Source organism: Melanotaenia boesemani, chromosome 12 (assembly GCF_017639745.1).
Source record: "Melanotaenia boesemani isolate fMelBoe1 chromosome 12, fMelBoe1.pri, whole genome shotgun sequence".
NCBI lineage: Eukaryota > Metazoa > Chordata > Actinopteri > Atheriniformes > Melanotaeniidae > Melanotaenia > Melanotaenia boesemani.
The window spans coordinates 5,877,949-6,022,127 of NC_055693.1; the positions used below are offsets into that span (position 1 = coordinate 5,877,949).

Below are 144,179 nucleotides of genomic sequence, written 5' to 3' on the forward strand. Positions count from 1 at the left end.
AGACAGTTTTAGGAACATTTAAAGCAGAGTTCAGTGGTGAAAATGAACATTTGACGTCTTCCTGATGGACATTAAGGGTTTGCTCAGCAGAAATATTTGTCATGAAGCATCTCAGAGCTGAGTGGGCTGATTCTCCGTCACATCAGGTGACATCTGCTGGAGGTGAAAGAGGAAGTTTCTGTCACAGTCGAGTATCAGTGGGTTTAATTGATCTGTTTACACAAATAAAAAGTATAGAAGCTGTAAATGTGTGTGCTTGCTTTTAACAAACAAAAGGATTCTTCTGGAAAGGTGTATTTTTAGAAAGTGAAGTAGGGACATTGGCAAATTCTTTTCAACATAGGTTCACTTGAAAACACTATAAACACCATACTTCATGCTCAGATTGATAAACTTTATTGGTTTTCTGCAAATGTTCACTCATTTTGAATTTGATTCCCAGAACAGGTTCCAAACCAGCTTGGACGGGGACAACAAGAACCTATGAAAGTTGAGGAATGCTTAAATACCACCTGTCTGGAAAGTGCCGCACAGGTTGATTGGAAACAGGTGAGTGTCATGATTGCAAATAAAAGGAGCTTTACTGAATGTCTTAGTTGTTCACAAGCAAGGATGAAGTGAGGCTCGCCTCTTTTAAAACCACTGCATGAGCAAACAGTCTGACAGTTGTGAGGAAATCAGGGATTTCATCATCTGCATCCTCTATCGTATTTTTTCCCAACTTATGAATAATCTTTCTTACTATAGAACGCTGGATTCCAAGTAGTTTGGAAGTGGTCTTATAACGCTTCCCACACTGATGGGCAGCAACAGCTGCTTCTCTAAGATCATTGCTGATGTCTTTCCTCCCTGACACGTGGATGAGTCTTTTCACTTGATTTAACTTTTCAGACCTGGTAAATGCCAGATTCTTCCTTTTTCCATTGCATCTGAGTTTAGGGATTTCATCATCTACAGTCCTTAATCACACCTAAAAAATTCTGTATATAAGCGGTAAGGCTGAAAACCAACATTAAACGGCTGCAACCTCTGATCTCTCAGTGGGCATTGCATTAAAAACCAACATCACTTAACCCATAAGAGCCTGACGTGACATATTTGTTAAATACAGTTTCTGAGACATTTTGCTTCAATTTATGGTATAAACTTTGCTCAAAATCCTGTTGAACACAATCTGATACTTGTCTTCTGTCCCCTAATAAATACCCAGAAGCAGAAAACCACATTGTAATATTTTTAAACTGTCACATGGTAATAAATGGTAGATGTTCATTTTTTTGTTACATTTTGTTAAAAGGCCAAATAAAGACCTCATATTAAAACAAACTGGACTTTTCTTACCTTTTTTTTCATAGGTTGGGCCTTAGCGGGTTAAGGGATACTCTCATGTGGGTTCAGGAACCCTTCAAGAAGCTGTTGTTAGTACAGCTTGTTACAACAGCTGCAAGTGCAAGTTAAAATTTTACCAAGCTAAAAGTGGTGGCATTAACTGTTGTTATGAGAACGATTTGAGTCCAGTGAAAGTTATTTGACTAAAATTTGATTTGCCAGCAGCCTTTCAGATTCCACCCGCAGACAGGAAGTGGTGTAATTAGTGTCCTCACTTCCTGAACACCCGTTGAGTCTAGTTAAAAGAAAAATTGATGTAACTACGTGGTAAACGTGCCCCTATCCAAAATTTTTGGGGATGTGTTGCAGAAGTGTTGTATGCTTAAATGAATATAAGTTGATGAGGATTTGTAAACCTCTGTTTTTATTTATTTCTTTGGAACTGAGGTTTGTACATTTCTATGCAAAATTATTGAGACACTCCTCATTTCTTTATATATTATTAACAAACAGGAACAGGAAATGAGTGTCATGATGATCTTACACTGGTTTAGTATTGTTGAGTACTGGATTCTGGGATGGATTCATCCTCCATCAGACCTGCTGCCACTGACTTTCTGTCCAGTTCTCGTGTTATTTGGCTTATTCTCCCTGTTTACCTTCCTTAAGAATTACTTCTTGACAGCCACCCTTCCATGTGTCAGGTATTTGTTGGACTTTTTTACCTCTGTTTCTTAAAGGCGTCATTTTTAGATACTTCTGTGAACCTTTTCACTCTGACAGTGCTTTTGTCCTTCACTTGTCCAGTTTATTATCTTTGGGATCATCTTGTTAGAGCAAAAGTTCAAATTTCTGTCTGTTAAAATGTGTTAGTTTTTACCCTTTTCCTAGATGGAACTAACGAAAAGGGAAAACTGTGTCTTCACAGGCTACAGAATCTTTCTAGAATTGGTTCTTGGCTAAATTGTTTGTGTAGACACAACACTGGTTCATCCTTAAAGTCAGTATGGTCGAATAATTCACAAGTACAGTAGTACCTATCAACAGAAAAATCACCAAGTGCTTCACAAAGAAATACAAGAAACAAGAAAACATAAAGCAACAACAAAAACTAAGCAAAAGCATGTTTGTGGAGGTCAAACCACTTTTGGAAAATTAGTGCAAAAATTGATGAAAATGTACAAATAAATAAATAAATAAAAACTTGGGAAAAGGTGCAGTTTTGCTCAGTGTAGGATTGGAAGCAAAGTACTGTTTGTTTGAAATAACACATTTTTCAACAAATCCGTCTTTTTTGGGGGGGGAGGAAGAATTTTCTTGTTTTTGTTGAAATTCTTGGTCCTTTTTTTTCAAAGTAAATCTTTAGGGTGTTTTGTTTTGCATAGTTAAAGGTCCTCACAAGTATACAAGAACAGATCTGCATTGGCACAGATAAACAAATCAGTGATCAGCAGCGTAAACCTGCTGATGCAAGCTTATAATGCAATCAGTTGACTCAGCGCTGCCACTCCGCAGTGAAGCCCTGCCTCACACACACACACACACACACGCACACACACACACACATATACACACACATACACATACACACACAGACATACACAGATGCATGCTGCAAAACAGAACAGTTTCTGCTTTGCTGGGATTATATTGTATTTCTAAAAATATTTTATGTAAACATACATCATTTGTCCTCCCCACTATTTTTTATGCAGGGTTTCTAAGTGTGAAGTCTGTGGGCACCAAGCCTTCCTGGCAGGTAGGGGTTTTGGCACTGACCCCACACAGTCAGCAGCCTGATGAGGAGGAAACATGATATATGTGCACCTGATTGACTATTAAAAGCTTGTCGCTAATATCTTAAGTGTTTATTTTAGTTCTCACACTAAACAGCTGATGATCCAATAGATGACACACAAGCTGTCCAAGGTCACTCTCCTGGAGGCTAAATGTTGCATAACTTTCAGCTTTCCTGCATTTCCAACCCTGGCATTCTTTTGCTCAAACCTTGGGGCTGGATATGATTTGACAAGTACAATAAAAGAAGGATGCAGATAATTCTGCATGTGTGCAGTCGTGTAGTCGATGATATGCTAAAAATAATGAACACAATATTACTATACAATCAGCTGCCATTGTCTCCTTACGGTGCTTCATGGAGCCCCTGGAGGCTTTGTGAGGGAGTCAGTATGTAAGAACGACAGTTTCAGTCTCACTGCAGAGAACGGTGTGTTCATGAAGAGGTTTATAAAAGTCTCAGTCCAAAGTCCATTTAGAGATTAAATTAGATGATATTAGTGGCATGACATGAATCATTAAGTATTATTATGAGTAGAAGTCTCACTTTTGACTCTAAACTGTCCAGACACAACTATAAATCCAGAGGCAACATGTAAAAAGTAACTGGTGGAAATGTTTGGTCAATATTAATAAAATGTCATAAGGACAAAAAAAAAAGACTGGAGAAAGTCTATTATCTGTTATAACAATAAACTCATTGAGACATTGCAGGATAAATGGTCATTATTGAAAAATAAAGTAGGCCTATATAAATTTTAAATGACCTATGTATTCCCTGCAGAATGATGGTCTGGCTGCTGTGCTGTGCCAAACAAATGTACTGTGCCAAGGGGAGCTTTATGGGAATGGGGCCCCTCTTGAAAATCTGATATATTTTTTATCTTTTTTATTTATATTGAAATATTGAATTTATATAGTCTTGCTGGACCAGATCGGAGGGGACAAAAAAAAAAAGAGAATAGTGAACAGAATTATAAAGGAAAGTAAAAAGAAAAACAAAACAAACAAAAAACAACAACAACAACAAAAACAAACAGAAGTAGCTCTTAGTGTATAAACCCACTGGACAACTCAGCATGCAGAGTGATCTTGCAAATGTGACCACTGGAGGCCAGAGACAGACTAGGGTGGCCCAGAGACCTGGGCAATTAGCAGCAATCCCCCAAGCCACCCCACCACATAAACGACCCCGGCCCGGACCCACCCAGAGAGTATAGAGGAAGACCCCAAACAGAGCCACGTGCCACAAGTCCCAGTGAGCCAAGATCGACAGCTGCCTACCCCGCCAGGCACTGGCCATCCAGGATGGTCAGAGCGCAGGGCCCAGGGCCTCAAGAGCCTGAGTATCACACATGATGTCCTCAGGTGTTCATGAACTCTGCAGAAAAACATCACTGAAACATCACATGTTGTCCTGCAGGGGTCGCTGTTTATCAAGGTTCCTCTATTTTATTTCGTTCTGCTTTTACAAGGTCCACTGCGCAGCCGCAGTGAGTTAACTGCTGTAAAGCTGAAAGAATTGGAAAGTGAGACTGAAAACATGGCAGATTTATCTTCAAAATAAAACAATCCTTTCTTCTTCTTCTTCCTCTTCTTAGTATTATTTATTATTATTATTTTAACAAAATATTAAATAAATAATTGGGCCTTAGTTATAGTAATAATTTGTTTATTTTTTTCATCTAGTAAAAGAAAGTCAAGCAACTGTAAAATTGATGTTTTGAAATGTGTTTTTTTTTTACCTAACTATTAGAAATATTGGGGTGTTGCCACATTTATTGTTAGTTTAATTAGTTGTAAATCCATATATTGATAGAAATTAACTGTAAAGAATGTGTGGATTGAGAATAAAGTGTGAAAATTTCTGCCTGTTATGACTGCTTACATAATTTGAATCAATTTGAATAAGTCAGTGATTTTCTACATTTTAGAGAAAAAACATCTTAAAGTGATACATCTTAGTTTAATCACATTTTACTCTGTTTTTAGCAACTCATACTATAGTAGAGGTTTTACACTTTTTTAAATCCTCTTTCAATATTTGTTATGTGAGATGTCAATTATTAAATATATGCAGTTAAAAATAGAAATAGAAAAATTTTGTGTAAAAATAGCTTTAAAAATGTTAGGGGGTCTTCATAAGTCACGACTTTGCTGGGCTGTTAAGATTGTATTTTGAAAGTAACAGACCGGATGTAGCACCGCTCGCGCGTCTGTGGCACTTGACGTGCCGCGCAGACAGGGAGGAAGACGCGGCAGCAACAATCCAGGAGGAGTCTGACGGCGCGGCAGGACAAGGCACGGCAAACCTGGGAAGTCGGTGTCCCGCTGTTTGCCCGCACGTTAGCTAACCTCGCGCTCTCCCTTGGATATTACCGACATACACGCAGCGGAGAGGCGATCAAATGATGGCGACGTTGGGACCGGAGTCGGCTCGCCCTCCTCTTGCCCCTCTTGGTTCTTCTCCGTCGATTCAGTCTCACATCGGTAGCGCCAACCTGCCTCCAAACCGGGGCTTGGAGCGGGCGCTGGAGGAGGCGGCGGCTAGCGGTGTCCTTAACCTTAGCTGCCGAAAACTGAAGGAATTCCCACGGACAGCCGCCAACCACGACTTGACGGATACGGTGGAGGCAGGTAGGGGAGCTTTCTGGCTTAAATCCTCTGGTAGCTTTCAGGAGGAGAAAACGTTGAGGAGGGCACCGGTGCTGGACGGTGAACGACTACCTGCCTCAAAGCAGCGTGGTAACCGCTGGTGCTTTATTCACAGCGGTGGCATTTCCGTTATTCACGTTAGACCCACAAAGTGTTTGTGCTTGAAGCAGCATGAGATGGCGAATGCTAAGCAGGCAGGGTCTATTAGATCCTGCTCATATTTAAACTTTTGCTGTACCTGAACCAGACAAACAGCTGACCAAAACTCTTCATGGAGCTGGGTACAAGACCAGCTGACAGGCCACACTGATTTGTGCTTTATAATGGAAGACACTCTGGGGAAAAGATTAATAAAATTCCCAGCTTAAAGTAAATATGGAGAGCTGCAGTGAAAGTGGACACTGGTTTATCACGGATCAGACTGTTCACAGTGGGCCCTCAGTGGAAATCCCCACCACTTCCTTTTCATCCATGTACAGCTGTAAACAGACACGGACGCAGGGTGAACCCATACAATCTATCTGTGTTTGATTAAAAAGTCTGAAATCCATCCGTTGTATTTAAATGCTTAGTTTACATATAAGTTTCTTGTAAAATATGTTTATGGGTTGTAAGAAAGAAGAGACACGGCTTTCCAAAAGGGAAAATATCATTTTACTAGAGGCTTCCCTTCTTTATTTCAAGGTGTATATCCTTGGACCAACTGCAGCCTGGGTGAAATGGATCTCCAGCAGCAACATTTCTCATGAATTTAACTGGAGTGAGGATGTCAAGCAGTCCCTGCTTCCTCATTCTTTTGCAGCCAAGTAGTTTCCAACCTCCTGCTTTGATCAATAGGCTGTGCATTCTTTTGAATGGTAAATGAGAAGGGGGAATCTTGTGTAGGGCACAGGTTTGGCTGGTTGTCGGTTTTTCTTCTCTGTAAAATGCTGTCCATACATGCAAACATGATTTGCCTGTGCATTCTCTGGCATCATGGATCCATAATCACATATTTGGGGAAGAATTGGGTAAGCTGATTTGTTTTTAATGTGCAGGAATTGAGTCATGACGTTTGCTGCAGGCTGATCATGTTATGTCAGTAGCAGCATCACCCCTTTAAAAGCTTACTACACACAGTAGTTTTGCTCATTTTCTGTTGCTTTTTTATGCACAGCTTTTGAGATAATAGCAGATCTGCAGCAAAAAGGGCATTGTTATATAAATAGATGTGCTTTATGTCATTTCTCATCACCGTGAGCAATAGAAAATCCCACGTCTCTGAATGTAGCCTTTTCTTTTCAGAGCTTTTCAGAGAGCAGCTGCACATTAAAGCCTCTCTTACACTGCGTTGCTGGGCTTCACCCTCTAACTATGTTTATGTACGCTAGAAAGGAAATGTAGCTTATGTAACTCCAGTGGAGTATGTTAACAGAGGCAAAGCAACAGTAAGAAGCAGAAGATTTTAGAAATGGCAGCTTTGTCCTTGTTTTGATTGGAGATTTATTTTCAGTTTTTCTTTAGATCCCAGAGTTTCACATCTGGATCAGAGCTGACTATAATTACTGATGCAAATGCTAGGATTTTGTCCAAAGTCTAGTACAGAATTTTCTTGGGGGGGGGGGGGGGGGGGGGGGGGGGGGCGCGTCTTCATGCTCATGTGAAGCTGACAGCAAATATCTAAATGCTGCCTCCTCTCATAATTCTTTTTTTTGGAGAAAATGCACCTGATCGCACCTCTGTAACATATTTATTGAATATCTCTCTTCTGTAAATTCATTCCCAGACAAACGGGAGATTTCACATTAACTGAACTGTGCATATTTCCATCATCAGTGTTAGTTTAACGGCTCGCTGACTGGAAAACATGCTGTCAAACTTAGTTCTGCAGCTATGGAGGTTATTAGACTTGTAGGCCTTGTGTGTCTGACACTTACTTCCTGCAAACATGTCTGAGTTTCATTGGCACAGGAGAAACTCATTAATGAATGAATGAATGGCTCTGATGGTAGTAAGGGCTGATTATTCCTAAGCGGCGAAGATGGAGTCATCCCTGATCACACGGCCTGTGTGAATAACATCCATGAAACCAAATTAGATGAGACAGAAAAGAGTGAGTCACTGTGATGGATGAGCACGCGACAGATGCACTCAAGCACACAACTACACACACACACACACACAGTATGTATATAAAATATACCGGTTTATGAAATTCTGCTGAAGCTCACAGTAACAGCAGCAGTTTGTCAGTTTGCTTGCATGCAAGAAAAAAAAGAAAAAGAAAACGCATACAAGCCCAGTTTCACATCAGCAGCTGCACAAGCCTGAGCTTGTAGTGAAACACTAAGTTGAGCTGGTTGCTCTTCACTTTCCTCCAGTAACACCTTCTTGTAACCAAGAGCCGGGTTTAGCTGCTGTTTGAACCCTGATCTTGTTTTATTCTAAAATAAATGAATTGGCACTCATTTTTAAATGGTGAAATACAAATTTAAAATCAGTAAAATGCACACATCCTGGCTCAGACACTTTAATAGACATGGTGCTTTAAGTTATGCCATTTTCCCTCCCAAAACTAGCCTGCTTAAAGTTGTTTCTACAATGCAGGAAAACCACTAAAAGAAGCTGATTAAATATGTTCCCATTGCCAGTGGTAGTTTGTTTACTTTCAGTGTGCTGGGGAGCCACATTACGATGTTAATTTACAAGGTTACAATGTTTATTCCACTTTGTAAATCAGAAGTAGAGCTATACGTTTTTTCTTTTCTTTTAAAACAAACATATTTAGTGCTCACATTGTTCTTGCATCTTTGGTGGGAAGTACTAAGATGTGAAGAGAGGAATTAAAGGAAGAAATGGAGCAGGGGTGCCCAAGTCCAGTTCATGAGAACTACTGTCCTGCAGCTTTTAGATGCATCCCTTCTCCAACACACCTGAATCAAATGGCTGAACTCCCTCATCTGCATGTCATTCAGCTCTGCAGAGGCCTGCTAGCTGCGAGCCATTCATTTGATTCAGGTATGTTGGAAAAGGGATACATCTAAAAGCTGCAGGATAGGAGCTTTCAAGGACCAGACTTGGACACCCCTGGGAAAAGGGATAAGGGAAATTTGTTCAGAACAGGTTCAGTTACTACTTGTACCTCCAAGGGGACAAGTATTTTATTACAGCAACATTAAAAGGTGACATAACTGTATCCAGGAGGCTGTGTTGGACCCCAGGTTTCTAAGATAATTCAGCTAATTTATTATTTTATTTTGGCTCACACATTCACACATCAGTCCATCAGGATGCTGTCCTGACTGATTGAAAAGTACTGTAGGTACTGTGTTTTTTTTTTTTTTTAACCAATAGAAGGAAGGCTGTAGTAAAATAACAAGCGCTAGAGCGTCTGTTTCCAAACTGGGGGTCCCAAGGTAATTTCAAGGGGCTGCCAGAGCATTGTTTAAAACAAACAGAACAAAACAAACAAACAAAAAAAAACCAAAACAAAACATCAACATATGTTATTTTGAAGGCTGTGGCTCAGAAAGTTTGGGAACCACTGCACTAGAGGATGCATTTCTAAGCTGCAAACAGTAATAGCCCTACATTTCTAATGTTGCATTTTAGGCTATAATTTGCTGTTTTTGCACATAAACAGTTGAAACTGACATTAGACCAACAGACCAATCAGACTGGGTTTAACATGCTGGTAATGGAGCATCAGGCGGCCATTTTTTAGGAGTTAAGTTGTAATTGCAGGTGTAAATGAGGTAATTCCAGTTGAATAACAGACAATGACTATGTGTGAAGATCACACTGTTGCTGGGGACTTTGCAGGTAGCTGGACCTTCCTACTGGTTTCCAGGAGCAGAGGCGATTTCCAAACCAAACCGACCAGTTGGTCTGCTCTAACGTTCAGTGCTATCAGTTCAGCAGGAACTGCCATTACAAAACTGAGTGAGGTTGTGTGTGGCGTGTTGTCATTTAACTGTCAACCAGCTCAGTTTGGTAAACATGAGGTTTAGTTCTGAGTAAATACATTTTTATATGTCTCACTCACTCCAGTGACTTATTACTAACTTTGTTTACTCACTAAATAAGCGTCTAATACGTACTGAACATTCCTCTGATCATCAGTTACCAGTTATGAGATCTTAAACACAGTAAGTCCAGTTAGAAAGGTGACTTTTAGATTAGATTCTTGTATTCAGCATGCACACCACAGTTTCCCTGAAGCCCAGCTTGGCATTTCCTGTTGTCTTATTCCTTGTGAGCAACAATCCAGCAACCACACAAGATTCAGGGAGACTAGACTGCCTTCACACTTGTGAGGCATGAATCGGGGGCTAAATGGTAACGCTGGTATTTTCATCCCAGGTTCTTTTGTTTGTTTTAGAAATAAAATTTCTCAGATCTTGAGGTAACGTGACTACTTCAGTTTTCACCAATAAGCTGTACAAATTCCAAATCTCGCATCTTCTTTCACATAAAGATCAGCTGCAGATGCTCACAAATAAGAAGCTGGAGAGAAAAATATATAAACAACCATCTGATGAATAAATAAACTCATTTCCTGCTGACGTTGCACGTGACGAATGTCAGTTTAACTGTATTTGTGTTTAAGTCTACATTGCAGAAATTGGAGATATTTTTGTTGTGTTTCTGCCGTGGGTGTCATACGTGCGCGTGTTCCCATCAGCGCAGCCAACAGCCTGCTTCCCACCACTTTCCCAGGTTTTCACAACACGCCTTTCTGCTGCATTTGGCACTTTTTCAGCGGACACACAGACCCGTTGTGCCACGCGTGTGTGTGTTGACAGAAACGACATCCACCGTTTGTGTCCAGAGGACAATTTAGTGCAATTAAATGCATATTTAATGAAATCACACTTTATAACGCAGCATCAGACATTTATTTACTTGCAAACTTGCAATGTAACGCTGCTGCATAGCTTCAGTAGACTTTCTTCAACACTTCCAAGTGGATGAGATGTCTTCTTAGTTGAAGCTATCAACACTTTTTAAATGTTATCAGTGAATCAAGTGGGTCTACTTCCGAGGGAAGATTTTAATATTTGTAGCAACTAGAACGTCAAAGTCATTTGACTGTTTTATTGTCTAAATAAATATGTTTAGGGCTGCAAAATGTATAAAAAAAAATTCTTATCACAATATGAACATGTTCTATTTCAATTCTGCAAAGAAAAATCTAACATGGCAAAGAAATTCTGACTTGAAATAGGGAGCAAAGTTAAATTGATAAGAGCTGCATGCCAGTTAGAAGAAGTTGTACCTATATTTGTAACTTCTGCATCTAACCAACGATACAGAAGGTGAAATACAGTCTTTGTTAAGAATCAAAATGTACGATTGTTTGTCATTATGCACACATAACGAGTCTCTCAGCTTAAGAACACATAAATCTTTGTCCAGGCCTGTTTCATGAGTTTATTTTTTTTAAATAATTCTGTTGAAGCATGGTTGAAAAGCAATGTCTGACTTTCATTGGTTAAATTTCATAGAATTTTTAGTTATTACTTTTGTCAGATTCAAGTTACTTCTGTGACCATTGTGACTTTTTCTTTCATTAACCGAAGGGTACCAACAATGTTTTTCCACGTCTGTATGTTCTGCTGGTAATACTACAGTGTGTTTAAGTTCATTGTTTAGATTCCGGGTCTTTGTTTGCTCTGATTGGTGGACAGTGCTGTTGTAAGAGTTATCAAAATTATCTTCTGCTATGAGGAGCCCAAGAAGTCCTCCAACAGATGGTCACCTCCTAGAGTGCACAGAAGATTATAAAGATTATGATTGTACTGTATATGGATGCCTCCCTATGGATGGGAAGGATTTTGTAGTATTCTGTAGCTCATGTGGTAAAGTCCAGGGATAAATTTGATCTAATGGAGATGTTAAATGAGGTCAGGAGAAACCTTTTTTTTAATATAAATATATACATCAGTTTATATGTGATAATCCATCACAGAGCATCAAGAATATAACCGTAGAGAGTTTTACAGATGGAGTGAGATGTGGACACAGTCAGTGTGTATGGAAGGACACCCAACGTGATAAATCTTCCCACCCCTGACTTCCTCTACCTCACTGCTCTTCCTTCCCTTTCATTTAACACACACACACAGGAAGCTGTGGATTTCAAGGAATGTGTTTGGGTGTTGGGCCAGAGGAAGGTCTATCCGCTCAGTGTTCCCGCCACACCTGCATGTAATGACAGCTGACACGGAAACGCACACTCACATGCACACCATTTCTTATCTGTACACTCAAAGTTATCACAGTAACTTTAAGTGAACGAGACAAAACTAATATTCAGAGACGGTTTGGATGCGTTCCTACCTTGACCTTTAACCACACCAAGAGTTGCTCTAACACTCCCTCCTGGTTTTGTCTTCACCTCAGACGTCCTTCTATTGATTTGCTGGTAGCCGGGCTGTGAGGGGGAGGGTCCGAGCCTCATGCATACGGAATGAAGCTGTTGCCGAAGCAGTTAATGGAGCAGTTAATGGTTTTCTCTCAGAAGAATGAACAGCTACAGAGTACCCAGACAGAGGATGAGGAACAGATGAGATGAGAGAGGAGCACAACAGACTGAGATGGAGAACAAAATCGAAACGAGCAGAATGAAGATCAAGTCTTGTCAGCCTTGATGAGGAGAGACTCACTATGTTGCTGTAAAATGTGGAGAATGAAACGGAGTAGAGATAGAGGACTCTCTCTCTGGTTTTTCTGTTCCAATCATTAACTGCTTTGTGCTGCTTTGAAGCCCCGTTAAGACAAATCTGACCCTCACTGAAGTGTGATTTGTTCTTGGTTTCATTTTAATCTAAGTTAAGTTTCACAGATTTATTATTTATGACAAACAAATCATCCAATCAGAAACGCTCATCATCAGCTTCTTTGACTGTAGATTGATCTGTTGTTGGGTTTTAACTTCCAGCTTCTAAACTTTAAAGGAAATTTTATGAAAAATCAAAAACATTTCTTTCAGATCATGTAATTGTTAAATGAATTGTTATTTTCAGCCCTCGGTGCTTTTTATTAATATGAAATGAATGAAGATAAGGACAAAAGTAAATCATTGTTTACATCTAATCCATGAAGTTAGGAACGGCTGCAGTTCCCGTGAGGCCATGTGGAAATCTTTGATGGTTGACTTTGTTTAGTGGTAGACGGTGAAGCAGAAGCCTTCTTGAGGGCTAACCAAGTTGTTATTGTTTATAATGACGCGCTAAGGTGGTCCAGTGAAGGCCGAGATGGCCGTTCGCTCCCCCACCCCAGCACAGAGACGGGAAGTGACCGCTCCCCACTTCATTGTTTTCAGGAGTCGACAGCTTAGGTCTTTTCCTGTCAGGGACACCAAATACTGTAGAGTAGAGCAACAGTTGACCCACAGCAGGTGCAGAGTTCTGCTTTTTTTCTTCCCCACCAAGGCTACCAAAGATGTGTTTTTCTTTTTTTTTGTAAGTTGCTGAAGTCTTACATATTTAGACACCACACAGCTTACTTAAAGTAAAATATTAACAACAGCAGTCGAACATGCTCACAGTCGCGGCTTAAATTGGACTGAACCCCTTAGGAGCTCAGTCCGGACACATGTGCTCTTTCATCATGGGACTCTTAACTTTCTTCTCTAGCAATACATAGATCTAATTTAACACTTTCCTTAAATTTAAAGGCATTTAAAGGTTTCCCATCTACGTAATTGCAGTTCTCCAACTTGGCTCCACCTCCACTAATCTGTTAGATGTCGTGTTCAGTTAACACGAGCTGTGCGACTTTAGCTGCTGAATAGAGCTGCAAAATCAGGAAAATAAGACCCCTTCTGAGTGAATGAAGGCAGTTACATAATAAAGAACAAAAAAGCACATCCAGACCTCAGCTTTCCTCCACGTCTGTTTACTGAACAGATCAGCAACTTCAGTAACAACATTAAATGAAAGCAGCCTCTAACCTCAATGTTATAATAAACTTATGCAAGCTAGCAAATAAATTCTGTCAGGACTTTGATGGTTTGAGTAGAATATAAAAGTAAATAATTAGATGTTGAATGCTAATCTGGCCAGTTTCTAGCTAGAAACATTAGCTAATAAAAATGAATTAGCCTGCTGTCTGTTTGGGGGCCGTTTTCTCATATTATAGGACCTTAATTTAATATTGGCTTATCAAGCTTTTTACTTTCAAATAATGCTGCTTTTAGAAATGTGTTTATTTAGTCACACTTGTGCTGAAGCAATTTAATTTTTTTGTAATATGTTCACTTTTTAAGAGGGTTTCTAAGATGGTGAAGAAGTGATGAATGACGGGCTGAAATGTCGAGGAAAGCTCTAGAGGTTTAGAAAAGTATTTGCATCCTGTGTATTTAGTAAAAGTATGAGCTATAAATACCTTCCTGTTAGATAAAATGGTTTATAGCTGTTCTGTTCATATTTCTGTATATTATTATTATTCTTTGGGCTGCCATGTTTTGGTGTCCGCGGAGCAGTTGGTAGGTTCAGGGGCCCTTGACCCCTTCCGACTGCTCCCCAGGCGTTGTAACATGGCAGACCAATAAAGTAAAAATCACGTTTTTGTTTTCCTTCTTTTTGTAGTTTTGAAGTCAGTTTGCACTACATGGCTGATCTGTAAGGTTTGCGTGTAGGAACTGGTTTGCCTTAGACCAGGTCCATTTGTCTGCGACTTCTAATATTTGTCTGCAAAGTGAAAATCTTAATTCAGAGTTTGAGCTTATTTCAAACTAGCAGCTACAGCACTCAACTAAACCCTGACCTGGGCACCTGGGAATCTTTGCAGCTGTGTCCCACCAACATATTCAAGAGGAAATACTTGTGCTCAATAAAAACATAATCCTAGTTTTATTTTGTTGGAATAATACTGTTGGAAGTATTTCAGCCTGGATCACAGTGGTGGACTCGCTGTGTTGTTGAAATGTAGATTTAACCCATGCTCCTGTCCTCATTGGCTTGCTTATAAAAGCACGAACACTACTTACCTCCTTTGGTAAAGGAAGGAAACGTGTGTGCTGTCACAACAGTCTGCAGCCTTCTGTCACCGCTGGAGGGCTGATGACACAAATAATCAGAAACATCCCAAAAGGTTATTAAATAATATCTCCTTGAGCTGCATGTGCTGGCTTTGTATGGTGTTTTCGGCCACAACCCCTCTCAGCTAGTGTGGTTGGTTTAGTTGAAATCAAAGTGATGATGAAACATAAAACTATATTTTAATGGCTCTATTTGAGCGTTTTCATTGAACAAATGCTGAGCTAATTACTATATGCTAATAAAGCAAGTTAAAATCTCTGAGAAAGCAAATATATTGAATCTCAATTGATATATTCTCAAACAAACAACATACTTCTAGATTAACCATGATGTTAAATTAAAAATACTAGAGATGCACCGATTGCAAAATTCTTGGCCGATACCGATTTCCGGTTTTTGAGGGGGTCTGACCTGCCAAAACCGGTTTTACCGATACCGATTTTCTATCTAAGAAATCATTATAATCATACAATAGAAACCATATTTACTTGGCTTGAGAATAAAACATCAAAAATAAGATATAGTGAGTTTCAACAGTGCCCCCTGAGCAGATTTATTTAGAACACTGACCATAACATTCAGTCCAGTTTACAGGTCAATATAGGAAAAAAACTAAAATATTAAGACAAACAAAAGATAAAGTGCACCATGCACACTTGAAAACTGGTTCTCTAAGTAAATCACATTTTATAGTACAGTATAGCAGGACTTGATGTAGCTCAAATTCATCATCCAGCCATTGAGCGGTCAGACTCAACATTGACATTAAGCTCACGTTAGAAGTCCAAATGTCCGTCGTGAAACTGATCGGAGATTTGGTGGCGTTGAGTAGCTTGCGTATATGGCTTGAAACCTTCTCAAACAACTCTGGCAGCGCTGTATCAGAAAAGTATCGCCTACTTGGTAATTTGTACCGTGGACTCAGGTGTTTAATCAGGTTGACGAAGCCTTTATCCTGCACTACGCTGAACGGCTGGTCGTCCAGTGCCATGTACTCCATTATTTTTCGAGTGGTGGCATTAGACTTCTCAACACTCGTGTCGAACATAGGGGCGACGGTGGGGTGTTGTTGCTGTGACTCAGGTACATCCCTCTTAGTCTTAGCACTAGCAGCCGTGTCTTCTTTATACTTGCTAAAAAAGCATGGGTGCTTCTTTTCCAAGTGGCGTCTTAAGTTGGTTGTTCCATAAGTCTTAGGCGTTGATCCTCCACGGCTTACTTTAGACTTACAAGCATTACACATAGCCTGTTTCGGTTCGTCCTGGCACACGGTAAAATATGTCCAGATCAACGACATCTTTGTTTTGCTTTGGTTCAGTTTTGAGCTGTCCGCGTTGAGCTGCTGCGCATGCGTGTCAGCGTGACCGGCCAAAAACCGGAAATGACGACAGTGACCGGCCGGTCACCGATTGGGCCGATTGGATAGAAAACCGGCCTTTTTGATCGGCGGCCGATTGACCGGTGCATCTCTAAAAAATACTTTATCCCCAGAAGGAAATTGTAAAATGCTGATATAATATAAATTGAATAATGTGTGACTTTTTTGGTTTAGGAGCCTGTGGGCTCCAGTGGATTTTGTTGTACAGTAGGTAGACTGAAAGAACCTGCAGCATCAGGCCGGTATTTGAAGCAAGCTGTAGCCTCTGTAACAAACTGGAGCCGCTGCTCTAGTTCGTTGTCTTCACTATAGGTGCGAAATCCTGCAGAAACGGTTGTTATCAGTTTCTGCCTCTGCCTCCAGACCATGGTCAGTAGACACTGGAGGAGATGGTACAGCTTGCAGGTTGACGCCTTCCATTTTACGCATGAGTGGGAAAGTGGACAGACTTGATTTGCAACAACAGGAGCTTTGTCATTTATTGCTGAAGCTTATAGCGAAAACCGCTAAGCAGACAGTTGCTTCCAGCTAACTTTTTCCGGTCTGATGGCATAGGTTAGTCATGTATATCCCTACAATGTATAGTTTATTAATGATGTCAGTTTAAAAAGCATGCTAATAATGACCGAACGACCATCATTCTTTTGCTATTAAATATGAAACTGCTGTTGCAGAAAAGCTACTAAGGTTGCACATTCTAGTTTGTTTTTCACCATTTTTACTGAATCCAAACCATTTTACTATATTAGGGTCTTAATATACTATTTGATTAACCCTTTAATATTTATCTGTATAATCTGTATAATTAATCTGTCAGTTATTTTATTAACACATTATTGAACAAACACAAAAACAAGTCAGAAAATTCAGCCCTAAACTCAGTCTGGTTTCAGAGGATCAGAAGTGGTAACGACTGCTGAAACCTGATCATTCAGCCCAAAGGAAGTGGTCGTTTCTTTAGAAACTGAACACCAGTCAGGCTGTGACATAGCTTCGCACATCCATGATGTCATGTCTTACATATTAAGTTTTGAACTGTAGATCTCGTTACAGCCGTGCATTGAGGTGTGTTGAGGTCATATCTTCATATCTTTCATGTGTTTGTGCTTTCATCAGGTCTTTTCAGCCTGTTCTTTTATTTGTTTGTTTTTATCAGTGTTTTTCATCAGCTGCTGCACTGTGTGGAGATCAGAAATGCCATCTGAAACAGAAATTACACATTTCCAGAGCTGACTTCTCTCTGATGGGAACATGCATATCTTTCTTCAACACACAGACTTGTTGGACTCCAGAACTGGGAGCGGTTTGTGACCTGGGTTGGTGTCGGATATTTGTGTCAACCATAAGATGAATCCAAATGTTTCGCCTCATGAAGTTTTTCTGCAGTTCCACCAGTGTTATGCTTTACTGTCATCACAGTGTTTGTGCTGTATCTCTGCAAACTTCTGACCTTTCCACTGAGCTGCAGAGCAGCTCTGCACCACTGCAGTGCATGAACCTGCCTCCACCAGGCATGAGAGCAGCTTGGGAGTGGCACATATATCCCACAGAAATCTACTTTCCAAACGTGAAAATAAACCAGCCTTCTGTGAGCTGTGCATGGCTTTTCTGCACATGAACGGATCATCAGGTGTCTATTTTTTTTTTGTTAAACTAGCAGTACACAGGAAATGACTCAGTCTGGTCTTGACTTGCCATTTTCCATTTCTCCTGTTACCTGTCTCAAGTTTCTCTGTTCAGCTTTCAGTATTTTTGGTTTCACTTCTGTGTTGTGTGTTTACTTTTATTGAAATGACTAAATATGTATTTTTATGTTTTTATTTTAAGCTTCTGAAAATATTTGTATAGTAATGGATTAGATTTATATAGCTCTTTTCAAGGCACCCAAAGCGCTTTACATTGAGTATCCGTTGTTCATCCACTCCTCACTCAAACCTGGTGATGGTAGCCACAGCTGCCCACAGCTGTCCTGGGGCAAGCTGACAGAAACGTGGCCTACGGCCTCTCCGAACATCACTGAACATTCATCTACATTCATTCACCAGCGATGCCAACACTACAGGCAAGGAGGGTTAAGTGTCAGACAGATGACTGCAGGAGTGGGAATCGAACGGCCAACCTTCCGGTCATTGGACGACCTGCTCTACCGCCTGAGCCACTGCCGTCCCCCAGTATGCTATTTTGTGTGAGAGAATCTATATTTCCAAGTTACTTCTCACTCTTCATACACATATTAAAGCACATACATGTGAAACTTCGGTGCATCGATATAAATAACGTTCTGGGGTTAAAAAACTAAAGAAGAAAAATAATCAGTCAAGATTAAATTTGCTGCGGTGATAACAGTCCTGTCTGTTTCTGGCCTTGTGTGTGAAGCAGAGACAGGTGAAGTGAAATCCTGGTAATGGCCTGTTGTTACTCGAGCTGATGCAAATAGTTATTCACTGAAAGTGCAGCAAAGGCTTCCCACTAAGATAAAATAAAACCAAAGAAGGACTGAAAATATCAGAAAATCTGCCAAAAGATACCTGAACTTAGGTCTGATTAATGGCAGAGGATTTATAGTTGCTCCGCCAGCTGTCCAGCTGACATTTGATCAAAACAAGAGAAATCTAAAAGAACAAAAAGTACTGGACGGAGAAACGGGGCACGTAATTATCTGACTAAAAACTGGAGCAGTGACTGTAAATATTTTCCAGGTCTCTGCTGATCCTGGAAGCAGGAGTATGTTGACTTTGTTTAATGTATTTTAAACATGGAGCTGAACACTAAAAATACCCTGCAAGTCCTGAATAATGACTGCTTCCTCTGTAGGTTCAAAATATTTATGTTGCTGTGAGTAAAAGACCAAGCAACATATTTAGCTCAGTTGATGAGATGCTGATCAAAACCTCTGATCCGGTTTTAATTTTACGTAGTCGTCTTTTTTTTATTATTATTTATTTTTTGAATCCTGCGTGAATGTTCAGTTCATCATGAATGAAATGACACCAGAAGAATGATTCTAGGAAACTCAAGCAGCTGCTACGTCTTTTCATTTTGGACTTTTTTTTTTGTCATTTGACATTTCGAGTTTACTAAACCAAACTACACCCAGCCATCGTTCCTAGCAGGACCCTGTTGGTGGAGACAGAGTTTAATCATACACTACTCATTATTTGTCATTATTTCTTATCTGCCTCATCTTAGGTGTAGACCATATTCTGGTTTTCTCTTCACATAATCCTACTTAGTATTAGTTTGTTTTTAGTAGTTTGAGGTTGTGACACTTTGTTATTCATCATTTCTAGAGGACAGTCTCATTCCTTTAGGCATTTTGTGCCATCACATGACTGCATGGGTTGCCTTGGAGCTTAGTTTATGTAAAATAACAGTTCAGTTTAATCAATATTACTTTTATATACCATTAAAGAAAGTGAGGAATAACCTAAAGCATATTAAAGGACAAAACACGGAGAGCGTTGAAGGACGGCGAACATAGCGCCAGCAAACATCATGATGAGGAGCGAAGATGATTCACACACATAGCATGTTGCTATGCTTTGCATGCTAGCGCTAATTTCACACGCTAATTTACAATAGCATAGAGTGTCAACACGCAGCGGCAGTTTTTCCTTAGTTTCACTTAATAAATTAATTTGATAGTAATTTCATGAGTTTATAAGGACAAACACAGTATTCATTTCAACCAAACATCATCACATTTGTTGTTGTAAACAAACAGGCCACCAATTTACTCTTAGATTAGACTAAAATCTTTTCAAATCAAGATAAATATTTTGGTTAATTTAAGCAAAATTCTGGTGCTTACCTGTGGAGGAGAAACTTTGCCAGCTCAGACTTCTCCACCTTTTAAAAGATTCTCCAATATTGATCCTCATTTTATTCCGTTTTTGGTTGTTTGCTTTTTTAGCAGGATGCCGAGGCTTTTTAGGTTTTTCTGAAACTATTTCTGGTCCGCTTCTTTTACTACCTTCCATACCTGCAGGCTGCTGCTCTTTTGCCGACATAAAATACCAAACGCTGCCTTGTTGTTGTTTGGCATGCGTGGGGAGTCACATATGATTGGTTAGGGAACCAGGAAGTTGGAAAGAGCAACACGGTGAACCAAAGTTATTCTGGCACGGAACTCTTATTTTGAAGGAGAAAAACTTGACAAAGACATTGTTGATGTAGGAGACAGATTGTTTATAGGGAAGCTTCCTTTTGTCCCTCGCAGCAAATGAGAACATTTTAAATTATTTTTAAGGAAAAAATCTTAATTATTCAGCCTTTAAAATCCAGAGTATTCATTGTCAACATTTTGTTTTGCTCCAAATCTGTGATAAACTCTTTTAGTCTGTCCTCTCAGAAGCTGAATCCCCCTAAATAAATAAACAGGGACAGTCTCTCATCCCACCAAATGTAGGCCAAATTCATTCCCCCCACCTACCCCCAACACACACACATTCACACACCTCTGTCTGCCACTTTTATCATCCTGGCATCTTAACTGCTGGCACCCACACATCCACATCCTTAACTGGTTCACTGTGACAAACACAAGCCATCCATATCCCTCTGCTTCAGGCTTATCCTAATTCACCATGAAGCACATGCCAGCATACATAAATGAGTGTTCACATATGCTCACACACACCAGATAAATCCACATGCAGACTGATCAAAAGCTGCAGCATTAAGTGCCGTAAACGGAAGTGCGCTCAGATGTAATCTCCTGCTTCACCTTCACCCGTGCAACGATAAATGACACTGTTGGGCTGTTTGATGGAATTGAACATGAATATTTATGAATTTATTTTGACTGGATTTTGTGTGGTGTTGCCATCACAGCGTTGGTTGGTTTAATCATTTCTGTTGGAACTTTACATTAGACTGTGTCTGACTTCTTATTTCATCCTCTCATTAAGACCACCCTACACGTTTGAGGTGGAAGATGCTTGTTATGCTGCCGGATCCGGTCAAAAATGCTGGCTTTTGATGTTCTGCCGATTCTCAGTTGGTGGCAAAAAAAAAAAAGCATGAATCAACTTATCAGATTTACAACAAATGATTTGACATCGTGAAACTCCCTGAGGCACTTTTGACTTTAAACTTTTCTTAAACGGGTGTTGCTGTGTTGGTTTCAGCTTCTTGTTGACTTTTCGTGGCAGTTTTCATTGAAGACAGTTTAAACGAGGAGTTAAAGATAACTTATGAACTATTATAACAGGAGCCAGTCCCTGAGGGAGCAGCCATTACTGAGTGTCGCGGTCTTTAAAGCCTCCTGTAGCTGACAGTTTCAGATGATCTTTTAGAATTTTGTCATTAAGTGCTGAAAGTTTAACAGATACTACAAACAGTAGCATGAGGGCTTGGTATCGAACATCAAGCTGCAAAGCTTATTTTATTGGTTCTAGAAAAATCTAGAGAGTCTCTCCTGTTAAGAACATCGCAGGTCTAACTAGACGATATATCTGCAGAGACCTGATCTTAAAAATAGTAATGATGATGATAATATTATTGATTATTACTACTACTACTGCTACTACTACTACTACTACTACTACTACTACTAATAATAATAATAATAATAATAATGCATTTTATTTAAAAGAACTTTACATTGTTGGATAATCTCAAAATGCAACAAGCAAATCACAATTAAAAAATAAATAAACAAATAAAATGATGTCTTCTGGTTCCTGCTGTCCAGCCTCCATTGCTTTGTTAGGGGCCTCATTCAGGACGTTCCACGGTGTTCATGTCTGCACCGCTATATTTTTATGAGATGCGCATGGTTAAAACACCCAGCTAAGCCTCGCTATCTACTGTACGACCATACACCAGGCAGCCGGCTCTAAAGGCTAAATAGGCTTGAAGTTAAAATGTGTGTGTAGACTGGGTGTTCTGTCACCAAGCCCAGCCTTGGCAACCTTAACCTCAGCACAGTCTGTGGTGTGGAGAGCTTCTCTATGGAGGCCTGTTTACATTTCAGTTTCACATTAAATAAGAGAAATCTGTATATAATATTAGAATTTTAAGGATCAGCCATGTCTTCACGGTGCAGCTCTGGTGTGTGTATATCTGTTTTTGATGGGATTGGGTGGTATTTTGTTGGCATGCCACCTCCTGCAGCCTTGCCAATGGACACACACACACACAAACAAACACACACCATTTCATTGATATGCTGACGGCAGAAAAAGATGTGGGTCAGTGGTGGGGGGGGGGGGGGTTGTTGTTGCATTTGATGATTATTTTGTGCGTGTGTGTGTGTGTGTGTGTTGACAGCAGGCCTGGTGGGTTGCCAGTTTGAGGAAACTCCCCCTCTCTAATCCTGTTAATGTCTCGGCCTACCAGCTAGCTTCCCCTTTTCCCCGTGTTCCTTTTTTCTGTCTTTCTGTTTTTAAATGAACATTTTTCTCTCTGCACCTCTCACACTGCTGCACGCTGTCTGTTCATGATCCTCCTTTCCTTTAAAATCTTTCCCTCTTTTTCTTCATTTTCTACAATAATGAGAACCACTTTTTGATATTTGCTGTCAGTTTTAAACCTCCTGCTGTGACATTTTATTACATATTTTTCATTTTGTTTTGCTAGTTTTTTAAGAGGAGGATCAGTTCACAGCATTAAATAAGCTTTGTATCTGAATGCATCATAAACTCATTCTGGTTTAAATTGTAGAAACAATATGGGGTCATCCCAAAATGGCAGAAACATTTTAGAATAGGTAGGTCAGAGGTAGGCACACTCTGACCCACCTCATCCTGGTAATGGCCTGTTTTTTTTTTTTACATAGTTTTTAATTTAGTATCATATTCTTTCATGTCAGGAGAGACTAGGGAATTTTGTTCAGTGTGATGTGAATAAACCTCAAGAATATTATATTTAATTAATGATTTGAAATAAGAATAATAAAATAGATTTCATAACCTTTAATTTCTTTTTTGCTTGTAAGTTAAAGTCATCTTTTAATTGGCCCTTTCCAAGATAAATTAAACAAAGCAAATATGTATTTTCCTGTTATACAGCCAATAAAGGTCTCAATCCAACATATAATCACTAAATATCTGTTTTTATTTTTCACATTTTTATTTGAGAAGCCGTTTCTCTTCTGTTTGACCGTCTCCACCCAACGATAACAACTCCAACTCTGTAAATCCACCATGCAGCTAATCCATGTCTGCTGGTCACTGGGTCAGACGGCAGAGAGATCCCCCAGTCTTTTATTGAAATGCCCTCACACACACACACACGCTCTCTCTCTCACACACACACATACACACACTGTAGCTTTTTGTTTATGTGCTGAGAGCTGCACATTGTAGACAAGTACACACAGATACTACAATACCACATCAGAGTGGTTGTGTAATATAGGAAAATTAAGATCTGTTCAAGATTTGTTTGCCTTGATTGCTGTTAGTGTTTGATTAAAGTGGTTTGGGATGGGTTAGGGTTAATCATTTTTGTGATGGGAGTCAGTGTTTAATTAAAACTGCGGTAATTACCGATATGTGGCGGGTAGTTGTCAGAGGTTTGATGTTTATCCGTTGCAGATGACGCCGTCACTCGATGGGCTGGCATCCGTCACGATGCCGAGCTGTCATCACACGTTAGAGTCAAAGCAGCAAAGATCAAAGTCAAGAACTGACTTCTGGTCAAAATATTAAGAATAAATTGCAGAGTTTTGTGACTTAGCCCTTAAGTGATAACCTTGGTATCTAGGTAACGATATGCACAACACAAAAAAATCATTTATTGAGAAGTTTGATTCAGTTCATGGAACGTGATCCTGCCCTTACGGATGATCCTATGGTGTCTTGGTTACCTCGTCCTCCAGACCGCTGAGGTGTAATCAGAATGACAGATGAGAACTTTGTAGTTTATCATCGCAGGCTGTTGAGGTTTGTCTTTCAGTACCTACCAGGCAACTGAGCTCTGTCCTTTAGAAAAAATGTCCTGGAATTTAAAGTTGTGTTTTGTTTTGTCAAGTAGATCTGAATGTGTTTTCTTTCTGGTGTTAACTGCTGCTAATGTGCAACCTCCGTCATATTCCTCCACTCTAACACTGAAATGCCTTCACACAAAGAGCCATTTTATTTCTGTTTTAACTTCATTATGTAACCCTGTGGACCCAAGTCAAGTCGGTGTGTTTATCTGTGCGTGTAACTGTGTGTGCACTTGTTCACTTGTATGTCTGCAGATGATAAAACACAGACTGATCTTCCTGGGTGTTCTTCTCGTCCCACTTTTCTGTCCAAGGAGGCAGAAAAGTGGGCCAGACAAGCAATAAAGAGGAAGGAGGATGGAGCATTGCCCCCCCCACTGATACTTAAGTAAATTAAGGAACACAACAAAAATGCACTTTTTTTTTTCATTTTATTAAGTAGAAATGAGGGAATTTAAGATTTGGCTGTGGATGTCTGAAAGAGCGTCCTACAGCTCTTTGCTGCTCTCAGAGTGAACACTGAGTTGGTGTGGGTGGATGCACACTTGAACTACAAGTGTTCTGCCTGTTATGTAACAGGCAGTTAATGTTGGTTGTTCTGGAGAACAAAACCTAGAGATCAGGAGAAAATGAAGGAAAGAAGGAAGGCAGGACTGAGGGAGCAAACGCCTGAGAAGGAGGAGAAGAGGACTGAAATCCTATAAAATTACAGATGCTAGTATTTCAACCTTGACAGTGATACCTAGAAAAATACCTGATACTTGATATTTTAATTTTTGAAGCCATTGAGGGTAAAATGAGTTTAAGAGATTTGTTTTGGTCAGTCACCGACAAATACCAAGCTTCAGCTAGTAACTACACGATTATAGATTATTTTTTGTGTGAGTATTGTCAGAGGAATAGTCCAGATTGTATGATTATCAATATTATGTGTTAATTTTACAGCACTATAAATATACACACGGAGACTCCTTATAGAGTCTTTGAGTTTAATTTGATGCCAACATAACAAAATAATATAGCAGTTAAGTAACCAAAAAATCCCTGTCCAACAAAATCACCTCTGCTGAATTAACTCTGAATTACTCTGAGGAAACATGGAAAAGGCTGCAGGATTTTTTTGTAAACTACATCACAAAGATGTTTTGAACACAGGGGAAAAGAAACCAAGCTAGTTTTTGACTTCCAGCTGCCCTGTAGCAGCATACCTGTTGTTTAAACATAAATAATACTGTAAGAGTAAGAATAAATGGGGCTTCCTGTACCGGCCATTGCACACTGATGAGAAAAAATCCAACCAGTTAATGAGTTTCTCAGTTTTTTTCATCCATAAAAACGTCATTTTAAGTTAACGCTGCTTAGCTTGTCACATTGTGCTGTAAGCCCAACCTAAATTACAAAACTCCAAATGGCACGACAACATTTCGTTTCAGTCTTATATTAGATGATGATTATTGTAATTCAAGCCAGTTACTGTACATTTACCTTATCTGACAAAGCTGATGATTATCCTGCAGGTGGTGAAACATATTGGATGTATTTCCTCCTTTCACTACAACTATTTAATGGCTGCTTTACAGGCTTACAAGCCTTCCTCCACAATAATACCATGGTCATCTTTTTCTATAACCAAGTAGGAGGGAAAAACTCTTCCTCTGCTATACTTTTCTCACTCTGGCAAACCTCTTCTGCAACTCGCCCAAAGCTAAAACAACGGAAAACAAGAAGCAACACTCGGATGTTATGCAACTTCGTTTTTGTCCCGTTGCACTTGATTCAGACATAATCCTTAATGGAAAGTGACCATATTGAGGAATCTTTACAATGAACTGATATTGGTGTTTAATACCACAAGTAACTGTGACATCCTAGTAAGGAGAGTTTGATCTGCGGTTAGCTGGCTTGTTAACAAATGATTGATTTAATCAAAATGAGAGTAGCAGAAATTTGGCCTCTTATATTAAATAAGGCATCTGCAATATACAGCATGTATTTCATGAATTTCATGCTATCAAGAGGAAATCTAAGTGAAGGAAAATGAAAGATGATGTAGAAAGTTCCAGCTCCAGATTTAGAAGACCTTTACTTTTAACTGCTGTCAGGCCACTCTGTAAAAGTCAGTCCTGACTGCTGCCTGTAGAAATCTCCACTGGTTGAGGTTCATGTGTTTTCTGAGCCCAAACAAATTAAAAAAGAATGTTTTAGAAGCACTGGAAAATTGTGTTTATCTGCCATAAACAGACCTTATAAAGCCAATCTGATGTGTTTTAATAGGCATTCTTTTTTAAGTGTGGTTGCGAGGTTTCAGCAGATGGACATGGGTTGAAAAATGGGTCATGTAGGATTCCTATGGGAGGACCAGCCATTCCCACACACACACACACACACACACACACACACACACACTTGTATGCACAGATATGCACAATACACACAGACCACATCTATGTTTAGAAGTGGAAATGAATGGCTAATATGCATTTTCCTTCCAGCAAGACAAATATGAAAACACACACACAGCTGACCACATTTGTGCAGCCACTGATGCGTACTGCATCAAACTCATGCATATTTGCACAGACTGTTTCCATGCAGAAAGTCTCATTTGGTTGTCATGGCAGCTTCAGATTCTGTCATCCTCATAGTTATGTTTTTTTTTTCGTTCTTCCTTGTCCTTTAGCCTGCCTTTATTTCTGTTTTATTTTTAGTGCTTTTCAGTCTTTACACTTTTCATTTTACCTGCTGTTACTCTTGGATTTGCAATATTGCTCCTCAAAAAACATAAACTAAAAAAAAGTAAATAACAGTGTTAGTGCAGACATCCATGCAACTTTTCCCTGGATTCAAGGCCCAAAAATGGTTATTTACAGCTTTAAATGTAATAAAATTCTTGGTTTAGACTGCAGCTATAAAAGAAAGGAGGATTAGTGCTTAAACAGTTCAATTAGAGATGGAAGCAACTTATTAAGAAAAAAATGGAAAAATTTATAACAAGAAGACTTAAATACATATTTCACAATGAATTCCTAAAGATTAAAAACTACATTTGTATTTAAAAAAAAATACTTTTTATGTTATATTTTATTTCCTTTCTTTAAATGTTTTTTTCTTTTTCTAATTTTGACTAGTTAAGTAAGACGATCCTCATTGGAGCATCAGTAAGAGTGTTACTGGTTGTTTAACAGTTATTCATGATGTTAGAGTGACTGTACTGTTTTGTTAGCATCTTTGCCAGATGCTGACATTAGCAGTAACAGAGCATGTTTTCATCATAATCGTCATCCTCATCAGCACAAGCTCAGTCTGAGGCAGCAAGGTTTTTTCCCCAGCGGCACCTTCAGCATCCTGGACCCACTCTGCTTATCTGAGCCCACTGCTTCCTCTCAGTCAGCAAATCATGATGACAGCGCCAAGAAAAACCCCTTCCTCTGATAGACACACATTCATACTTGTGTCTGTTAGAGGAGCCTCACTGACCTTGTTCCCACCTGGTCTTAGCGTGCATCTTCGATGATCTGATTAAGAAATGACAGCTTTTAGTGCAGGTGTTAATGCAGCCAATTTATATGGATGGTTCTTGTGATCTGATCAGTAAACCATAATCAAAAGCAGTCTGGGTCACGTGGCCGAACTGTGACCTACTCACTGCTGGAGACCTGTGTTAGGTGTGATACAAGCAGCTATTATCAGTTATCCATACAGATGTTGGCCAGTTAAACACACACAGGCAGAGGTGGGTCCTGTTCACAAAAGTGGGTCAGATCAAGTACTGCACTTAATTTTAAATTTTTTTTATTTATAATATTTATAATTTTGTTATTTGTACATTTATTTATTTATTTTTTCAGTTTATACCAGTGCAGAACTCCTGCCTGCTAATTGCTGGGATAAGCCGCAGCTTCCCTGTTACCCTGAACTGGAATAAGCAGTATAGAAAATGAATAAATGAATGTTCTTTAAAAGCAAAATTAATGTCTCAAACCCACAAGATTTCTTCATTTTTAAATAAATAATGTGAATACTTTTTTTTTATAGTGGCTCATTTCAGTTGCAGTGGTGAAGTTTAGATTATGTTCAGTTATTCGTTGTTACATGCTGTGTCACAGCCGGTGCACACTACCTGGCAGGTACCTTCAGATAGATGGTTTATTGGTGTAGAAGGTGTATCGTGCTGCTAACAAACAGAAGATTTAAGTAGTGTGTGGATTGTCTCAGTCTGTCCTCTTGTAGGTGCTCCTGATGATTGTTTGCCTGTGTTTTCTTACAGAGGCCGTTTAGTCTCTCTACTGGTGTAGCAGCTGAGTTTTTTGTTTTGGTTGAACAGTTGTTGCTGTTGTGTCTTTCTTCTCTTTCTCTCTCTGTCCTCTCTTCTACTCACTCTTTCTTTTCCTTGTTTCTCCTTGTCAGGTCCAGCATTAAATCTAACTTCACAACATCCAAAATAAAGAACAAAAATCAATTATCAAGGGGAGACTTATGTCCTCCATTAAGCTCTCCTCGGTAAAGCAAATTTGTTCAGCACAACAATGCAGCTGACCACCTTTCTGCTGTCATGATGTTGGACACAACAAGTATAAAATAATACACTAAAATACTGTTGATTAGCAGAAATGAATATTGGACTTTTAAGTGTGAGTGTTTCTATTTTTTTCTGTATGAAAAAAAGAAATTAAATGAAACCTTGAACATTTTACCATTAAGACAAAAACAGTTTTATTCATCAATGTGCTGAATATGATAATTGCAGCACATTGCTTCTATACTGTCGACCAGCGCCTCGTCTCCGAGTCGACACACATGGCAAGAAAACAGTCAGGAAAGTGGTCTGTCCTTATTTATGTGTAAAAGCTTCCATGTGCGAGTAGTTATGTGTGTGAAACACTAACCACAGAGCCACTCACACTGGCTTCCACCCTGCCGTATAATCCCTGACTCTTCATTTTCTTTTTATATATTTCTCTGTTCTAGTTTTTTTCTTATTACTCTCTCTGCCCCTTTAATCCTTCTTTCATCATTGTTATTTCCAGATGTTCAGTTATGATTTCAAACATCGTGGTGTTTGTTTTCAGACTGTGCTGAGTGTCTGAGTTGGCGGTGATGCTCTGAAACTGTTTTCTCAAGCTATTTTTGTGTGTGTGTGTGCATGTGGTGTAAAACCTGTCATTACTGAGCTGCCGGGAGGAGTCTCGCCTTTTCCTGCACAACCAGAGGATGCAGCTGCTAGACACGCACACCCAGCGTATGCTTAGTTTTCAGGGAGATGCAGCCTGACTTTGCAGAATTTTAGATTTAAACCATCAGTAGCTAAAATCGTCATGCACGCATCTTCAGCCAATCAAAATGCAGAATATTAAGCACAGTAACTGCAAAAACAGTGCAGGACTTTTATACAGTCAGCAAACTTCCATCAGGATCTGAAGGTGATTTTACATCGTGCAGCTCATATTTGATGCATTAAAACTCATATTTAGCACAATCCTAATGAGGTTTTCAACCAGAGTAAATAAGGCAAATTTGACCTGAACATTGGCCTCTGAATATAATTACTTGGTGAAATTTTTACATCATGGTGGCCCTTGTATTCATGATGTTTCATCGCAAGTATTCTATTTTGCAGCAAATATTGGTTCATTATGGGAAGGCTACCACCTTGCCTGATGATTCTGATGAATGGTAACTAGATACAGATTTAATCGGATGCTGCCCTGACCTCATCCACCACACATGCACATTGTTTCATGATGTTTTCATTTTTCTCCCGTCATCTATCTTCCTCCATGCCTCCCTGTTTTCCTACCGTGGCGCTGTTTAGATGACAGAGCTATGTGTTAATCAGTGGGCGAGAAAACATTCTTGTGTTTCAGCCTCCACATTCCTGCATCGTCCGAGTGTTTGTACAGTACTTGTCTTTGTATGACAAGCTGAGGTCTCCACAGCACACATTGCTGGTCACATACAGGTCAACAAGTCCACTGGAATCACAGTTTAATCCTGATGGATTTAAGTCATTAAGGTCGAGAGGTGATAGGAAGGAGCATGTTGTCAGCACCGCAAACCACAACTATGCTGCGGTTTCCTGTTAGGCTGCAGGCTGCTCCATCAAAATAACTCCAACAACTTAAATAACAGGGGAACTTGGTTTTTTCTGAGAGGCAAATCTGATTACTCACTCAGCATGGACTTAAACATGTGCTCTTTTCTGACTTGACAGCAAAACCTGAAAATAAGTTGGCTATATGGAGGGGTCTCCAACTCTGGTCCTTGTGAGCTACTGCCCTACGGGTTTTAGATGTCTCCTACTACAACACACCTCTGCAGAAGCCTGTTAATGACCCAGTGATTTAAGTCAGGTGTGTTGCATCAGGGTAGAATCCAAAACCTGAAGGACAGGAGCTCATGAGGACCAGAGTTGGAGACCCTTGCTATATGGCAATGTCAGATGTTTGGACTCGGACTTCCTTTCTGTGACTCTTAATCCTAACGCCAAAATAAACTTGCATCTTGCATTCAGATGGAGTGTCAGCTCCACTGTGAGCGTAATTGTTGCTGGTGTACTACGCTTTATATCGCAGGATTCCTCTAGGGTGCACTTTGGAGAACTCAGACTGGACAGTTGCGAAGTGTGTCAAGAACTTAAAAGTTGTGTGTGCCGCTCACACATCTTAGAGAAAGACCAGCAGTCCGTCCCCCTAAAGTGTCTGGGTGGTAAACCGTAAACAACAGAGATACCAAGAAGGCGGCAGCTAGTCTTTTAGCCACTGTATCTGAATGTGAGATTTACTCGTCGGGTTTGAAGGCTAGCGTTTGTTTTTTATGGAAATTAGAACGGACAAGGCCTGGACAAGCTTACTCCATATATCAGAGCCAAAATAAAATATAATAGTAATACTACGAACATACGACAGCACCTCACGTATTCCCAGTCCAGGTTAGAGGAGAAAAAGCCGCCGGTTGTTATTCCTATCTGTTGCTAACACATTATTGCTGAAGACTTGATAAGAAGATTTGAACATTATATGAAAAGATGTTTGATATGTAGTAGATTTATTTATGGTTTGACATAAATAGAAGATAGTGGCGATAAATTTGGTTATTTGAATTAATGGATACTAAATGGAGCATAAAGATTACTTCTGAGTGAGGAAAAAAAAGACCAAACCCTGAATGGGGAACAATACATTGAAAATCCTGATAAATGTTTAATAATCTAATTGAAGCCCCATGAATCATATTCTAATTGAATCGTACGGTACCTAAGATGTAAGACCCTCAATATAGACCTCTACTGTCTGTGGTATTGTGAGGACAGCGTAACCACACCACCAGAGGATATGACGTCAGTGTGATGTGTTGTGGTGCTCCAGACAGTCCTGGCTTGTGTACAGCTTTAGAACCAAAATGCTTTTACAACACAGTGCTGCGCTACTGTACCATCAACAGTGAGAGCAAGCAGATATGTCATTATCTGTGCATGCGCTACGTCTTGTTCTAGATCTGGAGTGTTACTCTTTAATCATCGTAGCGCCCCCCACAGCCTTGTTTCTCCTAGTTTCCGCCATCGTGTTCACACCGTTTTCCCACCTAAACCAGCTTCAATGCTGGTGGGCATAGCTTTAGAAACTTAGTCATTTTTTACTGCTGTCGATCCTGTGACCTTACATTTTGTTAATTTGGTTTCAGTACTGCACCTAGTGGTTATTGTGTAGGATGGTCAAATTAGTTCTGCTTAGCTGTATTTTATCTTGAATTCCTGAGGTGATTCTCAGCAACTGCAGATGGAATCAGGTCACACAAAAGGCAAAAAAGCAATAAAGATAAAGTTTTTACATAGAAGCAGACATAAAAGCACATCGCTAAGGCTTTATCTGTGCTTCTGTTAAGACACTGATAATTTTCTCAGTCTAGATAATAAAAAGGGATACATTGGTATCGTGATGAATCTGTGCCACAGTTGCAGCAGTTTCTCTTCTGATTGTATCTAAAATGATGCAAATTTAAGTTTTGGCTTTAAAAAGCTCGTTGTTTTCCACCTGCAGTCTTCAGTTTAATTTTCAAGAGGCCTAAAAGTTGCACCTTAGCAGCAAAGCGATTACCTGTCTTATTACCATGATAAGATCACTTCCTGATTAATAAGAGAGGGAGAATGTTGTTATTTACACAGGAAGTCCCACGCATACCTCAGAGGTCCGGGTGTGTATTTATAGCATTGGGACTTGTAGCTTTCTGCACATTTTCTTACAAAGAAGATTTTGTAGTGAAAATGATTCCCTGGTCATTTTTTGCTCTTAAAATGCAATTACTTCTTTTTTATTACCAGCTGTTCAATGTGGTTTAGAAATATTTTTAAATAAAACACATTAAATCTGCAAATGCATGCATGGGACATGGTATAAGACAACAACAGAGAGATATAAAAGCTTGAATGTGGCAGCTGAAAGCAAACAATTTTCACATTAGTCTAAGAGTTTTGTTAAAGGCAACAATATTCTTAAATGTAATGAATAAATAAATAAAATAAGAACTCTATTGGAGTTTTAGTCCAACTCTGTAGTGAAACCACCGTCAATTAGCAAAATGATGGTTGTAATCAAACAAAGCTGCTATTGTGACCAGTGATTATATTTGTGTGTGAACAATCTGCCTGCCAGGCCGTAGCAGCAGTTAGTGGTGGTAGATTTTATGGTTGGAAACAGCTGGAATGATCAGTAATGAGTAAGAACAGGAGCTGCATGAAACATGGGCAGATATCCATCATTACCTTACCTCCCACATACTGTCAAATCCCAGTTGCACAGTGTTTACACATCCAAAGAATTACTGCAATTAAAACAATCAAAGTCTGGAATTCCATTTAAAAGTAATAATTTTAAATTTTAGACCATTGAAAATGGTCTTAAAATGACAACATTATCGATTTGCGCAATATTATTACTTATCGCGATAATTTCTGAGAAAATTTAACGCGCAGCAAAATTTGTTATTGCGACAGGCCTAGTATCACTGCCATGTCGTCACCATGTTAGTGGGATGTTTCTCCCTGGCCTGTATGTTGAGTGTCGGGAGGTGTTGCGAAGGACGTGGCTACAGACTAATGTTTCGCCACTGCTATGGACCTGTGGTCAAGCCGCATCATAGAGCTGTATATAAATATCACACCGCATTTAATTGACTCAAATTTCAACGTGAAAACAAAATGTCTCCAGACTCATTTTTTTCTAGATCACACCGGGCAGAACTTAGCTGCTGGTCAGAGACAAACAACAGCTACGTGGGACCTGGGTGGAAAGAAACTAGTCTGTTACCATAGACAATAGGGCTGTAACTAATGACTATTCTGATGGTCGATTAGTCACCAACTATTAAAACGACTAGTCGATCAATCAGATTATGTATCTATGTATGTATGATTATTATAAATGGATCTTATTTCACTTTCAGCTTTGAAATCTTGCATGAGGTTGTTATGTAAGTCCGACGTGCCTCCTCTTTAAGTGTTCGAGCATTGCAGACGTACTTCCATGGTAGGCAAGGTCCGTTTTACAAATCTCACATGTATTTAATTTATTTTATAAGTTTAACGTGAAGTTATCCCAGACTTTTGATGTCCTCTGCCGCAGTTTTGCTCCCTGGTCTGCCGCCATATTTTTCCCCTGGCGGACTTTATCGCGCATGTGCAACTCTCAGCAGAGATAAAAAAAGAAGAAGACGATGTCTCACTTTGTAGTTTTTTTCCCTCTTTGTGCATGTGCATTGTGCAACTCTCAGCAGAGATAGGATTAGAAAACGATGTCTCACTCTGTAGTTTTTTTTTTTTGCCGACAATAGTCGACGACTAAATTCGTTGTCGACTATTTTTATTGTCGACAACGTCGACTAATCGTTGCAGCCCTACTAGACAACGCTTCAAATGTTAGATGGATAGATAGATAGATAGTCACTTTATTAGAGTAATGAATAATTGTGTTTATGATTATCATTTTTGCCATAATCGAGCAGCCCTGCAAGACATCAGTTTTAACCATTAACTTGCCTCAGAAATGACGACAATGAGGAGGAGATGGATTGTTCAGCTGTGCATGTTTACCAATGGACATGAAGTTTTTAGTACACCGTAGCAGGAAACTCCTCCGCTTGCTTCTCTTCCTCCCGCTGCTCTTATTATTAAATAAGAACTGATCTTAAACCAGATATTTTAGTCTGTTTTACCGGTGGTTGATGCAACAATTTCCAATGTGCTCTTTGAGTTCAGATTCCTTGTTCAAAATACAAAGTTTGATGAAAGAGAAAAAACACAATCAAGATAAATCTCTGAGCGTACTTAAATCCTACTGGTGTCTTTTTATGCATGATAATGTTGAATTCAATATTTACAGTGTTTTAGACATTTCATAACATTAGGATATATATTGTGTATCAGGATAAGGCAAACAAATAGGATATCAGTTTTAGGTCATATCGCCAAGCCCTACCTTTAAGAATACCCCACCATGCGTCCCTTGAGATCCAGAGCTGGACAGCCCTGCTTTAAAGCAATGAACTTCATCAGATTTTCTCACTTTGGCATCCCCTAATAAAGGTTAATTCAGCATCCGGCCTCTTTTCTGAGCTGTCTCCATTAATAGTCAGTCCTCTGCCTCAGGGTCGGGCAATGACAGCTACAGGAATGTGCATAAAAGATGTCAGCATGACATCAAAACAAGTCGGAAGCTCTGTTTAATTGATGTGCAGTTTCTTGTTCTGGTAATCTTAATCAGGTCCATCTCTTGCAGAACACATATGTCTCCAAAAGTCAAACTTGCAGCTTTTAAACTTTCTGGCCCAAAACAATGGACGACGTGACTGAAGCTACATCCATTTTTTTTGTAAATGTATCATGCAAATGCAAAAACGGGGTGCATCTTAATCATCTTAATCATGTAAACACTAACGCAGGGTTGCAGCGGTTGTATTGCTAGTATAGGAAATTGTAAAACAAAGCTCTGTGTGTCATTGAGTGAATGACCTGAGGCCTGCATCATAACTTCACATGACCACATGTAGAGACACATTTATTGTATATTAATGAGACAGAGTTTCTCCTAATGTGTTTGCCTGCCTCTAATTTTATCCAGCAAAAGCTCATTAAGGTCACTGCAGTGTTTACCACATCATTTATCCATGCTTTCATTTCAGAGGCTGAACAGAATTAGTGGAGAGACACAGACACACACTCTGCCAGTAATAGCTGTGTGTTGTTGAGTCAGGCTTCTGCTGTTTGCTTGGAGGATGAAAGCAAAGCTGACAGGCTCTTTTGTTTCTCATTCACTCTCTTTTAAATGCACTTCCTGTGACTGTGCGACCCATGATGCAACGCTGCTCTTGTTGCTCATGCAGCGGCGCAGCTGTGATTTCCACCGACAGGAACACCTCTGGTTCAGAGGAACTGTTTGTTTAGTCGGTTATTCTGAAGCTCAGTGGCCTCACGCATCAACACCAGTGTTCTATCTGCCATTTGTTTATCTAAATGACTTCTGGTTCCAGTTCATCCAGTATGGGGAAATGCAGGTTTTATTTACTCATAATTAATAAATCACTCATACTTCCCACACTACAGCCCTGTGGCAAGTCAAGCATCCTGCTTGACCAGTGTTTCATGTTTCCACATAACTTTTGTAAATCAGGATGACCGATAACAATAAGAAAGTTAACTGGATTTTTTGTTATTTGTGAATACAAATGCTCAACACACCTTTTCCGTGACTGTTGCCGCCAGAGGAAATGAACTCTTGTCCTGCTCTTGCTCCTTTAAGAAAACAGAATGTGTTTTCTGGAGGCTGAGAACTCGGCCTTTGCAGAACAATGTGGAATAATTAGCCTGACATTTCTTAGCCTTATGTGGCAGCAGCTGATAAAGTGAGGTTGATACCGTTGTTGCCGAGCTACGCAGGATGTGATGTCACTACTCCTATCCTTGAGAAGCTGACTTCTGCCCTTCTTGGGAATACCAACGTCCCTGAGTCTTGGCAACGGATGTAGCAGAGGTCAGAGATTTCTCTGCTGTAGTGGCTGATGCTTCAAACATATTTATCCGGTGTCCATCATAAACATGCTTTTTTTAACATTCTTCAGAAAGATTAATTCAACAAGTTTCACTCTGTTTTGCTATTTTCATTGTTTTGACAGTAGCATTATTAACCTCTCCTTGATGAAAGCCTGCTGTACCGGGGTCAGCTTGAGATACATGCAGTACAGAAGATCTTTGCAAGCGCTGGGAAGCACCAACCCTAACAAGTAGCATACCAAAGTGACAGGGAGAAAATCCGCTAAAAGACTCCACCAACCACTGCCACTCAAACAAAACACAATTCAAACTCCAAACAATTATTTGGGCATGTATCAAAACCATAAGAACAGCTCTGTCCACTTTAATGCCTCTGCTAATTTCTCTGCTTCAAGCAAACCATGCAACCAAGGTCTCATGAGAAAGAAGAGACTCTACTGATGATTACAAAGATGTCTGTTAACTGCAAATGTGTTGTCCTATGACTCTGTTTGAAATTAATCATGAAGGTCCTGCTAGTTTCCATGAAGATGAAAGAGGTTTTATAGTGAGGGATTCACTCTTCCTATGATATGCTATGATGGGCTTTGCTTCTTTCTGGATCCTCATGGTGTTTCTAAGGTGAAAGGGGGGGGGGGGGGGGGGGTATGATTGGCTATAGCAGCAGTAAGCTCTATAGTGAACCATTTCAACTATTTAGTTCTGTCTGATCACATATTTATTTTAATAACCTCTAAATGTTAATTAAAAATGGACATTTTTTAACAGTTAGTCGTCTTTTACCTGGAATAATTATCGTTAGAGCAGACACTGCAGGCCAAACAACCCAGGTTTGTTTTTTGTTGCTAAGTCACTCGTGGAATGGCTGTTTGTTAGAGGTTGCCTGTGGACACGTTTGTCATTTTAAAGTACAGCAGGAGAAGGACCAGCTGCCTCCAGATTTCCATGCTGCAAGCACTTATTTTTGCTAATAAGAAGAGAAAGGAGGAATATGAGATTCTCTGGAAGCCGAATAGTAAAGCCAAGTTTGCCATCCTGGATGTGAGCGCAAAGTCATTCACCAGTTGGTTATCATTTTTACTGTCAGCATTGTTCCTGTCTCCACTGGCAGCTGTAAAATAATTCTGTTATGTCACAACAGAGCATCTGCTGTTAAGTTATTATCAGAGTTGTGTGCTTATGGTTAATGATTCACATTATGCTGTTTCTTCAACTGAATAAATAACTTATAATAGATGCCTGTGCTGCTGCAGATTAAGAAATAGTCTATTAAATGTACATCACACTTCTAAGTAAATAGCAATACTGCAAAGTCCTAAGATAAATAACAACATAGAAACATAGCTTCCAATTCTCTGTTGTTAGAAGAACCTGCTCGGCTACAGAAATTGTAAACCAGAATCCATTTAAAGGCTTGAACAACTGCGACAGACAAAGCAGTTTCTGGTAAACCCTTTACAAATAACACTGAAATATGAAATGCAGCCTTATCATTTAAACCCAAATGTGTCCAGATAATGAGTTTAATTATCCTTGTGTCCCTGTGTTTGTTAGCTGAGCTTATGTGATGCTTGCATAAAAACAGAAGCATTAAATTACATAAATGCATTCAGACATGAGCTTATGATAGCTACTTTGTGCAAGTAAATTAGGTTTTCTGTTTGTTTAACATTTATTAATTTTTTTTTTTTGCAGACCTTTCAAAGAACAGATTGACTGACGTCCCATCAGAGGTGTGCCACCTGGTTGCCTTGGAGACACTAAACCTGTATCACAACTGCATCAGGACCATTCCAGACAGCATCATCACCCTGCAGTCACTCACATCATTAAACCTCAGGTACACACTTTCACACACTTGGTGTCACTGCTGTCTTTACAGTAAGAGAGCCTAAATAAAGGCAGTTTCCTTCATCCTGCCTCCACCAGAGAGAACGTCTGAGCTGTAATTCAGTGCTGCTCTTATTGTCCTTTAATATGAGCAGGCTGCTGCTGTACTACTGTCTGAGTCACTGCAGGTGTGTGTGCGCTTCTCTTTTGTGCTGTGCTGCTGGTGATGGTTGAATTTGTGTGTGTCTGATGCACCAGCCATGCTGCAGGGTGAAATCCAAAGCTTGTAAAGTGTCAGCACATCCAGCTGGTGATCAGTGAACTGTTAAATCTAAAACCTCACACACACACACACACCTGATGCTGAGCCTCACAGACTGTGCTGCACTCTGTCACGCTATGTTTAAAGGTCAAGGTGTCCCCTGCTGTCTTCACTAGATCGTCTCTGTTAGACTCTAACATTATGAATGAATGTATGAAACCTTTAGTTTTGTCCTGATATGTACGATGTGGTTTTTGTTTAACATTTGTTTTTCTTTAAATAGGTCTTTCAGCTTAGAGCCAAAAAAAAAAGTAATGGAAGAAAGAAAATATAGCCATGTTTAACTTCTTAAGTTTTGTGTATCAGGACATAATAAGAATCATCTGGTTCTTACAAGGTCTTCAAATTAGATAAATCCAACCTCAGCTGAATAACTCCACATGACACACACTCACCAACCACTTCATCAGGTCCACTTTGCTAGTACCAGGTTGGACCCCCGTTTTCCTTCAGAACTGCCTATTTCTTGGTGTCATAGATTAAACAAAGTATTGGAAACATTCCTCAAAAGTTTTGCTCCATATTAACATGACAGCATCACACAGTTGCTCCAGATTTGTCGGCTGTACATCCATGATGAGAATCTCCCGTTCCACTACATCCTGAAGCTGCTCTGTTGGAATGAGATCCGGTAACTGGAGGCTGTTGGAGTCCAGTGAACTCATCGTCATGTTCAAGCAACTAGGGTATCATCACTATGCCAGTCTGCCCATTCTCCTCTGACCTCTGACATCAACAAGACATTCTGGTCCAGACAACTGCTGCTCGCTGGATATTTTCTCTTCTTTAGTCCATCTCTGTAAACCCTAGAGATGGTTGTGTGAGAAAATCCCAGCAAATACTCAGACCAGCAACCATGCCACGTTTAAAGTCACTTAAATCTCCTTTTCAATCATTCTGATTCTCAATTTAAACTTCAGCAAGTTGTCTTCACCATGTCTACATGACTAGATGTGTCGAGCTGCTGCTGGTTAGATACTTGTTAACAAGCAACTGAATAGAGGTACCTAATAAAGTGGCCAGTGATTGTATGTTTATATCAGTATTATGGAATTTACCAAATACGTAATACTGACGTTTGGAAAGCAACATACAGTAAAAAAAGCATGAAGCAGTTACTTGTATACACCCTTACTTGCATTTCCTGCTGCACACATTGACACTCGCTGACCTTCTAGACGTGTGACTGAGTGGATGGTCAGATAATCTGCATGGGAATTCTGGGAGCCTGGAAAACATGTTTCAGACATTACATATTTAATCACATGTATATCACATGTAGCCCTGCTTTAACGTCTCTGGAAAATTGTAGGCAAACAGTGAACATCTTCAAACAGCGTATGACCACAAGGTTTTCTTATCAAGTGTAAACTTATTAATGTATATTTAGAAAGAAAGAAAAAGTCTTTTGTAGAAAGAATGAGTCATTTTAGACCCTAAGACAGACAGACACACACACACACACACACGCACGCACACACACACATGCACACACACAGACAGTCAAAACAGGAAGAACACTTTGCTTTCCTCTCCAGAAATCAAGCTGCTTTATTTTAAGCATCCTTGAATCAACGAGCTGTGTGTCACACCAAAACGTTTCAGCTGAGTTTAAACTGGTTCAGACATAAATATTTTTCAGGGTCTTTTAAAAAACAGTGTGTTTTATTAAACAATTACAAATTAAAATAAAGGATTTATTTGTGGTTATTCTAAGTGTTTATATTTGTGTATTTATTGATTTATTAAATTGCCTTTTTTCATAAAGTCATTATTTTATTATTCTATAACTTTAGACATTTTATTCAAAACAGTAAATATTCTGAATTGCTTGTAATGGTGACATTAGAGTAAATGTTGATTTGGTCCATGATCTTTTTTCTTATACAGGAATATATCATGGTTAGGTCACGGTGAGGTTTAGGGAAACGGTTAGGGTTAGTCATTGTCTCAGCCGAGTCCCCAGACGTGTGTGTGGACAGCTGAATCAACTCACTGATGTTTCCTGAAAGTTATTTTCAGGTCTGACTCAGACAGAAGTTCATGGTCTTTTGGTGAAAATGTGAATTTGTATTGGTGTTGATTATGTGTGTTTAAGGTTTTATTCTTTGAGATTAAATGCATTGTTAAGTTGATATTAACACCAATAATAAAGCAACATAGATGTTTATTTCAGCCTAGAGCTGCTCCACTGCTTTACTTTCTACATACTTTGGCAAAGGAAGAACTTTGATATGATTCAGGTAATTTTTAAAAGTGATGTGAAAGCAGTGAAACGACTCATTGAGTGCAGTGATTGGCTTCAACACTGTAACCACTCTCCTGATATCAAACAGAGTCTGTCCATGTGGCCCAAACAGCTTGGTCCAGTCAGGGTGAGGACTAAGAACATCGGAAAGTTTCTTCAGTGCCGTGTACCAGGATGTTGGGGATGGATCTTTTGATCCTTGGGGGTCGTGGGGCAAGGTCTTTGTGGATTGGGCTTCCGTCCCACAAATGCCATCAGATCCCATCATTAATTTCTTCTCATCAAATTGAATTCTTAATATTTTAGTTTAACTGTTTTTTTTAGGAAAATTGAAATGATTGAAATAAAAGAAAGAAAAAAGATCTCATCAGTTTGATATCTGAGAAAAATTTTGGGATTGATCGAAGATCTTAGCCTTTCTTCTTTTAGATTCTCTTTAGCAGCTTTTATTAGGGCCCACTACTGTCCTGATTGGTGAGCGTGCTGTCGTAGTATTTGGTATCACTGGTCAGCAAAAAGGGTTTTGATAGTTGTAAATTAAAATACCATCCAAACCAATGGATGGCAGGATATAGAGCCGTGTAACAAGATGAATAGTTGCTGAAACTAAATGTAAAATAATAGAAAGTTTTCACCGATTGCTGCATTCATGACCAGACTGTCCTCTTGACTGGTTGTCCAGCGCCTGCCCGTCAAAGTTGTCTGAAATCAGTTTGGTTTAGCAGCTGCATCATCAATAGTGACAGTCGCTCACATTTGTAATAGCATTTAATGTCTTAGGTGTGGAGGTTTTCTCAGAGTAAAAGAGGACCAAACGCTATCAATCTGTAATATCTGTAAGGTGTTAGAAAATATCATCTGAGATGTGTTGGAGGCTGGAAAAAGTGAGTCCTGACAGCAAATAGAGGTACGGGCCTTCTGCTCGGTCATATACAGTTTCCATTCCTTGCCGCTGGCGCCTGAACTGCAGACTGCTCATCTAAGTTAGCTGCACTGATTCCACAGTTTAATAATTAATCAGTGTTAGGTTGTCATTTGCCGTGCACACAGTTATGACCATCTCCTCTGGAAGGAAGAAGGCGTCTTCTCTAAAAAATTGTTGCTGTGCAGATGTTGGAGACACAGGGCTGATTATTTAGAGGCCATAAATGTAGTGGGAGAAATTATAAACAGGTTCTGAGATATAAATCAGGGGAGTTTTCCTCTTTAACGAAGTAGCTGAAAGGTGGCAGAAAGGATTTGTGCTGCAGGGGGACGGTTTTAAGGTGGGGGCGCTGACCAGCAAAAGTTGGCACAAATGATATATGTTTTTTAATGTCTGGATTTTATGTAATATTGAACTGATTATTACAACTAAAGTGATCATCTCATGTGAAAAAGTGAAGAAAAACCCAAGTGAGCTGCCATATTAAATATACACCTCTTTGCTTATCTATTGTTCTTTTAAAGCTACAAGAAGCATTTGAAACTATTCAGCTCAGTCTTGTCTTAAAGTGTTTTGTTGTTGTTTGACTGTGGTTGTTGTAAACGTGTTGTTAAGTTCTTTTTAGAGAAGATAAAGCTAAGAGAACTAATCTGTTTCCACCTCACCTGTTCTCTCTCTGTCTCTCTCTCTTTCTCTTTCTCTTTGATGGGGAGAAAGAGCGCTATGAATTAATGGAACATCTGTTTAGAGCTGTCAAATGATTAAATTTTTAAATCAATAATATTCACTATTTGTGACTATGACTAAAATCAGTTTTTACTGTATTGTATCAAGAGAACAAGCCAATGCTCATAGTGTTAACTGACCTTCACTTTGGTAAACATCAGATGTCCAAGGGTCAGTAAATGCAGCATGTCATGTACTTCTATATGATGTTCTGCATCATCTCTAACATGTTCTAGATCATGATGCAGAATTCATCCTGCATCTTCTCACCAGTCGTCTCCATGGTGATAATATCTGTCATAAAACCACCAGATGTGACGACTGAAGTAAAAGAGTCAACATTGATGAAGATAATCTGATAAATCTGATGATCTGGCTAAAAACCTGTTTTTCTTTTTATCATTGAAGTGTAAGTGTTTGTGCAGCAGGGATAAAAGTCCTACAGCAGCATCACCCAAAGTAAACATTCATTCATTTTCTACCGCTTTGTCCATTACGGGTTGCGGGGAAGCTGGAGCCTATCCAGCATCTTAGCAGGTGAGAGGCAGGGACACCCTGGGCAGGTCACCGGTCCATCGCAGGGCCAACACAAAAAGAAACAAACAAGCATTCACACACACTCCTTGGGAGAATTTAGAATGAGTAGTTAGCCTAACATGCATGTGTTTGGACGGTGGGAGCCTGAGAGAACCCACGCATACATGGGGAGAACATGCAAACCCCACACAGAAAGGCCACCTCCTTCAAGCCAAGGCTCGAACCAGCGACTTTCTTGCTGTGAGGCTGTGGTGCTAACCACCACACCACCATGCAGCCCTCTCCAGCTGCACGGTGGTGATTTTAGGGCTGTTTTTTTTAAGTTTTTCTGTACTTCTTTACTGAGGCAGAGTGCTGCACAGACAGAGAGGACCACAGGGCAGCCACGTTTATCCAAAACCAGAGAGAAGTTTGTTAAAACACACGGGAAAAGTGCAGGTGTTGAAGCATCATCCTCCACAGATGTTGTTCCATAGATCATCTTTGATACTCAAATATTGCCTCTCCATGTCACGCTGTCATTGCGGAGAACTGACGGATGTTTGGGGCTTGTCATGCCACGCACATGTTAAATGTGTTAAAAATGTTAAACTTGTTAACACAGTTCATTATATAAATTAATTACCACTGTTAATGCGTTATGTTAGACAGCCTTAATCTTTTTATTTCAAAGTGGCGGTGGTGCGGAGTCTGTGGCGCCACACATGCGTCTATGTGTGGGAAACCCTGCGCTCACGGAGCCTTCGTATTTTATGCCAGCATATCGGTTACATTCTGAGCAGAAGATATTTTCGCCAAAGAATAACTATAATAATTCTTGTTACACACTAAAGAAATGAATCATTTCTTAAATGTATTGCTATGCTAAATGCTAACTGAAAATATATTGTAATAAAGTCTAAAAAAACATTTGATATAGTTTTTTACAGTGTTATTGGGCTGCAGAGAAATACTGGAGACCTATTAGTAGATGATTGTACATCTATTTTCTAACTAGTGTTCACTGCAACCTATTTACTCCCCACTGCTCATCCCATAAACTGTCTTTCTTTTGCATCTACATTATTTCAGCCTGATATTTTCTCCCAAAGCGCATATTTCGATTTCTATCAGATTAAAAACCTTTTTAAACACACTGATCCAGTGTGGCAGCGCGGTACTAAGCAAGCTTCTTCCAAGTCCAGACAACACAGCATGTTTGTACTGAGGAAGTATGTGTGCTATGTGTTTCTTCCTGTGGGCTTTTCTGTTGTCTGAACTGTACAAAAATAACAATAACAAACAAAGTGTGACTATAAAAATCCTATAATGTAATTCTGCCAGGCACTCACCTCCACATGTATTAATAATGCTGCATGTGGAGGCGATAAAATGTTCACATGTTCTTTAAAAGGTTGTTTTTCTGCTCTGCAATCTGATTGGTTTACAGCAATTTTTCTGCATAAATGTGAAGTATTTTTTTTTTAATGGAGGAACTTTACACCTGAAAGTTTGTTTTCTGTTGTTAATTATTGTAAATGAGCAATATGTATGACTCGGTGGTGATTTGTTTCTTCTCCTCGATACGTTTGTGTTGCAGTCGTAACCAGCTCGGCTCTCTGCCGGCCTGCCTGTGTGGTTTGCCTCTGAGAGTCCTCAACGCCAGCAACAACAAGCTGGTCAGCCTGCCGGAGACCATCGGACAGCTGCAGAGCCTCATGGAGCTGGTGAGACTGTTTATGCCGCTTTGTTCGCGTGTTATTGTGCAACAGACTCAGATGCACATCACTTGAGATCGTTTTAACCTCATTGCACCTCTCTCTGATTTGATTCTAGCCTCGATCTTGTATGTAGGCTGTGTTTCATAAAATCAGCTCAGCAAGAAAATGAAATCAGTTTAAAACGATCTTCTATGTAATGTTTTATTCTGAGTGAAGTTTGTGGAGCGAGCATTTTTAGAAATGTTGTCATTTTCACTCAGAACTTTTGGTTGGGATCTAGTAATAAAATCTTCCCTTGAGATTTAATAGCTTTTGACAAACATGGCTGTTTTTTCCCTCTCAGGACATCAGCTGCAATGAGATCACAGCTCTCCCGCGTCACATCGGCAGACTCAAAGCACTGCGTGAACTAAATGTACGCCGAAATTTACTCTGCGTCCTGCCAGAAGGTGAGTTAGAGTCACATAAATAGTCTTTTTCCAGGGATTAAATTTGGTCCTGATGATCTTGTTCTGTCTGAAATAACTTCCAGCTTTCTGTGTCCTAACAGCTGGTGTATACTTTACATTTTTCTTCTTTTTAAATAGAATTTTAACCATATAATTAGTTTGTCGCTGATTGTATCTCATGCTTTAACCGTACAAAAGAGTATTGTGCACTGTCATTATTTTTATTAGGTGCAGAAAATTCAATTCTAACTTCTAGTTAAACAGAAGTGCTGTATGCAGGATTGGGAGGCACGTGTTAGACCACAGAGTCCTCTGTATGCACTACCACACCCATCCCAGTCCCCCAAAATATACATAACTCAGTGTGACTGAACAGTGACCTCCAGCCCTCAAAGATCTGAAATCAGTCAGTGACACAGAAGTGAGTGACAACCACAACCCTCATCAGAAAAAGACTCTGCCAAACCCGGCTGACTGTCAGGGTGCTGAGAAGCAGGCTTGTGTCTGCAGGGTTGTCAGCTACCATCACCAGACCAGCTGGAAGTAATCGGTCCTGAGAGTTAATAGGAATTGTTCTGCACTGATGCTGTAGGTCATCCCAGGGTCTGCTGAGGATCCACCGCACTGAGAGTTTGTCTTGTCTGTTCTGTTTATTACATTATCTGCAAACAAGAGCTGTTGTCATTATCCGGAATTCTTTTTGATTCGTTGACTTGTTCTCAGCACAGCGTGAGAAAATAATTAAAAAGTGAACATCTTCAAATTTTCCCAATTCCCAGTATTTTAAGCACTGCTTACTGTCTCAGGCCCGATGACTGCCTCCAGCTTTTATATTCACTCTGCAAAAGTAGTTATACTTTGTGTTGCACCATCAGAATATTCTGCTGAATAACGAGAAGCCACAACCAGAACCTGGACGTTGTCGCCCAGTTTTCAAATACTTTGTAGTGGGAATGAATAAAAAACATGGTAATGAAGCAGGTGTTTGTCAGAAGGTCCTTCATGTTTCCAGCATAAAACCCGAAATGGCTAATTTAAGTGTTTTATTTATACCCGACCGCTTCCTTAGTTAGTGATTGAATCTAGTTGCCTCTTATTTATTTATTTATTTGGGATTTGTTTTCATTGTAAAACGGACAAAATGAAAAATAAAACAAAAAAAAAAGCAAAACAAAAAGAAAATAGCTTTGAAATAAGAAATCTGGAAGACATGGAGCATTAAAACCCTCATGTCTTTGTTGTCATGCCCAACACGGCAGTGGGTCCTCTAAACAGACCGGATGACCCGGATGAAGTCAGGCCTGCAGATAGTCCATCTGAAAGATGAATGACTCCAGACTTTTACTGGAAGACTCGGCCAGCTTTACCGCCGCGCCTCGGCTCTGTTTGGATTCTTCTGCTGTATTTTCCAAACTTGGCATATGCTTGTCCCTCAGCATCGTGAGCTTCTCCTGGATTGATTGATGAGCCTTGAACTGGCTCAGCAGCTTGATGCCACAGGGAGGCGTGCTCTTCGCAGACTGGACGGCAGCCCTGACTCTGGGAGGGATGTTGTTTTTGATTTAATATCTGTTGAGTTTGCTTTGTCTTTGCTGCTCCGGAGAGTCCCTGAGATAAGACCACCAGCACTTTTCAAAGCTGGCCAAGTTCAGGGGGGCAAAGGAGGAGGCAGACTCAGATCTGAAGATCAGAACTGTAGAGGAACTGGAAAAGTTTTCCCTTTTAGGCTAAAATCTCTCATCATGGCTCTAAGATGCTTTAGTTAGTTGTAGATCTTCCTCATTGCTGTCATAGTTTACAATAACTATTGTAGTCTGACTAATTACAGTGATGCTGCTGTTTATCTGCTTCTCCAACCCAAGTGTTTTAAATTTAGCCAAACATTTGTACTGAGTGACCTCATAGCAACACAGTTTTGCACATTATGTAATCTTGATGATATTTTTATCTGACAGTAACCGAAGGAATTCTCTCTGGTGTCGCTGCTCTCAATCAGGGCCGATGTTATTCCCGTCTGGATGTGGTTTTAATAAAAAGAGGCTGTCAGGAGGAGTGTAATGAATACTGCATCATAGATGATGGGCTTGGTTGCCCTGCATCATTTGCACTCTACAGGATGGTTTCTGTGCACAAACCTACACATCAGTCAGTCTGAGGAGCTGAATGTTGAATAAAACATGTCAGCACACCCACACATCCAGCACAGTCGGGTTTTTAAATGGAGTCCGTGAAAATTTGCTGTGTGATTCCCAACTATCAAGGAAAAAGATGACAGAAATGCTGCTTAGAAAATCAACATTTCTTAATCTTCTTTTGTTATTTATTGATTTATCTTTTAGTTTACAGTAGTTTAAAGCTCTGACACAACCAGCCGAACTGGTTTGTAAATCATAAAGAAAGAGATCTTTACTTCCTTTTTACCTTCCTACTCATCTTTTTAGTCACACATGGGAAAATCTTTATTTTTGTTTGGTATTTGATGTCTGCAGACTCTTATTTGTTGGTCAAATTCAGACATCTTCCATCTGAAGTTGAAGAAAGTTTGAGCCGTTTTAGGGTTTTTCAGGTATACTGGAGTTCATGTGGGAGGAGGTGGACATGAACAGAAGCAGTGAGGCGCTCAGCTGCTAGTGATTACAAACCTCTTAACAACCTCCTAATTGAAATATGATGTCAGTTTGAGCTGTTTGTGTTTGAAGTCAGTAAAATGGTTTTAAATCATCGCTGTGCAGTATTTACAGCTTTAGTCCTTCAATAAAACACTATTCTGGTGTGTTAGCTGTAGCGAAAGGGAGGCATCTAATGAGTGTTAGTGTTGAGTGTTACCTCTGGAATAAACGATCGCCAGCTACAAGCATAACAAAAAGAAGTGTCCATGTCTGCGTTTAAGATAACATCCTGACATTTAGCAGATCAAAATGGTAAAAGTTTTGTTTCTTTCCTACATGCCGTAAACATGAAAAGAATCAGATTTGTTAGCTGAAGCCCGGTGACTCCGCTAGGTGAGACAAAGAAGAATAACACTACTTTAAATAAATGGACTGGTTAAAACACAGTGTTAGCTGAAAGATTTGCTGTGTTTGTCAAAAAGTCTGCAGCGGTTTGTATTAATGTCCTCAAAGGACAGAAAGCTAGACCTGGTGCAGCGCTTTCTGGTCCAGTTCTGTGCAGCTGCCATACCACACTGAGATGGACTGGCTGCTCTCCACCCCACACCTGTAGAAGGAGCCGAGGGCTGGAAGTCCAAGTCCAGCAGCTTCCTTAATAAAATGCAGGAAAAAACATTCAAGCTTAAGCAGAGTGAGAAATCCCAGCCTGCTCATTATGCTCTAGTTTTGTTTTTTTTTTTGCTTTTTTAATGACAACAAAAAGTTAAATAAGAGATTCTTGAAACTGTTGAAAGATTACACAAAGACAAATGACACTGAATCCACAAACTGCATTAAGTTGTCCCAAAGCTATTTTTCCATCAGCTCATCCAAGAACAATAACTCCTAAACGCTCCAAAAATGTCAAAGAACTTCTGAGGAGGAAAGGTTTTTGTAGGACTTTGTGATTTGCAGTTCCACAAGAAAGATTTAACAGATTAGTCCTGAGGTGAGTGAAGAGTGCAGCGTTCTCAAGTTTCCTCTGAAAACTGAACACAGCTGCCTGGACTTTGTCAATCAGCTGACTAACAACTAGATGGCCATGTCCTGATTTTTGTTGGTCATAATAAAGCAAAGCAAACATATTTTCCTATTTCTCTCTGGATAAGAACATTTTAGGGAATAAAACTACTTTCTGGAATTTACACTCCAGTTCTTCTGAAGCTGATGCAGGTGACCGGTACGCTGCCTGTCAGTGATCAGTGATGGATGATGGTCCAGGCCTAGTTTCCAGCACCCCAGCATACCATGATACTGGCAGAATTAGATCTAATGTAACAGTGCCGTCTGATTTATATCTGTGTTTGTTTGTGTTCCTGCAGACTTGGCTGACCTTCCTCTGGTGAAGTTTGATTTCTCCTGTAACAAGGTGTCCACCATCCCAGTGTGTTACAGAAAGATGAAGCAGCTCCAGTCGCTTCAGTTAGAGAACAACCCCCTGCAGAGCCCACCTGCACAGGTTCGTGCACAGATTAGTGAAACCGCTTCTCAGACAGCTTTCATTTCAGTCCTGAAGGTTTTGGTTGTCATCTTTCTTTAAAACTTTCCCATAGTGTTGCATTTATCTGGCTTTTACACGTCCTGACCATAATGTATACTGCACTACATCTGCACTAACCCAACATGTGACCTTAAAGGGACTTTGGAAAGCGTCAGATTTTCTGCCATCGCTGGATAATATTTTTCTTTTCTTTTCTTTTCTTTCAGATCTGCATAAAGGGTAAAGTTCACATATTCAAGTATCTGACCATCGAGGCATGTCGTAGCGAGAAGATGACTGACTCTATCTACCATGTCATGGATCGTATCAGCCCATTGCGGCCCACTACTGGCAGGTCAGTCACCGTGGTAACGTTAGTACTGCATCACCCAGTGGGAAGGGCTGCTGCTCTCCTCCTTCTCCACATGGGTTTTTATTTATGACTGTTTGTCTTTAACAATAAAGTAGTCATTTTTTTTTCATCTTAAAGTATTTTTTATTCGTAGTGAGGTATAGGTCTACTTTAAAGGGTGTTGTAATTTCCAGTTTAATATTAAGGTTCTGATGTTTTTTTTCTTTCTTTCATTATTACAAAACCTAAATTCAGACAGAGTGAAACAGAACTGGGTTTGGCTTGTTGTCATAGTTAATAAAATGTCGGTACAGCTCGTTAAACGATGCGTTCAAAGCCTGAGCAGCAGCGTTCAAAACCAGCCTGAGATATATATTTCTTCTTAAATTACTTTCATCAGTACTGAAGCAGTATAATGTACATCTGTCTCAGTTTTAACTTTATTGATTTCTGGGTGAAAGTCTGTAGAAAAGTTCCCTGTTTGTTCCAAACTTTTGAAAACTTTGTTTATTAATAAAATCCATCAGTTCTCAGCCGAGGATGTCCCCCTCATCTGCCAGATTGCATCACCTCAAAGCCGTTAGGTTTGCTTTTTACACTGTTACCCTCTGTGGGATACAAGTTGTCTGCTTGAACAAAATGCCTCTGATCTAAAATTTCCCAGCTTCTCAGTTTGGAGCCAATTCTTCCATTAGTCAGCTGAAAGCGATCCATCCTCCGACTCCCTGACGGGTCACTTTGACAGTCAGTCTGCTGACACACAGGTTCAATTAAAACTGAAGCCAGACTGCTGTCATCAGTGTTTGAGACTTTATTTGTAATTGAAGAGTAAAAGAATCAAAAGGAGACGTAATCAGCAGAGAGAATAAAGACAGATGAGAAAAAACGCCCAACATTTGAAAGAGTAAATCCATCTGAATGATGAAATAAAGCAGCAGGAGCAGTCGTGGGGACGAAGGAGCCATTTTTGAAATGGGAGGAAAGGAGGATCTGAGGCAGAAATTAAAATAAAGGACAAAATAGATATATCTGAAGGAAAAGAAGGAAGAAGAAAGCTGCTGGACAGGAACGAGACGGATCAAACTAGTTTCACCTAAGCAAAGACATCAAGACAGTTTATTTGTGTGTCACATTTCATGTACAGAAAAATTTAAAGGGCTTTACATAAAACATTAAAAGCATTACTGATGGTGCAAAGGAAGCATTTAGAAGTAGTAAAAGGCAGCAAAAATCTCAATAAAATTACAAATTACATTAAAATGATTAAAAGCAAGATAAGTTACCGTGCAGATTTCATGCATTGCAAATGAGAGAATAAATGTTTTTAACCTGGATTTAAAAATGTCCACGATGAGGAGGAAGCAAACCTGATGTAGAGGGCAGAGGTTAAAGTGAGCTTGAACCTCTTGGGAGGGCAGGGGTATCCGTTGAGGGTGCAGGGTGTAGGGAAAACACTGGTATGCTTAAAATACGATATGCACAGCGTTAAAGGGGTAAATGAAAAATAAAAATAAACTGCCAGTCGGACAGAATACTGAAAACTGAAAGACTAAATTTCTGTTTTATAGATACACAGGTTGGTATGTTTATTGATCCTATAAACAAAAGTATTTAAGTATTTAACTATTTAGAGTATTAAACAGGATTTTTTATTCTACATGGTCTCTCATAAGCTTGTCTATTTTTGTATCCGTGTTTGATCCATATTTTTAGTTTGGATCGATGCTGTTGGCTCATGTTAAACCTCCGCCTGTTACTGTTAATTGTTTTGTACATTAGTTTAGATACTGATTCTGCTGTTTGTTCTGCTATCATATCAAACAGTTAAATCATAAATAATCTCCACCCTCAATAACTGTGAATATATATAGAATTAATCAGCAAGTTATGTTAAGAATTGGTTAATTGTTTATTCACTTTTCAACCAGAAGACTAATTCCACATCTTTCTGCATTTCTGTCCTCTACATAACTGCAATAATGAACGATCTGTATCAGTGAATAAAACAGAATTTCTATATCCAGCGATGTCATGTTGAAGTAAGGAGGGAACCATCCTTTTCAAACAAGACAGAAAAGAGGTAAAAATAAAAGGAAATGTTAGCTGGGACCAGAAGAGAGAAAAAAAACATACAAAATGAAACTCTTCAGCTGAGTCGAGCTCCCAGTGGACGTTAAAACTCTGTGTCCACCCACAAGAAACGCTTCCAACATGTGGGCAGGATAAAAGGTTTCTATTCCTCATGGTCCATGCTCCTAATCTTTTCTTTAAAAGCCTTCATTCTTTTTCTTCTTCACCTCTCTCCATTATCTTGTCTTTCTTTACGTTTTTGGTTGCAGGATAAAATAAATCTGAGACCATCTATACACTCTGCTGTGGGAAAGTCAAGACATGAGCGCATGAGAATATGAAGCAGTGACCCAGAAATAGAGCACATGAAGTAAAAATATAGAGCAGCACTGAGAGCCGCATATAGAGCAGAGAGAAAACTCAATACACCAACACGCTGAAGTAGAACTGACAGTCCATTTAACGCCACACCACAGCTGTCCGACTTACTACAGGAAATGTTCACATTACTGGTCAAAAGTGTTAGAAAACCCCTGTTTTTCAATTTTATTTCCTTTTTTTTATTTTAATTGAAACTCAATCAGTTGAAAGTCTCGTTGTAATCCGAAATAAAACCAATGAATAATATAAAATCGAGCAAATGTCTACAAACAGAACATTATTTTTAGCTTTTGACTTATCAGAGTAGCCGCCTTTGGCAGATATCGAGCTTTGACACTGGAAACAAAAATGCTGCCTTTCACCAACCTGCTGACTCTAAGAAACTCATCCTCTGATTCTGTTGCTGCTTCTGGACCGCCGGACCTCTTCCTGTCAGTTTCCCAGTTTCTGAAGGCCTTTTAGTGGTGGAGGAGACCGTACTGACTTAAACTCTCTGCAGGAAAGACCTATACTTCAAGTTCTTCAAGATGGTCTCGCTTCCATTGTTAATTGCATTTTTCTTGACATCTTTTAGCAACACACCACTTTCAACAATACTATTTAAATATTGCTCCAAAGTGTGTGTTACCACAGTGTGTTCCAACAATACTTTATTTTACAATTAATCGCAGCATTAATTGCCACGAATAATTAATCGTAAAGATTTCCTCAATATTGTCACTTTCTGTAAAAGATTGTGTCTGAACCACGATGGCCGAGCAGGGCAACTTGTGCATGAAATGAAAACAGTTATTTAATATAAATATGGGCAAGCTGCTAAATGTAAGGCTAGAAAATGCTTAGAAGCTTCATAAATAAGGAGGATAAAGTGTTTTTGGTGGGTTATGTTCACCACTATGATAAAGCATCTATATGCCCAAAATCAGCTTCCAGTTGCCAAATTCAGATCTTTAATAGGGTTTTAGTAATAATGTTTATGTGTTAAAAAAACAAACAAATAATTCCACAGACTTATCTCTGATTTAATTAATGTGTTCGTTCTGACAGCCCTAGTTAAAACTAAAAGGCCTATAAGGAGAGTTCATGTGATTTTACACATTTACAGTGCTGGGAAATGAATTATCCATCCACCCATCCATCCATCCATCCACCCACCCATCCATCCACCCACCCATCCATCCATCCACCCAACCATCCATCCATCCATCCATCACCATCACTTATTTTAATCTTTCCATCAAGAAACCAACCATATTATCTGACCTGTGATTTCCCGTTTCATCTGATCTTTATCCATCAGAAGTGCAGTCAGCGTAACGTCTGCTGGTGCGTCAGTTTGATAATGACAATGACTTTTCTTGTTAACAGTCTTCTGTCTCAGCCGTCATTTGTTGCTGGTTGACAGATTTTCTCCTCTTCTTTGCTTCCAAAGAGACGCCAGGAAAAACCAAACATTTTTATTTACAGTTGATTTATGTTTCAAGCAGCAAAGCTGTTTCCAGGAACAACAAGACAATTGTAAAGCTGATCCAACATCCAGACCCACAATGCATCAGTTCTTCTATATTAACCTGCCTGTAAATATATCTGATGTCACAGACATTTAACTGTCAGGCACCAAGTGGATGTTGTACCTTCGTCTCATGGCCAGTTGTTCAGCAGCTAGAACAGACCGAGACTTTAGCATGAAATAGATTTATTTAGCATCCATGTTTCCAGCCTTGTCGATTAGATAGATATATAATAAATTCTTCTCTTCTTCCTCTATTTTTTAAAATTGTTTAGAATTTAGCTTTTTGTCTTTTCTTTTGTTCATTGTGGTAATTTGTAAGTTTTTTTTTTTAATTTCCCTATTTCTGCTTCCTCTTTGTTTGGTAGAATCTGGTTAGTGGTGTGAAATGTGACGCTGGTCTTAGGAGGATATTCGTCTGTTTGGTGTGGTTGTTCTCTTTTCAGTCCGTGAGGAGGTAGAGAACTGAATGATGCTAATTTTAAAACTCCATTAACACAACGACCTTAAAAGTAAACCAGATAAGAGCCAAACGAAGGAAAATCATTGTACCTCCAGCCTGAAAGAAGAAGTAGAGTTTCAGAATAAAACCAAATGAAGGTCTGACTCACAGATTCACTCCGTTTGCTCTCAGTTTTATTCTCACGTTTTTCTTATAAATTCTTATATTTATTTTCTAACAGTTTGGATCCTCACTTCTTTTTGTCTTTACTTAAACCTCTTGATTTATTTTTGGAAGCTGTGGGATAAATATTACTTTTAGATCTTTGCAGACTGTTTTCTTCCTGATTTTCTGTCATTCTTTGATAAGTATGAAGTTTGAAAGTATAAAAAATAAAATTAGCCAAAATCTCCCCTGTAGTTTTATTTGATTTGCTGACAGCTGTACTAAAGCAGGATGATACCGTCATCAGTTGGTCCAGAAAGGTGAACCGTCGGCAGGTCCATCAGGCAGCGGTTCCAGATCAGAAATTAGGAAATTATGGTTTCCACAGCGATGTGAAGGCAGCCTGAGGGAGAGCGGGGAGAGGGAGGAAGAGCTACACTTCACTGTAGCTCTGCCTACCTCTCCTCACACACGCCGTCTGTGTGTGTGTGTCAGGTGTGTGACCTGTGTGATGTGTCTGCAGTGTGGAGGACATGGAGCAGCAGAAGAAGCACGACAGCGACTCAGGAGTCGGCAGCGACAACGGAGACAAGAGGCTGTCCGCCACCGAGGTACCGAGTGTGTGTGTGTGTGTGTGTGTGATGGTTTTACTCTTCTTTGATGGCTACGTTTGTCTGGATTCATGCAGCCGAGTTAATTTACAGACAAAATAATATAACCCTTATTTTTTATGTAGCTTTATTCGCCTTTATTTCTGGTAGAGTTCTGCTTGCTTTTTCTATTTGAATGTGTCCTTGTTTTCAGGTCTGTGTTCTTTTCAGTGCAGGAGGAGTGTTTTACTCTGTCGGTGTGTAAAAGCATTACGTTTTTTTTCCTCCTGTTTTAAAGTCGCTGTCAAGATGTTTCTGAAAAACAAAGCTGAGATTCTTTTAGATTTTTTTTTTCCTTTTTCTCTGGATCCTGTTTGAGCTTCTGTCCCATCAGGTTTTACAAAAACTGCAGCTATTTATTTTTATTCTGACATCGTGACTATTTAGATCATTGATTCATCATCTTAGTCCTTTAAAACAAAGACTAAAAAAATCCAACTTCTCAGTTATGATAATTGCTAAAAACTGATTAGGTAAGAGCTAATTTGACATCTTCTAGTCTATAACTGTTCCTTCAATAACTGGATGGATCTGATCTGCAGGGGTCAAAGGTCATGCTCATATTCAGGTGTGAAAAGTCTTTCTTTTCTGGATGATTGTACACAATTTATGAAAGTTGTGTACAATCCTGAATCGTGAGCTGGAAGCCACAGAAGATTTATTTATTAGTTAAATTCGACATCTGAACTGCAGCTCCAGTTCGCTCTGAATTTAAAATGAAACAAAAAAAATCACTTTCTCAGAGAAATGAAAGAAAATGAGCAGAAACTGAGACCAGAGCACAACGAGCCCTTCTTTGCTTCAGTTTTCTGTTGATCTGCTTTTCGGGTCAGAGCTCTAAATCTGTTTGTTGTTGCTGTTGATCGTAGCCATCAGATGAAGACAGTCTCAGTCTCAACGTGCCAATGAGCAACATCACAGAGGAGGACGGAATCAGCAAGGACGACTCCAGCGAACACATCAGCTCCCTGACAGGTATACACACACACACACACACACACACACACTGATAAACGTGGACAGGACATGGCAGCGATGAGTAGCAGCTGTTTTATAAATCAGTCAACAGACAGAATCGTCTCTACGAGTCTTTTACAGCTGAGACTTTCTGCTGCTGTCCAGCTTCTCCTTCTGGGCTCAGAGGGATCCTTCTGCTGCAGTCACCCTGTGTTGAGGCACCTGTGGAGCAACTTTGGAGGTGTAATAAAAGTTAATAAGACAGATAAGATGCAGGAAGTGATGTGTTTTGATGGAATACAACATCATCCGTCTGGTTATTGGTCAAACTGCAGTGTGTTAAAATATTGCATGTGCATTCGAGATTATATGTACAGGTTGGAGTGGCTTACGCTACAAACGAAGGTGTGAACATCACATCTAAATAAAACGGCATCACCAGTGCAACATGTAGGTGTATAACGTTTAACGTATAGAGAGAATTCAGACTCAGATGTAGTTACAAATTTGTTCTGCTTGATTTGTAAACTGTGTAAACCACTTTTTTTGCATAACTTTGGGTATCTAGCAAAATAATGTTGCCTATACACATCACAAACTGCACAATCATTCACATTTTACATAAAGATTTTGACCCTTTACCTCAGTTTATAGCTCATGTTTTACACATATAGGAAAACACCTTTGTCTTTATTTTTGTGTTTATATGTGCTTAAGTGGTTTGACCTCTCTGGATGTTTAACTTTTCAGCCAGTTCTGTACAAAGTTTCTGGCTTTAATTTTTACTGGAGCTTGCTGGGCTTTGACTGGGGGAAGAGTTTTTTTTAGTGGTTGTGTCTGTATCCGTGTTGGTGAGACATGAACAGGCTCCCACATTCACATCGTAGGGATGAATGTTGGCACCATGTTGAGCTTCAGCTCTGAACGGATCTGGGATGTTGAGTTAAAATAAAGAACAGCCGCAGCTCCCCAGACGCAGTTTAAATAGACTTCAATCAGCCTTAATTAGGTTAGAGCTGATGGAGCTGAGATGAGTAACAGACAGGAGGGCTTTCTAGATCATTTTTATTCCTTAACAATTGTTAGTAATATCAGCAGATATTCTGTTTACAGTTAAACTATTACAACGTTGTTTTTGTTAATTATGTTTACAGTCATTTTTTCTCTTATTACATTATTGCATTAAACTGTTCTTAATCTTTACATGTTATTATTATTATTATTATTATTATTATTATTATTGATAGCATAGAGCTGATCTTTCATGCTCCTAAAGATTTTAGATAAGGAAACTAGTTAATAAAACAGATGATTGTGCTCAGTTTTTAGCTGCATCATCTTTTAATTTCTGGTCTGGATTTGAGGTTGAAAATGTTTGAAAATGTGAACTTGAGAGCTGCATTTTACAGAAACCTCAGTGGTGCCAGCATGGCTGATAGTTTGCTCATTCCAGTGATTTTTAAGGTCAAAGTTGTGTAAAAGTGGAATTAAAACAAATCTGACCAGAGATTTTATAAAGATTTAGCTGAATTGTGTTGGAAGGATTTCTGTTTTGTAATTTGATGATTCTCAACCTCTGATCATGAGATAATTTCTGGGGATTTATTGATGGTTGTGGAGAAAAATGTAAATATCAAAAGTAAAATGATATATTTTGGACTTGTTAGTTATGGGTGGCATGTTGCTGTATAATTTGCTAGGAGAAAAACCAAAAGGTGGGACATTGTTGTGTTTGGCTCCAATCAGACCAGGACCAGAGGGCCAGCAGACATTTTTAAGGCTTAATTATTCAGCAGAAATCTGCTCTGTAAGTTCAACACATTCACAGATCACATTTTCCTCCACTTCAGCAGATCCAAACTCCGACTCAGTGCGTCTGATTGAGGAGAGCCCTACGGAAGCCCTGAAGGACCCATTTGGCTACAGAGACTCGGCTCTCAGCTCACGCTTCATCGACTACATCAAGGCAAGACCTCACACTGCAGAGCTCTGAGTGTTTTACTCACTGAATGTCAGCGTTGGTTCAGTTAATGGTTCGCTTCATGAATAATGCTGCTGTTAGATGGAAGTTATGTAAAACTGTTGCGTGCACTGTGCTGCTTTAGTGCAGGTTTTCTTTAACTGCAGCCTCAGCTTTCTCTTCATGTTACAGTTACAGTGAATAAGATCTACAGTTAGGCTGAGATGTTCTTTTCTCAAGGGAGGCTGTGGATGTAGAGGCCACTAATGGGAAGATCTGGGATTCAGGCATCATATCAAAGTGTCCATAAACGAGAAACTGAACTCCACAAATAAACTCAATTCGATTGTATATATAACAGGAAAGCTCCATGAAAAGGCTAAAAGGCTGTAAATGGCTGAATGTGCCTTATTGTGTGAAGTTCTTCCTGTTGGGGAAAAAGCATTGACATTTCAACATGGAAATGTTTTTTATATATATATATTTATTTTTATTTATTTTTTTTCTGTTTAGTGAGAAATTTGAGCGTTATGAAGTCCTCTTGTGTGCCGATTTAATCTAATCACTGTTCAGAAATGTCTGAAATATTCCTTGACAATAAGCCCAACTTTGTTTATCTCGGAGGGAAACTGATGTGTTAGTTGCTGGAATAGGCTCCAGCACCCCCACGACCCTGCTTTGGCATAAGCAGGTATAGGAAATGTCAAATTTGGGTAAAATCTAATTCACTATTTAAGACAAACTTCTCATGGTCTTAAAATGTTTGTGTTATGACTGAAACTTCTTTCCTTATGCAGTGAATGATGGTCTATAAATATGCTAAACACAGAAAACAATCAAACCTTAAAGCAAATTTCCAAACCACAAAGTCCCGTTTGTGCTTGTGTGTGTGTGTGTGTGTGTGTGTGTGTGCAGAGTCCAGGAGATGCTGAGACAAGAACAGTGATGATCTGTTTAATTTTCCAGATGAAACAGAATCATCTGCTGCTGCAGACAGAGCTGTTTCTGACTGACATCATGCTCCATACCTCACCATTCACTCACAAAGAACTGTTTTTCTTTTTTTTTTAACATTAAAGGAACACTTTTCTATTTTTAGATCCAGTTTTGTGCTGTATAATAGTTTTTTAATTGAGTCTTCATGTCGAACTGATTCTCAAAATTTAAACACTTTCTCCTATTAGCTTAAAAGGTTTTTAAACTGGTCTTATTCCTCAGTAGTTTAGTGTCTCATTTTAGTTTGCTAATAATTCAGATGGAAACATCCACTGTGCGTCACCATCTGCTAATTTCAGTTGAGTCTACAGAAAGAGTCACATGCTCTGTTCCCCTGACTGCTAGTATTTTTGTTCTTTAAGCCCAGCTGGACAAACTGTCCCTTATGAATCCAAACCAAAGAGGAGCTTTTTATATGATCGAGAGACTGTTGTTACGTCACACTGAGGCTGTGTGGGGAGACTCAGCTGTGACCAAATAAGGACTAGACACACAACAACGAGCTGCAGAGCTGGATGGTGGGGAGTGGAGTCGGATGTAGATATTTAAAAAGGAATATTCATGTCTAAATATGCACAGGACCTGTTTTCATCACTTCTTTCAACCTGGCGGCATCAGTAAAGGTGAACCTGAGACAATAAACTGACTAAATCTCCAAGTCATACAAATGTAGCTGCAATTATGTAGTTGCAATTATATATATATATATATATATATATTTATATATATATACGTTGACATACAGAATATCAAACTATGGAAACTAAGCTTTGATATTCTGTATGTCAAGTTTAATTTCTAGAGTGTTGTCCCATGAAAAGATATTCTAAAAGATTTGCAACAATGTGAGGGGTGTACTCACTTCTGTGAGATACTGTATATACTAATAATTTGTTCTGCTACTGATGGAGTTTATACATGAGATAAGTTTCTGTAAATGTAATAAGACATCAGGTTACCTAAATAGTGGCACAAATTTTAGTTTTCATTCGTTGTTAAAGAAACAAGGAAGGACTGGAGGATGGAAAGAAGAAATAAGGGAAATAAAAACTTTGGCACAGAGTCCTTAAAGGACAAAGGAGATGGTGGTAATGTCTCTGCATTTGGACCAATGGCTGGCGGAGGCTGTGGGTCATGTGACGTCTGCAGCTGGGTCTTATGTGTATGTTTGTTTTCAGGGTCGGACGGCAGCAGACTTCAGCGAGCCTCTCAGGATAGAAGAAGACTCCCACTGGCAGACTGACCAAACGTAAGCTCGTCCTTTCTTTGAAGAACGCTCCATTTTATATCATTTCCCTTTTATTTCAGACAGAAAGGTTTTCTTGTTATCCATCGAACAGTTAAAGTTTACATATTAAAGTTTAGAAAAGTACAAGACTTTAAAATCAGATCAGGAGCTCCTCATTATTTTACTTTTTCCTTAAAAAAAATCACATTTCACTTCCATTTAAATAAATTCCATCATATTGTTGAATTCATTTAACAAATATCCAAACAAAACAAATTTTGTGGAACATTATAAGTGTCATGTAAAAGAAATAAAGGTGACTGGAAATGAGCTTTTTAGCTGTTTATAACACAAATTTAACTTTATTTTGTGGAAAAGTAAAGTGCCCCCTTGGCTTCAGAAGCTTCTAGTAGTTAAAAATGAGTTATATTTTAAGATGTTGGAGGGTTTCTTTGCAAGGTTTCTGCAGTGTCCTGATTGTAGAAGCAGCACTTTGACACTGACAGCTTCAGAGCTACCTGCAGATGAAAAGATCTTCTCTCTGCATCAAAAACAGTGGTCGTCTTCCGGAGCAGACATTCCTGGATGACTTAGTAGATTATTTACTGACAGTTTAATGATTTGGATATCTCCTACAGAGAAAGTCATGTTAACGCAGCACATTTGATAATAATAATACATTTTATTAAAAAGCACCTTTTAATGAAACTCAAAGACACAAACAGAACGATGGATAAAAGCAACATATAGTAAACAAACTGGAGTTCGTTTGGTTGGGCTTAAAGTGAGTCGGCGATCTTAAAACCGGTGTGTCTTGAGTCTGGATTTGAAGATGGGAAGTCAGTCAATGTTGCAGATGTGAGGTGGGAAGGAGTTCCAGGGTTCTGCTCCCCACAATGCTGAGGCGGGCAGAGGGACCAGTGAGATGGATGTAGGATCTGAGGGAGTGGGCTGGACTGGCGTCTGGAGGAGCTCAGACAAATATGGTGGGGCAAGGTTATAGATGGCCTTAAAGGTGAACAGGAGGACCCCAATGCCAGCACACATATCATCAGTTTAAATAACAAATTCCGTCTGTTACATGTTTGTTTGAAGTTTTTCTTGAAGTAGTAAGAAAAATGTTCAAATATATTTCTTCATTGCTGATGTTCAGATAGGATTATATGCCTTGAAATGGCTTTTAAATGAGACATGCATCTGTTATAATGATAATAGCAGAGAGCTTCAGAACGATCCACATATTTGTAAATGGCTGTTTCACAGTAGAGAGACTTGTTTTTCAGCTCCCTTTTCACTTCTGCTTCTGTCACTACTCCAGTGTATCTGCTGTTTAGTATTTATAGAGCAGTTTTGTTCTCTGTGGTTTAATGTGCATCTTATCAACAGCTATTCTCATTTGTTTATAAATGTCTCTGTCTGTCCAGGTCAAAGGATTCAGGGAGCAGAGAGCTCCACATCGACATGATAAACCAGCTGAAAGCGGCCGTGGAGCTGCTGCAGGACCCCAGCAGGCGAGTATTACACCACAACAATGACGTCAGTGTGAAACCAGTTTCTTTACGCCCGGTTAGTTTTCCTTTGAGCTGGGTCACTGTTACACTCAGAGCTGTGTGCTGGAGAGATTTTACATCAAACTGTCAGCATAGAGCTTGCTTCCATTATTCAGGCTTTAAACCAGCTCGCTTCATTTCTTCTTCTGTTTTTTTTTTTACTTCATGTCGATGTTATCGCCACCTTCTGACCCAACATGATTACTTCAGGGTTTGTAAGGATTCCTGCGTGGACAAAGATGTTCTGGAAAATGAAGCTCATAATGGTTTTAGATTTCTGTTTCATAAAAAAAAAAAAAAAGAGGCAATCTCCATTCATGTCCAATGAAAACAGAAAGAAAAGCTCCAAAGCTCCTCTGAAGCAGCCGGCATGATGGCATTTGCCTTTTTGTGTATAAATTTAAATGGTAAATAGTTTGTATTTATATAGCGCTTTTATCCAAAGCGCTTTACATGTACGTCACATTCACCCATTCACACACACATTCACACACTGATAGTGGAAGCTACCATGCAAGGCGCTCAACCATGACCCATCAGGAGCAATTAGGGGTTTGGTGTCCTGCTCAGGGACACCTCTACATGGGACCCCCCTTGCCGGGATCAAACCGGCAACCCTTGGGCTGCAGAACGACCACTCTTCCCACTTAGCCATGCCGGCCCCCATTTGTTGTAGCCTCACCTCTTTAAAAGGTGCAGTCTGTGTTGATTGGTCAGAACTGGTGGCCTGATCAGGCCCTGCCTACTGTTCTGAAAATAAAAAGAAAAACAATGGATGCAAATTATTTCATACCTCAACTGTGGGATGACTGATGTTTTTGAATGGCCTTCTGGGAAATATCCAGTCATCCAGTAGATTCTGGTAAATAGGAGGCTTTATGGTACAACTCAGTTTAAAGGTTTAAACATCATATTTGATTGTATCGGCATTATGAGAACCAAAAGACGGCATGAAATAATGTCAACATTCATAATAAATTCCATTTTATTACATTTTTTCATTAACTACAAGGCAACATATGCTACCAGTTTAACAAGATGTTACAATCTGGTACCACTCAGCAGATGCGTAAACACATCTGGTGTTATATGATTTCACTTTTTATTGCCTCAGAGTGAACACGGAGCAGGACGACCTGTCTGGAGTCCAGCTCTACCCAGTGGAGATGGTCACGGTGGAAGAGTCATTCAAGTAAGTTTCCTTGTATTTGTGTCGAGTTTACATGAAAAACAGAGTTTAAGACTGACAATAGAATGAGCCTGATTTTACCCCCACCCCTCCCACTTCCCACATCTGGGCAGGAAACACTCAACACTGAGACGGCTTCCAAAGAGACTCTCTCGTTGGACTGAAACATAAATCTGTAGTTTAAAAAATAGATTTTCTCTACAGCAACATGAGACACAGGGACTAGTTTTATTGTTAAGAATTAATTTCCTCCATCATGGTAGCAAAACATTGATCTGTTTCTTTCAGTAAATTATTAAATTGGATTTGGAACCTTGATGTCAGTATTGGCAGCTAAAAGTGAGCATACATGGAATATAGAGGGTGAAACTGGAGATATTGAGACATGGTTGGACAGATTTGGTTCTTTTAGGACCTACATTTATTTAATATTAAATTGAATGAACTTATTAAATTAATTATGGACTTTTATAACCAGCAGCACACTGAAGAGGAGGGATTTTAGTTGATAGTGCCATAATGGCAACAAAAACTCATTTTTATTTAATATATTTTTGAAGCGCAGGTCGATTTAAGCCATTTTGAATTTGAATTTTTTGATTAATTATTTAAAATAAATTTTAGGTTTTCCAAGAAAAATGGAAATAAAAATCAAAACACTGAAAATCACATCAACTTTTGCTTCAACTTGTCATAAAAGCTGCAACAAAATCAGGCGTTTCATGTTGTAATAGTCACAGAAAAGTGCTGCGAAGTCCTGGAGGAACAGATTATTATTTTCATCATGCTTTACTAACAATTTTATATTAAAACCAGCTTTTTTAACAATGTGCATCAGACCACACAGATCAAACATTTTTCTTATCCCTTTCTCTGTAAAGTTCAACTGTTTAAATTACAAAAGGCTTTTTAGGAAAAAGTTGCTCATTTCAAATGGTTGTGTTAGATAAAAATGCTTCCTATATGGTTATGATAAACGTGACAGTAGCACTAATTTTTCCTCTTTCTTCCTCCTCAGTGGGCAGGACAGCGATGATGGCGCCACAACACCAAAGGTACGGTGAACAGAACTTTCTGGATGTAGAGTCAAAGCCTGGAAAACAGCAGTCAGTCATCAGCATAACAGCATTTACATTATAGCCAACTTCAGTCCCCGATGCTTGATGCTTTTTATCAGTACAAATTTTACTTTTCCAGACATAATTTCCACCACGTCAGTAGAAAACATGCATTAAAATGACAATATTTACAGAATACATCTCTTCTTTTAGTAACTGAACATGACAGCAACGTTCTGCAAGTATCATCTTCTAAGAACTATTTCACTCAGCTGTTACACTTATTTATCAAAGGTCTTTTGTGTTGTATTTGGGGAACTTTGTTGGCTGAGATGCAGTTTCCTTATGCTTTCGTTAATGCTGAATTAAGTAAAAATAAAATTGTGTAGTTGGGTAGATACCTACCTACAGACAGCACAGGCCGTCTTCCTCCGACTAATTATCATTACTGACCATCAACATAGCTGGTGTGATTGTCTTTGACTACAGTGAAAAATGGATTTTTGCTAATAAAAAAGTCAATATGATGACCCACTAATGTTCTTACAGGGTATCTAGCTGATACCCTGTAAGAACCCAGCTGGGTGTGCCGCCACCGATGTATTCATAAACATCTCATTCTAAGCTACGAGAACGCTTTTATTTGGATGCGATTGTGATTAGACTTTGGTAAAATGCATATTTATGAAAGCGATTCTTGATTTTTGCTAACAAAAAGCCAAAAAAGCTACGCACTGTACCTTTAATATGTCAGTAAGAAATAAAACCTAATTACTCTGGTAGTTATTTACTTGTACATATTGTTTACCTGTATAATATGTATAGTTATCATAACATGATGCTAAAAATTATTGGATTTTTTTCTTACAGTTGTACTTAAAAATGTCTTAATTATCACTTAAACCCTACAGATGTTCTCTAATAAAAGAAATCTGTTTCTGTAGAGTTTGACCTGATCCCATTATTTTTCAGCCCATAGCTATTTCAGGTGCTGCTCACCTGGAAGAGCCTCTAGTCTAGCAACAACCCCCCTCCCCTCCTTTTCATAGCTTATTTTTATTTCTGAGAACTGCACTGTTGTGTTAGCATTAAGAGGCGCTTTGACCTTAGAGACGTGAAGTGAAGCCTGTAATTATGCGAGGAATGGAAAACGCTTGTAGCCTAAATGTTTGATGCGTTCTGTAGCAGCACATGGAGGAGAGAGGATATGAGTTCCAGAAGAAGAGACAGATGATTCTAGAGAAGGCCAGGTTTGAGGCCCAGCTTGCATGCCGGGAGTATGAATGGCGTATGTCGGTCAAGGTAAAAGCAGCAGCAGACCTCTGGATGTGGGCTCTGTCTCATCAGAGGAAGCTGTCCTCAGTCGTGCTTCCCATTGAACCCACTTGTGTGTCTGTGTTACGCTGTGTTGTTCTGGCTGAGCTTGTCACATGTGCTGCTTTTCATCTGGAAACTTGTAACACATGTGAACACAGTGGGACATGTTTGTTTATCTCTTTGTTTATCTCAAGTCTTTCACCAGTCACACTGAGTTCTTTGAGTAGCTGTAGCAAAGTGGGTGGAGGCAGGTTCATGTCAGTGGAGAAAGCCGTGGCTGGTGAACAGCTGCTGTCCTGCATGTCAGTGTGTAAAGTTTTATCTGCAGATCTGGCTGCTCGAATTTTTTTTTTTAGTCTTTTTATCTCGTGTCTGAGTAATAAAGCAGTGTTTTGAACTTCCTGTGATCACTTAAACTGCTGAATGAACCATTCCATTAAAATAACTGCAGAAAGATTGTTGTGTTTTTGTTATTGTCTGTCTTTGTAGGATAAATAATGTGTCCTGATGAATTAGTGAGTTTCAGACGTGTGTAGCTGAGGTTGTAAATTTGGATTTACAACAGCCTGACTGGTGTTTCCTGCTACTTATAGTCTTCATTCTGAGCTGGGTTATCTGTGTCCTGACTCCAGTTTCAGGCCCAGACATGAATAACAACCCTCCCTGCTCTCCATAAACATTACAGATTGCTGCCTTCAAACTTAAATGGCAAAGAAAACTTAAAGAAAACAAATAATGCACTAAAATAAAGACCACAGGGGCTAAAAACTGTTTTATACTTAAATATTAATGAGAGATTAAGCATAATCCTGATTACCACACTTCTACTTGGCCTTTGCTGTACTAAACTGAAAATCATTAAATACTTAAATCCAAACATAATAAATTAATTTGCAGTTAATGAAACCTGCCATTTTTCTTATCAATGGACAGATTCATATAGCTGTTAGCAAACGTCTGTTCCAGGTGGCTAATTTTAAAATTTCCCATCAGACTTAAACATTTCACTAAAAGTCAAAATGATTCTTCAAGTTTCCTCCTTTAGTTTTGACCACCTCCACACGAGGTCTTATGTTCAACACCTTTAGAAATGTTTAGGTGGCTTTTGGATTGCTGATGCTGGATCAGACCGGTCCACCCCAGACCTGCAGGTCGGTTCATTTAAACAAGTTTAGATCCCAGAGACGAGCTTGCTGTGTAAACCTAAATCTTCATCAGGGGAGTGTTTGTCTTTCTGTTCATTCATGGAGTCTTTGATGAGTCTTTGTCTTTGCAAACTGCCCCCACATAAAACACAGGTCAGAGACAATATTCAGCATCTGTTCAATGATGTACTTATACCCAAATATTAACTTTTTCCCTCTATTTCTGTTCCTACAGCGAGATGACAGATTTCCAGCTAGCGGACCTCCATCCTTCTCCAGCCCGCCGTTCGGACTGAAGCCTCGTTCAGGTTAGTTGCAAACAGCACCTGAACTATCAGGCCTACAGGTTTATATGGTGGTTTTTCTGAATGGGGCTTAATTTTATTAATCAAGAGTCAATATTTACTTCATTTACTGGATAGTTCACTGTTTGGACGAGGTGAGCTAGTTCAGGTGGATTGGAGCTGCTGGTCGTCACGCTTCAAACTGACTTCACATCAGACATGATTCATACATAGATGACAGTGTTATTTATATATATATTATTATTATTATTATTTATTTTTTTTTACTAAAAGACATCTAGCTTTTAGAAATCTCCCGTTACCTTTTCTTTTGCATGTTTAGCTAAAGACCCAGTAGGCTTCTTCATTTTTAGGTGGAAATTATTTTTTTATTATTTTTCTTTCGTGTTTTTTGTTAGTGGTTAATATTTTGTTGTTACAGTAGCTTCATGGCTGCTGCTTGTCTGCTTTACAGGTAGAATCGTAGTAAACATCAGCCTCACAGTTGTTGTTACCAAACTGTTAATCGTGTGTTGCTAACTGAAGCTAACATGATGCTAACATATGGTGTAAAATAGCTGTCAGTTAGAATCTGTGTGCACAAGCACACGTCCGTGCATACGCATCTAAAGTTGTGCGTAACTACAAATTCATAAATTCTCATCTGTGTAAAATCACAAATCATAATTGATTTTGTATTTGTAATTATTGAAGTTGTAACGTTTTAAATTGTATTCTCAAAGAGAAAATACACAATAAAAATGTGTGATTTTGCACAGACAAAAATTCACAAATTTGTTTTTATGCACAACTTTACATGAATATGCGCGGATGTGCGCTTGTGCACGGATTCTAACCGACGGCTATCTTGCACCATACTAACAGCATGTCAGGTTGACCTTTCATGTGAAATGCCACTAATCTTTATTTTGTTTTGTGCTGTTTTATGTTTTATGTTTTCATCTTATTTTCCTCCTTTTCATCTTTTCCTCTTTTGAATCAATTTGTTTTTTATTTAATATTTTTGGGCACTTTCATTTTTCCTGCATGACTTTGAATTCACAAACTCACTGAATCTGACCTGCTTGAACTTCTGAATCAATACCTCCGTCATTGATTCCAACCAACTTTTTCTGAACTTTTCCTCCTGGTGATCTTGGTGGTTTGTTTTTTCGGGGTGTTGTTTTCATGGAATGAACTTGCTGTACTCGTCTTTTGGTACCACCCTCCCACCACCCTGCACTACACACGGCCCTGCCCTCACTTCCTGCGTCTCTGATCACTTCCTGGTTGTAGCTTCACTGCCGTGTTCCCCCCCTTCTTCCTGTCTAGACCACTCCCTCCTCCCACAGGCCTCGCCCCTCCATAGAGATACACATGGTAGCCATGACGACGGAGGCATGCACAGCCGCGGTGAGCCACTTTTTTCTGCTAACTGTCCAGTTCACACAGGTCTGGCCTGGGCTTGACTCTCTCAGGGACTTTTTCCACAGCAACTGAACATCTATGTGTCTTCTCTAACTGTGGCCAAAAAGTATAACATTTATTTTTCTATTTAGTCTCTTAAACTTTTTTCTTTTCCTTTGACCTTCTCTTCAGTCCACAACTCATTTTTTCCATCAGGCATGACAAAAAGTCTTGACAGGAAGCAGCTGAAAGCAGCAGTTTAATGTGTCTTTGATTTATTGTGTTGAATTTGAAGTTGAGGCGGTTGGTTGACCCATCTCTTTTCTTCAGCATGCTTCATTCATTTGACTAAAATCTCTAAAAAGCTTTTGACAGAAACTGTTATGTGGTTTCAATTATCAGCAGATAAATGGCATTTATCTGTAAACAGTATGACTGGGCAACAGGAAGATAAACATTGAGCCCGTTTACATGACTGTAAAAGTCAGATAACTGTGAGTAATTATAATTTTAATGATTGGATCTGACGTGTTTACTTACACACTAAAAATATGATTATTCTGATTTCCAGAGTCACCAGATTATTCAAGTGATGATGGAAACAGCAAAATCCTCAAAAACATGGTGATAATATTTTCATGTCAACACCACTTTAAGTGAATTTATTTACGTGGTAGCCTGCATCCACAACAGGCTTGAAATGTGGACAAAAAAACTCTTTGGCTGCTTTTGTAAAGTGGATGGAGCAGTCAGCGACAAGCCCTGACCTGTTGTCTCAGGCTGCAGCAGCTTATTTCTGAATGCAGGTGTCCGAACACGCAGACTTCTAAACATAACAAGGAGATCCTGAGTTTGATGAGAGGCAGAGATCCAATCTGGTGTTACACCAGGCCTCACGCACACTTTGAAACAAGCTTGACAGCAGCATTGTGGGCTTCTCGGAAGTCTTACTAAAGCAAGTAAAAGGAGAATCTCAAGAAATGCACAGATCATTATCTCTCTCTCAACAAAGAACACAGTATGCCTCAGGATGTGTTTCATTATGCAAACTTATGCTTCCTCTCGTCCACTCATCCTGTGACCCGGAAACCATCCCCCCACCCTCTGGCCTTCTCGAGGATGCTCCGTCTCTTCCATGACTAGTGTCTGTGGTCAGCTGCAAATGAATTGCCCGTATGGGATAAATAAAGTTGTCTAAATCAGGAAAACAAAGCAAGGAGGATTCTGCTGGAGGAGCTCAGAGGGAGAAAACACAGGTGGATCAGATGCAGTAGCAGGATGTAGAAAAATCCCACCTCTTAGATTAAAAATGTAGCTCATCCACTGAAAGAATAACATGACAAGACACATAGTTTTGTTCTGTTTATAAGGAACTACAGATGATTTAGTGGAAAAAGTTAATATATTTTTAAATTGTGTGATTTATCAAACACCTCAGCAAAAACGTTTTATCACACAAAACATTTTCTCTCTCTTGTACATATTTACACTGTTGAGGAAAACAATTAATGTCTCTCTGCCAGTACAACCACATCAGCTGGTTTCATAGTTTTCCAGCTCTGCAGCACATCAAAAATAACTGATGCTGCATGCTGAGGAAATCATTGCACGTGCATCTTTTACCCCCATATTTCTCACATCCTTCCTGAGAAAAGCTCATAGTTTTTAAAAGTCTACAGGTTTTATTTTATTTTAAATGAAAAGAAAAACATTTATTTGTCAGCATTTTGTGTTTGTTAATTCGAGACATAAATTTTCTGAATGACTCAGGTCATCGGTCCCGTTTCTTTTAGCACCATGGACAGCAGCATGGTCTCTGCTGCATGCCGTGTGCCACGTGAGCGCCGGCCGTTTCATTCGCTGCTTTTTGTGATTTTTTAAAATGTTGTTTCTAATCGTATTAGCTGCATGGTCGTAGAAGTATGATTTTGGAAGTAGTTGTTTGACTGCGCTTGTTTGACATAGATACTGTACGCGTGCATGTGACCTGCAAAGTCGTGGTGTTCGCCTGAAAATAAGACTCCCCTAAAAGCCCCCGTGTCATTCAAACTCTCAGCTCAGACATAAAGATGAGAAATGAGTGAAGTAAGTGAGGAGATATGTTTTCATCATAAGAACCCTTCTTAAAACTGCATGTTCTTTGTTTTTTTTTTTTTTTATGCAGTTGCATCCATTAAAACAAGACAGTGGGCCACTGCCAGAATCTGTGTGGTTCCACTCAGACACTTTATTTATCATCTCAGACGTAATCCAGCAGACAACCCAAAATGGACTGGATGACAAATGGCTGTGGTAGAGCATGATTTCTGATGCACACAGCAGTCTGTGGCGATAAGTTCAGTAATTTACTGGACCACAAGAATCAGAATGAAACAAGTTTAGATTATTGTAAAGCTGCAGAAGTGAATTTAGAACATCTGAGAACAAAAGTCATGTCTGCCTGGATGTCATGTTTACATCACTGCTGATCGGAGGTTATTAACATTTAACCCGTTACTGTTGCAGACGGAGGCCAAATGTTAGTAGGTGTTTGATTAGGATGAAAGTAATTTTATTCTAATGTAAATCATTTTCTTTTGTCTCTGAGTCAGTATCTCATGTTGGTGTAAATTCCCTCAGAAATGTCACAAGCTGCCCTTTATTTGTATTTATAATAATAATAACTTTATTTGTATAGCACTTTTCGAAACAAAGTTACAAATTTAACTGTCAGCTTCTGACTTTACCATGTTTTATCTGTCCTATGCAGCATGTTTGGGTGAGTTAGATTCTGTGTGTGTATGTGTGTGTGTGTACGCGTGCAGCAGACTCCCATCAAAGAGAAGCTCAACCACATCTGCTTTTATCTCCAGCTGTTCACGTGTGGTAGCTGCCAACGAGCAGGCACATGTGGTAAAAGTTAGAGGTGCTGTTTGTGTGTGTTGTGGCAGTGTGGTCTCTCTCTCTCACACACACACACACACAGAGGCTCACAAACTTATAATGATGAAGTGAGTGTGTTTATCTGAAAAGAAGCAAATGCAGGGTTTAAGTCCTGAAAGTGCTTCAGTTTACACTCGAGCATAAAGACATCACAGAAGTAGTTTGATTTAAATTGAGCAGCATTTAAGGAAACATTCCTGTCAGATTTAAGTTGTAGTTCCTGGTTTAAAGTAAAGTTTGTAAAACAAATTTCATCTCATTTACTCACTTCCAGCAGATATATGAGAGTTTTAAAAAGCAGCGTGCTGTCACAAGTTGTCCTGCATCTGCTACACGTTGGAGTCTTTAGAGTACTCGTCACAGCCCGAGACTTCACAGCCCATATTAGGAAAGTGTGTGTGTGTGTGTATAAGACATCTGCAACTATGAATGAGTTCGGGTTTTGTCTGTTCACATTTGTGTGCATGTCTATTTTTAGTAGCTATATTTTATGTGTTACATAATGGTCCCTGAAGGACTATCCTACTTCCACTGGAATGGAGTCCAAGATTTTAGATGGATCACAGCTGTTTGTGTGTGTGTGTGTGTGTGGGTGTGGGTGGGTGGGTGTGTACACATGCTGCATGCATGTCTATTTAAGACCATTTTTAGTTTGCTGAGGAGGATTTTGTCGCTGGCCCTCACATTGTCCGTGTTAAAGCTTGTGGAAGCTGTGAAAGGATGAACTGGTGTGATGATCCAGCTGTTGACCATTATGTGTAACGGGTTGTATGTAAGAACTTTATGGTTGTTTTTGAAGGTACTCGTGAATAAGTATGTCAGCCTTTTTTCATAAAAAAAAAGCAAAGGTAAAAAAGGGACTTCTGTTTATTCATTTACCTTTATGTTTATTTTTATTCGTCTGGGACGACACACAAAAACCTTCATCTGAAAGGAGAAAAGCTGCTGGCTAATTTCCGCCTGCTGGAGCAGGGCAGGTAAACAAATAATAGTTCAATTACAACAGTACAAACACAATTAAAAAAGCAACATCCGACTTCCATAATACTTAAGATTTATAAAAACAAATCATAAACATACTCCCCTATTTAATTTTAAGCTATCTCATAGATTTATTGGCAGTTTTTTTTTCAGTGTAATTTAAAGATTACAAATAAAATGAAATTACAACAGGTACAGTACCCATGCATTAATGTTGACAGCACTTAACAACAGATATTTGTAAAACGTAATTACCTCCGTCTAAAAAGACATTGAGCTAAACGTGATTTTCTCCAATGTTGACTCTTGTCACTTTTTTTTTACTTGCTTTTTCCAATAATGTCATATTCCTGATGGTTTTGATGGTGAATGTTTAAAACGGGCAGTGTGTTGATATCCAGTTGATAGTGTGTGACGCGGCACTTTGAAGAAAAAGCATTGCTGTCATGTGATGCTGTGGACTGAAGAAAAAGCTGCATAGAGAGATTTCTCAGCCTTGGCTTGCTGCAGAGCAACGATGACTCCAGGAATTCACTTCATGAAAGTCAGTGTGCCATCAAACAGTTTGAAGATCGGAAACTTGTGCAGTGCTGCTTTAAGGTTCCGGTAGAATCTGGTCTAGTTCAGGGTCAGGTAGGGCGAAAAAGTGTTTCAGTTCATAAAAGTCTCAGCAACTCCCTTCACACACTTATTTTTAATATCATCTCGCAAACCTTCAAAGATGTCTCAGTTCACCTTCACACCGCCTTCATTTACATACTACTGTCTCCACCCATTTATCTAAAAAGTAGTGTGTCACAAATCAAAGGTCAATAACAGAAAAATATATTATTAAAAACTGTTGCTTTAAGTATTTAATTAATGTAGTAACCATTATGTTTTTATTGTTAGAATGAGTCATTTATACCTACTTGCCTTTAAACATTCACAAATATTTGATATTTTTTTATTCCCGTCTTTACCACAAGATGTCAGTAATACTTACACACTTTATCTTACAGACTTTATCTTGTTTTTATCGCTTACCTGATCAAAGGCTTTAGAAGCGTCAATAAAACTTAAAAACATGATGTTTTACCACTGTAAGCTGAGACAAAAGCTATATCTGCATTTATGGTGACACCACACCCTCTGACCATCCTTCCAGCAGCACTGATGCCGGTTACGGTTCGGGAATGGCTATAAACCTTTTTATGTCACTAGATATTTTTTCTTTCTCCCATTTCATCTGCTCGGTTATCCGACACGCTGTGATGTGCTGCAGTAAAGGGCAGAAACCTCTTTATAAAGCAGTACCTGTCAGTCTGTTTTTACTCCACCTGAGGTAAAATGCTGTGTGTTTTATGTTTCCATCTGTACAGGAACAGAAACACTCTTCTCTGAATAGTTTGTGTTTCTACACGAACAGCTCATGTGTGAGTGTGACATGATTATGACTAAAGGTCTATAATGGGTTGAGGCCTGAGGGAAAGTGACATCACACTTCCATCATCACTGCTCCTGACCTCATTAGCAGCCAATCATCACCCTGTGTTAAAGTGTGTGGGAGTGTGCAGGGATGCATTTTGTTCATGTGATCAGTCTGAATGTCGGTGTCTGTACTTTTAAATGTGATTCCTGTGTTTGTGTGTGTTTTCATTTCTGCTTTACATTTTTTTTTACATCTCTGGCAGTGTGTATGAATAGAAGACCATTTTGTGGTCTTTTATGAGCCCTGTAAGATTTATTTCACCCTGTTAATCCGACACACCTAGGGTTGGGGTAAAGTACAGGGGAAGGAGTCACTGTTCATAGTGTGAAAGGATTCGTAGAGATAACGTGTTAAAACTCAGCAAATTCATGACAGTCTGCAGGCTGTCATCCCTTCACAGTACACGGCATGCAGCAACGTGTCAAAAAAACAGAATGTTGTAATAACTTGACATGCTAAAAGTAGACTTCATGATCTCATTTCCTGTAAAAACACCAACCATTTCAGGTCTAAAAGTCAGTCCTCATGAAGTAGGTTCTGGTTAGTGTTTGTGCAAATAATGTTGAACATTTAAGATGAGCTGTGTGTGTCCAGAAGAGTCAGAGCCTGCCTGCAAAGTTTGCACAGAAGCTTAAATCTCATTTTGATCTCTGGATCAAAACAAACAAACTCGGTTCATTTTCAACCAGTTCCGCCCCTCTGTGTAGATGTTATCTGTGGGCTGTACTGCTCAGGGAAAGATTAGATAGATGGGATGGTCAGAGTGTCACCATGGTGATAAAGTGTTTACAGTGGAGATGGCTCTTACAAGTAATGACAAGCTCATTGATTTTTATTGTTAATTTTTAAACAGATACTATCTAACATCCAGAAAGTTAGAGACATTAATCAGCCTCAATGGACTCGGTCCTACAACCAAATATTATGCCGTAGTTTTAATAATAGGCTGTTGCTCAGTTAGTGCACGAGAAAATAGACATTTTATGGTTTTATTAGGGGGAAATTGGATTAATGTGTTTACTGTTCTGTGTTCATTCAGTGTAAGCACTGTGATGTGCATGCTTTTATTCTGTGCACAGCTAACTTGTCGTGTATGAAATGGTGGGTCTGCTGCTTTACCACACCTGCATGGGCTTTTCTGTGAGCAGCAGCAAACATTAACAAGGTACACAGACTCCTCTTTATGCGCAGCAACGTCTTCATGTGCAGCCAGTTTAGTGCACAGGCTGTTGAATTAAGCTGATACTGGACGTGAGCAAACGTTGCACTCCTTCATGCCTTGGCATGGTGCTTCATTTCTTTAGGAGTTATCACATTTTATTCATCTGACTTCCACTTCTTTACCACCTCTCTGCTGCTACTCATTTAAACTTTAGTGGTCAGTAAAACTCTGACACAAGCGAGCAGGTTTTAATTCACCCCACATGTTAATAATCCATCCGTCACATGAGGAGGCGATGGGATTGGGCCCAAGTCTTTCTTCTGGGTCTTAAATGTTTCAGGACCTTAGTTGTTTAATCTGAATCTGACAAGTAGACTAGTCTTCAGTCAGCAAGTTTTTCAACTTCACATTAATTCAAAGTGGCCATCTTTTTTTTTTTTTTGGTCCAGGCCAGAAATGAATCTTTAGACCATAGTGTAAAAACATATGAAGGGTCTGAAGGAAGCTTTATTTTCTTGGAAAATTTCCAAACATTAGTTGAAGGACATGCTCTGAGGACTTTTGGAAACACAACTTCTGTTTAACCTCGATGCCCATTTCACCTGCACCAGGGATGCAGATATCCTTCCATTCTTGTCTTGTCCAAATTAGATTCCAAACTACTTTTGTTATTGATCTAGGAGTTTATATTTGGACAAGAATAAAGAATGTGGCCTTTGATTTTCAGTTTTCTTCATGGTAAACACATCACTGCGAACTGTGGCTCTGATGAAATGGCCTACGGGATGTTAAAATGATGTTAAAACACATAAAAATAAAGAATTTAAAAATTTATTTTCATTTAGAAAATCAGAGCATCTGCCACCTCAAGACGCGATTTAAGCTGTTGATTTAGAGAAACGAGGTCATGAAGGACAGACTGGTGTCCTCACCCCACTGATGTGGTTGAGAAGTGTGCGTATAATTTAGGATTTTTTCAGTGTTTCTGCATAACTTTTGCATCTATGGCTTGATTTCTCTCTGGTTCTGTATCTTTATCATCAGATTATTGGTAGAATATCTTGTCATAGTCAGTCACTTACTACAAACTTACTCATACCTTCAATACCTGAGGGGTTTGAGGGATTTTATTCATTATTCTACCCATGAATTTAGTAAGTAGCTTCCATCTGTTTCAGGACACACGTGTCCTCTGTTTGTCTGCAGCAGCTGTGCAGCTCCCTCCTGTGGTCCTTCAGCGGACCTACATGCATTCAGGTTGTGTTCAGTTTCATTCTGCTGTAAAAAGCATTCAGAAAATAGGGCAGTGTAGAAGTGAATGATTCAGCCTTTAGCTGTGTGTGTGTGTGTGTGTGTGTGTGTGGGTGGTTGACTAGGTTGGAGGCCAATCATGTTTCACAGAGTTCTCCTGCACGCTGTTCAGAAAAGCTGCTTCTCTTTGAGTCTGTTTTCATTTGCGTTTCTTATCAAGACCAGTTTCTGTCAGATTCCTGCTCTAATCCTCATGTTACTTTGCAGAAGTTATAAATAAAACAGAAGAAGTTTTTTTGATCATTGATTCAAACTTTCAGATATTTCTTTAGCAAAAGTAGAAAAGAACTATTGAAGATTTCAGCCTCATGTTAATGAGCACAGAGTATTTTGGGTTTGGAGATAGTTTTGGTAGAAATGTGGAGAAACATCCAGTCTGTTCTGTTAGAAGGAAACTAAATTTACTGACACAGCCTGTTGTAAGTTTAATCTATAATGGTTTGAAGTTTCCTGGGGATTTAACCAGCGGCTGACTGTAATGAATATTAAAGAAATATAAGAATTTACTGAAGGTTTCAACCATTTTCAGGTCTGGAAAGAACAAAACATAAATGTAAAGAATAGGATAGAAAATGTCTTTTACGTCTGTTAGTTTTTAAGTTTAGCAGACTGTTTTTACAGGAGCACCTGGCTGATGAAGCCAGAACCGTGTCACACTTACATAAGCTTTCTGCATCTTTTATAGCACAAGAGCTTAAAAAAATCGGTGTCAGTGAAAGTCTGAATGGGGATTATTGCAAGTTTTACTCACTTTTCTGGATCCAGCTGCGGCTCAGTGACCACCCTCCGTGTTTTAGGAAAACTGACTTAACTTTTCATTCTTTATAAGCGTAGAACAACAAGCTCCTCATCTTCTCCTGCTTCCTTTCATTTGTCAAAATGTGTTCTTTGAAGAACCTCTGTGTGTTTTTATGATGTATACAAATATTCTATTTCAGGTTAATCCCTTACAGACCTTTCTAAATATAAGTAAAGGCTTCGTGTTGAATGATGAATGCATTTCGATTCTTTGATCCTCAGTGAGAAATCATCCTTTAGTGTCATTTTCAAGCCACATTAAAGTAGCTTATTGGATGTAGAGAAGAACTGTCTCGCTTCAGCAACTGGATCTATTTTTATTCATGGGTCACATTTATAAATGTCCAGCCCGCTGTCTTCCTGGAAGCCATTAAAGATCAGATCTGTGTGGGCTGGAGATCATAAATGAAACACTTCTGTTTGGTTAATGGTTCAGGTTATCCTGCACATGCTGGCTCCTGGATTCTCTCTCTAACAGCCACTCAGTATTTCCAGTGATGTTGACCTTCTCCTGTGCCCCATTTAATGCATAAAACGTGTTTACAACTGAGAAAAATGTCCAGATGAGACTTCAGTGACTTCATATTTTCCTTGTAAAGTCCTGTAATGATCTTTGTCTTATCTTCAGATGTCAACTCCATCTGTGCGGTTAAAGCTGGTTTTTGACCAATTCATTATTTTTGAATGCTTTCTCCCGCCTGCATGGATGTAAAAATCTGTCTGCTCCTATGCATTTTGACCCAGGCCCAGTCAGGAGGGCTGCGATCTACCTGCATTAACAAAAAGTCTAATTATACTTTATTAAAATATCAATATTGTGTCTGATGCAGAACAATATTGTGATGTGGCCCTAGCTGATTCCTGGATATTTATCTGAATTGTGGGAGACCCCTGCAGAGTAAAACTGACTAAAGTTTTGGGGAAAATTAGTATTTGTATGTTTTTATCTTAATTTCTGGATAAACTAAATAAAAAAAGTTCTACTTTGTGGTTTTACGTTTGGTTTGTGTGTCTCTTAAAGAAAAAAAAGTTCTTGCATTTTGTTTTAAAGCTCTAATTACATATTTAAACACCGAAGCCATCTTTCCTCTTTCTGATGAACTGAGGTTTGTAGAAGTCAGAAGGATCCGAAGCGGAACTGATTTTTCTGTTTGTCTTGATTTCAACACTTTTCTCCTCATGTCTGTCTTCTAAGAAAACACTTGCTGTTGCTCCTGATGTGAGCTGACTCAGTTTGTCATTAATAATCTTGTTTCGCTGCTGCAGTTTTCCTGCGGAGCCACAAGAGTCTGGAGTCGGTGGATCCTCAGTTCACAATGAGACGGAAAATGGAGCAGCTGCGAGAAGAGCTGGAGCTCATGGAGCAGCTAAGAGACGTAAGACGCACTGAATTAACTCCTAACTGATGTCATCTGTTTGATCAGTCACGAGATTTGGTGAGAAGATATCTGGTTGTTTTATGCAGCATCGAGTGTCCAAATCTGTACGCTGTGATACCCAATTGCTTTTAGTTTTTTTATCATTTTGGTAGACTCAAAACTTATTTCAACTGGATTTATTTCTCTTTATTTTGTTCATAATTCCTGCCAAGATGAGTTCATTTGAAGGTGATCTCTATGCCGGATTTTAAGAGAGGTGTCTCAGTTTCTCGGATCCCAGACAGCTATAAAAATAGGATTTCATAGTCTTTCGCTTCACAACAATAATGTAAAATCCAGAGTGACAGCTGAGCAGAACTAAAACGGTACCCAGCAGAGAGATACGGAGGAAACTGCCTGCAGACAGATGCTGACGTAAACTGGAAGGAGGGACAGAGCTCAGCTATGAAGTCACTGATGCCTTCATCGTTACTAAAAGAAGCCTCACAGATAGTTGGTGATGTTTAAACACACAAATCCAAGCTGCATAACACAGCATGTGACAGGGTCACTCTTTCAGCTTCTCTCTGCAGGGCTCTAAATGAACACTGATGATCATATCCAGTCCATTTTATTTATATAGCACATTATAACACACATAGTTACCAGTGTGCTGTACATAAAGAACATATGTGCTGTACATATAGAGACTGCGCTCCAAAAGACATTAAAGACTTAACAATAACAATAATGTACTAAAAAGTAGACAACTAAAATATCTAAAAGAAGTTAAAAGACCACAATGCACTACTAGTCCGTTAGATTTAACAGGAGAGTCCAAACTTCTGACTGCTAGTGTACGTTAAAAACAATCAAACAACTAAAAACCTGTAGCCTCTTCTGTCCAGAGCCACGTCCTCAAATTTCTTTCTGAAAATGTCCATCATCCCAACCTCCTCCATCCTCATCTTGTTTGTTATTGTCTGAAGCGGGCGTTGGAATTTGGAGGTGAACTCTGAGCTCTGCACTGCCCTCTGGTGGATGTATTAAGTAACAACCATGTTTACATAAGGGACGCATGAAAATATGAGAGCAGTGGCGTTTGAAACAGACGTACCTGATTATGTACATAAAGGGAGCATAAATGGGCCTTGAGGCCCTCCGGTCTGCTGCTGGTGAACACCACACTTGATGGACATTTTGATTTAGCAAACTTTAACCCACCAAATTCATGTTTTTGTTGTTGCTTACTCCTCATTGTCATTCAGAGCATCGAAAGCAGACTGAAAGTTGTCCTTCCTGAAGACCTCGGCTCGTCTCTGATGGATGGCGTTGTGCTCTGCCATCTGGCCAATCAAATTCGGCCGCGCTGCGTCACCAGCATCCATGTCCCTTCACCTGCAGTGGTACATCTCACCGTTTAGGCCAGAAATTTTTACTTTTAAAGTTGGTTTAAAGAGAAAAAACAAATAAATAAATCTGATTTTTGTTTTTGTTGACAGCCCAAACTCAGCATGGCCAAGTGTCGGAGAAATGTAGAAAACTTCTTGGATGCCTGCAGAAAAATCGGCGTGGCAGAGGTAAGAGGAAAACTCCACCTATCAGCGATCTGAGAGCCAAATGTGGCCCCTGTGAACTGGGGGTCATTTTCATGTTTTTCTTCATTTCTTCCTAAACTCTTCATAAGTTGAAGTTGATTAAAAAAAACTGGACTGAACCCAGTCTGATATTTTTATATCAGCATATTGATCACATCTGTCAGTCTGGGAGTTTAAACCACAAACCTTCCAGCCGAAAACACCCCCCAGTTCATCAGCCCGAGTCCGACCATTAACCCGGTTACTGACTCGCTGTTGACATGTAAAAGGAAGCCTGAAAGTGTCCTGCAGAAGTGCTCCTGATAGACAAGAAAGAACCGTCTATTTATGGCAGAACATTAGCATCTGACATCGTCTGAAAACCTGAAACGGAGTCACTTTGCAGGACACTAACTGTAAAGCAGAAGTGTGAGGAAGGCTGATGGTTCTGTCTAAAACAACTTTTCTGTGTCATCAGAGCTGATATTCAGCCTGTTACAGTTAACCTACATGAAAAAGTTCAACAATTTGATCAAAGTTTCCTTCTTCTGAAGCTTGAGAACCCCTCAGCCTTCTCTCAGGAATGTTTACATTTCCTCCCATCCTCCTTTTTTTGTCCTCCTGGCTTAAAATAGGGTCATTTAACATCAACATGTAACTCTGACATCATCACCGCCATCATGGCTGCCTGCATTATCCAGCTTCCTCCATCACGACGGAGTCAAAACAGCAGTCGGTCCGAGGCAGAGCCCACCTGCTGCTGGGTTCTCTGTGTTTGTCTATGTGTTCAGACTTTTATCTGAGAGCATCTAATCCTTTACACCTGTTTGGACTTGAGTAACATCAAATGTGTTGATGAGTTCTGTGAAGGAGAAAGAAAAATCTGACGGCTGGATTCTGCCAGCAGACTTCTTTCTTTTTCTTTTATTAGCAAACTTTAAAAGAACATTATTTTATTGACATTAAATCATTAATCCCATAATCTAATGTGGGAATACGCCAGCATCTTATGATACATGTGGTCTTAACCGTATGTATTTATCATATTTGATACAGTTTTTTGAGACCTATTGTATCACTTTATGGGCAAAACTTTGCTCCAAACCCTGTTCTGATACTTGTTTTCTGCCCCCTGGTGGATACATTTTGCACTACAATAATTTTGACACATCACACAGTTACCAGTGAATATACTATAAATATACAAAATAAAATTATTTTTAATGTTTCTTTTTTCCTTTTGTTAAAGGGCCAAATAAAGAATTCAGATTAAAAAAAATTTCCTGTGTTGGACTTTAAAGGGTTTGTCTGTTCCCTCATGTTAGATGTCAATCTTATCAAAATTCTTACCAAAATAAGGTAATTCTTTTTCTAAATGTGCAGCAGTGATAACTAGTGACACTGAATATTTAGAGACTTTGGAAACAACCACAGATCAAGAGTTGAAGTGCAAGTAAACAAAAAGTAAAAGTGTTTCCAGATTTTCAGGACTTTTAAAATGTCTGCATAAAACCAGGTGGATGACATCACTAAAAATCTGCTAATACACCTTGGAGTAGCACCAAAGTAATCACCAGGCAGTAGGTGGAAATATTTCATTTCATTAATTAAAGATTTTGTTTAAATTATTTGCATCAGAATGGAAATCCAGTTGTTAGAGGGCCTATGTGTTAAAGAGGAAACTGGCTGTTGGCTTCTGTTTGTTAGAGCCATAATAATAAAAATCTAACTTTATTCATGCAAATGTTTTAAACCTTAACTGTCACATCACCGGGTGATGTGACACCCCTTTTAGATGTGTTTTTTTCTTTATTTCTGGGTATTTTTATGGTGGTGTGTTTTTCTTTTTTTTTTTTTTACTTGTTAATTTGATTGTAGTTTTGTTTTATTTTGTCCCTCTATCAGAACATTTGTTACTCTGGTCTTTTCTCTGTTGTGGGACTGACATGTTTAACTTTGCCTTCCACTGCTGCTTGCTGACTGCTTCCAGCCTCTGTGTGGCCGTTGCTGCCTTCCTGTAGCCTAAAGGCTTTTCTGTCGGAGCTTCTGCAAAGCTTCTCTAAGCTAACACGCTAACAGCTTCTGCGCTAACGGCCGGCCTGCTGCACTGGCTGTCTCATCAGCCGCTTCACCCACCCTTTACGGGGCTGCTTACTGGGAGAGAAAAAGGCACCACGGTTTACACAATCCTCTCAGTAAGCATCCTTGCTTGTTGCCGTGGTAACCCCTTCCTGCCTCTAGTCCCTATCTGCTTAAATTTGTGATCTTTTACTTCTGTGCCTGTTGGTTAACTTCCTGCCTTTTCTTTCTCTTCTTTTACTTTCCGGCTGGATCGCACCACATTTTCTTTCTCTTCCTTTTTTTTGTCTCTTTTCACATTTTATTTATTTTTTATTCTTCTGAACTTTTGTTTGTGCTTCTCTTTTTTCCTTAATACCATCCCTCCATCTTTTTACTCACTAATCTGAATCATTTTGGTTTTTCTCATCATTATCTCTTTCTTCACATCTTCAATATTTTTGTTAATACCTTTTTCTCTTTGCTTCATCTTCATTATTTGACTTTGGTCTTTTTTGTATTTCCACCCCACACTCTGAACTTTGGGACATTTCCGCTCTTCCCTTTTTGTTTTTAATGTTCTCATCCCTTCCTCTTTGTATTTCAACATAAACCCCTCATCCTTTCATTTTCTTCATCCTTTATTCTCCACATTCTCCATTTTCTGTCTTTCTTTTTCCTTTCTTCCCTGTTTCCCTTCTTTTCTTCTATCTGACTCTGACTCCCCTTTTCCTAACGGGGGCGCCAGTCCTCCCTTTGTACGCCCTATGACATCATCCAGTGCCGCCTGCAGCCAGTCTGCGCCACAGTTCGGGCACTGGTTGCCTTGGATACAGCCTCTCTGGACAGGAAGCAGGACGAGGCGATTTCTACCCCAAGCCCCGCCTCCTGCAGGGCATCAGAGACTCGCTCATTGGTTTCTGTTACAACTCAAACTCCGCCTCCTGCTTGGCAGATCTGGGATGTCATTGGCTCCAGCCTGGTTCACATCCTCTGCCTAGTTCTGCTGTTCATGGCTTATAGTTGGATCGAGTTGACGTAACCTTCTGCCTAGGCTCCTCCTCCTCATTTTTGTTGCATTTAAGTCACATGGGACAAATAAGACTCAGAATGAACCACGAAATGGATGTAATCAGTCTGTCTGGCTCTATTTGTGCTGAGCGTGGTGTTAAAGTAGAAGGTATACATCACTCTGTGGTCCTGAAAAGGTTTTTAAAATCTTAATGAGTAATGAAAAATCTGCGTGTGAGGTGATCTGAGCATAGACCGCATGAGGACACGTGACTGGTATAAATGAACCCTTCCTTCAACATGTCCATGATCTAAGCAACTTCCCTGTCACATGTGACGCAAATGCAGCATCAACATGAGCCGATGCCTCGCTCCTCGCCCTCTATCTTTGTGTCTTTGCAACAAACTGAGTCTTAGAGAAGTAGGACAAGTGGACTTAATTCTTCTGATGTCTTCTACAGACGTTGTCCTACAGAGATAATCACATTTGTGGAGGTTCCAGGCTTAAAACATCAAATTCTTTTTTGTTGCTCCTGTTTAACAAAAACACTGACTGCCATCTGAGAGAATGAAAATGCCAGTGTTTACATCTTTTTCCTGATAAAAACAGACTTCTAATTGTTTCTGCGTTTTTACGCTCATGCTGTTCATAGTGGACAGTAAAGCACAGAGAAGGCAGGCGTTCGTGTTTGCTTTACTTGGCTCAAATCTTCCAGCTTCAACCCTACACCAGTTTCTTTGCTACCAGACTTCCAGTTTTTCATGTTATCTTTAAGGTTTCATGTCAGCATAATGCAACATTTAATATTCTAATAATATTGGGAAAAAGTTGTAGTTAATTAAGATTTTGAAACTTTGAGTTTTATGGGTGTCATTTTAAGTATAAACCCCAGTTCATGAAAAGTTTTGAATATTTTTTAAAATGCAGTGAAAAGTTCAATCTTGGATTTGTTTGAACCTTCATTTGACAGACCCAAGTCTAAAGAAGGATTTTTTATTGCCTCCTCTGACCAAATTCATAGACTTTTAATGGTTCGGGAACTGAGGATTGTAATTGTAGCAGATTTCCAGAAGAATTTCTGTCCATTCTTGTTGAATCCAAGATTTCAGCGACAACATTCTGCTCTTTATGATGCTCCATACATTTTGTATAGGAGGCAGATGCAGACTGCATGCAGGACAGTCCAGCACACACACACTGTGTGCATGAACCCACACTGTTGGAAGTCATGTAGAACAAAGTCTGTCACTGTCCTTCTGAAATAAGCACATCTATGATGCTGGCATCCAACTCTGCATCAGTGTTACCTTCACACATATGAAGTCATCCAAGCCACCGACACTGATGCACTCTCATACGCCAGTTTCTCTGATACCAGCCTGGATGTAGACGCAGAGGTCAGTTTTTCCTAAAAGATGCTGAAACATGAACTCAGTTGACCACAGAGCACCTGTCCACTGTCTCTCTATCCATCCTTCTAAGATGGGCTGGTGTCCAGAGCTGATATATGACTCCCTCCTTGTGTAATACAGTGTGAGGTTAGCTTTTGTTAGATGTCTCTTTTACACCTAATCATGACACCCTCACCCAGCAAGAATTAATCTGCTGATTAAAAAATCTCCTAGAACCCTGTTTCTGTATATTTCATAAACGTTCCTGCTTCCCAGGGTTTGTTGCTAACATCACATTCTAGGTTTGTTTATATCTTCTACAGTGAAGCTGGTCAGTGAAGATCATTACTTTGTGTTTGTTTAAGGTTCAAACAAATAAGCAAAGGCCAGATTTAAAGTTTTTATTACATTTGATAAAATTTCCAAGCTTTTCTTAGAGTGCCGATCATCGTACCCATGGTGCCATGCCGGTATAGTTGGGAGCTTTGATTTTATGTTATCTAATCATCAAAACCATCTTTGCTGACTGCATGTCTCAACCATGGACTGTACACCGAGCAGCTGTAGCCATGGCGACGTCACACATTTGTTTGTGAACTGCTGTAAAGAAGTCTGTAATTATGATTTTAACATCTCTGTGTTTTTAGAGCCAGAAGTGATCATATTTGGAGAAAATGATGGAGCTGGAGAATTATTGTTGATTGAACAAAAATATGCATCATCTAGGGCTAATAGTTGTTTATTTATGGTTTTATATTCAAAGGACCACCAGCACAATGACCAGAAGTGTTTTGGTTAATGAGACCGCGATAGTTTCAGGCAGTCTGTTGGAGTTGGAAATGTTTTAGTCTCTAGTGGCCAAAGGCGGTATTGCATGTAAACATTCTCAGTCTTCTCTTCTGAGTGACTGCGTGTACCTTTTACATAAACTGCTCTGCATCAGCATTGCTTTACTGAACAGATACTGCAGCTCCGAGCCAACAACTCATCTGAGGAGCTCCTGAGCACCCGGAGCCCTCCCATGAAAAGTCACAGTTTAAACATCAGGCGGTTCCTGCACATTTAAGCTCTCCGTCTGAGCCTGATGAAAGCTGAAGCACATGTTTCCTGCATGGAGACGACCATCACTGGAGAGCGGCACAAGCAGTGTGTTGTATTCTGTGTGATTTAAGCCATGTCTCACTCGATGTTGATTATTTAAAATCATCTGGGTGTGTTTTAGTATTTTTATTTGATTTAGAAAATATGTTTGAGTATGAATCTTATGGGAAAAATGTGTTATTTTTTCAACTTTTAGTTTCCATTCTGCTTCTTCCTGATATGCAATCTGACTTGTGAGAATAACTGAAGGGCTACAGAAACTAGATGAGTTCATTAAGTTAAATATTTGTACAGAGTGCTGTTTTTGTAATGTTAAAGGGAATGAAAAGCTAAAAGGAGGGGGGATGCTTGTAAAAATGCAACATGTCAGCTGTTGGATGAATTCACAGAAATCAGTTGTTTCTTTTTTACATTTTATTTTCTGGAAACAGAAAATATCTGCAGCTGAGAAACACCATCAGCCTTTGGAAAATGTTGACTCCTGTTAAAATCTGCTTCAGTTTGCTGTTTTTTCTTTTTTTCCTGTGAAATGATCCAAACAGAAAAATGTTGGTTGATTCGTCTGCTTCCTTTCCAGCCAACACAGAGAACCCGTGTTCTGGCTCTTAAAGTCACGCTAACTTGTGACAAAATTGCAGTTAAATCTGACACCACCGAGATTGCTTGTGCACTGAATCCATGTTTACGTGGAGACAACCAGTTGTTTTCTGATCCAAACAGGATCTGTGTTGGTTGGCGGGAAGTAACTGAATTCCTGATAGAGAGATTTTTTAAGGACTTGTATGTGTAATACATGTCAAATAGTTGAAAACAAAGGTAATAAACACAGTTTAGGGATGTTTTTGCCTCCACAGCGTCATTGATTAACAGGTATAGGGCAGTTTGCTTTTTAACTCTGCATTCATGTAGGAAACCGTCTGCATGATGCAAGAAGACGTGAAAATGGAGACAATAACAGGCTGGAGCTGCCTTAAAATCAAGGATGTAGGATATTGGCTCATGATTGCCCCTCCACTGCCTTAACCTTCATATTGCATCTTACCTACACATGCGTACACATTCTTTTATTTATTAAATACAATAAAAAATCTGAATAGAAAATGGCATATAAGAAAGACTTAAATAAACTAATGTGTACACAATATATAACATCGATTTATGTATTTTTTTATTTATTACTAGAAGACGCATGAGTCAGAGTTCACATGTACATAAAACTTTCAAATATTGTAGTTAACTCATAATTAATGAAGAACTGTTAATGAAATAGATAAATTAATTTTTTATTTATTAAAAGATGCAACATGTTTCACACATTTCAATTAATTAATAACCAGTGAAAAATATTTATGAATTATTAATAAAAAATATAAATTATATATATATATAATATATATATATATATATATATTTTTTTTTTTCCATTAATAAAAGATGCAAGAGTCAAAAGGGTCACACATTATACATAAACGGCTAATAATTCAGGCGTTGTGTCTAAATCCTGTGCTGCTTCTGTCTCTTCTACATCTGCTCCTTCACTCCTTTCTTTCCTCCCTCCTTCTGTGTTCTCCTCCATCCCTCTTCCTCCTCCTGTCTCCCAGGACAAACTGTGTCTTCCTCACCACATCCTGGAGGAGAAAGGCCTGATGAAGGTGTGCGTCACGGTGCAGGCTCTGGTGGACGAGGCCTCCTCCAGACACCCCCTCCTGACGTGAGCATCCGAGACGGGCGGAGCCTGGATGCGACCGACTCGTACAGCAAACACACACTGACATGACGCCACAGCTCGCCGCTGCACTCGCTCTGCATCCTGCTCAGAAACCGAGTGCTTTCCTTTTGTTTAGGGATGCAGAAAGGAAAGGGAACTGAACTCAACAGGAACAGACTTTTTTTCTTTACTCAAGTAATTCATAAAGGGGAACTTTAAGCTCATGCCAGGCAGAGAAATCATGCGTTTTCAATCCATTTCAGGTGGGAGGTGAGAAAAAACAAAGACTTGTGTTTTCAGGTAAACTGAAGAGCATCAACACAACTCACAGCTGTTTGCTTTTGGTTTGCTTTAGAAAATCTTAAACTGGCTGGTACCAAATTATTTTTTTCTCATGAAATATTAAAGTCATTATGACAAGGAGAAGGAGAAAGTTTGAGACTGATGTTTGGGAAAGATGAAGCATAACGTCATTTCATGGGAAAATTGTTTTAATAATGGCTGAGTTTTCTTTTAAACTTCACCAGAGTTAGGAACTTCCTGTCATTTCTAAGATTTAGACTGTCATTTAGATTGCTGCCTTTTTTATTTCTTTAAGGTAAAATCACATCTTTACAAATTTGATATAGAAAATTTAATCTTTTCGCTTAAAGTCTGTTTTCTCTGCACGGTCGTAGCTCTAATCACCACTTTGGGACATTAAAAAAAGTGGGATTTAATTAGAAGTAGAGGTGTTTGCATTTAATTAGCCTCGCTTTCAAACCCGCCGTCTATGCACACATCTTTTAAGATTAAATGATTTTCTAAACTGTACAGATCTTTTGAAAGCTGAGATTTCAGGTGAAGTGTTTCTGCAACTGTTCTGCTCTTATTTCCCTGAAGAGAAAAAAACCAAAATACTAAAGTCTTAAGACAAGAGGGAGACCGCTTTTATCTGGAATTTATATTTAAACCTGAAGATATTTATAATATAAAGAGAAGCTGAGAAACGTTTGGAGTTTGAGTTGTTGTATAGAGTCAGAAAGCAAAAGAGAAAACACCAAACTATTTTTCTCTAATATATTTTAGGTATAATTGTGTATGTTTTCTAAAGTTTTACTACAACTTTTAGTGGAGCTCTGCATGTCCCTGCTGCAGGTGTGTGTCTGTGTTTAACTGCCACTGTGGGGACAATAATCTGTTTCTGGACTTTTGTCTCCATCTCTTCACACATGTTGCTAATCAGTGTTTACTCGTGTAAACGAACCTGAAGGACTCTGTCGGTTATTAGTTCATGTGTTTATGTGAAATGCAGTTTGTTAATGTGCCAAAACACAAGAGGTGTTTGTAGAAACGAACAACCAGTTGCTTCAAAGGGGAAACACGGTCTGAGGAGCAGAAGTCGTGGATGGTTCTCGTGGCTGATGAGGGCGAAGTTGGATTAGTTCAGCTCAGCTCATAACTGGCTAAAAACAAATGATGCTGAGAGGACATATTTATCTTCTGTCTTTTCCTGGGACCCATTAACCCGTCCTCCATCCACTACTCCAGCTGTTTACTCCAGCTGTGGTTACATGGACCACTTTTAATCAGATTAACAGTCCAATAAGGATAAAAAAAAAAGCCTAATTCAGACATCTCCAGAACATACATGTTACCACGCGGGGGTGTTGGGATGCAGCGAGTTTCCGATGGGTAGAAATATGGCCAAAGGAAAAGGAAGCTCTTCCATGATGGATTGTTTTGTTGGACATCTTGAAGTCACAACAAATCGTTTGTAAGCTGCGGAGTTGTTTTATTTTCCACAGAATAGCAGCTGGTTAAATGCTTTGCAGCTTGGAAACATTTTTATTTGAATATTTAATCAGACTGAAGACATTTCTTGTCCATGTAAACACAGCTAGGAATTTTCCAGGCAGCGTCTGCACTGTGAGACACTTGATGAATATCAGAGGCGTTTTTCTATATTTAGACATGAGTATGAAGCGGACCTAGAGAAGATCTCTGGCTTCAGCTGTTTGAGAAACTTTTTTACTCCTTTTTAATAATTTCACTTTACTGTTGAGTTTTAAAAGCTCCAACACAAAAAAAATTGGTTCCTTTCTTGCAGCTTTGCAGAGAAAATTTGAGGTTGATGCAGCGAATTGTTGGTCTGGCCTGCTGACTGTGCTGAAGAAGCTGTGTGTGTGTGTGTGTGTGTGTGTGTGTGTGTGCGTGCATGTGTGCGTGTGTGTGTGTGTGCTTCAGGCTGGTGATGTTTCTGTGTGAGATTACAGACTGTGTGACTCAGGATGGGTTTGGTTTACTTCACTGTTGATGCCTCATTCTGCAGCATGTTGCATCAACAGTATCTGTGTGAGCGTGTGTGTGTGTGTCTGTGGTTTTTTGAATCATGTGGCGTTGCAGCTTTGCCAAAAACTGAGGTTTTAAAGGGGCAGTACGTAGTGAAATTCTACAGTATGATTCATCCAGTTCAGCAGAAAAGCCTTGAAGGCCTTTCTCAATCCACCAGCGGAGCAGCTGCTCTTTGCAAACGCTGAGTTGGACACGTTTTGGCTCTGACACGTCTTCTCCCAAAGTTTATATTCAGTTTTCTTTAAGGCAGCATAACACTGTTCAATAGACATCTGAACATCATTGTTTGATGTACTCAGATACTCAGATTTTATACCAGGAGCTTAAAAGAATATTGTATTACACATGCTATGTAATTTAAAGCACCATATGGCAACTTTTCCCCACTATGCCGCTCCCTCTCAGTGACTAATTCAGCATCCGTCTTACATCCTGTTTCTTCTCTGAGCTCTCAAGAGCCAGTAAAAGTCAGTCCCATGTTTCTCCGTTAATGACCTCTGGCATTTCTTCGATGAATCGGCCACAGTGCATGTTCAAAAGAGCCAGTGTGTTCCAGTTCCTGGTGTGTGATGCAGTGTTGGAAAGTGAAATGCTGGAAAGTGATGCTCCGCGATGGAAAACCAGAGAATGCTGCAGGGCCATGTTTTAACCACAATCAAACATGGATGTTAAGCAGAAACTGCACATGAAGGTATATCCGCATCCTGTTTTTTGTATTTAAAAATAGGAAATGGATTGTTGAAGTTGATGTACCTCTGAGCCAACGGCAGGGGGAGTCATAGAGCCGAAGGTGTAGCGTGTACCTGCAACACTTCCTGTCTGGCAGGAAGTAAATTATCCTCCCTGCGCATGCCTGTTATGTCAGCCAAACGTGAACCTAACCTTATCTGACACTTTAAATGTTCTCCTTGCTTTATTCAATAATGTTTATTTACAGAAAAAAAAAAAAAGTTCCCTCTATTGGACAACATGGAGGCACTAAAAGAGAAAGCTTGGTGTGACACAAATACATTGCTTGAGATTTTAAAGGAATTTTAAAATTATTTCTCAGACTGCAATAAATATGCAGACACAGCTGTTTGTTTACGTCAGAAATCACCAGTTCTTCTGCTGTTGGCTCAATATAAATTAATGTTTTACAAATACAAACTGAAATTATTTGCAATCAAGTTTTGTCTCCCTGTAAACAAAAATCTCAATGAGATATTTAAATCTGTGCATGTGTGAAAAATGTGCATGGTTGTGAAAACGAGTTGTGATAAACTTTCGTTTCACAAGTACTGGCATCTGTCTTTAAATATCTATCTACATGACTTTGAGAACCTGCAGTCTGCTCTCTGATTGGACTGTTTGATTGGTCATCGTTCAATCAGATAGAGGCGTAAAGATACAAAAATCTGCATCTCCAACTTCAGTCTTGGATGCAGTTTTTTGCTTTGCATCCATGATCAGATGTTTGCAAGAGCACATCTGTCTTTATTTACAAATACAAATCTGTTAAATTGTTAGGACTTATATTGAGCCCATATTCTACTGCTCTTTCTGAAAAACCAGACAATTCTGTGCATATCAAAATGATTTATTCTGTTCAAATGTGGTCTAACTAAACACTCGTACGATAGCAATCATTTTTCAGGCTCATGTAAATAGATCTGATCAGATCTGTAACCCAGAAATTTATCACTTAACCATGGTGTCAGTTATCAGTCAGCTGATCCTGCAGCACCAGATCATCTGGAAGCACACACTGATGCAGCACCGAGTCGCCTCAGACTTGTATTAATATGCTAAAGGAAACAGCCGTGGCTTAACAATTGTTTTAGCTCAATTTAAATTCAACATTCATGAGTTGTCAGACAGACCGGTCATGTTTGATCCTTTTTGTCTTTTTGGATAATCGTTTCACCTGCAAACACAAACCAAAATCTACAAAGCAAGACTGTAAATCTACATTCTGTCCCTTTAAAACCTCTAAAACGTCTGGTGGCATGTTGTGCTTCTGAATGCCAGAACATATGAAATATGTTTGAATGGGAGAGGTTGTGTTTTGTTTTTGTTTCCTTTTTCTGTGCAGCTTGATATCCAAAGCTTGAGCTACGTAAAGATTCAGCAGTAAAAAGACGAGTGAACAGATAAATAAATGCTTCCACTGGATCGATTTGACAGTTGCCAAAACAAACCTTCCCTCTCTTGTGATAAATGTTTTTATTTAAGTGTACTACATATTTTTTATCGCAAGGATTTCCTGTTGATAGTTTGTGTACTGTATCATTCACCAGAAAACAGCCTGTTTTTCGCAGATACAAACAAAAACACTACAGGCAGCGTGGGAAAGAAAGATCTGAATATCCATGTGAATCCACCTGCTTTTCATTTCTATTAACAGTATTATTTTTCCTCCTGGTGCGTCTTACATTCCTGGTGAGGACCATCGTGTCGAGCTGCTGGAGGCTGAAAACACGGAGCTCAGCTGTGAGATTATTTAGGAAGCTGATGATTTCAGCCTCCATCTTTATTCACACAATCACAGATTGAACACAGTTGTGTGCACATCACACAGTCTGCGTTTCAGGAAAAAACACGAATAAAAATGCTTCCTGATGGATTCTGCACTTTAAACTTGTGTATTTATATCTTTGTTTTGGCAACTGGGAAAATCTTAAATCACTTTTCAGATAACAGGATAAGGTTTAGGTCAGAAATGTGATGCTGGTGTAAATGATGTGTGCCTGCAGTTGTTTTTTAATGTCTCTTTTGTATGAATATCGTCCAGAAATGGCCTGTACTCGTGTTTTTTTGGAGCAAATTTATTTTTATGTGACCTCGCTTTTGATGTAACATGTCCTTTTGTAACTCTTTGTGAACTTTTTTTTTGGTGTAAGTTGTTGTACAGCATGCATGAAAAGTCCCTGTAACGTCGCCTTAACTGCTGTGAATACTGTATATACTGTACTGTTTTTTTCTCATCACTTTATCAGTAAAGACCTCACAAGTCAAAACAAATGGACTGATTGCATCACTTCACCAGCAGAGAAAAGACAATTTTTCATGAGTGCTCGTTTAAGAAAAGGTTTTAGAACCTCTGCATAAGATGATCACTTTAGTTGTAATAATCAGTTCAATATTTTAACTAAATTAAGACCTTAAAAAAAGTCTCATTTGAGCCAAACTTTAAATAATATTTGAATGTGTTTGATGATCTGAAACATTTAAGTGTTTGCTAATGCTGTTGAAGTGTTACCGGAGGTGTAAAATTAATCAATTTTAGCTTCAAAGTAAATAAATAGATTAAGTAATGTGTACTCCAAGTGTTAAAAAAGATCCACTAACTTAAGTCAAGTTTGTTTAACATTTTCCTCCTTTTTCAGTTAAATAACACTAAAAATTTTTGATTAAATTGAATTATTTTATATGAAGTAAGCATAACTTAAAAGCATAACTTAAGTACAACTTAAGAGGATTAGGTAATTACATACTAAGAATAATATAGACCCCTTGTTTTAATTGTTTCAATAGGTAGGATTTAATAAACTTTATTTATCCCACCCCTCCACACCGGTTGGGGGCGGTAATGTACAACATACCACATGTTTGCTACCTGCCAAATAAACTAACACCTGATGAAGAAGAAGACGAAGGAAAAATGTCTGAATGAGAGTCGCGGAGGCCTGCACAAAGTGGGACCTACGGGGCAGAAGTCAGCCTCCCTGCATTTTTAATTTAAATTTTTAATGTTAATTAAGCACGAAATGCCATCATACGCTTATTACAGCACCGCTAAAAGCTGCGCAATGATGACAATATGAAGTAAAAATACACATTATCTCAAGTCGTGTTTATTTGAGCAGAAAAAAAGAATTGTTCCATGATGCCACCATGGAAAACACGGACTACTGGCTGCAAAGTCACGCATTGGCCGCGAGACTCACGCATTTGAGTGGCTTCCCGCGCTCTCACGCCACGCCTCCGATTTCTCACGCTGAAGAGAAATGTTTGGTGCTGCAGTCAGGTAACATCAGGTACTACTGGTAAATAAAGAAAATGTGGAGAAGTGTTACTGGTTTTTTGGGGAAGTGATTTACATCTGCCTGCTGACGGGTTTAAGTTTTGTTTGATGCTTAAACAACAGGAGTTCCCTGCAGCCTTAACACGTCAGCTTCCTTTTTTGTTCAAATGTGCAGAAATAAATAGCAACTCCGGCTTTGCTGACAGCTGAGTTTATTCAGGATCTATCTGTTGAGTTTAGAAGAAAAAAAAAACAAAAAAAAAACTCATGACTGATAAGTTATGCCTGCAGAGACTGAGGGCAGGGGCATTTCTAGACATTAGGGCTGCAACTAATGACTATTCTGATGGTCGATTAGTCACCGACTATTAAAACGACTAGTCGACCGATCGGATTATGTAACTCATTATTATTAAATGGCTCATATTTCACTTTCAGCTTTGTAATCTTGCATGAAGTTGTTATGCAAGTCTGATGTGCCTCCTCTTTAAGTGTTCGAGCATTGCAGACGTACTTCCGTGGTACACAAGGTCCACTTTACAAACCTCACATGCATTTAATTTTTATTTTGTAAGTTTAACGTTAAGTTATTTCAGACTTTTGACATCCCATGCCGCCATATTTTTCCCCTGGCGAGAAAGAGTTTTTTATTTTTTGTTGTCCCCCCCCCGACATAGTCGACAGCTAAATTAATTGCTGACTATTTCTATTGTTGACTATTGCCGACAACGTCGACTAATCGTTACTGCCCTACTAGACAGAGAGCTGTACAAGGGGCCTGATAAACTGAATGCGCCAGACCACGAAGTCTGTAATGTTGATAACAAATGATCTACGATCTGATGCTTTTAATTCTGCCCCCTGTGATGTGTGACCGTCCATTGACCAGGGAGCTGTAACTGTCAAGGTAAGGTAAATCTGGTAGCAATATGAATGAATGAATGAATGAAAAATACTTTATTAATCCCAAAGGGAAATTCAATATTGTAGTAGTAGTAGTAATTTTTTTTTTTTTTTTTTTTTAGTAAAACAATCACATTAATTAATTAAGGGCTTTGTTCTTCAGCCTGATAGCTGCTGGAAGGAAGGATCTTCTGTATCTCTCTGTCTTGCATCGGACTTGAACAAGCCTCCCACTGAACACACTCTGTTGTTTCGTCACGGCGTTGTGTAGAGGGTGTGAAGGATCTTCCATTATCTTCGTCAGCTTGTACAGAATTCTTTTTTTGATGATCAACTCCAGCGGCTCCAGAGTTACTCCAAGCACAGAACCGGCTTTCTTGATCAGTTTGTTAATTCTTTTCAAGTCTCTGGTTCTGATGCCGCTGCCCCAGCAGATTGCTGCAAAGCTGATTGCACTTTCAACAACAGACCTGTAGAACATTTGCAACATTTTGGTGCAGACGTTAAAAGATCTCAGCTTCCTTAAGAAGTAGAGTCTGCTCTGACCTTTCTTGTAAATGTACTCAGTGTTGCTTTTCCACTCAAGTCTGTTGTCCAGCTGAACTCCAAGGTACTTGTATTCCTCCACCACCTCCACCTCCTCTCCCATGATGGAAACACTTCTATGTGTGTTCTTGTTCCTCCTGAAGTCAACAATCATCTCCTTTGTTTTCTTGGTATTCAAGATGAGATGATTGTCACCGCACCATTTCACAAACTGACCGACCAGTTCTCTGTACTCTGCTTCTTGTCCATCACTGATACACCCAACAACTGCTGAGTCATCAGAGTATTTCTGCAGATGACAGAACTCAGAGTTGTACTGGAAGTCTGAGGTGTACAGCGTGAATAGAAATGGTGAAAGTACAGTCCCTTGTGGTGTTCCAGTGCAGCTGACCACCATCTCAGACACACAACCTTTCAGTCTCACAAACTGTGGTCTGTTTGTGAGGTAGTCGTAAATCCAGGTGGTTGTGGAGGGATCCACCTGGAATTTCTGCAGCTTCTCACACAGCAGAGCAGGCTGAATCGTATTAAAAGCACTTGAGAAATCAAAGAACATGACCCTCAAAGTGCTGCCTGACTGGTCCAGATGAGAGTGGGCTCTCTGAAGCAGGTATATGATTGCATCTTCAACCCCAAGCCCATTACGGTATGCAAACTGTAATGGGTCCTGAAAGGTGTTCACCTGCTTGCTGAGGTGAGCCAGTAAGAGTCTCTCCAGGACTTTCATGACGTGAGATGTCAGGGCGACTGGTCTGTAGTCTTTTGGTTCAGCTGGTTGTGGTTTCTATCTCCACCATTTGGAAGTTTTGGAGCATTTTTAACCAGGAATTTGGAAAATTGTACGTATTTTCAGCACCAACAAGCGCACGTAACAGAGCAAGAAACAGTAGAATAAGATCATAGTAAGACAGGAGGCCCAACACGTGACTCTTGTGTTTGTTGGTGTGTCCTAGTGAATGACTTATTGCACAACAGTCATATATACTGAACATAAATACACAACATATATACTGAACCTTTCAGCACCACTTTAATATTCTAACATCAGTATTGGCAAAGATTAACACCATGAATCACATGGTCCTCCGTTTCAGACGCAGCAGCAGCAGGTCCATCATCACGTCCAGATGAGGCTGAAATTATTCAGGTCTGTTTTTTTTTTTATGTGCAATGTACAGCTGACCATGAGTGACGTTCCCACTAGCAAGTACGAACCGTTAATGTGCACACCTGAAAAAGCTTCCCTCCCACACACAACCGAGCGGTTGCGCTGATTCCCATCTCTTATACAAAAATGAGAAAATTCCCTAAATTCCTTAGATACTTCCAAGGAAAATTACGTGTTTTTTTATGTGGGGTATTTTGTAAGATGTTGGGACTTTGGATTTAAGGATTACTTGTCATTTTTAAAGATATTTAAGGCCATAATTTTGACTTTATTTTAAAGACTTTTTAAAGATCCACAGATTCCTTGTAAACAAATCATTATGATCCAAAAGCAGACAAAAAAAAAAGGCAGATCAGGACTTTTATATTAAGAAAAATAAGTTTTTAAATGGAAAAGGGAGAAATAAATGGTTTTGAGATTAAATATCCCACAATTATCACACTACAGTCAACATTTTGTTTAAGTAGTTATCATATGTAAACTTGAAAACATTGTAATCGTATTCTATAACACTAAAACTGCATCCACCCTCATTATTTATTCATTTGTTGCCATGACGACAGCATCAGTCTCATCAAAGTGAATAAACACAAAACAGAAATTAACAGTAAAGAGTTTTATTTGAAAACATCCACTGGACTTTTCACCGACAGCTCTACTGCACCAAACCAAAGAAATCCACATATTGATGTCGTCGGGCTCTGGAAACTTCCTGCTTCTACAAACACGGCAGCTGTGACCAGAAATACAAAACATTCCACTAAAGTCTGTTTTTGTGGATTTCAGGTGTTCAGACTGAAGGCACACAGGCTTCAAACATCAGTGACTGGACTCGGCTGCAGAATTTGCTTTCCTGGGAACATCGGATGTTATTCATCTCCATTCTGCAGGAACAAACGGGTTTAGATTGATGGCGGGAGAGCGGCAGCGTCAGGGTGGACTCATGTTAAAGTGGCTGGAGTTCAGGCGTTCAGGTACTTGGCGTGGTGTTTGATGTGATCGTTCATAAAGGAGTAGATGAAGAAGTAGCTGTGGTCATACCCCTGCAGGAGGAAACGAGTTTTAATTCATGCAGCACAAACAGAATAAATGATGTAAATACAGTGTGGAGACAACGGGAACGGACCGGCTGCAGTCTGAAGACCACGGGAATTTTCTTCTCGGAGCAGACGGCGATCAGGTTGTCTGGCAGCAGCTGGCTGGCCGACAGGAACTGGTCGTCACGGCCCTGATCGATGAGGATGTCCAGCTGAGGGCCGGAGTACGACGCTGCTAACACGGTGGCGTCATACGCCTGAAAGAGTTTTAAAAAAAAAGATTGCAATCTGTTACTCAAACACGAAGAAACATTGTTCTTCAGGTTCTTACAGACCGTCATGTAACAGCTCAGGGTTTTGTGGTGGTCTTACCTCCCATGTGGACCTGTCGGAGCCCAGATACCCTGAGAAGGCTTTCTGACCCCAGGGACACTGCATGGGGTTACAGATGGGGGCGAACGCAGACACAGCCTGCAGGAAACACAGGAAGTAAGCACTTGAACATAAAAAGCATAAAAAAACTTGTTCTGTCCCAATCGAGTCGTGTCTGTGAGTCCCTGACAGACACAACACTTCTGGACAGTGAGGAGTAGGAACACTTTACCACCTGGAATAAGAGAATGCACCACATACACCTCTTTTAAATCCCAAAGCTGGCTTTTAACCAAGCTCTCAGCACGATAGATGCCCAGAAGCAAACAGATACCTAAACATATGTAGCTGAATAAATCCGCCTTCCTTCTGTATTTGAGTGTTATCATTAAAATTTTGAATGCACAATGAATGAATTTACAACTGTTATAGTTGTACACAATCTGTATTTACTGCATAACATGCTGTTGTCTGATTAACCACAAGAAAACCAAAAGAAGCGTCTGAACTATGAATCTACCACTAAATGTTCTGGTTCATCTGGTTGTATACAAACAGTTGTCTTCATCATCCTCTTCACATTTAGACATCATGGGACCAGGTTATTGACACTGACCTTTTATGTTTTACCCACCACTGTTAGCTTATGTGCCAATAAACCGTTTCAGATGAAGGAATTATAATTGCATGATTCTACTTAAAACCAACATTCATGATATAATATCAGTGTAGCACCAATGTTTTACATTCTCTATAAATTTTACATGAAAACTGATTATCCCCAACTTTTTGTGAGTAGTGTACATGTCATACATGCGCCACTCTGCTTGTATAATTATCCTGCGTAATTTAATGGTATGTGCTGTGTTTAAATGGTGTCTGTTTTATATTAATAAAGCTAAATGCTAATCACTGTAACTCCTGCACTTCATACAATATTAACAACAACCAGTTTGCACCTTATGTTTTATGTCTGGACCTTATGTGTGTATTGATGAGCAGATGTAAATTAGCATTAATGCTAACTCACACATTTACATTTTACTTATGTTCATTAATGTGCATAATGTTCCTTATTAAATAAGATATAAAAAAAAACAAACGAATAAATTCATGAAACATGCAGCACCTTGTATTTCCCAGGGTTCTTCAGAGCACAGATGAGCGCCCCATGACCGCCCATGGAGTGGCCGCTGATGGACATCTTCTCTGGATCGGTGGGGAAGTTGCTGTTGATAAGTTTTGGGAGCTGAAAAAAAAAAAGAATAATGAGCAAAGATTATCTTAAAGTCCAACTGAGGGGCAGGAAGGGGACATAAATCCATCGCACCTCTTCAGTGATGTACGAGTACATGCGGTAGTTCGTCTTCCAGGGGTCTTGGGTGGCGTCGACATAGAAACCGGCTCCTGTGCCGAAGTCCCAGTTCTCATCTTCACCTTCAATGTTGCAGCCACCTGAAGGGTGGAGGAAGCGTGTCAGAGCGTAACAGAGTCAACCCGAGCAGAAATGCACACTCGAGCTGAGCTGTTCTTACGTGGGCTGGTGTCCGGGGCCACGACGATGATGCCGTGTTCTGCTGCAGCGAGCTGGCTGCCAGCTTTGGTGATGAAGTTCTGCTCCGTGCACGTCAGGCCTGCAGAGAAACGATAAAACCTGATCAGACGGCGCTTTCTCCTCTCGCTTCATCACAGCCTTTTTAAATGTGTTGAGTGAAAAAACAACAGCCGTGGCAGGACTTATAAAGCCTGCAAACACTGTTGTCTCAGCCTGACACAAACAGACTTTCATCCTCACATCTCACTTCCATCCTCGCTGAGGTACAAGAGCATCAGGAGGTGTTACAATGAAACAGTTTCAGACTCACTGAGGAACAATAAAATGATTCTTCAAGCTCAGATTTACTTGTTTAAACTGTGTTTTGGTTCACGATGTCTCTGTATGCTGACAACAAAACCAGTCTGAGGTAACTGTGGTTGTCATGATCAGAGGTGGGTAGTAACGCGTTACATTTAAGTAAGTTTTTTACACAAACTGTACTTTTAAGAGTAATTTTAATACAACATACTTTTTACTTCTACTAGAGTATAGTTATGAAGAAGAAACTACTTGAATGGCACTTTTAAATCTTGTACTTGTTACAATGACAACAAAGATATTCTATTCAGAATATTAAGCTTTGATTACTTAGCCTAGGTGTGTGTGTTTTATTGTAGTTTTATTTTGTTTATTTGATGATGACAATGCACATTACTGAACACTTTGTACATTTTCATGACATTGTAAATATGCCAGGTTTAGCTAGAAGCTACTTTCCATCTGTAGTCCTCAGACATTAAAAAAAAAAACAACATAAACAATAACAAATAGCCTTTACAATAAATACACAATAACAGACTTACAACACACTATTTACATAAAAACTATGTTGACACATTTGGTTGGTTTTGAGCCATTTTTTAGCTCTTTTCTAAAAGCAATAAAAGTGCTACACTCTTGTACAGTTATTGGAAGATTTTCTACTTCATGCAGCCTGTAACGGAAAAAGTGTTTTCTCCTGTAGCTAAATGGCACCTCACAGCCCCCTCTAGAAGCAGACCTGGTCCTAAGGGAGAAGGGGCTAGGCCATGAAGAGATTTATAGATGAGGCAAGCATATTTAAAACCTTTAAAATGGTCAAAACTTAAAAGATGGTATTTCTCTAAAATTTCACAATGGTGAGTTGAATTTGGCTTCTTTGCAAACACCTTGATGGCTTTTTTATACAACTGCTGTAAAGGTTGTAGTACAGTGATGCCTACAAAAGACCATATTATAAATCAATATTCAATATGAGACAGAATCATGAAATGAAGGTACGATTTTACAGCATCATTTGAGATAAAAGGCCTAATTTGTTAAAAGTTTTGAAGATTAAATTTTACAGTGTTGACAACCTTTTTTAACATGTTTTTTGAAGGTAAAATTTGAGTCCAAAATGATTCCAAGGTACTTGAATTGGGATACCAATATAGTGTCTCTCCACCTATAGACACTTTAAGGCTGGTCTTTTTGTAAATGTCATGCAAAATGTTTTATTTGTATTTTATATGTGTGCAGTATATGAATTGGGGCGTCCTGGGTGAGTGCATGTCAGAAACACGTTGCAGAATGTTATTCGGCAAGACGTTTAGTCAAACGCTGCTCATGTGTCCTTTACTTTTGTCTCAAAAATTTTGTTATTAAAGACCAGGACAGCCAGACGGAGGACAATGTTATGGAAAAAAAAATGTATTTTAATTAATGTGTTAGATCCCTTCATTTATGTTTTCCTTCTTTTTTTCACCAGGTCACCAGTCCATCACAGGGCCAACATTTCATTTATTAATATTTCATTTAAAAGAACAAAAAGTCTGACATCACTCAGGAAGTACTCAGTACTTGAGTAGTTCTTTCATTAAGTACTGTTTTACTTTTGCTTGCGTAATTATTCAGATGACTACTTTTTACTTGTACTTGAATCATTTTTTTCTAAAGCAACAGTACTTTTATTTGAATATAAATTGTGGCTACTCCACCACCTCTGGTCATGATCATGTTTAACATAGCTGTTGAAGATATGACTGTATTAGTGAGCGGAAAAGCCTGGCGTGTGATTCCTGTGGAGCCACAGAGCTCCACTCAGACATGAAATCCAGTCAAAGTCAAAATAATGTTGCAATAAAGTGAAACTGGTAGATGTACATTTTTCATTTGGGTAGAAAATGATTATTTAAAAAGATTTTTTTAAATTAAAAATTTGTATTTATGCTTAACTTAATATCCAATGAAGTAGATATTAAAATCTATTAATATTCTGGTATTTGTTTTAAACATTTTTCAGTACCAGTAAAATATTTCAACAACTTATGAATTTCTTTTTATTGCTTTTAATTTATTATCCATTCCTATTGGCTTTGGCCTAACAAGTAATCCAGATATATGACTGTTTTTATTATATTTATTATGTTGCCTTTTCCCTTTAACTTAAAGCGAACCAGGCAGTTACTTTTACCTGGATGGATGTTTAGATTTTACTGCTTTGTGCTGACTAATCTGCAGTCTGTCACTGAATAAATGGAGATTAAATCATTCAATCAAATAATAATATATCTCTTGGTTAAAGTCTTTCGTTCGTACATCATCACCTGGAAATCTTTCTCCTGTTTAAATCCCATTTAAACTATATAAAGAGGAAAAGAATACAAGTTTGAGGAATCACCAAAGGAAAACTTGATTGGATTTGTTTTGTTCGTGGGAATAATTAAGTGTAATAAAAAAAAACAAACATAAAACCATGCTAAGACAGAACCTGTTGGACAGTTTGTGACCCTTTCCTTAACTCCCTGGTTACAACACCCCGTTACCAGCTGAACGCTCACCGGAGAGCCAGTACATGACCGGACATTTGTCCGTTTCAGCGTTGGGAGGCAGATAGATGGCGAACTTCATTTTACACTTCAGCTCGGAGCTGTGAAAGAAACACAAACACATTCATGTCATCGTTATGTGTACTTGCTGTGAAACGCTTGAGCTTTGAGCTGAATGTGAGGCCACAGGTGTGGAAATGTAGCTCACCTTTCATGTTCAAAAACCTTCTGGACGCCACCGGCACACTTGTTGGACGACACTTGTGTGAGAGCCATGTCTGACCTGCGGAAACACAACAGCAATATTTGTCTTAACTGTAACGGATTCAGTAGCTTTTAGCTTAAACACTGATTTAACAAATCCTAAATTTCATATGAATGCCAGCTGCTCCTGAACAGCTGAAGCCCAGTTTCTATCAGTCTAGACAGGTACAAGTGACTTCTGGTTGCGGGGTCTTTGTGGTCCCTCCGCAATTTTTATTTACTGAAACTGTATCTGGAACCCTGACAACCCTGTCATTACAAGATATTAAATAAATAAATAAAAAAGGCCGCCTTTTAACAGTTTACTCGAGCTTTTCTTCCATACGAGGCAGCAAACCGGTCAAGCTCAACTTGCAAATGTGATTGTAACTGACAAACTCTTAACCCTCGATTTACAACCAATGTTGACTGTGGTCAAACACAACAGCGTAGACTAGAGTCGCATGTCAGTCCTAACAGTTAGCCTGTCCAGTAAATTATTACCTTATGGAGAATGCTAACGACAAGGTGCTCATAGATCACAGTAGCAAACTGCAAGACACATTTTCTATAAGCCGAACAGCACAAAGAGCTTTCAAAATGAAGAATAACAAGGGTCGAAAACTTGACTGACCTTGCATGTATATTACGAACGCTGGAAATTGTAATTAATCTAAATGTGTGTGGAATCCGGCTTGCACCATACGGAGGGGCGTGCAGGGATTAGCAAGTAAAGTTAGCTGTGAATGTTACTTACCGGTAACAGCTACTCACTAATGTCTGCTTGAAGTTAAAATGCTTTAAAGCTTGTGATAAAGCACGTAAATAACCTAAAGGCATATTTTACGGAGCATACCTGCTTAAATCACTGTTTTGTTGGTAATTGTAGTCAGTTCGTTGGTCCGCTAACCTCCCTGCGCAGCTGCAGCAGTCAGTCCAGAGCGTCCGGAGTCCGCTAACGTCAGGGTTAACGTGATGACGTCAGAAGATCCGCCCCTTGTGGTTTGAGACGCATTCCATGCACTCTGACACAAGATGGCGCTGGTGTTTAAAAAAAAATCATTTCTATTCGGTAAAAAAATGGATTTAAAGTCAAATTGGTACAATTGTACAAGTACAATAGATATAAAATATTGTATTATAAATACTGAAGTATACCCAAAGTTAATATATGCAACAAATCACTCAAACAAGGGGAAATGAAATGCTTTATTTTCCAAAAATCCAGCACCTCACAGCAGGGTGCAAGATACTAGTAGGCAAATAACACATAGAAAGCCATAACCAAGTAGCCGGCATAGTGTATAAAAACATCCGTTCAGAATATGGACTGGAAACCCCTAGGTCACAATGGGAAACACCTCCTAAGGTGATGGAGAAAGAGAGGGCTAAGATCCTGTGGGACTCCCAGATACAGACCAACAAAATGGCCAACCAAACAGACATTGTGATCATGGATTAGCAGCAAAGGAAAGCCGTAGTGATCAATGTAGCCATCCCCAATGATGGAAATATCAGGAAAATAGAACACAAGAAACTGGAGAAACATCAAGGACTCAAGCAAGAACTGGAGAAAGCCTGGAAGGTAAAGACAACAGTAGAACCAGCCGACATCGGAGCACTGGAGGCCGTGTCCTCCACACTAGAAAAGTGGCCCCTATAGAACCATCAGACATCTCCATTTATAAGAGAGCAGTCCCAGGAACAGCTAAGATACTGCATGGGGCCTTCACGCTCAAGACCTGAGTGTGAGATGAACAGCCACCCAGCCTACTCAAGGGATGTAGAGTTCATATATATATATTTACGCCGCACTTTATCTGTTTACCGTTGAGCTGCTACTGTTTATTCTGACTGCTAATTTCAGTAAAAACTTTTATGAAAAAGTAAAACTGTCAAGCTTCTCATCTGGTTAACAATCATGTTTTCTATTCAGTGTTTGTCTCCACAAGATTTTTTAATGTAATTAAAATTTAATGTAATTTTCATTATCAAAACTGACACTGGTTATTTATGTGCTTAAGAGGCAATGAAAAGTCAAAATACTTATAAAATGCCTTTGACACACTTTATTATTCATGTTTAAGTCATGTACAAAAAAAGAAGCACATTTTTGCTGCACAAATAATATAAAAAAACTTCCAACTGCCTGACTGTACACACACACATCATTACCCTTATCATCATGTCTTCTCCTCTGATCAGCTGATCACCATCCTCTCCAGCATCAGGTGTCCTCTTCATGGTCTGTAGCTCTCCAGGGTCTGCATCCTGGTGGACTCCATCTCTGCTGCTTGCAGTGTCTCTTTCCTCAGCTGATCCATCTTCTTCATCTTGCAGTGTGTGCAGCGTTTGTGGGTGTAATTGATGTGTGTCCTAGAAGCAGGGATGGTGCCCAATCTGAGCCAGCCATCATTTCTTTATCTGGTTGACCTGCAATCACATATTTGTTATTAAAAAACTAGTTAACATTGGATGCTTCCATTACATTTCACAATGTTAACCACTTAATCCAACCAGTTAACATCCCATCAGATCTCTTAGAGCACTCTTGGTATTTACCTGTATCTCTAAAATCATTCACTCTGTGACGTTTTATATAAAGATGATTAAATAAAATAAACACTGATGAACCACAAACAGATGAATCCATTTCTATTTCCCTCCCTCTTTGCCAGTAATTTACAAGTGAAGTTAGCCAATGTGAATATAGCGACTTTATAAAGCCAAATAAAGTGTATTCATTAACATTACTTACACAATAAAAACAACAGCAACAACAAAAAACTCTCCTACTTGCCTTTATGAAAATGCCGAGAGCAAACACGCATGAAGGGAGATGGTGGTGAAAGTGATGTCCTTCCCTCACCGCTGCGACCCATGCCATCCGATGCCTCAGTTACATCTCAACCTGCTGTCCAAAGCCTCTTTTAGAAGTGGGAAACCGAAAAAAATATAACGTTGTGGCTGACTTTTGTGCAAATATTTTTATAAACATTCTTATTCATTTACTCATTTACATTTAATCCTTAGATTCTAGTGACATTCATTAGGCTCTGCTTTTAATTAATAGAGCTACATTATTATAGTGTTGCTGAGGTCAGACAGCTTAACTAACAACACAGCTTACAGACAGTGCATTCACAAACAGGACACAAACTCATACAGGGTTACTGAGTTCAATACTGAGAAAATACCAAGGGACCTTGAAACTGTTCTGGGTGTCCGGCAAGGGAGTTGTCGTAAATATTTTTATATTCCCTTACTTTTCTACTCACTCCAAGCAGAGCAGAATTTCCCAGTAACTCAGAAAAATTATTAAAGAACAGCCTTTGTGTAAAAACTGTGGGAACAGGTAGAAGGCAGTCAGTACAGAGACAGGCAGATAACAGGACAGGGAGAAGTGTTTCTTTTCCCCTCAGCTCTGACGCACCCCAGGAGGAGGACCTGGAGGAATCAAATTCATGGAAGGAGGAGGAGCTACACCTTGTAAAATACACATTCACATGAATGCGCACCACATGCACGCACATAGCCACAATGCATTGTACCAGTATAAATGAGGAGGATAACTTAGGTATCTTTTGGCTGAACCGAAGGGTCCCAACACTCCGTGTATTAGTGGACCAGAAGCTAAGCTAACGGACCTCCTCTTAAGAGATATGTATTGCTTTTTATTACTGGCTCAACAAAGAATTGTCAATTCTACTCAATCTCTGGTGTTTTTGCCTTCTTTTAAAAATGTGGATTTTTGAACACTCTTCCTTCTGATGATTTATTTACAGGAGGTAAACAAATATTTTAAAACAACAGTACCTTTTTAAATTGTGTGACTTAGTGTGGCAGTCTTTCACACAACACGAGACTCCCATTTTATCAAAGATTATAACGCAGCCAAGACGACGCACAGTCGTTTACAAAGAGGATGCAACCAACGTGGCGATCGACTGCGGCTATCTCGAGTGTGACGTCACCTGACACAGACCGATACAATGCTAACGTTAGCTTAGCCTAAGATAACGTATTCTTGAGCTCCGCCATATCCACTCAACGGCCCTACGTGGCGGTAAGCAGATTTCATGTGAAGGCCCCTTTAGCACTGTCAAAATGCACCAAAAAGCAAAACTATAGACAACAAATATAGAAAATAAAAATGACTTATTTTAAGGTGTTTCTGCAGATTAGACGCAGCTAGTAGGTTGTTCACAGGCAGACACAGATAACACTGCACCGTCAGGATGCTCACCCTGCTCATTTTTTAATGTAAAAAAAAAAAAAGCTTAAATTTCCGGACGTAAATGCATTTTCCCATCACTTGATTTAGGTGGATTCGACCGTGGTTGTGATTCCAGCCCCTCCAGCTCCTTGTCTGAATCCATACCTGACCACGCATGTGAGTGCTGTTGTGACGCTAGCTAGCTACTAGCGAGTCTGCCGTGTTTTGCTGGAAATTATGGGATAGCGTACACGAAATAAGTTATTTTTGGGGGAAAATGTGGAAAACACACATGGATTGAATGGTATTACAAAAGTAACTGTATTCTAAATACCCATATTTAAAATAGCAACTTTAACGGAATACAGTTATTCATAATTAGTATTCTAAATAAGTAATGGCGGTACATGTATTCCATTACTCCCTAACACACACACACTCTCTCTCTCTCTCTCTCTGCATATATATATATATATATATATATATATATAAACTCTACATGCCCTGGGTAGGCTGGGTGGCTGTTGATCTCACACTCAGGTCATAGGGGTATATATATATATATATATATATACTTTTATACTTACTTACTCTACTTACTTTTCTATGGACCTTTTTTTTTTTACTTGATTATGCAAATATTCAACATGTAAGTTGCAAATGTTTCCACTTGGTGTTCCAGATTATTAAAGTAAAGATGTTAAATTTCTCTCTCTCTTATGTGAGCACTGTGTGTTTTAGAGGAACAACATATTTGTTTCCTAGTATATGTCTGCCACAAAGCCTTTGTTCATCTGTTTCTATCTTCCTTTCACCCCTGGGTCTGTTTAAACATCACCCATCTCTTCTCGTCAGTCTTTTCTTCATTTCTCTCCATAATCAGCTGTTTCCTCTCCAATCTCCACCCGTCAGTGCACCCACTGAGCAGAATTTGGATAGGAAATTATTTATTAATACACACACAAACTACACCAGTTCTTGTGTCCTGTCTGTCTCTGCAGCTGCTTCCAAAATTAGACCGTTTCAAATTGTCCACCACCCCCACCTCCGCCCACCACTGCCCCAACCCATAAAACAGATTAAATTCACTCTGCATCTTCATACACTCTGTGTTCTCAACATGATTATGGTTACGCCTGGAGCCATGTACGCTGGAGGACTCCATTAAAAGCTGAATTTGTCACACAGGACTGTTTTTTTTTTTTTTTTTTTTTTGCTGTTACTGTTTAACGTTCATTTGGCCCATCAGGTGGCAGCAGCAGACCTTTATTCTGAAAAGCCTTTGTCAGATTTCCTGTGCTGCCCATGTATGAGCAGTACTACTTCTGATCATCATTTATCTGTTTGTATTTATATTTAAATAATAAAGTTTATGGCTAAGATGTAGGGAAAAAATCATAAATTGTAATATTCCAAGAATAACTTTGAGACATTTAAGTGAAAATTTGAGAATAACCTTAACATTTTATTAAATATTTTCAAGAATAGTCTGTTTTGAAATTAACTATAAATGATTATCAATTCTAACAATATTGAATTATCTCAAGATTAAATGAATAAATGGCCATTTATGGCGCTTTTCAATTAATGTCGACCCCTCAAAGGTACAGCCTGTAGAAAATTTAAAGGTCAGGTTTATTTAACCTTTATTTTCAAGGCAAAACACAATGAAAAGATTGTTTATTACAATGTTAGCCTGGCAAATAGGGTGATAGCCTAGTAAAGCCTAGAGTGGTAGCCTAGTAAAGCGTAGAGTGGTAGCCTAGTAAAGTGTAGAGTGGTAGCCTAGTAAAGTGTAGAGTGGTAGCCTAGTAAAGCGTAGAGTGGTAGCCTAGTAAAGTGTAGAGTGGTAGCCTAGTAAAGTGTAGAGTGGTAGCCTAGTAAAGCGTAGAGTGGTAGCTGATGGGTATTTTTCCATCATAGAATAAGACACAAAGAACTCAGAGTGAAGTCAGCTTCATCGCGATGGGGAGAGACTGTGGTTCAGCACTCAGAGAGTGTCTGGTGTCAACTCCGAAGTCTCAACCCCAGTGCACCCTTTTTATTGAGCAGCTATCACACTTCAAAAGAGCAAGCAAAGTTCTCGCAAACTTCAAACAGGGAAACACATTAGCATACAACACTTTATGACCCTTTTCACACAGAGCTGTGACCACCACATCCTGTCCTCTGCAGGGTGGGTGAGACAACAAATCATTACCCATCCTTAAGGGAGAAAGTTTAAACTGTTAACTTTAAACTGTCAACTTCGCTTACTCTAACATTTCCCTCCTGTTTGACATTTAAAGTTATCAATTCCAAGCATAAATTAAACATAAATCAAAACATAAATCAAAAATATGTGAAGAAATGCAAATATAAAACCAAGTCCACTTTTCAAAGCATCAGACTGTATCACTTGTCTTCACATTTTCAATACAGGCATCATAACAGTGACCATTACAGACCTCTGTCTGTAGCATCAACTGGGAGTGGAGCATACTCCCGTGACAACATAAGTTGTTGCGCATAAGCATGTGAAATTGCTCGAGAACTCATGGATTTAAGACATGGAATCACACAAGAAATCAGAATGCAAAACAGAATCAATACTGATAGGAATGGAGCACACACCCTTAATATCACAGTCCACCATGGTCCACTAGTAATGCAAAGGACAAGGTGGTGAGACATGCTACAGTCACAGCGCACGCGTAGGTCCAGCAGCAGTGACGCCTTGGTCTACGTCTCTGCTCCAGATCCTCCATTTGTGCTGGTTTCTGAGTTAAAGGTGCCGCTTAAGGTGAAATGGGATCCGTTGGTTTCTTCACTGGCGTTGATACGAATTATCACTAAAAGATAATCCCTATTTGTAGCCAGAGGCTGTGGGTTTTAATCACAGCCCTCCTTCCCCCACTCACAGCAGCCTTACTTTGCACTCAGAAGTTTGCAGTGACTGAGATGTATCCAGCTGGGTCTTTCCGCTATCTTGACTGCTGTAGGCGTTGTCAGCAGCACTTGGTAAGGCCCCTCCCACCGTGGGCTGGACCAGGTTTTGCGCTTGATGACTTTAATGAAGACCCAGTCTCCTGGTTTCACCAGCTCAGGAAGGTCCTGTAAGGGAATACAATCGGAGGGCAATAAACTTGCATTGATTACATCTTTTTGCTGCAGAACTTTCCTCATGTAATCTGCTAAAGTGTTTTCATCATTAGCATGCTGTAAGTCTTTAGAAAACACTGGTAGTCTGTAAGGTCTGCCATGAATGATCTCAAAAGGAGTTAATCCTTTGTCAGAAGGGGTTATTCTCATGTATAGCTTTACTAAATCCAAAAATTCTGGCCAGGGCTTTTTAGTTTCTTCCATACACTTTTTCAGTCTGGATTTAACTGTCCCGTTTGTCCGTTCTATTAATCCGGCACTTTGAGGATGGTATGCGCAGTGATTTTTCAAAGTCATTTTGAGGTGTTCTGCCATGTCTGAGATTAGTTTGTTCACAAAGTGTGGTCCATTGTCACTATAGATTATTTCTGGAATACCATGGTTAGGTATAATGTGTTTACAAATTGCTTTTGCCACAGTCAGTGCATCAGCATGTTTAGCTGGGACTATTTCAACCCATTTAGAATAAGCATCAATCATTACCAGACAGTATTTATGTGGTCCGCTCTGGTTTAGTTCAATAAAGTCCATGTGGCGTGTCTGAAAAGGATATTTTGGTTCAGGGAACCTGCCCCTCTGTGGTCTCATGTTGCCTTGTGGGTTATGTTTAATACAGATCACGCAGGATTTACAAAAGTTTTTTAAGTAAGATTTTAATCCAAAGGCTGTGAACTGCTTCTCTATAATGTCACTCATCCCCCCTGTTGACACATGACATACACCATGTGTCACCAATGCTGCTGCTTTAAATAAAGATTTTGGGAGAACAGGTTTACCATTAAGTTCATAAAGTCCTGTTCTCTGACTTGTAGCTGCTCCTTTAGTAAGCCAGAGTTGTTTCTCTGTCTTAGACGCTGCTTCCTGCATGTCACCCAGCACCGTGTGGTCAATAAAGACCCCCTGCTGCTCAGCAGAGTAGAGATCATTGACCCCAAATTGCCCTGCTGCTGCTTGCTTCGCGGTTGCATCTGCAAACCTGTTTCCTGTTGATACGTCATCTTGTCCAACAGGGCTGTTTTAAGCTGTTGCTGATACGGGCCTTTTTCGTCAGTATCATATCAAAAAAACAAAAACCCACGGCGAGTCCTCCTTTTATTTCTACAGCCCTAGTATGTGGAAGTCTGCCTGAGGACGTGAGGGGAGCACCTAGTGTGGATATTTTTAAAAACAGACTCAAGACCCACTTTTTTAGTTTAGCATTTTAATCATTACTTTTATTATTACTATTGTATTTATTTATTTCTTTATTCTTAACACACAGGCTGTATTCAGCTTCTATTTATACTATTAATTCTCTTATTTCACGGGTTCTCTTATTTTATGGGTCTTAGCAATATTACTATTGCTTTTATACCCAGGTTGGTTTTTAGATTGTTTTAGATTTGGTTTTACAGTGTTTTATCTCAGTGTTTCCCCACACCACTAGACCCCAGAATTTACAACAGCGTTTCCTTGGTCCTTTTAACTTGCTTTTATCCTCTGTGATGTGTGTGTGTGTTTGATGGGAAGCGGGGGGGGGGGGGAGGGATGGGGCTTGCTGCTAATGGGTTGGGGTTCTGGGGGATTTTACTATCTGTAAAGCACCTTGAGTTGCTATTTTTATGTATGAAAGGTGCTATATAAATAAAGTTTGATTTGATTTGATAGAGAATGCCTCTGTGTATTTTGAATTCTTTCTCAAACCGTATGCGGAAATCATCCACTTCTTCATTTGGCTTCTGTTTTACAGCTGCAAGGTGGCTGTAATTAGCCATTTTCTTAAAGGCAACACGCACACGGTCAAAAAGTGCATCTAGCTGAGTTTTATAGGCTCCAGTTATGTCACCATCTGCTGGGTAGGGGCTAACTGCTCCTACCGCATCTCTGCCTGTATAATCTCCTCTCACTCTGCCCCAGTCTTTCCCCAAAGAGGACATCATAGCTTCTCCTGCCTCGTGAGCATTCAGTCTGTAGGAATGTATAATGTCAGTTATGTCCTGGACCCAGTCATCAGGATTCTCACGAGGAGGAGTCACACCTGCTACTGCTTTGGCAGCTTCTTCAAGAGTCCATGGTCTGAACACATACATGTGTCTGTCAGCTGCCTCAGGGTTAGCAACCTGAATCATGGGGAAAGTCTCTGTGTATCTGGCTGGTGGGCGCACACTATCTGAAGGTCTTAAGTCATATGCAGGTGGCAGCAACGGACATAACGGGGCTGTCGGGCCTGGTTTAGGTGAATCTGTTACTGGTGGAGCAGTAAGAGATGCAAGCGGGGACGAGGTCGGGGTCAGAGTAGGTGGTAGTCTGCCTCTTCTGGGAGTACCCTGGGTGGCCGAAGCAGCTCCACCCGAGGGGCCTGGTGCGGGCTGAACAGGTTGGTCCCGTCTCCTTGGGTAGACGGGACCGGTCTCGTTATCACCAGGTCTTACAAAAGCTGCCATAGCAGCCTCTTCGCCCTTCTTTCTTTCTTTAGACTTTCTAATATTATCCCTGCGAATCTTAGACTGCTCTAACCACCTGTGCGCACACTCCAGCTCCTTCTTTTTCTTATCTGCCTTCTTACCAGTCTTACCACTTACACTTGCTTCCAGCTTATCTACTACTGTCTGCCACTCATCTACCTTCAACTTCCCTGTCACCCCATATTTGGGGACCCATTTTTCCAGAAACTTGACGTTATCCGGATTCCTCTGATTCATGTACTTCACATCTCCCTCTAAGGCGACTGAAGATTCACTGTTTCCCATATTGGGTCTGCGTTGTGTTATGAAATTATGACCTTAATCTCGAGAGGTAAATTGACCTACTTCACCAGACCACTGGCTTGTGTTATCACCGTCAGGTTTCCACCAGTGCGATGCTTCAGTCAAATCTACTTCGAGCACTCACTCTCACAGTCACTCACTCACACACACTTCTGCCTAGGCTCTGTCCCTGTGACTTCTTTCAGACGCTTTACCTTTAACACTGCTCCCAAGGGTTCTCTGGCGTGCGTTTTTACACTGCTCCCAGAAAATTTCTGGCGTGTTCTATAGTGCTGCTCCCAGACTTAGTCTGGCGCACTAAGTGACTGCTCCCAAGAAAAAACTTGGCATCTATAGCACTGCTCCCAGGAACCACTTGGCGTGTTTTACCAACACTGCCCCAGATTTAATCTGGCGTGTTATAACAAAGACTGCTCCCAGGTTTAACCTGGCGTCTGTTATTTCTTTCCCTAGCGTCACTCTCTTGCTTATACTCACTCCGGGTTCGGTGTCCTCCCCAGTCACGGATCCCGTCAATCCACCGCTGGCAGGATGAGCATGAAGTAAATCACCGGCCTGTTGGACAATTCAGTCATCAGGTCTTTCCTCTCAGCCGTCCTGATGATGGCTGCCCGCGCGGGTTTCGGTGTCCAGGCCTCCTCCTGTCAACGAATGGGTATGTTGGGATCCGGGTCACGGCACCAAAAATGATGGGTATTTTTCCATCATAGAATAAGACACAAAGAACTCAGAGTGAAGTCAGCTTCATCGCGATGGGGAGAGACTGTGGTTCAGCACTCAGAGAGTGTCTGGTGTCAACTCCGAAGTCTCAACCCCAGTGCACCCTTTTTATTGAGCAGCTATCACACTTCAAAAGAGCAAGCAAAGTTCTCGCAAACTTCAAACAGGGAAACACATTAGCATACAACACTTTATGACCCTTTTCACACAGAGCTGTGACCACCACATCCTGTCCTCTGCAGGGTGGGTGAGACAACAAATCATTACCCATCCTTAAGGGAGAAAGTTTAAACTGTTAACTTTAAACTGTCAACTTCGCTTACTCTAACAGTAGCCTAGTAAAGTGTAGAGTGGTAGCCTAGTAAAGCGTAGAGTGATAGCCTAGTGGTGGCAGAGGTGGGCTTGGGTCTGGAGAATCTTGGTTCAAGTTCCCAACCTAGTGGTTAAAACCACTGTGGGCCCCTGAGCAAGACTGGAATCTGGCAGCGCCTGGGGAGCAGCCCACTGCTCCTAGCAACTAGGACAGGTTAAATGCAAATAAAGAATTTCCCAGCTTAGGATTAATAAAGTAAAAAAAAAAAAAGGTACACATATACTTGTTGTAAAAGTGCTCTAAAAGCTTTCAAATGATGTAATGGCTTTGTTTAATAGGAACTTGAGCTTCAGTTGCACCTGAGGCCAAAGGATCCACTTGCAGATAAAAAAATGTTTACGTCTGGAAGAATTTTGGACACTGACAGCCACCGTCCATTCTCACGTTACCATGCCATCTTTACTACTGGATGTTGATCATTCTTATACAGTGCACATTTAAATTCTTCACTGTAAAAATAAGAGTCCTTCTTAATCTCAACAAAGTGCATTTCTTTAAAATACCAAAAAGGAAAAAAGAATAAGATGCTAAATTTTCTGTTGGACTAAACTTGATTATCTGATTTGCAAAGATGTTGACTTCCAAACAAAGATTTAGCTGCTGACCAGACACAGCAAGAGAGAGGTCTTACACTCTTTGTTAATATATATTAAATACATTAATATCTTTATTGATTTAATATAATAAAAAAAACAACAACAACATACATAACACATAGTTACTGATGATTATAGGCCACTGAAAAACAAAGCCAATGCAAAAATGTCTAAAACTTGCATTCCTTCTGAATAGCCAGCAGAGGGCAGTCCTGCAGCCCTCCTACTCTGCCTTACAAGGGGACAAAAATACCAGTTTGAATGATTAATCTGAGTCAAGCCATTTTCAGAAATGACTGTATTTGCCATTAATCGTACTGCAAACTGCATATTTATGACACCTTAAAAATTGATAAGTCATGAAAAAGTGTGTCAGCTTGCCATTTTCCTATATTAATAATTGAATTTGACATGTAATTCTTTTAATTAGCTCGTTTAAATGCAAACCGGATTAATCAATTTATGACTGCTTTATAAAAATACGATCATTTTAGCCACAGTTTACGACTAAACACTGTAAAACCTTATAATGATCCCAAGAGTATGCAGACTTCAGAAGTTAGAAAGTAGAGATTAAATAAAACAAAAAGGAGACACAAGAAAAAAAAGGGGGGGGGGGACTGCACATCAGATCTGATCCACAGCATCTGTTGAGGCTGATGGCACAAGGGAGGAAAAAATGGAAAAGACATAACAGAAAGTATAAAGCACAAGAGATAAATCTGTAAATAAATTGACTCATCGAGGGGATGGACGTAACTGGTGACATGAGGGAGTGTAATGGATGCGTTCTGTTGCCATGAAGCGTTTGATGCAGCATGCAGAGCTAATCGGATCAGCGTGAATGTTAAATGGACTGAGGCTCCTGACTGAGTGGTCGACTCGGCCTGCTAATGGCATGTTCCTCCATGTCAATCGAATAAAGGGTTATCTCTTCACCAGTAGGAGCCAGAAGAAGACGTAGGGCTCAGCGCTTCATGTTCCCAAAGAAATTTGACCTCCTAACCGGCTTTAGGAATATAGAATGGGTAATTGATATTTACCTGCTCCATCTATTACAAACCTGAATGCTGTTATCAGACTGGCTGAGTTAATTACCTTTAGGTCATCTACTGTTGCTGCGCCCTGCTTATCTTTCAGTTAAGAGGACTATGCAGTGCAGAAAATGGTCTGCCACAACAGATAAGGACATACACAAAAGATAAGTACCAAAGATACCAGGAACTCAGAGCTATAATTTGTTTTATCATGATAAAGTTTACACCCCTGCATGTGTTCCCTGAAAGAGTTTTTGATACTTCTCAGCGTTCTCACACTTTATCATACACCAACCGCTGTGTGGTGAGGTGGAGGAAAGCCAGCGTGTCAGTCATCTTTCCCCGAGGTGTTTGTGAGCTTCTCAGAGCAGCAGAGATCTGAAGAAAAGAGGAGCTTTTCAGACTGCAGAGCCTCGAGGAAGCAGAGTTCTTCACCCTGAGACTGAGACCACCCTGATGTGGATGAGTGCAACTGTTCTCCCATCATTTTTTCAGTTTTTCAAATTCAGTTAAATAAAAGTGAAATATAAAAAAATCAAACCTTAAATCCATGAAGGGAAATGATAATATGAGTTCTTTTCTTTTGTATAACAATGACAAACCCCATATTTTATTCCACTTACAACATAAACAACACATCAGATGGTGAAACTGAGACATTTTGCCATTTAATGGAAAACATTAGCAGTTTTTTAATTTGATGGCTGGAAAAGTATCTGGTTGACTGGGTACAAAAGGAAATTTTAGACAGGCAGAGTCTCTCAGATGTAAAGATGGGCAGAGGTTCACCAGTCTGCCATTAACAGCATCTAAAAATTGTTGAAAAAAATGTTATTTAATGCATAATTGCAAAAACTTTAAGGACCTGCACCATTTACAATGTATAATATCATCAAAAGATTCAGAGACTGAGGACGTGTCTCTGGCTGAATGTCAAAACTGGGTGCTGGTAATCTTGGGGTCCTCAGGCAGCACTACATTAAAAGTAGGCATGATTCTCTACAGGAAATCACTGCATGGACTCAGAAAGGCTTCCAGGAATCACTGGCTGTGAACACAGTTTACCCTGAAATCTACAAAAGCAGATTTCATGCAAAGGAGAAGCCATATGTGAGCAGGATCCAGAAACACTGCTGTCTTCTCTGGACCAAAGTTCATTTAAAATGATTTAAGGCAAAGTGGAAAACCGTTCTGTGGTCAGATGGATGAAAATGTGAAATTGTTCCTGGAAAACATGGACGGTGTGTCCTGCAGACTAAAGAGGAGAGGGAGCATCCAGCTTGTTATCAGTGGACAGGTGAAAAGCTGCATCTCTGATGGAATGGGGCTGTATTTGTGCCTATGGCGTGGGCAGCTTCCACATCTGCATCAATGCTGAAAAGTACATGAAGGTTTTAGAGCAACATCTGCTCCCATCTCTTTCAAGGAAGGCCTTGCAGATTTCAGCAAGACAATGCTGAACCACATCCTGCATCCATCACAGCAGCATGGCTTCACAGGAGAAGAATCCGGCTGCTGAACTGGCCTGCCTGCAGTCCACACCTTTCACCAATACAAAACATCTGGAGCATCATGGAAGCAGAAATCCAGCAACCAAGGTCCAGGACTGTAGAGCAGCTAGAATTCTGCATCAGACCAGAATGAGACAACATTCCTCTCCTAAAACTCCAGCAACTGGTCTCCTCACTTCCCAGACGTTTCCAGACAGTTAGAAGAAGAGGGGATGCTGCACCATGCTGAACATCACCCTGGAACTACTTTATACAGATGTGCTGCTGCCATCAGATTCAAAACGAGCTCCTACAGTAGAAGGGTGAAACTCAGAAAGGTTTTAGGTTGCAGACTTGAATATAATGAAAACTTTTGACTGTTGGAAAAACTGCACTAGTGTTAATAGTCCATAAATATGGTGTGGACATAAATGATTAATCACGTCATGCTAGGTTCAATGTAAAGAGATATATGAATAGAATATTCTTTTCTTTTCTGCAACTCTGTAAGTCAGAATGTTAACTAGGTTAAGTTCGTGGTTTTAATGCAGATATAGCCACTGCTGACATCTACCGGTGCGTGATGTGCTGCATCTCAGATGCCTGCTTTCACACAGACAGCGATGCACCTGCAGCATCATAAAAATAATTCCCTTCACCTGAAGCTCTGTTAACTTCCTGACATAATATAATTATCGTCCTCTGTGATTATACGGTGCACATGTAACTCACATTTTACTTTAATGACATGCTTCTGTCAAAGTGATCAAACCTTCATATTTCCATTATATCTGTGACATTTTCAGATATATCCTGGAACCTCTAACATAAGATGTCAACTCTCTAATGATGTCAGTATATGGTTTACTGTTTATTTTAGCTGAAAACTGTGTACCAATAAGACTTGCTGGAACTCTTGATGATTTGCTGCTTATGCAGACTGATTTCACTCTAACCTGTCAGATTAATCTAAAACCAGGGATCTGTATACATCTGAGAAAAGTGTTGTGATTTGGGCCAAGTGCAAAGTTTTAAGATGCCAGCAATTGTTTAATTAAAAAAGAAAACAGGGACTTGTTAATGTTTTCTGTTGAAGAAAGTTCTGTTTATTCTCTGGGATTCTTTAAATTAACCCATATTCTTTGTTTGTTCACATAAAATTTCCAGAAGCCACATTTCAAGTCCTGCCAGGGACATTTGTGTGGAACAGATCAACAGGATTCAGAAACTTTAGGCTCAGCAGAGAGCCTCCAGGTGTATTTGTTTATCTGAGTGATCATGACTGGCTTAAACCAGTTAGACAATACATCTGTTATTGTTTGACAGAGTCTTTTATCACAAGGACACGCTCCCTTGGCAAAGTGAGTCACATATTAACATGTTTTCAAGCATCGTGTCCTTGTCTTGGTCAGGTTTATACACAGGGAGCATCTCTGCAAGACACACTTATGCAAGATGCCCTTTTCTAGTACATTTATGAAAGCTGTCAGCTTCAGTTTCATCCACCTTGACGGTGGAGATTTTCTGTCTGGACTGCTGGATATATTTCCACCAAGAATAGCAGCATGTCTGAGTAAAAAGGGAAAACATCCAAAAAGGTCGACCAAATGGAAAAGTTTTTTCAGTTGCCCTTTATGAACTCGTTAGACCTTATTCTGCACAACATATATGGTTTTATTTAGTCTCATTTAGATGACTGTACTTTTTGCTTGACTTAATAAAACCCTTTCACCATCTTCAGGTTGTATGAAATGCTGCAGCAGGGCTCTTAACTGGAGCCAACAGAGGATCTTGTTTCATCATCTCTTTACTGGTTACCAGTTAAACTAAGGAATAAACATGGTCAAGCCCCTCAGTGTATTCCAGAACTATTAAAGTCATACTCTTCTACTAGAAGTCAGATCAATCTGTGAAAGTTGCTACATAAACAAATTTCATTTACTTACTTTTTCTTCTCAAAACAATCCAATAACCCCGGCTTCAAGGCTTCTAAACAAAACTGATGTTAGTACCTGAACTTTTTTCGGACGAACACATCTGGTTGAACCTTTAACCTTTTCTGGTTTGACAGTTTCTGAGAAATGCAAAGAAATTTCTTTAAAATTACAAACAAGCATGGCTGAGTTTAATGTAGACCTACAAGGTTTTCCTAAGTCAACTTACCTCAGAAACAACACATGCTGACACATTCCTTCGATCAAAGTGACAAATGTCAAATGCTCCAAGCAGCCGCTGCCACGTCTTCAGTGTTGACTGAAACTGAAGGGACAGATGCATCAGTCACTACTAATTCATCAGGACAAAATAAGTCACACCACAAAACGTGAATTTTTCCATTAACACACCAGCACAGATGCTATAATAATAACTACCAACACTAGTTTTTCTTCAGCTTTCAAGCAACATAACTGGACAATGTCTTCTTATTCATGTGTTTTTAAAAACACGTTTTGTTTCTTTTCCTAACATGTCTCAGAGCACAGCTATGCTCTGTTCTCACCTGCTGTTTATGTTCCATCAGATTTCCAGCATCCAGTCCAAAGATGTTAGGTTAACTGGTCCCTCCAAATTCTCCCAGCAGTGAGTGTGAGAGGTTATTTGTCTCTCTTTGACCCTGCGATGGACTGGCGACCTGTCCAGGATGGACCCTGCCTCTTCCCTGCTAGTTGCTGAGATAGACTCCAGCTTCCCCATCATCCGGAATTGGAATAAGCGGTACAGAAAATGGATGGATGGATGGAGATTTCAAAGTATTGTTATACTCAAGAACACTTCTGGCAGTTGTTGTGTAAGTAAATACATACATTAGATCATTACGTGCAAGACTGATTTGATTTTGTTTAATAATAATAATATTTTATTTTATTTTTTTAACTTGTCCTGTCCAGCACGGAGCAGCAGAATGATGGTCTGGTTGTTGTGTTGTGCCGAACAAATTTGCTTCGCCAAGAGGAGCTTTATGGGTTTAAAACGCCTCCTGATTATCTGATTCTTTCTTTCTTTCTTTCTTTCTTTTAATCTTATTTATCTTTTTTTAACTGGGGGGGGCAGAAAAAGGGAGAAAAGTGAAGAGAAGTAAAAAGGAAAGTAAAAAAAGGAAGAGGAGACAAAGCTACAGTAGATAGAGGAAACAACACTTCAATCCAACGTAACACCAACCAACTTATAGGAAAACAAAGCTGACAATCATCAGGAGTTCCTAAAAAATAACCAAGAAAAGAACAAGAACAACAATAAATAAATAAATAAAAAAAACAAAAAAACAAAAAAGAGCATAGAATCAAAAACAATGTATCACAACAACAACCAAAGTACCAGAAACACACAAACAAAACTAAACAAAAGTAGCTCTTAGTGTATAAACCCACCGGACAAGTCAGTGTCAGCATGCAGAGGATGAGGAATGAGGAGTGATCAGAGATGAGTGTAATCGTGAAAATGCGACCACGCCTCTAAGGAAGCCAGAGGCAGACTAAGGCGATCAGAGACGGGGTTATCAGCAGAAATCCTGGAGCACAAACCCCAGCCACCCCACCATGAAGACCACCCCGCACCCACCCCGAGGGCGGCACAATTATTAGTTAAATTATGGCATTAAAATAATTCAAAAGAATTGTTTCAATACTTAAATACTTCTCACAGAAATGAATGTTCAAGATAACAGAGATGAGGTTAGAAATTCTGGATTATTTCCATCCATCCATCCATCCATCCATCCATTCATGGCTGTTTATCTGAGCTTGGGCCACGGTGGCAACAGGTCCTGGACACCCAGACATCCCTCCCCTCAGCAATCTGAGGGATCCTGAAGCCTTCCCAGTTCAGAAGTGTTATACAATCCCTTAAACATGTTCTGGGTCAGCCCTGGGGTCCCAGAGCATCCTGATCAGATGGCCAGATCATCTCAGCTAACTCCTTTTGAAGCCAAGGTGCAGCTGCCCTCTGAGCTCTCCCTGGATACTTGAGCTCTTCATCATATCTCTAAAGCTGAGCCCAGCCACCATCCTGAGGAAATTCATCTTGTTCTTTTTGGTCACTACCCACGTCCCATACCCATAGGTGAGGGTTGGGTCAAAGATCAGCCCACTGAAAGCTCTGCTTTTCAACGCAGTTCCCTTTTCATACCAGTTGACCAGTGATACGCCCTCATTTGCAAACAGTAAATAGTTCATAGGTCAGTGATGATTTTAATAAATAGTTCCAAATTTGAACGTCATCTAATTTTAGAGTAAGTCTCTATTAAAACTATTTTCTCATGAAGATGCTTCTAAAAGAACGTTAAACAGTTGATATTTAACCTAATCGATTCATATATTTATATATTTTATGCTTTTACAGTTAAACAAAAAATCAGCCAACATCAAGTCACTTTGTTAAGTCACTAATTTTGCCCCATAGTACAGAACCTAGGTCCTTATCTGGGTCAACAGAAGATGTTGCAGGTTTACTTTTAGACAACAGTGTCATTAATGCTCTAGATCAGGGGTTCCCAACCTTTTCCATGCCAAGGACCCCCAAACAGCATTAGCTCCAATATCTGCCTATATTTCACACACTGATTAGCCATAACACTGGATCAATATTATAACATCTGTCTGTCATTAATTTAGAAAAACTCAGATGTATATTTCATGTATTTCATACATCCAATCCATATAGCACTTTATCAAAAGTGTAAGAGTAACCCAGAGTACTTGTAGAGCAAAAACAACATGAGAATGAAGACATCTAAAATAAAACTATTTAAAAAATAAAGATGAAAAATGAATCTTTATAGAAAAGTTGCATATATATACACATATAAGGGGTTGGACTCAATTAAAGAAAGTAATCTAATTAATTACAGGCTTTGTAATTAATCTCGATTAATTGAATTTTCATCGCGTAACAATATTAGTCCCATAAAGCACCCGTTTTAAATTTAAACTAATTTTGGTGGACGAATCAAATGAAACACACGGACATTAATATTGTAAACTGAAGCGCTATGAATGTGTGGAAAAATACATTTAATTTCATTTCAATCTAGAACAGCAGAAAAAAAAATAGAAACTATCCCTGGCCCAAACTGAACAGACTTAACAGTAAATATATCTTTTTTAGTTCTTTAACTAGCAGCTCCAGCTGTTCTCTGATTAAAAGTCTACAACATGTAACAGTACTTTTACCTTTTTAAATGTTTTCCTCCACACTTTATAAATAGGCATTAATATCTGACGGTAAGCCAGGGCAGGACTGTTTTCAGTCTGGTCCTGGAGCAGAGGTGAACGTCTCCTGCTCTGATAGGAGCTGTAAGCGCTAATGAACGGGCAGGTAAGCGTAAATTTACTTTCATGTCTGTCTCCAATAACACCAGAAAAAAGTTGACAATTGAAGTTGTACAATCCAACATGTTGCTGACATAAATTGAGGCATCAAGTTTAGGATTTTATCCATTATTTTATCAGCAGGATACAGATAATTATTTGTAGAAACGCTAAATAATCTTCATAAGACCCAACAGGACCCAGTATGAGGGAATAAATGCAGATGCTCTGATAACGGATCTGATTCGTGCACTCTGAGGTCACCAGCAGAGAACAATCCTCTGAAACTCATTTTTAGTGATTACAGCTCAGCTGCCTGACAAACAGGATTAACATGAGTGACAGTGGTGTTAGAATTGCCTGCAGATGATCCATGGCTCCCAACAATATACATCAACGCTGGATTCCCACTCACGCTAACACAGATGAATGATTTCTGATTATTTTAGGGCGGCTGTAGCTCAGGAGGAAGAGCAGTCGTCTTTCAACCGGAAGGTAGGCGGATCGATTCCAGGCTTCCACTGACTACATGCCGAAGTGTCCTTGGGCAAGACACTTAACCCCACGTTGCCTCCCGATGTGCCTATCGGGGTGTGAATGTGTGTGTGAATGGGTGAATGTGTAAAGCGCTTTGAGTGGTCAAAACTGACTGGAAAAGCGCTATATAAGTACAAGTCCATTTACCATATTTTTAATTTATTTCCTGCTGGGTATACACAGTTTTCTCAGTTGGAAATAACATCAGGTCTTGGCGTGTAAAATTTTTAAACTTTAGCGGATAGCGGAGGATGGACAGAGCATTAAGGTAGAAAACAAGGTCCAACTTTATAATAAATACTTATGGAATTACTTCTGGACACTTAGGGCACATTCACACTGGCACCGTTTGGTCTGCTTTAAACTAGCCCCGGTCCACTTCCACAGATAGTATGTTTTATTTGGAGTAGTGTGTGCATTTACAACAAGTCAAACTCTGGTTCCCATTAAAACCTGAGGGCTTTGGTTAATTTGTAAGTGAACCCTGGTGTGGTTTGTTTGCAGTGTGAAAGCAAATGGACAGTCCAGTGAACCGAAGAGGGGAAGTGACATAGGGCATGTCGTAGGGTAACATGTTGAATTACTCGCTGCTTCTCCTGCTGCTCATACTGGACAGATTTTTGTGAAAACTGTATTAGATTTTAACACCAGGCTGGATTTTCTTCTTTTTTTTTTGGTCAGTGATTGTTTTAGGGCATATCGCCCCTAGTGAGCATTTTTTGTAAGTATGTGACATTGTCCAGGCAGTTTGTCTGCTTCAGTAAAGTGCTGTGTGAAAGCAAACCAAACCAAACAAAGGTGTGAAATTTTTCTAAATTTCATGGCCAAAAGAAACGAGTCCCTCAGAGCTGGTGTAAATGTGCCTTCTGCAGGATGACAGCCTTGCAGAGGCAAGGACTTTCAGGCTCTTTAACATGCTGGAGACAGTAGACTGCCTCCCCTTCTTCACCCCGAGAAGTCTATTTTTGGATAAATCAACAGGGCCAACTGTGTATCATCACGTCAAGATGTCAGGCATTAATATCATAGTTAAATTTCATGTGCAAAAACCTTAACTTGTAGAGAAAAGTGTGACTTGTTTCCCTTGGAAAACAATATTTCTTCACACAAAAGATAAATACAATCTGGAGAAAAAAAAATGAAAAACTAAGAACACGACTATTGGTAACATAAAATCTGATGTAAAGTTGGATAAAGATCCCAAAAAAAACACATGTGGTCAGATTTCTAAGATGAAAAGAATCCTTCAACCTGCAATCCTTCAGGTTTTACGTGATCTCATTTGTCACTAACAGCTATGAAATCCAGCCCGTTCATGCTGCTGAGGTTTTCAACACATTCACAGATGTCAGGAGTTAACACACACACACACACACACACACACAGATTCGGATCAGCTGGGGTGAATGGTGAAGCACACACTAGTCAATCTGCTGGAGAGCAGAACATGAATATGAATAAACCTAACAGGATTTAGTCGTCACACACACCACGAGAAACGTGACGTTTTTGTTAAATCCAATCAGAGAGACTTTCTAACCTGAAATGCTCTAACGATTTCTGACAAATGCCAAATAATATTACACTTCTTCAGCTGTTGCATTTAATACGTTGTTGTTACGACCCGACTCTGGGGCATGATGGGGCGTAACAAAAAAAACAACATTGAGAACAGATGGTAAAATTATATTGAGCACATTTCATTAAACTCGAGTGAAACCTGTAACAAAAAAAAAAAAAAAAAAAAAACCACACAAAATAAATAAGTGTTGGGGTTTGCGGACCTGCTGAAATAAATATACAAAAACATATACCAAAACCCACAGAGTGCAAACAACGAAATGACAAAACTCAGTGAGGACACTAAAACCAAACAAAAGGGCAGAAGATCCATAACTAAGGTTACCGTCGTCACAAACAAAAACACACTAATCTAGCCCAACACTGGACTTAAACACAAACAAAACTAAACACAACACCCACTGTGACAGAACAACTAATCCAATGAAAACAGAACCCTTACTAAGTCCTACCACAGGACAGCACAAAATGGTCTGACACAAAACGGAACACCAACATGAAGCAGAGCGAACACCAACTACAGCCCTACAACTAAAACCTCTGTCACACTCAGGATGAGACCACCTGCGCTAACCTGTCTCACCCTAATACCATAAACACACGGTGCACAACGTGAGGGGAAAGCGGCCCGAGCCATTCCGGCTTCCCCCTCCTGACTGGCTTCTGCAGCAGCCTTTTCAATCTTGGCTTCTAGTAAGCTGCAGCCTATTGATCCAACGATTAGCCAATCAGAAGGGCCAGTCCAGACAGAGCTCTGAATCAGGCAATCAGCAGCAAAACGAGCCTCAGCTGTCTGCAATAGACGGCGGCCGTAACAGTTGTTCTTTATTATTTTTTGACTGAAATGCTCTTTGTGTCTTAGCATTTACATAGAATGATAAAACCATGATTTGACAAACTTTGGGGCCCAACAGCTCGATTCTTCTCTAATATTTCCACTTAATTAGAGACGAGATTGTCCGGCTTTGAGATTCAGTGGTGTGATTTAGGGACAAAAGGTGCCAACGTTTTTTTGATACAATACCATAAGTTTATGGTTCTTTTTCATCAATACTGATACTTTTTGCCTCTGATAGAAAAATCACACAATTGCACAGCTTATATTAATAGCTTAATTGACAATAGGAAGTATAATAAAACTCATGAACATGTGTACTTAAAAGGAATGTTTATAAGATTATTATAAAATATACCTGTACATAAATTAAAAAGGTAAATCTTTTTAAAAATAATAATAAAAATAATTAGATTACAAATTAATTTAAAATTTATTAAATTACTCAATTTAAAACAACGTTATGCTCATGAACCCGCATCAAACCAGTAAAATATTTAATATTTAATAATAATTGTGACATGGAGGACACAAAAAGAAGACCCTGGAGCTGGTCTTTGTACCCAGTTTTATTGCTTAAAACTTTCAGAAGTAAAAGCTAAATTTATGTTTAAAATGATCATCAGTGTTAAGGACAAAGAAAACTGGGAGAGGCGGTTTATAGTTACTGAGGAAGCAGATAGTTGAAAAAATTAACAAAATACACAAAGGATGGAGTTTTTACACAGAGAAAGTTTATTAAGTCACAAACTACATAAATAAATGTAAATAAAAACCTCAAAATTTGAATAATAAAGATGACAATAATACATAACATGAAAATAAATGAGAGGACCAAAATAAAAAAGGGAAAACAATAAAAATGGATCATGGGTCATGACAGTGATATTTATGTCATCTGGTCTGATGATTCTCTGCATCATCTGCAACTTTCAGATGCTGGGGAACAACATTCAGAATTAGGTGGAAACAACATGAAATCATGGATCCATCTTCTCTTTCATCAACAGTTCAGGCTGCTTCTGGTGGTGTAATGTTTTAGAGGACCAGCCTTCCTGAGATCACATCTACACCCGCCGAAGTCTGAGGAGCGCAAACAAAACATCCTGCATGAGCCAGCACACTCTACATTTTACTTGTTTCCACTTTGGCCCTCAGGCAGGAGATACAGGTCCATCCAGGCCAGATCCAGTAGACTGAGCTCCAGTTGGTGCCCCCAGGCAGTGCTGCTGCTCAATGAGCCCTTCACATCTCCTCTCCCCCTGCAGCCAAATCCTTTCTTCCAAACAACTACAACAACAGTGAGCTGGACTTTTGCATTGTCGTCTCTCTCTCTCTCTCTCTCTCTCTCTCTCTCTCTCTCTCTCTCTCTCTCTCTCTCTCTCTCTCTCTCTCTCTCTCTCTCTCTCTCTCTCTCTCTCTCTCTCCTTCTGCTTCTTTCTGCTACCTTCATTAGAATTGCTCCTATGTGCTGATAAATATTCTTCATATTTTCAGGGGGTTTGTTTTTTTATTGTTATATAATTTGTTTTGGGCTTCAATATTAACCCTTTTTTTGTGCAATTGACTTACTGAGGAACTCCTTGAAAATGAGATAATGCATCTCAAAGGGTTATCTTTCTAAATTAATTATTAAATGAACATTGATTACGATATGAATATATATTTATTTGGCCCACTGTGAACCCCTTAGTACTAACGTGACCGGTTTAACCAGCACAGCTACCTGAGTATTGTTGCTGACCATGTCCATCCCTTTATGACCACAGTGGAGCATCTTCTGATGCTACTTCCAGCAGGATAATGCACCACGTCACAAAGTTCAGATCATCTCCACCTGCTTTCTAGATCATGACAATGGCCACATTTACATGAGGGTTTTAATTCCCCTATAATTCAGAATAAAAATTAAATCAGTTGTAAAATAACCTTGTAAACATCTAACTCCAAATTAAAATAGCCATTCCAAATTAAACTTAAATCCAAATTTCGTGGCTGGTTTATTCTGATTTTAAATCTGAAATGAATAATTTCTCGATCATGTATTCATTAATTCCACTTTAGATTAATTCTGGTTGTTCTGTGCATGTTTGCTTCCTGTCCTGTGGTGATAACGGTGCGGTACTCTCTCCCTTCTCCTCCTCAGCTGACCAAAGTGAAGGAGTACGCTGGTGTCGAGCTGCTGCTTCAAAACTAGAATCAAAATCAGAGCAAAAATGGTTCTTATTATGTGGTTTTTTTCCATGTCAGAGCCATTGTGATTAAAAATTAAGACCATGTCCACATAGAGACAAGCTGAAATGTATTCGGTCAAGTTATTTTTTATTATCTGGGCTTTCGCTCACATGGAACTGGTGTTTTGGGAAAAGTAAATATATTGTTTAACTTTGGTTAATCAAAGGACAGGACTCAGCCAGATTACAGTATTTATGGTGATAATCTCACTAATGAAAGGGTAAAACCAAGCATGGTTTCAGTACGGGATGGGGCAGGGGGTCCACAGCTTTTTAGGATTTGCAGGTCCTCAAGGAAAATAGTGAGGGAACCACTGCAGAGCACATTTGCTTGGAACGGGAGATTCTCATCATGGATGTGCAGGTGACAAATCTACAGCAACTGTGTGATGCAGTCATGTCAATATAGAAAAAAAAACACTGAGGAATGTTTCCAACACCTGGTCGAATCTATGACACCAAGAATCAATTCAGTTCTGAAAGGAAAAAGGGGGTCCAACCTGACACTTGCAGGCTGGACATAATAAAAGGGCCGGTGAGTGTACACAGTTTGAATTTTATTAGTTGGAACATAATTAAATTTAAGATATTTAGAAAATAAACAAAAGGATGTGGTTCATCTTTTATTTTTAAGATGACTTCCAGCCCACATTTACACCCAAACCATTCCAGAAAATTCCTTTGTGAAAATTCCTTTTTGTCACTCTTGGTGATGGATTGTTTCTGAACTTTATGAGGCATAGGTGTGAAAACATGTGGAACCGCCAGCCACGTTGAGGGTAACCAGTTTCTGGGAAACGTAGTATATTTAGGAGAAAAACAGCTGTAAATAAAACAGTCAATTTCCTCCTTTATTTTCTCTGCTACTTCATGATTCCTAAGAATGTTTTGCTTCCTCTGGCTCATTTTAGACTACCTCAACTATACTAATAGGGTCCTAATCAACTGGATAGTGAACACAGCAGCCACTGCAGCCCAGAGGGACTTGTTATATTCTATCATACTCAAATTATCACACTATACATTCAGGGGTCATTTCTGTCTAATGCTGTGCAGCATTGATTAATGGCTGCTGCTGATGTGGCACCATTAAGAAGAATTTCTATGATAAATTGAAGGAATAATCTGACAGCTGAGGCAGAAAACAAAGCACCAGAGTTATTTGAGATGGTATCGTGATGTTCTTCAGGGTTATAGCAAAAACACTTCCTGTACATCTACAAATCTTTTAGGTCCAATATCAACCAAACAAACTCAGGACTCAGAGGACAAGCAGTCAAAGCTGGAGACATAGTGTAAATATCTACGTTGGTCCACAGTGAAAATGTTTTAGTTTCACTAAAAGACTTTTCCCTGGCTCTGTCCTCTATACACTCAGAAAATAAAGTATCTAATTGCACCTTTAGGGGAAGAAAGGATTAAAACACTGCTTTTGTTTTCTCGGCAGTGAGAATGTACCCTGGCAGTTTGTACCTTATAAAAACTGGTATTGCTAAATTAGGTTACAAGATGACAATCAGAGGTACAGTACTGGTACAACATCAGTTCCTTTGAGAGAACCAACCTGATGAATTCTTTTTATCCCTAAAGGTACATTTAGGTTCTTTATTTTCTGAGTAAAAAAGACACTTAGTTCCACATGTAATGCGTAACGTGAGTGTTGGACATAGCGACTCTGCCAATTACCATCAGGTCACATAAATTCTGCGGGCATATATCAGCGTCTCATAATTTCCAAGCATGAATTATGACACTAAAACATATTGGACAGTTGGACAAATGTCTGTATGCCAGGTGGGACGGGCCTGTCTCAGCGGGTACTAAGGTCAGAGGGGGGCTAAAGGCCCATTTATGCTCCCGTACGTATGTAAATAGGGACATCCATTTCAAATGTCATATGTCACCGTCCTCTTACTTCGATGCATCTTTTTCATTGCCATGGTTAAGTCAGTTCCTCCACTAGTGGGCAGTGCTGAGCTCAGAGTTTACTCCTGTGATCAGATGTCAGTTTCAGACGCCGGCTAGTGGTGGTAATGCATTGTTGTTTTCAATCACCCAATATGCCCTAAACACTCGTGCAATTTCTTCAGTTGCTGTCCTCGTCTTCATTCTTTTCCTCCATTTTTTCTTCCTGATCCTCTTCTTCTCTTGTTGGTTTCTTTTGCTGATTGCATGTCAGCTATTCTGCTCAGCACCGTCCCTGCTGTTTTCTGTGGTATTGCTCCGTCTTCTGCGTCAAGCGATGGATAGATAAGGTCCGTGTAAACAAACCAAATTATGTGCGTAACTGACCCTGGAGACGGACGAAACTGTCCGTCTGTCTGCGTACCCGTCTTCTGCATTGAGCATAAATGGGCCTTAAGATATACCTGTCATTTAACACAAAACTAATGCTGGGACTCGTATAGGAATGAATAGGAACACGAATAAGTAATTGAGTCTACAGTGTTCAAAAATTGGTTTAAAACTATTAAATTAAGACTACATCTATAAAAAGATTGTACGGTTTGAGCAGCACATTGAAATCTGGAGGAAAAAAAGTTCCATACAAAGAGACAAACCTTAATTTTTATTATAAACTATTATGTGATAGCTCAATTTTACAAATACATATATAATATGATAAACATTTTTATTATGAGGAAAATTCAGATAACCAGTTCTACTTATGTCATCAAGTTCTGGATTAGAATAAATGAGCAGCATAGTACTCCGACATAAAACAAGAGCAACCACAAAAACTATTTTGTTACCATCAAAGCTGGCATTCATGACAGGGTCCTGACATGTACTCTTTTTAATTTTAGCCATGGGTCTGTGATGTTTGCATGAGCGGCTGTTAAGCATTAAATGGTGTCAAGTAAAACTGGTTTAATGTGAAGCTAGTTGGAGCATCTGTATAGTTAGATATGTATCAGCAGAGTTAAAGCTGAGAAAGCTGGAGGTTGAATTTATTAAGAGCGGCATATTTTCGGGTGGTTTCCAGAATACACAGACACAGCACTTCTGCAGGAGCAGCAGCTCAGTGTGGTTTCTGGCTGTTACAGGGAAGCATTGTAGGAAGGGAAACTTCCAAAGCACATTCATGCATTGGGATCGGAAATAAAAGCTTGTAAAACAGAGGGAAGCTCTTACTCAGGTTTCCATCAGCGCGCCTCAGAATTCTAACTTTCCAGTCTGAGAAATCCCAGACAGACGGATCAGTCTTCAAGGAGGCAGATTTAAAATGACTTACTTCACCGTTTTCCCTCCTGGTCAGAATCCTTTGTTGGGAGCATTAATTTTTAAAGACATGCCAGATAACAGAATGCCTAAAGATCTGCACACCATTTAGAAAAACAAAGTTATTCCCTTAGAGCCAACTTTTCCTTTTTATCTGACTGTTCTCAGGCTGTCTGCATCAGTCTGACAGCATAAAAACAAATCTTTAGGATGGCACAAATTTGACGTTGCTATTTTTATGTCACATCATAGAGCTAGAGTAGGTGTTTTTTCTAAAAACTAAAATCTTGAATTAAACATATCTGAGTGCATCTCGGGAGAAAACAAACCACCAACTCAATGAAAACAACCCCAAAAACCCAACTGTATTTGCATATATTCACAATCAAGTCATTTTCTTGAGGAAAGGTGAATTGGAGCCATTTTCTTTTTGCTTTGTTCAGATTAAACTGTACTAAAATCAAGTTTCTCTAAGCTTTTCCCTTTAATGAAGACTTCACATAGTCTTTATAGAAAAACATATATTTCCAAACATTTCAGAGAAATGACAATTTAATAGTTTAGCTGAGAAACACATCTGTGGATGAAACAGCAGGAAAGCTGCAATGCCACTCTGTAAAAACATAAAGAGGTCATTAAATAGCATCATCTGTATGCCTCAACATTTGCAGTAAAAGTTCTGACCTTTCAGAATTTTTGTTATTCTCCATTTGTATTCAGCTGATTGCTGTTTGAGCACAAAACAAAATGGCTCCAGATGGTAAGTAAAGTTCCAGGCGGGAAGGCGGTGAAAGCTGTGGATAAGGTCATCAGTCATTGTACATGTTTAACATATAGAATATGATGCCTCCATTTCTCAGTAGCCACAAAGTTTACACAGCATACACAGTTTGGCTTACAAAACTTATTTATTGTTGGAACTTCTGCATAAAAAATTAAATCATTTTCAGTGACAAGCTGTACTCAGAAAGCATAGAAAAATTTGGAAACAGGCATGTCCACCACTGTTCAGCATCTGCCTCTTGAGGTGATATAGATATATATATATATATATATATATATATATATATATATATATATATATATATATATATATATATATATATATATATATATATATATATATATATATATATATATATATATATATATATATATATATATAAGGGTTGTGCATCTTCACTGGTCTCATGATTTGATTTAATTATAATTATCTTGTCAACAATTCTATTCGATTCAGCGATGCATCACTATGTGTTGCATCCTCACTTTTCTTTATTACTGCACATTGCTACTGCCCTCATCAATGAATACATGCAATGTCACGAATGGCAGGCGTCGGAGGAGGTGAGGACCCAATTGCAGGCAGAATTGGTGCAAGGAAAAAAGGTTTATTGCCAGGATCCAAAACAGGAAAAACAGAAAACACTCACCAGATGGAACATGCAAACATGAATGGTGAATGATGAGGATCCGACAAGGAACAACAGAACCAGGGGAACTTATACACTGAGGGAGTAACAAGACACAGGTGAAGTGGATGACTAATCAGACCAGGTGAACTAACGAGGCAGGAACAGAAAACCACAAAACACAAGGGAAAACTAACTAAACATAACCAGAAACCCAAAAACATTAACATAAAGTCCAAAACCGTGACATGCGGTCAGATAATTATGAACTCCCTGTTTATTGATTTGAATGTCCTGATGTTGACAAACATCATAAACATGTAAATAATCATGTTTTTTTTTAAACTTTATTATTAAACTTTATTTTTCAATTGCTGGAAAATCAAGAAACATTACTATAATGTGGCATTTTTATCAAGATTTCAGTATTGACGATGGCACCTCTGACTGTGTGGCCACCAACAGCAGTACTGTAAATACGATCTGTACGTCAATACTGCACTTTGTTTTATTGCTTTATTGTTTTTTTGATTGTTGATTAGTTTAAATCTGTTATCTTTCCTGCACCAGACAGAAAGTTTTAAGTTTCATTCTATGTATATATAACACAAATAAATCTGATTGTGATCGTGGTGGTGTGGATCACAGCTAGATGTCAGCTTGATGTCATCCATCTAGAGGAGGTGACTAATGGTGGCCCCCATTCCTGCGTTGGCAGCCATGGCCAAACTTGTTGGTTCATTGGTTGATTCATCAGGCCTATGCAGAACAGCAGCAGCTACATAGCATCTCCTTGGTATATAAAACCTTTGATGGAGATTTGTGCAATTGGCTCAAAGTTGGCCTCCATGGTGGTCTGCCACAGCTTCATTGAGTTTGGGACTTAATGTGTTAATTATCAATAATAAATTACATGAGAGCATAAGGTGTTGCACTCCATAACCTATTTATTTACTTGTTTATTTATCAGGAACAGAGCATATTAAAAGAAAACACTGACAAACAAGGCACAATGTGTTCCCACAGTCTGATCATGAAGCAGAGTTGAACGTCTCCTGCTCCGACTGCAGCTGTAAGCGCTTTTGGATAGGGAGGGGCGGACGCGCTGCTCATTGAAATGAAGTAAACGTGCTTATAGTCACTTTCCTAAAGTCTCCAAAAACACAAGAAAAAGTCTCTAGAAAAAGTCTCTAGATTTGTCTCTAGTCGCTTCTTAGCGAGTCACTTGGTGGGTCTGAAAACTCGCTAAATATAGCACACAAGTAGGTAAATTAGCGACACAGATTTAGCCAAGCTCCGATGTGTTAATCGATGCACTGACAAACATTTCCTGTTGTTTGGAATTTAAACTGCAACTGAATGTGTTAATTTTTAGAGCTTTTTTACTCTGATAATATCTGATGATCTCAAAGGCAGGGTGGCAACTTTGACAAAATATTAAATTTGATCTTTTTTCTTTCTGTATTTTTCTCATGAATATCTAAAATATACACAATGCCAGAAAGTCTGTTGTTTGCTAAAATAAACTAACAGTGCAGGTCTAGTCCAGTGCAGGTAATCTAAGCGAACGGAGTCCAGAGGACTATCTGTCACATCAGAGACGATGTGCTTTATGGCATGGCACAAATGACTTCCTGTAATGCTTCCTGTGACATTAGAGCTGTCTGAGTCTTTTGGAGAAGGAGCCTAGTTGTCTGTCTACTGTTTGGTGCAGAAGGCGGTTAGAGTTGTTCATAATGGACAGCAGTTTGTCCAGTGTCCTTCTCTCCAGCACCACTTCCAAAGTGTCCTGTTTGCAGCCAATGAAAGAGCCTGTTTTCTTAATCAGTTCATTCAGTCTGTTCTTGTCCCTAGCTGCAATGTTGCCCCCATCAGCAGACTACAGGGAAAAAGAAAAAGGCTGCCGGCAACAATAGACTGGTGAAACATTTCCAGCATTCTGCTGCTCTTACTGAAGGACCCTGACAGTCCCTGAAGAAGCAGAGTCAACTAAGTCCCTTCTTTTACACAGCTGTGCTGTTAGCTGTCCATGTAAAGTCTTTTGTTAAACTTTAACTTAAGTACTCAGTTACCTGCTGTATATGTATGTATCCTTTTTCTTTAAAAACCCCAAGTTAGTAGTATCCTCCAAGAGATTGGACCTCACTTTCAAAATATGCCCTCACTCAGTCTAAAGGTCATTCTGGTCCTCACAAAGCTGGAAATACACCAGAACACACACAGTTTGTGAGCAGGCTGACCTTTGCGCTGGTCACTGAGAACACGGTCCAACCTGCTTCCCTCAGCTTTCATGCCACAGCCAATTACAGCTGACAGAATTTCAGCAGCTTATCTTAGCCTGTCAATGTCAGTCAGGAGCTGAACAACAACAGCTGTTACCATGGCATCCAAACGCCACATGAAGAGCAGCCAGTTTCAATAGAATGTCTCCTCAGACACACTGTACATAGACAGATTGTCAGATGGTCTTATTTGCTCTCTTTCATGCTAAAAACCCAAACACAAACACACAACCTTCTACTTGCTTGTCAGCTTCCTCTCAGGCTCTGAGCGCGCTCAGTCAGAGCAGCACAGAATTAAACAGGTAATTCATTATGTTGGGCTTTGATGCTGTGAGCCTTCATCACTCTTCATATAATGACGTCAACTCCAGCCTTGGTGGAGTTACGTCAATACTCCTATGTTGCCTGGAAATTAATTCAGTCCTCTCAGTGCAAGCAAGCCAACAAATAAAACACTGCACTTTATGATACAGATGAAGCCAACATCTCAAAACACACATCTTAAAAATGATAAAGGAAAACAAACCAAAGTCTGAAAGTGATTTTGTCTTGTGAAAAACAAACAAAGCTCAAGGGTTGAACCTGAGAGTGTATACAAAGATGGAGAATCCGGAATAGAAATTGTGTATGATGCATGTTCCACTTCTCTACCAAAAAAAACCCATTTGATGAAAAAGAAATTTTTATGAGCACAAAGTAGTTTGTGAGTTGTAGACAAACTTTGACATTATAGGAGAAACCCTTCAGGAAGTTTTAAAGGTCCATTAAATGCGAGCATAGGGTGTTGCACTCTAAAAACCCATAGAGTAGTAACATCTTTTATTTATTTATTTACTTTGTTTATCAGTGGTGGAGCAAATTTAAAGAAGAACATTTCTGTAAATATGCAAGATTTATCCAAAGGGCTAGTTTTTTGTATGTTGTTCCTGGCCAGATCTTTTAAAGGCTCCCTTTAAAAAAGAAAAAAGAGAAACAGAAAATTGAGTTTAAAACAAGTCCAAAATAAAGTGACACCAACATCTATCATCAGAAGTAAATCAGCTGTGGTCTTATCCACTAAGAACGCTTGTTCAGCAGAGAAGAATCCAGAAGTTGGTCTGTTTCAATCTGCCAGGCAGATTAAATCCACGTTCACGCTGTAGGACCTAATGATCAAGTCCATTTTTTGCAGAGATCCAGTGTTTTTTGTGTGGTTGTTCACATTATGCAGCCACCATCAGACTCCCGTGTGAACAGTCTACCTCCCTGATGTGACATGCATGCACAGAAGAAGATGTGACGTTAATACAGCATGCTGGGTTTACGGTTGTAAGTATGGATGCTAAATAAGTTAGCGTGTATGCATCAGTTTCAAAGCTGTTGTGCAATCAAAGCTTAAAATTTATAATAAATATTGTTCTGTCCTTTGCTTACATTCAATCTTGCTGCATCCTGCCTCCTCCATGCAGATTTGCTATGTTTGTCTCACAATGAGGTGACAGTCGTTTGAAATGCGACATTCCCGTTCACACTGCAGACAAAAGTGACTAAAATTTGTCTTTTTTGCCCAGATGTGACCCATATCTGATCTTTTTTATTACAGTCTGAACAGCACAAACCTGATTTTTCAAATCCGATCCAGGTCCTTTCTTGTGGTTCTAGATCTCATTCATACATACATAACTAGTGCTTGTTTGAGTTACTATTGCCTTTCGATCTCAACCAGTCTGCCCATTCTCCTTTAACATCTACAAGGCATTTTGGTCCAGACAGCTGCTGCTTACTGGATATTTTTTCCTTTTCAGACCATTCTCTGTAAACCCTGACTGTCTATAAAAAAGCCCAGTAGATCAGCAGTTTCTAAAATAATGTTTGAAATATTTGTGTTAAAAACATTGCACCCTAATAATATGGCCAATGAGTGTATGTACTTTGGTTTGGTAGAAACCTGGCTTTACATGCCTAATGCCACAAATGACCATAATGGTAATTACCATTATTGTTTTTATTCTTTTTGTTGAAATGAGCCTGTTTTTGTTACCCAAAGTCTTAAGACTTGCCTGTATAATGATGTGTTAAAAGATATTTTATATAAATAAGTAAAAAAACAGAAACACACACACAAACAAAAATACTAAATCTTGAGTGTAACGAAAAACATGATGGAAAACGACTTAGTTCCATCTTCTGCTTATCTGTGACATGAATCTGCTGTAACTAAACAACAGCTCTACCAAAGATTAACTACAAAACATTTTATGTGAGCTAAATTAACATGGACAAAAAATCTCCAGTTTAGGTCTTTAAGGAAAATACGAGCAAAACTTAACATGCTGTGGACGTTGCATTATAGTTCATGAAGAATGGTGCCGTATATAAAATTCTATGATAATAAATTATACTAATTTATTCTTTTTAATTTGCAGAATAAAAATTTTTTTCCACCAAACCCATACTTTTAGCTTTTTCTTTTGCTGAAGTAGGAGTGAGATGACCTGGGTTGGTCATGCAAGTGTTGCAGGAAGCACTGTGCATCCACACATTTTGTTCATTGCTCATGCAAATAATGGAAGTCTGAAAATTAAATATGTTCTGCATTTTGTTTGGAAATTTTACTACTAAATTTTAGTTAGCACACACCATTCATTTATCTTTTTTTAAAAATAGCTTAATAGATAAAACACTAGATGCATTTGCAATTATCGTATATTGAGTTTAGATTTTTGAAATATTTATTTAACTATTGGGCCAATTTGCAGATACAAACTGATTGGCTATGGGGGTTCAGGCATATGCAGAACAGCAGCAGGGACAAAGCATCTACTTGGCATTTAACACCTTTGATGGAGACTTGGCTCAGAGTTGGCCTCCATGGTGGTCTACCACAGCCTCATTGAGTTTGCAATGAAGGCTCTTAGAGTGTTCTTGTACAGCTTCAGGCATTCCAGGATCCATGTATGTGGCATTAAGTCCTCGGCTTTCTGCTAATCAATCCGTGATCATGCAGATAAAACTTTGTGTATTAACCTCTAATTTGTAAGTCAATCAGAGTTAATGATTTTTGGTGGAATTTAACTCAAAATATTGTCAATAAACATTTGGATTTCTGTTTATACATTTCAGAGTTTAGTGGAAACATTTTGAATGCAGCACATGCAAAAGCAGCTGATTTTCTAAGGAGCTAAAAAGCTGCAACAATGACACTCATGTTGCGAGTTGTGTCCCAGAAAAGTGACAGAAAGAGGAGGAGATCACCCCAAGGTTTGTATTTGAAGGATTGTGTGTGGCAGAGATGAATCATCCCCTCTTATCGCTCTCTGCAGATGAAGCCTGCAGTCTTTGACGCTTTAAGTTTCCACCACTGCAATGGATCAAACCACCTGAGATCTCTGCTGCATGTGCCGTTCAATCTGCTCATAAATACAAAATATGCTTCAGGTTGTTTGTTTACATTTGGATATCATTAAATTACATGAAATACAATCTGGAAAAATTTCAATTTCTTCAGGATTCTTTTCTTTTTCACCCACTATAACGTGTCTATTGCATTGTGTGTTGATGCTGATGCGCTGTTGTTCACACTTGCAGTGTTGATAACCGTTAGAAAAGCCCCATTTTCACAGTATTATTTATCTGTAAGGAGGTTTTTAATGTTACCAACCTTGACTGAAATTGGAGTGAAGTATAGCTAATAAGTAAAAAAGCAAATAAATAAATAGTGATAAAACAAAGGCATAGATAAAATAGTGCAATAAATTTAATAAATTATGATGCACAAAAATGTGAAGTTAGGAAAACCATAAAACTGGTGATAAGAAAAACATGAAATCAGTTAAAAATCAATATAAATGAAAAAATAAACAATAGTCTTTAAAAGCAGGATTGTTGATCTGTTCCTGTTGCTCCTGTCTTTATCTGTTGTTGTTAAAAGTTTCAGTGGAACAGGGACAAATGAATCTTTATATCTATCGAGGGACACTGTCTCTCCTTCCTGAGGATCACAGCTCATGCTTACTATGCAGGATGTGGATCATGTCAATATTTTATTAGCTTGTCTATGAGAGGTCAGTTCATACATGGTCTGCATGGACATGTGTTCTTCAGGTCCTGATTTTCCATGCATTGTGAGATAGATGCAGCAATTTATTTTTCAGTTGCACAGCAAGGTTACCAAACCAAGCTGCGATGCTGTATCTTACAAGGCTCTGGTAGAATAATAGTTTGACCTTTTTGTTCACACCATGAATTCTAGTCTGCTGCAGAGGTAGTCAACATGAGTGTTCTGGGCTAAACAGTTCAATCAATAAAAAAACACTCAGCTTTTGTAGGAACTAACCTGTTCTATGGTGTGATTGGATAAGCACAGGCCATTGGTCACCGACAGAATAAGATGGTTATCAGCTGAGAAATCTCCAAATTAAAAAAAAAAAAGTTTGACAGATCTTAGATCTTTACCAGTAAAGATAAAACATTGGTGTCATTAGAGAATTTAATAATGCTGTTGCCGTGATAAGAACTTCTACACTCATCAATGTACAAGGTGAAGAAGACAGGTGGGCTAATGCAGCCTGGAGGAGCTAAAAATCGAACACTGTAACCGGAGCTATCATATTACATTATGTCTAGGTGCTCCAACTTTTTAACTAATAATCAAAATAACTAAAGTACCTAAATAATATTCTATAAAAGGATAAACTTGTTTATTATATATGATGAAATGAAACAAAATTTGTAAACAGTAACTAAGATTACACTATTATTATTTTTCAATATACATAATCTCAATTATTTTCATTTAACTACACTATGTTCTGGATTGTCCTTCTGAATGTTCATCTCTATTAACAAACATATCTGGATTTATTATCCCTTTCAGAGGAAAATGACCACAAACTAAAAATAAATACTTTAAATGTTTTGAAAAGAGCTTGTGATACACTCAGCAGGAGCAGTCTATCATTGGAAGTAAAAGCTCAACTTGACAGTGAAGTGGAACCTCACAGGCATTTTTCTTTCTCATTTAATATGTTTTTCTTCTTTTAAGAAGTACAGACTTATATAAAAAGTATTTTTAAACCAAAATCACAGAAAAGTGAGGGTAGAACAAATATTTTAATAAAAAAATCCATGACATGATGATTTATGGTTCGTTCTAAGGCAGAGCAGAGCATTGAAAGTTTTTATGCTGGTTGGTCTCAAACTCCCTGGAGATTTACAGCAGCTGTGAGCAGCATAGTAACAACACTCTGCTTCTGTTAGGCCATTTAGTCCTCGAATAAATGACCTGAGAGATCCTGAGGGGCCACATGGCATGTTAGAGATGGAGTTTGCTCACAAGCCATTTAGGATTTAATAGACAAGATGTAACACTTCATACTCTTTGCTCTTTCTCACTAAATCCACTCAGTTATAACCCAAAACTTTATGGCCACTAGTCTGATAAACGGTTGGTTATTTCTCCAGAACCTCTCTAGTTACCTGTCTTCCTAATGTTTAGATTAATCTAAAAGTTCATTCATTCTCTGTACCGCTTATTCCATGATGGGTCGCGGGTAAGGTGGAGCCTATCCAAGGATTAACAGGTGAGTGGTAGGGTACACCCTGGACAGGTCACCAGTCTATCACAGGGCCAACACATAGGGGACAAACAACCATTCACACACACACACGGATAATTTAGAGTCATCAATTAACCTAACATACATGTCTTTAGATGGCGAGAAGAAGCCGGAGTACCTGGAGAAAACCCATGCATACATGGAGAGTAGTGTTAATTTTGTCAGCCATTTTCTAATTTAGTCTTAGTCTTAGTCTTGTCACAAAAACAAAAAAAATATTTTTGTCAAATTTAGTCAGCCATACACCATTCTTTTTAGTCATGTTTTTGTTGACGAAAAGTGCTGGCATTTTAGTCTTATTTTAGTCTAACAACAACCACTTGTATTTTAGTCTAGTCTTAGTCTAGTTTTAGTCTTAGTGTAGTTTTAGTCTTTTATTCTTAGTCATCATTTTTTTCCTCTGGGGTTGAAGGGGGGGATTAAGCTCTGCCAATCCACCACACACACAACTCTGATGATGGTTTAAGAAATACACCAATATACTGAAAGGTTACCATTTTATTTTTAACACCTTACAGAAATCTGGCGCTTGAAACATTCTCTCAAACCTATGCAGACCAATGAGATCTTGACCTAACACATGACATCTTTAGATGACTTAAATGAGCTCTGGACTGAACAAATTACATCTTTAGCTGACTTAAATGAGCTCTGGACTTAACACATGACATCTTTAGATGACTTAAATGAGCTCTGGACTTAACACATGACATCTTTAGATGACTTAAATGAGCTCTGGACTTAACACATGACATCTTTAGATGACTTAAATGAGCTCTGGACTTAACACATGACATCTTTAGATGACTTAAATGAGCTCTGGACTTAACACATGACATCTTTAGATGACTTAAATGAGCTCTGGACTTAACACATGACATCTTTAGATGACTTAAATGAGCTCAGATTGCAAAAGGTTTCAAGATAATTGTCCATCTATGATCATTGTCTTTCTCCGTGGAAAGAGACTTGAATTGGCGGTACTTTTGGAGCGCCTAATTTTTTTTTCTGCTAACGTCTGCTCTATATGACTGTTCGTTCAAATCAATGGGCTAGCTAATAGCGTCCAAACATTTCAAAGATTAACAGCATTTTAACGCAAATGAAACACAACAATTGTTAGTTGTGTAGCCTACTGTGTACTGTAAGCCATCTTTATTTTCATATCATGATTAGAACTGAAGACATACCTTGATATCGGGGTGATTAATCTTGATATGCCTCTTCAGATTTGTGGTGTTTTTCCCTGCAATCCTCGCACCACATGTCTTTCCATCTCGCAGAATTATACATTCACTTTTTCTTTCAACTGAATTGTACTTGAAATGTGTCCATACATCCAGTTTCCTCTTTCTCCCAAGCATGTTCGCGGTCGCTGCATTAGTAGGCTGAAAACACACAGAGACAGCGGAGCGAAACGGGTGCTTAGCTGCGGCAGGGTCGCACTGACTAGACAGGAAGTTAGCTATGCACACAGGGTTGCAATAGGACGTGAAAGGACATGTGACATCTCGCAGTGTAGTTGGCTTTCCGGCTTGTTTACATTGTGAGAAAAAGTATCTGTGTGACAAAGGGAGACAGACACAAACTCAAAGTCTTCCCGATGTCTGTTTCACGGACGATTACAAAAAATATTTTTCTATTTTCGTTTTCGTCCAATTACCCAAAGTTTAGTCTCGTCTTTTTTCGTTGACGATATTTTGTGGCTCTATATTTTTTTGTCAGAGTTCCAGAACCATGACTTGGTCTCGTCATCGTCTCGTCTTAATCATTGAAAAATGCTTAGTAGACTAATATATTTCGTCTCGTCTCGTCTGACGAAATTAACACTGATGGAGAGAACATGCAAACTCCACACAGAAAGGCCACTGCCCTCAAGGTTCGAACCTCCCCCCAGCCGAGATTCAAACCAGCAACCTTCTTGCTGTGAGGCTGCGGTGCTAACCACCACACCACCATGCAGCCCTTGTCCAAAAATTACACATTAAAATGTCCAGTGTGTAAAATGTACTCATTTTTGTTGTTAGAAATGTATTGGAACGATAACCCCTTGAGATGCATCATCCTGTTTTCAAGGGAAAGACTCTCGTCATCTGCGTAAAGCATCACCATACAGGACACAAGCTTAATGTATTTACATGGGAAATTTAAATCTTGATAAATGGTGGCAACAAAGGGTTTAAGAGTGTGGGGGGAAAACAGCTAGGGAGATTCTTCTTTGAGGTGGCTTGATATTATCTGAAACATGAGGAAAACATGAGCCCATCAGTATGCACAGCTGCAATGGATTCCTGGTAGATTAAGTGTAACAGTATGACGAAGACCTCTCCAAACTCCAGTCATTTAAGGGCATAAAAATAAATATTCCCACTCGACCCTGTCAAATGCCTTCTCTGTTATCCAGTGACAGGGCTGCAGCAGGAGGCTCTCTTTCTTTGACAGCCCACATAATATTTTTTTTTCTCTCTTGGGAAACTGATCATTTGTCCAGGAGTCTGCAGCCTCAACTTTTTGAAATGCCAAGCTGGCAATTACGTCTGATTATAAGAAATGCCAGAAACTCTGCCGTGGATGCTGACATACTCATATTTGAGAAGCAGGCACCTTTCATAGCAGCACTTTATACTAATTAGCTAGTTTGAAGCCAGATCTAAGTTTTTCTATAATTACAAGCCATCATTTGTTTTCTTTTTCAATTAAATCATTCACACTTAAATTGTGTCTTTTTAAGCTTGTCTAGGTTCTAAAAAGTCTTTATAATGTGTTTGTTATTAATCCAGTCAAAAAAAAAAAAAAAAAACATACATACAGTGTTTTATCTGCACACATCCCTATAGAGTATCTACAGTTACACACCAACCAGCATATCAAGAATGATGGGGGGTTCAGTGTTGAGGACACTTTTCAACCAACAGTTCCAGAGCTATTTCAGGGTTGATTTTAAAGCTGATTTCAGCTAAGAATTAGTTTTGTTTTTCCACAGCCACAATATAGGGAAACATTTCCCAAAAGCAGCAACAAATCAGAGAGTTTGACTCATTTTCCATCAAGCAGATGTCTTAATATTACTAATCTAGATTTTTAAATACGGTTTTAAACAAGAGTTCATGAATGCCCCCCTGCAAAGCATACTGGTGTTTGTCATCGCTAACTGGATTAATACAGATTGTTGGGAGGTGGAATTGATTAACACCAGTTGATTTCATTAAAACACCCGGAAAGTAAATGTTCCTGCACATACTGTTTGAAAATGCAGGTGTAAAAGATGATTGTTAATCTCGCTCTATAGGACATACTGAGCAGTGTTCACAGACCTAGTTGTTGATGTTACTGCAGAAAAATGAGACAAACTTGGAGCTTGTGTTGATTGTCTGCTGCCTCCACCTTTCATACATGTTACATCTTGGTCTTTGTTTTAAATTATGCAAACATACATGACTCCAGCTATTTCTGTTGAGACACGGGAGCATTGATATATATTTTTAAACCCCTCTTTTTTATTTTTTTACTTGCCAGTGACTACAAAGAAAAACTTTCAATCTCACTGCATCATGGTTTTGGTGACTGAGTTTGATTTGAACAGATGTGCAGCAACATCAAGATGTTTGAAATAACTGTAAAGGAGCTGTGTTCATGGCTGTGTGCTTTACTCATGTTGGCAGTATTGATTTTGTGCCACTCACATCTTTCACAGGCTTCCTGCAGAGAAACCAAGACATGATTGTATCAGTGACTTTAAAAAAAAACCTCAATGATGAGATGACACACTCTCAGCTGCGCACATCTATGCTTCTCATACAGAGAGGTGGCATTCAGCACACATCCACATCATGTACGGCAACGTATGACTCACCACTGCATGTTACTCTTACTAATGAGGTTACAACCAGCTAGTGATGTGTCGGTCACGAACGATTCGTTCAGTATGAACTAATCCTTTATATGACTCGGGAGTAACGGGTCCTCTCAGTGAGCGATTCGTTCATTTTCATGCGGTACCTCCTCTCGCCACATGGCAGGCAGCTGCATAAACTCAGTCAGTAGGTCAGGACAGGAAACAGAAATGATTTGTTCAGGACTCGCTCAGGTCCGTCCTCAGGTCCTCGTTCTTTTGTCACGTGACAGCCAGGCTGCTCAGGCATTTGTGACAGACAGCTCGGGCTGCAGGGTCTCGATCATTCAGGCTGTTTGGCGAGCAGTACGTTCGCTCTCGGATTGGTCTCTCTAGTTCTTCTCTCTGTCACATGACAGGCAACTCTCTGAACGGGTCTTCCTTCGTTCGTTCACAGCTCAAGCTGTATCAAGCTCAGCAGTACGTTCGCTCTCGGCTCGGTCTGTTGTTCATTTGTCACGTGATAGCTACCGAGTCACTGTTGCGCTGTTAAACAATGGCAGGGAGGATGTAGGACACAAATCACTTTATTGTGGTGTGTATTTGCTTCCCTATGTTTTCACATGGTTTGAATTGCTTGTGGCATTACCAGTAGTTTTGTTGCCTTCAGTATTTACTGCTTGAGAATCGCGGACTTTTTTACAACGTCACCTGCTGTAAAAATGAACGACATGATTCGTTCAAGATTCGTTCACTTTACTGTTCGAGAGTAAAAGACCTGGGTTAGTGAAAAGAGTCGAACTTCGCATCACTACAACCAGCGAGCCAGACTTCAGAGAGACTGTAGAGTCTCATCGTCAAAATATTGATATTGTTGTTTGCTGATTCAGTGACATGACAAATCAATGTGACACAAGGTTACATAAAGCAGCCACAAGAAATCAAATCAGCCTGGCACTAGTCCTGTAAACTTAGAAAAACTGTTTTCCTCCTGAACAATCAGTGACTTTTGGATTTTTATTTATTTATTTATTTTTTTTTTTTGAGTAATATGCTTGTTAAAATAATGAAGAAGCCGTTCCATGCATTAAATAACAACATGTGGGGTTTTAAGATTGCAAACTTTGTTTTGGAATTTCAGTCTAAGCAAGAACTGCTGCCTTGATTTAGGTGGAGGATACCACAGCTGATTAACATATCAGCTTTCTTTGGCTATTATTTCACTTTTTTTTTTTCCAATCAGCAGCACATTCAAGCAGCTCCTGAAGGTGGATTCCTAGAGCTCCTTTTGATAATGATTGCAAGGGCTGGGCTTAGTTAAGCAATGCCAAAGAACAACTTTTGTAACGGCCCCAAACTGGCTTCCCTGATGGAAACTTTCCCAGAAAGATGGGTGTTGATATTACAGCGGAAACGCTGTGGTATCAATTCCATGCCTGTAAGTGGCGCTGCAGCATGGCCACAACAAAAACTGAGACGAAGGTGTGGTGCC

The 144,179-nt window shown here is 39.3% G+C and overlaps 2 protein-coding genes across 9 annotated transcripts; one reads left to right on the forward strand and one right to left on the reverse strand.

The window, feature by feature from the left end:
* Positions 1-5,383: 5,383 nt before the first annotated feature.
* Positions 5,384-86,800, forward strand: lrch1 (leucine-rich repeats and calponin homology (CH) domain containing 1). 7 transcript variants are annotated; one of them, XM_042000902.1, is made up of 20 exons: positions 5,384-5,763; positions 37,854-37,998; positions 44,326-44,452; positions 44,790-44,895; positions 48,866-49,002; positions 49,251-49,378; positions 54,467-54,554; positions 55,463-55,568; positions 57,401-57,516; positions 59,685-59,755; positions 61,159-61,245; positions 62,399-62,476; positions 63,492-63,528; positions 64,717-64,833; positions 66,229-66,301; positions 67,574-67,690; positions 77,596-77,705; positions 78,956-79,093; positions 79,190-79,267; positions 86,428-86,800. In XM_042000902.1, exons 1-20 carry the CDS (start codon positions 5,535-5,537, stop codon positions 86,539-86,541), a joined length of 2,202 nt encoding a protein of 733 aa, XP_041856836.1. In that variant the 5' UTR covers positions 5,384-5,534; the 3' UTR covers positions 86,542-86,800. The 7 variants fall into 7 exon arrangements, with proteins under 7 accessions (XP_041856836.1, XP_041856831.1, XP_041856833.1 ...); XM_042000897.1 differs by lacking the exon at positions 86,428-86,800 and adding an exon at positions 82,071-85,665; XM_042000899.1 differs by lacking the exon at positions 86,428-86,800 and adding an exon at positions 82,071-85,665 and having other exon boundaries at positions 57,404-57,516.
* A 9,292-nt stretch (positions 86,801-96,092) lies between these two features.
* On the reverse strand, positions 96,093-102,508 carry esd (esterase D/formylglutathione hydrolase). 2 transcript variants are annotated; one of them, XM_042000910.1, is made up of 9 exons: positions 102,386-102,508; positions 101,495-101,569; positions 101,299-101,387; positions 98,436-98,534; positions 98,231-98,355; positions 98,030-98,149; positions 96,901-96,999; positions 96,618-96,785; positions 96,093-96,534 (listed from the first exon to the last, which is right to left on the reverse strand). In XM_042000910.1, the coding sequence occupies exons 2-9, from the start codon at positions 101,560-101,562 to the stop codon at positions 96,454-96,456; spliced, it is 849 nt and encodes a 282-aa protein (XP_041856844.1). In that variant the 5' UTR covers positions 101,563-101,569; positions 102,386-102,508; the 3' UTR covers positions 96,093-96,453. The 2 variants fall into 2 exon arrangements, with proteins under 2 accessions (XP_041856844.1, XP_041856843.1); XM_042000909.1 differs by lacking the exon at positions 102,386-102,508 and adding an exon at positions 102,287-102,366.
* Between the last annotated feature and the right edge of the window lie 41,671 nt (positions 102,509-144,179).

Excerpts from the sequence above, each read along its gene's own strand:
- lrch1 (XM_042000897.1), top strand. The coding sequence starts at position 5,535 with ATGATGGCGACGTTGGGACCGGAGTCGGCTCGCCCTCCTCTTGCCCCT. Across the intron at positions 44,896-48,865 it reads ACTCTGCGTCCTGCCAGAAG|ACTTGGCTGACCTTCCTCTG; the intron begins GTGAGTTAGAGT and ends GTGTTCCTGCAG. Across the intron at positions 49,003-49,250 it reads TGCAGAGCCCACCTGCACAG|ATCTGCATAAAGGGTAAAGT; the intron begins GTTCGTGCACAG and ends CTTTTCTTTCAG.
- esd (XM_042000910.1), bottom strand. The coding sequence starts at position 101,562 with ATGGCTCTCACACAAGTGTCGTCCAACAAGTGTGCCGGTGGCGTCCAG. Across the intron at positions 96,786-96,900 it reads CCGACAGGTCCACATGGGAG|GCGTATGACGCCACCGTGTT; the intron begins GTAAGACCACCA and ends AAACTCTTTCAG. Across the intron at positions 96,535-96,617 it reads TGGTCTTCAGACTGCAGCCG|GGGTATGACCACAGCTACTT; the intron begins GTCCGTTCCCGT and ends TTCCTCCTGCAG.